Raw genomic sequence first — 137,724 nt, 5'->3', positions numbered from 1 at the left:
ACCAGTCGGCAGCCATGGCAAACGTAGGCAGCTTGTGTTGAAGATACTGATGCCTATTAGTAGTGACAGCGATGTAGCCAGCCGTGAAGAAGATAGCATCAGTTGGCGTTATAACAGGCCAGCCGTGCAGGCGGTGACACCAGTCAGCGGCGGATGCGGCGACCGGTCGGTGAAGACGTAGACGCCCAACAACGGCAGCATAATAAGTCAGCCGTGCAGGCGGAAACACCAGTCGGCGGCGGTCGAGGCAGCCGGTCGGTGAAGACGTAGACGCCCAACAACGGCGGCATAATAAGTCAGCCGTGCAGGCGGAAACACCAGTCGGCGGCGGTCGAGGCAGCCGGTCGGTGAAGACGTAGACGCCCAACAACGGCGGCATAATAAGTCAGCCGTGCAGGCGGAAACACCAGTCGGCGGCGGCGAAGGCAAGCCGGTCGGTGAAGACGTAAACGCCCAACAACGGCGGCATAAAGGCCAGCCGTGCAGGCGGAAACACCAGTCGGCGGCGGCGAAGGCAAGCCGGTCGGTGAAGACGTAGACGCCCAACAACGGCAGCATAATAGGCCAGCCGTGCAGGCGGAAACACCAGTCGGCGGCGGACGAGGCGGCCGGTCGGTGAAGACGTAGACGCCCAACAACGGCGGCATAAAGGCCAGCCGTGCAGGCAGAAACACCAGTCGGCGGCGGCAAAGGCAAGCCGGTCGGTGAAGACGTAGACACCCAACAACGGCGGCATAAAGGCCAGCCGTGCAGGCGGAAGCACCAGTCGGCGGCGGCGAAGGCAAGCCGGTCGGTGAAGACGTAGACGCCCAACAACGGCAGCATAATAGGCCAGCCGTGCAGGCGGAAACACCAGTCGGCGGCGGACGAGGCGGCCGGTCGGTGAAGACGTAGACGCCCAACAACGGCGGCATAAAGGCCAGCCGTGCAGGCAGAAACACCAGTCGGCGGCGGCAAAGGCAAGCCGGTCGGTGAAGACGTAGACACCCAACAACGGCGGCATAAAGGCCAGCCGTGCAGGCGGAAACACCAGTCGGCGGCGGCGAAGGCAAGCCGGTCGGTGAAGACGTAGACGCCCAACAACGGCGGCATAAAGGCCAGCCGTGCAGGCGGAAACACCAGTCGGCGGCGGCGAAGGCAAGCCGGTCGGTGAAGACGTAGACGCCCAACAACGGCGGCATAATAAGCCAGCCGTGCAGGCGGAAACACCAGTCGGCGGCGGTCGAGGCGAGCCGGTGGTGGTGTTCTGACTGATCCATTCCTGGAGCGTAAGAGATAAGCTTAAAGCCATGAATCCCTTTTATGCATATCTGGATCTGGATCCTGCAGAACAAACATATAGGATGAGTAGTATCTGATATAAATATAATACTCGAGAAAAAATCAAGTATTTTAAAATATTTATAAATATGTATTTCTCCTCTTGTCAATTTTGATTTCCCCGAGCAGATGACTCTGTACGTTTAAACACTCTGTCCGACTAGTCATAGCCCCCAAGCATCGGGAGTCGGCCTAGGCATTTCCCAAACATGCATATGAGTGACATGAGTTCGTCATTAATGGAACAAAGTTTCACGGATCAGAATTTACTACTCAGGTACTTTTGCAATTATTAAGAGCAGAAAATAAATTATATTATCTCTATGCTTTTGATTTCTTCCGAGTAATACTTAGCACCTTGCGTTACTCGGTCCATCCAACGAGCCCCCGGGTGTTAGGAATCGGCCCAAAGGCAACCATCCATTGGCAAACCAAACGGAAAGCATAGGAAGATAGAACTCCATAACTCGATAGGTACTTTTGTACTCAGATTATGTCGCAAGCAATCAAGATAAATATTATAAAAAATATGATATAACATCTGTAGCCCCCGACTCACTACTCAATGGAAGACCAATTGGTGTAGTGAGGCAGAGGAAAAGGAAAAATATCATATAAAGAATAAAATAAATGATGACTTAGCTTTGTAATATTCCCCTTGGTGATGGCAGAAGTGGCCAATGTGGGAACAAAGTCGTCCATCAATAATAATGAAGACACCAGTCGGCGGCGACGAAGGCGGTCGACGGTGAAAGCGAAGATGCCCACTAATGGCGGTATAATAGGTCAGCCGTGTAAGCGGAAACACCAGTCGACGGCAACGAAGGTGAGCCAACGGTGAGGATGTAGACATCCAACAACGGCGGCATAATAGGCCAGCCGTGTAGGCGGAGGCACCAATCGGCGGCGACGGAGGCAGGCCGGCGGTGAAGATGACGATGCCCATCAACGGTGGTGTGACCAACCGACCGTATAGGCGGGGACACCACTCGGCGGCGACGGAGGCAGGCCGGCGGTGAAGTCGTAGACGCCCAACAGCGGCGGCATAATAGGCCAGCCGTGTAGGCGGAGGCACCACTCGGCGGCGACGGAGGCAGGCCGGCGGTGAAGTCGTAGACGCCCAACAGCGGCGGCATAATAGGCCAGCCGTGTAGGCGGAGGCACCAATCGGCGGCGACGGAGGCGGGCCGGCGGTGAAGTCGTAGACGCCCAACAGCGGCGGCATAATAGGCCAGCCGTGTAGGCGGAGGCACCACTCGGCGGCGACGGAGGCGGGCCGGCGGTGAAGTCGTAGACGCCCAACAGCAGCGGCATAATAGGCCAGCCGTGTAGGCGGAGGCACCACTCGGCGGCGACGGAGGCAGGCCGGCGGTGAAGTCGTAGACGCCCAACAGCGGCGGCATAATAGGTCAGCCGTGTAGGCGGAGGCACCACTCGGCGGCGACGGAGGCAGGCCGGCGGTGTAGATGACGATGCCCATCAACGGTGGTGTGACCAACCGACCGTATAGGCGGGGACACCAGTCGGCGGCGACGGAGGCAGGCCGGCGGTGTAGATGACGATGCCCATCAACGGTGGTGTGACCAACCGACCGTATAGGCGGGGACACCAGTCGGCGGCGACGGAGGCAGGCCGGTGGTGAAGTCGTAGACGCCCAACAGCGGCGGCATAATAGGCCAGCCGTGTAGGCGGAGGCACCAATCGGCGGCGACGGAGGCAGGCCGGCGGTGAAGTCGTAGACGCCCAACAGCGGCGGCATAATAGGCCAGCCGTGTAGGCGGAGGCACCAATCGGCGGCGACGGAGGCGGGCCGGCGGTGAAGTCGTAGACGCCCAACAGCGGCGACATAATAGGCCAGCCGTGTAGGCGGAGGCACCACTCGGCGGCGACGGAGGCGGGCCGGCGGTGAAGTCGTAGACGCCCAACAGCAGCGGCATAATAGGCCAGCCGTGTAGGCGGAGGCACCACTCGGCGGCGACGGAGGCAGGCCGGCGGTGAAGTCGTAGACGCCCAACAGCGGCGGCATAATAGGCCAGCCGTGTAGGCGGAGGCACCACTCGGCGGCGACGGAGGCAGGCCGGCGGTGTAGATGACGATGCCCATCAACGGTGGTGTGACCAACCGACCGTATAGGCGGGGACACCAGTCGGCGGCGACGGAGGCAGGCCGGCGGTGTAGATGACGATGCCCATCAACGGTGGTGTGACCAACCGACCGTATAGGCGGGGACACCAGTCGGCGGCGACGGAGGCAGGCCGGTGGTGAAGTCGTAGACGCCCAACAGCGGCGGCATAATAGGCCAGCCGTGTAGGCGGAGGCACCAATCGGCGGCGACGGAGGCAGGCCGGCGGTGAAGTCGTAGACGCCCAACAGCGGCGGCATAATAGGCCAGCCGTGTAGGCGGAGGCACCACTCGGCGGCGACGGAGGCAGGCCGGCGGTGAAGTCGTAGACGCCCAACAGCGGCGGCATAATAGGCCAGCCGTGTAGGCGGAGGCACCAATCGGCGGCGACGGAGGCAGGCCGGCGGTGAAGTCGTAGACGCCCAACAGCGGCGGCATAATAGGCCAGCCGTGTAGGCGGAGGCACCACTCGGCGGCGACGGAGGCAGGCCGGCGGTGAAGTCGTAGACGCCCAACAGCGGCGGCATAATAGGCCAGCCGTGTAGGCGGAGGCACCAATCGGCGGCGACGGAGGCAGGCCGGCGGTGAAGTCGTAGACGCCCAACAGCGGCGGCATAATAGGCCAGCCGTGTAGGCGGAAACACCAGTCGGCGGCGGCGAAGGCCAGCCGGTCGGTGAAGACATGGACGCCCATGAACGGTGGTGTGACCGACCAACCGTATAGGCGATGACACCAGTCGGCGGCGACGGAGGCAGGCCGGCGGTGAAGTCGTTGTTGCTATCAGCAATGGCGGTGGCGAGGACAAGCCGGCGGAGTGGACTCGCGGCCGATCGACCGGAAAGCTGAGACGCCTCGAGTCCATGACCAGCATCAATCGCCTCAATAGTGCCGCGTAGTTATATGCGAACAACAACAAAAAATAGCAAGAAATTAATCTGAGATTAAAAATCAATATGATAAATAATGATAAAAATCAGATTGAGTTTCCCCCTGACTGATTTGGATCAAGTCAGAGAAGAGGAGCTTGAAGAAGTGGTCGACGGAAAGGAAGTGAAAACTCCCAAAGCGAAAGCGAAGTCGGCGACTCATGAAATTGATTCCATCGCGCTCGTTGATAGGAAACTCGACGCAACCCCTACCTGGCGCGCCAACTGTCGAAACATGATTTCGGCAATAATAAAACGGGGTAGCGCACGAGACCTAAAAGTGGATGGATGTGGAGACAAAGGATTTAGACAGGTTCGGGCCCTCTCAATGAGAGGTAATACCCTACTCCTGTTTGGGGATTTGAATCCGCCGGGTGTATTATAGATCTGACGATCAGGTTGTCTCATGCCCCCTAGAGGGCCTCCTGCCCACCTTATATAGGGTGGGGGGCAGGATTACAAGATAGAAACCTTAACCAATACGGTATCGGTTTCCTAAATCTACTTTACAATATTATCAAACCAGGACTTTAGGCTGTTCCGTAATATATAAGGAAACGTAATACCCGAGTCATGATCTATTACATATTCTATAGATATAAGTTATCCCCTATGACTGGTCGGATAACCATGCCGTATGGGTATGGGGTACCCATAATATCCACACAGGGGAAAACCTCTAAACTACTTTTGAGTGTTTGATATGAAAACGCTATATCCAACCTCTACAATAACACCAAAATTTGTTACCGAACTAGGTGCCACTGGCATAACGAATTTGTCCTACTAATAAAATTAACCGGACAATTGCCAACTGAATTATGCACAATATTGTCTTCTGAGTTGGACTCCCAATTGCCAACTGGCTGGCCAGCCCTACTATTTATGAATTACGAGTTGGAGGGAAAACATTGCAGTAATATAAAAATCGAATAGGTTATCCATAATAGTCGAATTTTTAAAATCTGAATTCATCGTTTGGTAACCAGTAATCAGCTCTAGACCAGCTACTGCTAGATATTTTTAGTCCTTAATTGGTCTTAGTTCCTCCATCCCCCCCCCACCCCCCACCCCATATGACTCATTGCAATTAATTAATGAAGTGTCGATGGATAAAGAAAGAAGAGAAAGGAGATGTATCTTTGCAAAGAGGCATCTCAGATAATATAGGGTACAAGGAAACAGTTGAGAGGAGTGACATTAGATATCATATTGTCTCTTGTACATGCCATTTTTATTTGTTCTTAGTTGATGTGGCTGTGTACATAAATGATATTACATAGCTGTCTCAATCATTATATACGTTTTGTTTATAATCTAAAGTACTTTCTCCATAAAAAAAACCTAACTTAGAATAGAATGTGACGCATTCAAGAACAACGAATCTGGATTAAGTGCTTGTCTTGATTGGTTGTCCGAGGATATATAACAGTTCCTATCTTAGATTGTATTTTCTGAGACGGAGGGAATGAGTGACATTATTAAGCGTTTGCTCACTAGTATGATCTGCTACTTCAAAAGAGTTGTAGTCCATTCATAGAATCGATCAGGTGCGTCCCAAAAGGATCTCATCACCATTATATCTTGAGACAAGTCTGACACCTTACATATATATTCAGTCAACCATTTGACACATGTTTTTAGTGGCAATCTTAGGAACCAGTCCAAGCTTAGCTAGCCACTCGCCCAAGGTCGCATGCAAAGGGGTGTCGTGTTGATCTCTTAAAACAGATTTCTCGCTATCTAGTCCTGAAGTGCTCTATAGATTACTAGCACGAACTAGTAGGCACATCTAAAAGAACAAATGAAATAATTATCGTATGGGCGTATGGCTGAGCTTTAAAAAAAAACACGAGTCCTCCACCTAAACCTGTTTATTGGCTCCGGTGCACTCACCACCCTAACGAAAAAGAAATGCAAAACCAACAGAGCCGTATCTCGCATAAAGCATTATCCATTATTATCATCCCCCGCCGCGGAGGCCAACCGAACGGCGGCAAGTGGCGCGCGTTGCTGCAAGTCAGCAACACTCGCCGCGAAAGTGATCAGCGCACCAACCCAATTTTTATTCTCTGATCGAGCCCTATCGTCATTAACTCCTACGAAAAGGAGGATTAAACAAGCGTACAACCACAGAAAAGATTAGACAGAAACACGATATTTCTCCTACCGCTTCTTGTACATGCCGCTAGTTAGTGGAGTAATTAATAGTACTAAGCGAGTCGCTAGCGATGGATTGGCTTGTGTCGCCGTCACGTCGCGCGCGCCATGATCACAATGGTGACGCGCGCGCGCGTGCGCGCCCGGCGGCATCGATCGGCATGGCGTTCGGCGGCGGCGACGCTGCAGAGCGCGCGCGCTCGCGCCCGCGGCGCGCTGTGCGTGTACGACGTCGTCGCATGGTGGCTGGCGCGGCGCGCGCGCGGGGCGGGGGCGCGGGCGCGCTCGCCATCGGTCGGCGTCGCGGTCTCGACGACGTCGCGCGCGCGCGAGAGCGCGCGCCGCCGGGCCCCGCGGGTCACGGCCGCTGTCGGTAGCGCGCGGGCTGCCCACGTGGCTGGGCACCCCGGCCAGGCCGACAACCGCGTCGTCTGACCGGTGCGTGCATGGCGCCCCATGACGTGGTGGGGCCGACTGGGCCTTTTTCACAGTGCCCCTCTGCTCGAGTGGGCCCGGGCCTGCAGGGGCTGTGGGCGATTGATGGGCCTGGGCTGCTGCTGTCATGGTAGGGTATGGTTAAGGTTGACCATGACCTACTACTACTTCCCTGCCGCAATGATCTTCTGCGTACCCACCTTCTGTGAGCGGAGCAGAGCACCAGCTAAGTTTAGTGTAAAACGCATTTGGCCTTTTTAAAAGTTATGCTTTGTATTTCCCAAATATATTAGTGTACTTCCATTTCAAAAGTGAAAGCAAAATTCTACACTTATCTAACAGTTGGCAAAGGCACTGGGGGCATCTGTAGTGTTTGGTTTGATCAATCTAATAGAAGAGCCAAACAAAATTTCAGTTTGATAGCTATAATGTTAAAATTGTTTTGTGGGATCTGTAAAAAGGGAATGAGCCAATCACTGGAACCGTACCTGCATGCATGCACAGTATATTAATTTACTCTTTCAGTTCGACTCCAATGTGGAGTTCGATTTGTTGTTTGACACCTACGGTTCGACAGCTACAATGTGCATGATTTGGTTCTCCTGTCGTAAAATCGATTTTTTGTTCACACTACAGATGCTCTAAGGTTAGGAGATTATGGACATTCGACCTAAATTCTGTTAACCAAATTATATCGAAAGGGAAATCCATCAAGGGTTCCAATCTTCTAATACATCGGCTACTTAGAGTTCGAGCTTTATTTGATCAGATATTGCATAAATTGTATGAGAGAATGTACCACCTTAATTTGGCACATTTTTAGATTTTTGCAGTATTGCCTTTCATATATACTTGACATCTCTTTCGAAAATCTTCAAACTTGACAAATCCTATTAGCTTTCTCTTAGTCATGATTGCAACTCCCTGCTCCTCCACTCGGAGCATCCATTGCCTGCTGGGGCCAGTCAAATTATAGTCGAATCTGCAACGATCGTTGTAGATATGGTTGTTACAGAGGATCCTTGCTACTACTACCTCCTGCCATCTCTTCCCTTTGTTTGTTTCCTCCGTTGTATCCAGCACTGGCCCCCTGCAAAATCTATAGTCTAACCCTGTTTAGATGGGACTATAAACTTTTAAGTTCCTATCACATCAAATGTTTGGACACTAATTATAAATATTAACATAGACTATTAATAAAACCCATCCATAATTTTGGACTAATTCGCGAGACGAATCTATTAAGCCTAATTAATCCATGATTAGAATATAATGCTACAGTAAAACATTCTCTAATTATGAATTAATTAGACTTAAAAAATTTGTCTCCCAAATTAGCTTTCATTTATGTAATTAGTTCTCTAAATAGTCTATATTTAATACTCTAAATTAGTGTCTAAATAAAAAACTAAAGTTAAATCCCTAAATTCAAAGACCACCTAAGCACTGCGAAATTGCGACCGAGTCACTGACATGGAGTTTACATGTCGTGATCCTTCTCAATCTCATGACGTCTACCCTTGATAACAAGATCCTTTTCTTGTCACAACCAAATTCAAATTTCCTGATTAGTACTCTTTTCGTTCTTAAAAAAACTCAACCACGTCTTTTAAGCAGGTACAATAGCAGATTATAAACCAGCTGCAAACATATTTTAATAAGATAAATAAGGAGAGAGAAGAGCAGCGGGCTATACATTTGTAGCCAGCTATAGCACGGACTTCGAGACGCAATATGTGTATGACAGGTGAGACCAGGTATTAATAGTGTAGTACGTAACTATTGTATAAATGAGCTACTAGATTAGCTATAGATAAATTGGAGCTATTAGTTGGCTATACTATTAAACTTGCTCTTAGTATAATGAATCTGGATAGCTTTTTGTCTAAATACATTGTATCAGAAGAGGTTACATCCTCTTTTAAGTTGAGTATTTTTGGACGGTTGTAGTATTTCGTAGAGGGAAAAACGTGTGGTTTTATTTTGGCAGACGGGTGTGTTTTGGCCGCGTCAAATATCAGCGGCATGCAGGTGACAAAAACATTCGTTCTCACTTTCACAGGCTGTAAAGTAATGCAAAGTAGAGGCATAAATTAAGCAAGACGAATTTTGGATTATGCTGTGATTTTTTTTGGTGGCTGTGTTTGACTGATTGCTACGTGCGTGCACGTCATCGTCATGCGCGCGGTCGTTTCGATCGGTCGCGGTTCGAGTGAGCTCATCGCATCGCATCGCATGCACCGCGTGTTCTACACTCTTCTTCCCCTGGCCGTGCGTCCAACGTTGTACAGCCGGAATACAGCTAGCGAAGCTCCGCGCGTGGAAAGGGTAAAAGACGTATACTCATACAAGCGACACGACCATGCGTCTTTTTCTCATACAAGCACAATACAATAGATATTCAAATTCATATACATGTGTGCATACTAATCCCCTGTGAATACAGGGACACATTATTAGCACTTGTAAGAAACTAAATGGATATATTTTAAATTTGACGAAATTACCATAAACACCTCACTGTTAACAGATATTAACAGATATGTTATCTAAACTTAAAATTACTTAAAAGTTTATGTGTAAATGAGAGCATATCATATATCTACTATTATAAAATTTGAAGATGTTTTTGTCGGAATTTTATTTCGTTATCGGTGTCTAGGTTGTACGTCGTCCGCATCCAGTTCAGCTCGAGCCTAAAATAACTACTCCATCCATCTACTTTTTATAGTCATATTTCACACAATGACCAAGGATAAGTAATTCTACTTATCATCCATTTAAACATGTTACTAGTTATTCATCGTAAACAATCGATTCATTAATATTTATATTTCTTGATGCCCATGTAACCAGTCTTATGTGAAAGAATGGAAAGTCACGCATTAAATCCGAGAAAGTCATTAAGATGATAGGTGGTTGGATTAAAATATGCATTTCAAAAGTAAATTTTTCAGATTTGGAAATATACCTATCAAAAGTAGATGGATGGAGTACTGTACACCTCCTCCCCAGCCTAATCCCACCCATCCCTCTCCTAGCCCAACACAACCCAATCGACCCGTACCATCCCGCGTGCATCCACTCGAAGTCATGTGCTCTTCCCTTGACTGTCTTTTTTTTTACTCTTTTCTCTTTTTCTTTTTCCCGATAATCCTAATTCTCTCCCTCTTCTTTCAATCTCTTCTCTTTTCCCCTCATTTTCTCTTTCGGTATTGGTATCTCTATCTCTTCTCCATTATTATAAAAATTAAAAATATTTTCGCTGATACTTTAGCATGTTATTCGTATTTGACTTGGTTTCTAAGTTTGTTCGCTTTTGAAAATATATAAGGAGTCATATAAGAAATCTTTTTTAAAAAAACTCACATGCAAACCTAGGATGGGAGTCTGATTCTTAATTGCTTTAGAATTCTCGTCAGGCGTACATGATATGACCATCATCTTAATAAGGGTTCCAAATTAGATATCAATACTATCAAAATAAAAATCCCATATATTTTTTAGACAAAAATTCTAACAATAATATATTAAAATAGCCTTCACTTATTGTAACGTATGGGTAGTTTTTTCTTGTCTATATTAAATTTAGAACTTTAACTTAGATGAATAGGTTTCACCACATGAAACCTAATGTAGCTCTCGTTACTTTGTGAATGTATGTAGCTAAAAAAATATTTGTGGACGAAAGTAATACACGAGTACTCCCTCCGTTTCACAATGTAAGTCATTCTAGTATTTTTCACATTCGTGTCTAGATTCATTAACATCAATACGAATGTGAGAAATGCTAGAATGACTTACATTGTGAAACGGAGGAAATAGTAAGTAGTAACTAGTAACATTCGGTAACTTGCTCCGGTGTTTCCCCCTCTCGTTTTCACCCCTGCCCCTATTCACTTGAACACCATAGTAACAATGATCATGGCTAATCTCCATCTAAGCACTGTTGCAGGCATGGCCACGTGGTGTGTCGTCGATGTAGAAACGTGCTAGTAAAAAAGGCCACTACTATTTTTGCAGGCTCGCAGCATGAAACATGAGACGAGTAGACGACCATACCGGCATACTGGTAGATATAGGGGGTGTTTGGGAGAGAGGGGCTAAACTTTAGCCCCTCTCTCAAAACCATAAGTCCCTCTCCTAGAGACTTATGGTTTTGAGAGAGGGGCTAAAGTTTAGCCCCTCTCTCCCAAACACCCCCATAGTGGCACACCCCCTATCTATCTAGTCGGGCCAACGGCCAACGCCTCACCTGACGGGTTTGTTCGTTCTGATCTCTGACAGGCACCACACCAAACGCATCTCCGCCGTCGATCTCCACCCGTGGGGCCCACCCGCGGAGACACCCCCGGGCCCACCTTGTCTGCGCCTAACCCGGTGTATAATAGAGTAGTAGGATAATGCAAGCGGGCTGGGCCCCACACGGCTCCGCCGCTAATTCGCAACGGCCTCAAAATAATCCTAACCCCCTTTCGCTAACACACACCCGCTTTAACTCCGTGACAGCGAGACGGGGTTAACCGCGGCCGACCACGTCTTTTGATTACCCATCGCCTCCATGCAAACGATGATAATTACTACTCCTTCTGTTAAATTGGAGTAATATGAGAAATTTTGAGTTTTTGTTTGCACTGTTTGATCACTTATCTTATTCAAAAACATTTATGCAAATATAAAAAAATAAAAAATTATGCTTAAAATACTTTGGATAATAAAGTAAGTCAATAAATAATAAATAATAATTCTAAATTTTCTTAAATAAAACGAGTGGTCAAACAGTGTAAGAATTATTATGAGACGTGGTAGTAGTACCTCTTACGTGTGTGTAAGAATTAATAAAACGTCGCTGTCAACGTTGCTCTAAACCAGCACACACGTACTACGTAGGTAACTCACCGCCTCCCTGCTCGCGAAGTAACCAGTAAACAATTCGGTGATGACATTTGAATCGTAAATCTTCTTTTTTTTTGGTGGGGGTGGGGGGGGGGGGTGAAGTTGACACGGCCTAATCACCAAATCTTCATTTATTTTATCCGCTGGGAATGCGTTTGACTGAACTCTCTCGGGACAGGAGTGCACGAGACTTCGGTGGTGTTTGGATCCAGAGATTTAACTTTAGTCCCTGTCTTTATACACTAATTTAGAGTATTAAATATAGACTACTTACAAAACTAATTATATAAATGAAAGCTAATTCACGAGACAAATTTTTTAAGCCTAATTAATCCATAATTAGAGAATGTTTACTGTAGCATCATATAGGCTAATCATAGATTAGTTAGGCTCAATAGATTCGTCTCGCGAATTAGTCCAAGATTATGGATGGGTTTTATTAATAGTATACGTTTAATATTTATAATTAATATTCAAACATCCGATGTGATAGGGACTTAAAAGTTTTAATCCCATCTAAACAGGCCCTTCGTTTGCATGCGGCGGCAGAATCACTCGAAGGTTCGCCGGTTATACCGACTTGTAGTTCGTTCGGTAGGGGTGGGTATATATGTGTATATTTGATACGCTGAGTCGCTGACATCATATGAGTAGTACTCCGTGGCTTTCAGGTTATAAGATGTTTTAATTTTAATCAAAGTTAAACAGCTTTAAGTTTAACTAGGTTTAGGGCCCCTTTGAATTAAAGGATTTATGTAGGAATTTCATAGGATTCAAATCCTATAGGAAATTTTTCTATTTGGCCCTTTGATTCAAAGGATTGAAACTTTCCAAATCCTATGAAATTCCTATGGAATGGCACATTGCATGTGGATTTTGAAGAAAATTTAGCAAGAGCTCCAACCTCTTGGAAAATTTCCTTTGAGTCTATCTTTCTCATCCGATTCCTGCGTTTTTCCTGCGCTCCAATCAAACGACCATTCCTGTGTTTTTCCTGTGTTTTGCAATCCTCTGTTTTACACTTCAATTCCTATCAGAATCCTGCGTTTTTTCTATTCCTCCGTTTTTTCTACCCTGCGATTCAAAGGGGCCCTTATAGGTAAATATAGTAATATTTATATTACCAAATTAGTTTTATTAAATTAATAATTAAATATATTTTTATAATAAATTTATCTTTGTAAAAAATATTATTTTTTATAAACTTAGCCAAACTTAGAGCAATTTAATTTTAACTAAAGTCAAAACATCTTATAACCTGAAACGGAGACATCTTATGACCTGAAACGGAGTACCATTTATGTCGAAGCCAATGATGTTATATTCATTTAACCATATATTTTGTGTAAGGTCATTGCGGCCGCCTGATAACAATCCGGCCCAGGTGGGGTCGGCCGAGGCCCAATAACTTAAGGTTGTCCGGACCCCAACAGTTCTTTAGCACACCCACTCAGGGAAAGGCCCAATCTCCCTAAAAGACTAGTCCGGTAGGGGAAGGGTGGCTCTCCTTTTTAAGGTGGCTTCCTCCTTCTAAGCTAAGTAAGGTGGGATTAGCTAAGCAAGGTGGGATTATTCAGAGGCTCACACGGTCGCCGCCCGACTTTAGCGTCTCTGCCAGCGGATAATAGTGGAGGATGTCCTCATCACCGCCTGACCCAAACCACTATAGCATGTAGCAATTGGTTTGAGGCTGGTTCTTTTCCTCAATAAATTATAGATTATCGTAGACACGTTTTACAAGTTTAGAAACATGGTATTTTAAAAACTTTCTATATATAAACTGTTTAGAATAATATTTTAGAACAACTTATCTATTTTTTCACAATTAATTCATTCGTTTGTATAGTCGATTATCATCACAAAATTAGATAATCTATCGTATGTCCCGCCCCTAAATGGAGTATTATATTAATTAATCTATTTAGAACATCAATCTAGTCCATTAAAAAACAACTAATCCCTCCGTCTCGATAAAAAGTAACTTAGCGTCCTAATAAAAATCAACATAGATTGATTTCCTGATTTTTATTGGGACGGAGTGAGTAATATTTATCGATCCATTTTAAAATATTTTACGGCGACGCATGATCGTACAGTGGAAGTACGTAACTAAACATGTAGGAAGAGAGAAGGCTAGAACCTTCACGCTCTTTGCCCTAAAAAATGGGTGACGTATCCAATCCAAACCTGTACTACTAATCAAAGGGAAAAAATAATCATACGGCGCTTGTTAATGTTAAAACTATATGATTGTGTGAGTCAGCGCACTTTGCACACTCTAACCTCTAAACCTTACCCCCCAAAAATAAACACACACACACAGACCCCTCCAAAATCAGAAAGCGAGACGAAGCCGCCCAAAAGGCACACGAAATGGGGATCGAAACGGAAATACCCAAACTGCCCCTCCAATGGCGGGCACTGGCTCAGCGACACTGACACGCCCGGGCCCACCTCCCCCTCTTCTCCCGCCTATTTAACCAAGCTAGGCATCCGATCCTACTCACCACTCACCACCACAGCTCAGCTCGGAGAAGCGAAGAGGAGGAAGAAGAGCAAGACGCCGATGGTTACGCGTGTGTGCTAGTGGCTGAGCACTAGCGGCGGCGGCGGCGGCGACGGCGACGACGACCTCACCCACGGCGGCGACACATGTTGAGTGAACAAACGGCGGCTAGTGGTAGCAGCAGCAGCAGCCGCGGCGCCGACGACCGGGAGATTGTCATCAGCACCGGCCGGGAGATCGTCGTCAGAAGCAGCGGGGGTGAGGAGAGGGAGGAGGAGGTGGTGGTGGAGGAGGAGCTCGAGGAGCCGGAGTTCAGGGACATCCACGCGCTGAGCCCGCCGCCGACGCCGACGCCGAGCCAGCCGTCGTCGTCGTACCACCGGCGGAGGAGGGAGTCGTGGGAGTCCGCGGCGGGGAGCAGGCACACGTCGATCCGCTCCGTGGGGAGCGACACCGCCCCAAGTGAGCTCTTCCCTACTATGAGCAGGGAGTTCTCGGCCATGGTCGCCGCAGCAGCCAACGCCAACGCCGCCGCCGCCGCAGCCGCGAACGGCGGCGACTCCAGCCGCGCCGGGGTGGACGACGCGCTGGGGAGGATCGGGGAGGATGAGCTCGAGGAGACGAACCCGCTCGCCATCGTCCCGGACAGCAACCCCATCCCGTCCCCTCGCCGCGCCCACCTCGCGCTCCCCGCCCCCGGCGACGTGTCGTCGGCGGGCGGCGGCCACGGCGACGAGGTGTCGGTGGGGCAGGTGAAGAAGGAGGAGGTGGAGTCCAAGATCGCCGCGTGGCAGATCGCCGAGGTCGCCAAGGTCAACAACCGCTTCAAGCGCGAGGAGGTCGTCATCAATGGCTGGGAGGGCGACCAGGTCGAGAAGGCCAACGCCTGGCTCAAGAAGTACGAGGTAAAACAAGAAACCAAAACGAAATCCATCATCTAATCGCCATTGATTTCTACCAATCGAGCTCTGGATTCTGATGGAATTGGGGGTGTGTTGCAGAGGAAGCTGGAGGAGAAGAGGGCCAAGGCGATGGAGAAGGCGCAGAACGAGGTGGCGAAGGCGCGGCGGAAGGCGGAGGAGAAGCGGGCGTCGGCGGAGGCGAAGAGGGGCACCAAGGTGGCGCGCGTGCTGGAGCTCGCCAACTTCATGAGGGCCGTGGGGAGGGCGCCATCCAAGCGCTCCTTCTTCTGAGCGACCGCGCCACCCTCTTCCCCTCCTCCTCCTCCTCTCTGCTTTGCTCGCCGCCGTCGCCGTCGTCGTCGTCGCCGGCGCCGGCGGCTGATCGTTCACCGCTTCGCTTCACACGCAGGGATCAGTGCTGTGATGTGGTTGCTGTGTGGAACTCTCGTTTTAGTGTTGTATCCACATGTATGATGTACTGTCATCATATCCTCTCTTTTTTTTCTTTTTTTCTTGTTCTCTTTACTTTCTTGTGCTTGATAAGGGTATTGCAAAGTTGGGAGGGACAGACAGAACAAGTAAATAGCATAAGTTGGATGGTGCTCTGCCCCTTATAGCTTATGGTGAGGGGGACAAGAGCTGCCTGTAATTTGTTTTTTGTCATCATCAAGGATTGTGTATGTCAATATGAACAAGATATGGAGCTACCTGTTTTGTGTAATTGCTTGACCACCATTTCAGTGGCTTCCTTCACTTCATTCTATGTAGGAGTACGAGTGAAGTTTCTCTGCAGTCCGGCACCTTGTCCTGCTTCTTTTATGGCTTCATAAGTGCTTAACAATATTTTGACAAAAGGACATGAATGCACCATTTAGGAAGAGGACTTGAGCATAGAGTACTGAACCCTACCGCCTTGATTCCGGCATGTGACCCACCGGTTTGGCGGTTTCACTTTGAATAATTGAGTTTGAGCATTAGAACGTGTGTTGATCTTTCATATTGTCCTGACGAGTTTACTGCGTAGCTGTAAATAACACATCGAGGACAAAGTGCCTGAATTGAGGATTGAGTTGTTTGTCAAATGTCACATCAGCTCGCTCTCACACTAACAAAGGTGAGACTTCGAGAGGAACTGCAGTTATTAAACAGTACTATTATGGTACCAGTATATCTGAAAGTGCCATTTGCAATCCAGTCGACAGTTGGATTATCCCATCATCTGCATCTCTGCTTTTTTAAAAAAAAAACTGATCTCTGGATTTTTATAGCAGTTTTTAATATGGAGTATTCGAGTTTTTTTTTAACTTAGTTAAACTGAAGCCGTATTCAGATAACTTAGTTAAACTGAAGCCGTATTCAGATTCCATTGTGCGGTAAGATTAAGATGTTTCTTCTTACTAAAATATTCCGTTTAAATTGGGCACAGTGAAGAGAGTGATGAGATTTATGCGCATGTTTGGTTTGTAATAAAAATAAACCTTACCAAATTTTAATATGTTAAAGATGTGATGGTGACATCTGGTTCGAGGCCTTATCAGATTTTGATGTAGAATGCAAAGTTCTATAATTATCCAAATTTGATAAGGTTATTGATGATGGTTGATAAACGAGAGATTTGTAAGGCCAGCGTTGGGTCTGGGCCGAGTAATTAAGAGTCGAATATGCCGCATGAGAAGAGCGACGGACGAAAGGGCAGAAATGCCAAAATAATCTTAACAAGTTTTGCTTTACTTGGTAAGGTAACGATAGGGATGGTGATGTTTGGTTTGAGGTCTTACCAGATTTAGTGTAAGGTTCCAAAAATTATCAAATTTTGGTAGCGCTATGATAGTTGGAGCTGTTTCATTGTTCAATTTGTTATCGTACCAAAGTTTGATAATACCAATGTTTTTGATAAGGGTGTTTTCCGACAAACAGCACCCCCCTACATTTTCTTGTGGCTATATTTCTGTTTAGATTGGATATGGTCACACAGTGAAAGTGCTCCTAGACAAGTGATGGTGTGATCGCGGTGCATTGACTCTATTCCAAAGTCCGTATACGCACAGATTCTTGTGGGAAAATCTCGCACAGTATCATCCAATAAGAAAGCGACCAATCCTAATAAGTTTGGATCCGACCATACCTGAAATTTCTGTACGTCCGCGCCTTTTCAGTTGAGCCGCAAATTGATACGAATCCATGCTTTCCTTGAACTTGGACGCCATGGCGAAGGCTGGCCGGCTGCAGTGTTAATGCTGTAGCTGTACCGTGTGGGACGACGATTTCACCTGGCCCATGGCATGAGGAATTAAGGATTAGTCCATGTGGTGCAGACCGCTGGGGCGCCAAGCAAGCTCACATGTGTACATTATGTAGCCCTGTTCTTGTGTTTCATCACGTAACATGGCGTGTTCCAGAAACTGACCTGCTAGAAATAAGTGGCTGCATGAATGCATGATTAGAGGGGAAAAAAAGAAAGAAAGATCCTAACAGTTACAGTGGATCACAAGGATCAGAGAAGGTATGAAACAATCGAGTAAATCGTGCAATCCAACTCTACGGTGAACATTAGACATACCTGGTTGCATGATTAGAGAAAGAAAGAAAGAAATTTCCTAGCAGTTACAGTGGATCAGAGAAGGTATGAATGAAACAGTTGCAGTAAATCGGGCAATCCAACTCTACGGTGGTGAACATAATTTACCTCATAATAAGTCATACCTGGTTTGGAATGATGAGTCGGTCTCTGGTAGTTCAGGATATTCGTCAACCACGTGAAAAGACGAAGTCACAAGATGGTAACTGTATAGAGTGGAAATCTGGGCGCTTTTCAGCCTTTTCTTGTGATGCTTACTTGCTGACTGCTTAAGGTTGAATGGCCAGCAGTGAAACTGTGAAAGGACAGGTGATAAGTGTACACAGGTAATACCAAAAGGTAAATTGTTTACTCACAGTAAGTCTTATATGTACAGAAAACCGCATGGGCGTGGAAGCAAACGTTGATATATGTACAGTAAAACCAACAAAAAAAGTAGTGCAGCTGAGGCTTTTTGAGTATGTTCGACTTATTTCTAACAAGTGGGACAATGTTGATTGAACCTATATAAGGCTGTCAGGATACTCTCCATTGCCCTCTCCAGCGAATGTCCCTGAAGGTTTTGATTGATCATTTAGACATGCATGATGCATGTCGCTTAGGACAGAAGCATACGACTCTGGAGGAATTGGCGGATCATCCATATCAAGCAAAGACTCATCATCAACCAGCTCGTTCTTGGAAGAAGCATATGCATCCAATGGTGTTGGCAGATCAACTACATCAATTATAGGTTCATCAGTGCGAGGAGCTTCATCATCTGAAGACGAGAATGTACTAAACAACCTAGCTGAACTTAAGCCAGCATCATTGTCAGTGTCCTTCGCATCAGAAATTTCCGCTTCCGAATCAGATGATTCAGCAAGTAGGACTTCGAGAGAAGGGCTGCTCTTACTTGTTTTCTTTGCCACGAAAGCCATGCCTAAAACATCATCATTGTACTCGTAAAGCAAGTCACACACCTTTTGCAGCTCTTCGCCTGCAGTTGGGTTTACAGTAGAACTACCTGTAAAAGGATCATCAACACAATTTCCAGCTGTGACACCACCTGAGCCGACAGCTTCTCTAGCAGGTTCTGCACTAAATGATTCCATACTACACAAATCTGACAAGGAGTGCTCTACCTCTGATTTTGTAAAGCTATCATTGAGGCTTGCCTCCAAGCCGCTGCTCTCAATGCATCTTTTCTTGGAATCAGTAAAGGCTCTAAGACAACAAGAGTTCATCCCACCAGAAACAGAAAACTTAGCACTGTCATCCTCATTAACCTCTAGAGCTTTCTGCAGCAGAAGTTGATTGATATCCTTTATATTCTTAGCAGATTCCATCGATGTTCTCTTGAAGGTATGCATTTCAGCACCACCATTACTAGATAATGCTTCAGAAATCACATTCTTACTAAAGTTAGCATTTCTTGCCACAAGAAACTCTGCCAAGGACAAGGTAGATCTGTTGCCATTCAACTGTTGTCCATCATTAATAGATTCCAAGACAGTAGGAAGCTGAGAAGGAGCGATGATGTGCTCAGTGTTTGCAATGGATTGCATCATGTATGAACTAGAGCCATTATTCTTTAGATTTGCTTGGCTTCCAACATCTTTAGATTCCTCAACTGTGTGAAGCTGTGGAACACACAAGGGTTCTGTGCTTTCAGCAAATGCCATCATGTTCAAATCGAGAACATTATTCAGATCGTTTACCTCAGCCTTCAAGTTTGCCTTAGAGATATAAGTTTGTGGAACTGCATCTGCTTCCTCACAAGATATGAAGGTATTGACCTTATTTGCATCAACGAATGTACCAGATAATTGGCCAGCCGAGCCATCATTAGTGGATGTCTCATCAACTTGTTCAGAAGAAAATGGGCAGGTAGAAGAATCAGTAGTATTTTCAGCAGTTGAATTACTGGCAGGGCAAGCAGCAGATTGCGAAGATGGTGTTTTCTTGGTTGAACCAAGAAGTGCCTCCAAGGCTGATGCTAGAGCACCATCGACAGATACATGAGATTTGCTTTTGAAGCTGTCAACAGTGCTTTCACTCAAAGCAGCATCAGATTTTGTATGACCATCATCATGATCACCAACTTCTGTTTCTTTCTCTTCCTCCAATTCATCATCTGAATCATTTGGAAATTCTGGAACCTTGACAACTAAACCTGGGGAAGTTTTAGGTTCTTTCTCAGAAGACAGAGCAAAATCAACTGGTGAGAAAGACCCATCATGAAGCTTCTCACAAGCAAACTCAGATTCAGAAACAAAATCAGGAGCCTTAACAAGAAGCCTTGGCACCATGCTCGGTCCACGTAAGGTAACTGCATTTTCATTGGACTTATCGCAACTGAAGGATTCTTCTAAAGAAAACTCTGGTGCTCTGACAACCAGACCTGGCTGCCTGTTGGTTGTGGAAGCAGAATTTTCAGCCTTACCATCATTATCTGTTTTATCCTGTGGATTAATCATATCAGATAAACCATCTGGGGCTGTCATTCTTGCAGAAGAAGCTTGTAAAGTCTTAATCTCCATAGAGAACACATCAAACTGTTGTTCCAATCGCTGAAGCCTTGACTCGATGCTACAGATAGGCCTCATCATACCATCGTCAAACCTGGAGCAGTATAGTTCCATCTTCTCCATCTTAGAGAGAAGAGTATCCAGCTTTCCCTCAATGCGACTGTAAGGATTTGGATTTTCATCCATGAGAGGAGTAACAGGCTGATCTGTATTTGACACACTCTGGTTCTTTGTCAAAGGAGCTTGTGTATTTTCTGTTGTTTGTATAGGCAATAGAATAGACTTGGAATCCTTTAGCTCATAATGGTTGCCTTTTTCATAAGTTATTGTATCGCCATCTATAGCATTTAGTTTGCTTTCCATCCCTGCTGACTTGAAATTTAAATCATCTGTGCTACACGGCTCTGCATCTCGCACTACATTTTCACATGGACTATTATTCACTGCCATTGCACAACCTTGGGAAAGCTGAGTCCTTGAGGCATCAGAAAAATATTTATTGTCCGTTTTCTGGTTCCTTGATTTGGACATTTGCATGAGGCTAGGGACAAGCATAGCCAACAAAGAACTACCTCCCATGTTTCCAGGACGTGTTTCTGATTCATCATTGGTTGGCTCAACAGGATCAGCAAATATGTAAATCTCCTCGATGTGCACTGATGTTTTTGACTGAAGTGAAAGGAGGCGAACAGTTAGAGATACACATGGGCTTGCATCAGTTATCTCAGCAGTTGCTTCATAGTGTGCCTGCATTCCACATAGCGAAACAAAGTTACAGAAAAATTTTAGAAGCTAATATCACAATAGGAGCACTCCCAGCAGAAGTTTATGGTTGAGTATTTAACAATCTTTCATGATACAAACCAAGAAATAAGGCTTTACCAGAGTGGTTTCCTGTTTGACTCCAATTGCATTAGGTTCTTGAGATTTAGATCTGTTCTTTTCCACATGTAACTCTGGGATTTTGACATCAACCCAGCTATCTTCATCAATACTACTGCTTACGCTTTTGGTTTCATGCTCATGCTTTTCACTAGTTGAGGCATCACTACTCCATTGGGGCATACTTTCTTCAGCAGAGGGGAGTGGCTCTTTAACTGCAGGTCCACAACGCACAGTGCATAGATAATCCTTAGAGCTATCCTTGGGGTCAGTTGTATAGTATATTTCATAAATCCGAGCTGTGCTTCGCACATACACCCTGTGAATCTCATACTTTCCCCTGAAATGAACTGATGAACAGCTGTGAATCAGATATATGCATACTGAAATGGAAAAATAGCTTAGATTTTCATCATGCTAGGTACTGTGCTGTATATGCTATGAGATGTGAGACACTGACTTGAAATTTATACAATGAATCAATGAAAAGAAAATCGACTCTAAATTCGGCACGATGGGCTTTGTAGTTTATACAGAATTCCATGTAAAGGTTTCAACTTTCAATGGAATACTGCCAGTTCCTTTTACTTTCATAAAAGAAATACTAGTAGTAGTTTGATGAGGATGACGAAACTATAGTACAGATACTTTCCTAATATTAGCAACTCTACAATTTCTGCAAGTATACAGTGCTTAGAGCTTTCTGTGGTAATATCACCCAATCCTCATCTTCCAAAAAGAAATGCCACCAATTCAATAAATTGTTTGAATTCCTAATATCAGGTAGCTCCAATTTCTGCAAATTGACAGTACAAAGGAATTGAACAAATACATCATTGAGACTTCAGTATGATCGATGATGCTTGGACTGTTCACAGTGCAACAGCTTCACTACAAGACTAGGTATCTACACTTACCGCTTACCACTGATGGAAAAATCAAATCTAAAGTAGTAAAAACTTAGCCAGATATTTTCCTAAATAGTAACGCAAACTATCAGTTATCAATTAAGAATGCTCTGGTCATGGAAGCATAAGAAGCTTAAGTTTAAGAGTATCACGCAAACAATAACCAGTAGACAGTAGCAAATGAATCCGTTATATGACATACTAACCTGTCATAATTTTTATCTTAAGGTATTAGTCGAAAGTCGAAACGATTCCTCAAGTTACGAAAGGATCTCTAAAACAGATACCTCCAATCCATGGACTCTACGCATTAGAACATTTTAACGATAACTATGAATGATTCACGCACTAGAACTCGAACAGCGATAACCACTTCGGTTGATTCTACCAGCCTACTAGGTTCGGTTGGTTCTACCAGCCTACTAGGGTTTATCCGACCATAAGCTAGACTAGATGCTGCAAAACTAAAATTCACAACAGTGAGTGCACCTGCATCCGATCGGACCAACGCAAACACCGCGATCCCGCGGCAAACTCGCAAAATTCTGACAAGCCCAGAGAGCTAAGCTACCCCCCAAGTCAAAAACGACGACTCACCAGTGACCTCGCAGGGAGGAGCGTCGCCGTCGCCATCAGGGGAAGGGCGTTCAAGGAAGACGGCGGAGGGGACGGCCTCCGCGTCGTCGGCGGACGTCTCGAACGAGACGGCGTCCTCCACGGCCGCGCCGCCAGCCGGAGCCCAGGTGGCGGACACCGTCCATGGCCGCCCCGGCTCGGATCCCGACGCCTCCATCGCCCCGCTTCCACGCGCGTGGGTAGACCGTGAGCCGGCGGCGGCGGCGGTGGTGTGCTCGTCGGCGTTCTCCGCTCGCTTCGCTTCCGGATTCCGTCGAGTGCTTCGCTACACACGACGAATCTGATGGCCGTGGCCGGTGGGGAACACGAGATCCCATCTTATGGGCCCCCACGCCGACCGCTAAAACTGGGCCCATTTTGGGCTAAGCCCATCGTGAGATAATAATGGGCCTTATTGGGCTTAGATCCAGCCCAGTTATTATCTCGCTAAAATCGAAAAGAAATCCTTCAGTACGTTATCCACATCGCGGCTGTGCGCGGCGGCGAGGATGCATCTCCGCTTCGTCCCGTTCCCGGCGATCGCCGTCGGCGGAGCGAGCTTGAGATTCCTCGCCGATAACACACGTGCAGTGGGCGGAAGCGGGAGGAGGCGGTGCTCCGACGTGGTCGCCTTCTCGTCGTCGGAGAAGGGGCCGGGGCCGGGGTCGGGGGAGGAGCGCGAGCCGCGGGCTGAGGAGGCGCTGCGGCGGCTGGCGGAGCTCGACTCGCAGCTGGAGGGGCTTTCCGAGCCCAGGGAACGGCCGCCGGCGCCGCCTCTTCCACCGGGTACGTCCCGTTGGGCTTTTGCCTACCTCGTCCCTCCTCTCATGGGCTCATGGCAAATTGCTTTTCCAGTTTACATGTGCGCTGTGTCCATTTCATCAACAATTCACTATGTTCATCAGGGTCAGTAATTGATATCAACTGAAAACTTTTAGTGGTAAACTTACACTAGTTTGTGCGTGCAAGCATCTTCGTTTTCTCAAGCTCGTTAACCCAAAAAATCTAATGAGATTATGATTGATTAAGTAGTCAAAATTATATGTATAGTGTTCTACTTTTACATATACTATTGATCAAAGTTTTAAGATGTTGTCCATAGTTATCCTGCAATGACCTATATATTTGGAGATGGAATATATGTTTAAAATAGAAGAGATGGATCATTCAATCGGCTGAAACTGTTCGTGGAGACCTCAATGCATTATGCAACATACTAGGCTCACTCATACTAACTTTGTCAATGATCAGATCAAGAGCTTTAAAAGGTCGGCAGGACAGATCTCTCAGCAACAAATATAAATATTTTTTATAAAGTGTTTGGTGGAGATGGATCAGTCCTCTGTACTGAAACTACTCAATTAATGAAACCTCTGACATTATGCAAGTATGCAACGTTTATAGGGGCCTCACCCATGACTTGGACAAATGCTTCATTGCTTCTGTATGCAGTAGCACAACATGCCATATTGTCATTTATGAAGAACCTAAGGACAACAGCAACAGTTCAGTGGGGATGAAGCCATCCAAAAGTGGCAGACAGAGCTTTGAAACACAGTAATAATGTTTGCATCTTGAGTCTCTATTGCTCTGAAAACCCATCCAGTTGTCTTTAGGAGAGCTACCACGTTGCATCAGCATCATGGTTTATTGATCAGTTGTTCTTAACAATGTTAACATCACAGTGAGATGGACTCCGATCTAACTGTGATTTGCTTGAAACAGACCCTTACATGGACCGAGATATGATAACTGGGCGGGGATCAAAAGATGAACTTCCTGAATTTTCTCCAACGTATGTAACATTCTCAACACTTGCACTTGTTATCCTCACGATATTCACCAACGTTGTGTTCAATCTTTACATCAAACCTTCCGTGGACGGCGTCGATCAGCCTGTAAGAATTGAGAGGGTGCCTATGGTTAATCCAGCAGACCAGCAATTCAAGTAGCTTCTAGACTAGGCATATAAATTTGTTATAGCAAGAAGTGATATGATATGCTAGTAAAATAGATCATGATTCATGTGTATTCAACCATATCTTCTTTTTGTATTTAGCACCCATACGTTCTAAATGAATCATTTTGTTGGCTCTGGGAATTCAATAATAGTAGGACGTTTTGCACATGCCTGTATGGTCTTTTGACGCTATCTCCTGGAAGGTTATGGCTGTATGGGACTTGCAGGTGTATCCAGTTTCTGCCTAGCTTTTAGCAGAAAGGGTGAAAATTTCTCCTCTTTTTTTATCAAAATACATTTTGGTCAGAGACTTGGGCATCTTGGTGATCAAACACGGCACATGTAAGAAAATTGAACATTGGCAACCCTGGACCACACATCAAATACAGCAGATGTACAGATGCATATATCAGGAGATGATGATAAGGTCGGCTGTAAATGCACTCTACTTTCCCTCTGAAGGATAGGAATTCTGAAGTGCCACTGTATGCAGTAAACATCCTGGGTGTCATAAACGCAGAGCTTGAATGCGCTGTCGACAATGGCCGTGTGAGAGGGGAGAAGAGAAGCAGCACAGAGCTGCTCTGGTGTGGTAGCGGTCCAGAGCTCTACGATCTTCTACTGTGTCGCTAATGGAGTACTGTACTGGTTTAGCCTTTTCAGCTTGTCTGTTTATTTGGCTCTTCTGTTTTTTTTTTCGCTTTCTTTTTCTCGCCGCTTTGGATTATCTCGTTCAGATCTGTAAAGTTAGCGTTCTCTATCTCTCTCTCTTTTGAAGTTCCCGTAAACGTCGACACGTCGTCCAGCTTTATCATTCGCTTTCGTTTTCCCCTGAGCAGGATTCTGATTTCTGAGTCGTAGTTATAGTGCATTTTGGTTTGTGTCCTGTTTCGTCAGGGTGATAAACAAGGAACCCTGATTTAGCACATGTGGTACACGGACAGGTTGATCGATCTTTGACCCGACGTCAAACCCCACCCATGTATTTCCCGTCTTTACTTGGTCTTTTTATGCTAGATCATTAATTCCCCGTTGCTTATTCTGTTCGCATGTGGATCGTATCCCTTTTTTAAGAGCGAGTCTCGTACATAAAGAGATTAGTTTATCTGAGCGAAGAACATGCTCTCAGCCTTTTTTTTCTCTCCTCGATGCGTGCAGAGCTGCAGTCCAACAACCATACACCTCATGTGCCGTGACCCGAGCGAGTGGCTCGTTCATACCACCACAAAATATCATCTCCTACATAGCCTTGCCGAATCGAGCCTAGGTTAGTCGTAGCAGCAGCATGCCAGTATTGTAGAAGTATTTCTCATCGAAGCGCTGACGCGGCGATGAGAAGAAACGAACGATCATTTCGCGTTTCGCCGATGGGAACGGCACTTCAGGCGTGCTACGCAGATCTTGGGCAGCGTCCACGTCCTCCCCCAATTCATTTCCGCCCCCCAAGAAACCCGCACCGCGCGTCACGTCTCTCCTCTCCCCGCCGCGGCATGTGCGTCTCCCCAGATCCGCGCATGCGCATCCCATCCGCGACAAGTGCCCATGCCTCCGCCGCGACACCGGCACACCGCGCCCCGCCCGCCCGCGACCGCGAGGGAGCGCTCGTCGGTAGCCGGCAACCTGCCGGTGCGCGTGGCTTGCGTGCGGCTCGTCAAAACCGCGCGTGGGGGATATGCATGGGCCGCGGCCGGTTGCGGTGCCGCCGCGCCGTCGCGGTCGCGGATGCATGGTGCATGCAGTTCTTCGATCGTGACACGGTGGGAGGGTGGGAGCAGCTCGGATCTGGGGAGGTAATGATCGCACGGGGGCAACTGGGCAAAGGACGGATCGCCCTCCACGGCTTGGCTGTCATCTGGTTATTCTGGCCGGGTAGGGCAGCTAGGGACGGGAGGGGGCAGAGGGCTACGAACGTTAGCGATTGAACTTATCCATGCGTGAGGGAGAGTATTCACTGTTGTTGCCTGTGGAGCGTGGAGTACTATAACTACTACTCCCTCTGTCCTCTAATACAAGAGATTTTAATATTTTACATGTACTGTTTAATTACTTATCTTATTTAAAAAATTTATGTAAATATAAAAAACAAAAAGTTATGCTTATAGTACTTTAGATAATAAAGTAAGTCACACAAAAAATAAATAATAATTCTAAATTTTTTTTAATAAGATGAATAGTCAAACAGTACAAGTAAAATATCAAAATCCTTTATATTATAGGACGGAAGGAGTAGCAGCCAGCTAACCTCTTCGTCTAAGAAAACTCAATCCTAGCCACCAATTGGATTCTTTTTAGAGAGAATAGTACTGTGGTAGTAGTAAGTTTTTTTTTCTTCTCGTTACAGGCACGTGATGGGTGTGCCACCAAGTGCTGCAGCGCCAGGCCGCCAGCTAGTTGCTGGTTGTCATTTTGTCATCTGATGAATGAACAGCAGTACTAGTTTTGAAGAAGAATTACTGCGAGCTGTCCCACGCGCACGGTGCAACTATTTTTCACTCGGTCTGTAGTATACACTGAGAAAAAGAGAGAGATGAATGCCGTTCAGGGCGGAACCGATCCAAAATGAAAAGTATACAAGTGCTAGCTGGCCGATAGTACAATAATATCTCTGTTAAGAAATGTTTGCGCTGGTGACTGTAGCAGTAATAGAGTATTTGTCGTGTGATGTGCTCGTACGTACTAAAATTCAAAAGGATACACCACCCATATAGGCTGATTATAATTCCCCGTCGTTAAAAAGCTGCAACCTGGAGACTACACCTAATACAACAATTTTCAGTCAACACGTGAGAGATCCTGCGATGAACACCACGACGCACCAAAACAAACCACGGAGGCATCAGCCACCGCTTTGGCAGCCAAGAATCGCATGGAGAGCCAAAGCTACGACTACTACTAGTACCTCGCACAAATCTCAGTACTAAAGAAAATCAAGTGTGTTACGTCGGCATGCAACTTGACGCTGGCACAATCTCTCCGTCGCGGCGTCGCCTCGGCTGATCGGTTTCGCGATCCAACCAACCCGCCCTGCTTTTCGCGTAAAGAAATCGCAGAGACGACGGTGCTATCTGGTCTGGTGGTGCTGGCGTACCGCACGCTCGCTGGTGAAACTGGTGTGCCCGGTGCGAGCAGAGGCAGAGACTGGACAGAGCAGCGCCCAGGCGGGGTACATCTATCTCCAGTTCGGTCGATGCATGTGGGTGCGTAGCTGGACGGCCAGGCCGAACCGCAGAGCACAGAGCAAAAGCGTCAAGCGTCAAGGCAGCTCTGCAAATTGCAACGCAAGATTGAATTATCTTTGTTAAATCCTATATAAACTAGATCTACATAAATATGTGAAACATGATAGGGGAGTCATTTCTTGGTTCTAAAGCATCATAATGAGATTCCAAACCTCCGAAATCTCTACTGCATTTTCTACAAGGGGGAGGTTTAACGCAAAGCTGCAAGCGGCCCGGGCAGCCAGCCCAGAAAGCCGAAAGAATCCTTTCTTTTCCCCTCGCCGCCCAAGCCTCCACATGCGCTCTCGTGCCGGCCTGAACCCTGTCGGACCACGTCCATGCCGCATTATTTAGCCCCCACATGGCCGCCGCTGCGTGCCTCCTCCTCTCGTCTCGCTCGCTGAAGACGTGATACGGGCAAGCGCGCGCCGAGTCGGACAGGGAGCACCTTTGGCTTGTGCGCGCTCCAGCGTGACAGCGTTTCAGTTCAGGGGATCGGACAGAGACGTCGCGTGCATGGGTGGCGGTGTGGTGGGCCGCGGCTTGTGCGAGTACGTGGCGCGGCGACGGTGGCTCTCGCTGCTGCTGTGTCCGTCCTCCTGCTACTAGTACGTTTTTTCACGGGCTGGTGGAGTGATGGACCTGGTCAGCTACTCAGTTTGCATTCATGCATGCACCACCGCCTGCGACAGTGCGAGCGACGTGACGACGTCTCCTTGATTGTCTCTCGTGGGCCTGTGCTATATGTGATCGATCTAATCCCTGCGACACGATAATGCAATGCATATCTCTACGAAATCGAACAGTAGAACATGCACTTCGACCTTTTCTCATCCGAAATAATTAGTGCGGGATACTCATTATATGCGAATTCAATCAGAGGGGGCTGCAATTTGCAAACTGCGTATAATTGTTTCATGTGGATTTAAATAACCTCCTCATTGCTAGTACTCCTATCATGTTGACTTACACGGAAAACGAGCTGTCTTCCCGTCCATTTGCGGCCCTTTGCCGATCATAACCGAGACAAGCGTATCCAGAACAGGTGCTAGCTTAGCTACGCGACGCCCCCGTCTTGAGGCTCCGGGAGATCCGAGCGCACATGTCCGCGAGTTAATACGAGTGCGTGCCGTGCCGCCCGGCCGGCCGGGCGGGCGGAGCGAGCGGCTTCTGCTTTCTGCTTCTGCACCCAGCAATGTGGGCGCTGGCCGGAGCACGGAGCGGGCGAAAGCCCCAGTTCGTTCCCATCCCACATGCCATTGCTAATCATGCACGCACCAATCACGCGCCGGCCGTGGCCGAACCCACGGCGATGCTTCCCGGTTATCACCACCACGGCACCACCTATCTCTGTGCCTGTGCGTGTGTGTGCGTTTGGCATGTTGCGGTGTCAGGGATTGATTCGTTTTCACTCATCATTCACCGCGAATCCTTCTCGTGTCCGCTCGTAGTACCACCGCACCGCTGGCCGTCTCGGTGTCCGAGGCCCCGAGCCCAAGCATGTCCCGGTTCGATGGGTGGTCAAAAAAAGGATATGAGAGGGAGAGAGAAAAAAAATGGGAGGAAAATGTATCGTTTATCCCATCATGCATGCACACTGATCCTGACGCCTCCACGCGCGGCTCTTTTTATACCACCCTCGAGAGCTCATCACTCCCGCACTCACTCACACACACTCAAGCCAGCTCCAGCCACACGAGCCTAGTTCAGGTAGATACAATGGCGTCCACCGCCTCTTTCATGCTCGCCGTCTTGCTGGCGGTGGCCGTCGCGGCGGCGCCGGCGAGGGCGGTGCGATGCCCGCCGAGCGACAAGCAGGCGCTGATGAGAGTGAAGCAGTCGCTGGGAAACCCGGCGACGCTGTCGACGTGGTCCCTGGCGTCGGCGGACTGCTGCGAGTGGGACCACGTCCGGTGCGACGAGGCCGGGCGCGTGAACAACGTCTTCATCGACGGCGCCAACGACGTCCGCGGCCAGATCCCGTCCGCCGTGGCGGGGCTGACGGCGCTCATGTCGCTGTCGCTGTTCCGCCTCCCGGGCCTCTCCGGCCCCATCCCGGCGTGCCTCACCGCGCTCTCCAACCTCCAGTTCCTCACCATCTCCCACACCAACGTCTCCGGCGTCATCCCGGACTCGCTCGCGCGGATCCGCAGCCTCGACTCCGTCGACCTCTCCCACAACAGCCTGACCGGCCCCATCCCGAACTCCTTCTCCGACCTCCCGAACCTCCGGTCGCTTGACCTCCGCAGCAACAAGCTGACGGGTTGCATCCCGGCGGGGCTCGTGCAGGGGCAGTTCAGGTCGCTGATCCTCTCCTACAACCAGCTCACCGGCCCGATCCCGCGCGACGACGCGCAGGACGAGATCAACACCGTCGACCTCTCGCACAACCGCCTCACCGGCGACGCCTCCTTCCTCTTCGCCGCCGGCCGGCCCATCGGCAAGGTGGACCTCTCGTGGAACGACCTCGACTTCGACCTCAGCAAGCTCGTCTTCCCGCCGGAGCTCACCTACCTGGACCTCAGCCACAACCGCATCAGGGGCACCGTGCCACGCTCCCTCGCCGCGCTCTCCACGCTGCAGACGCTGGACCTCAGCTACAACCGCCTCTGCGGCCCGCTCCCGAGGCTGCACGGCGTCATCCGCCACGGCTGCAAGCCGTACGAGCACAACCAGTGCGCCGGCGGCGCCCCGCTCGGCGGGTGCCACCAATCGTGAGCATCCATCCATCCATCACCGCCGGCGAGCTGATGCTGCCACGTAAGGTGGAGCCCGGGGTGCGTAACGGTATACGTGTTTGGTGTTTTTTCGCGTACGGGGACGTGGCCGTGTAGTACACGGTACGACGGGTGCAGCCGTGCAGGGTACTGGGCGGGTTTACGTTAGTACAAATTGTAACCAAGGTAGAGTGCCTGCACGCGTGCGTGGTCGACTCTCCTTCAGATTGTACGAAACGAGGGAGCCGTGTGTACGTGTGCGTACGTGTACCGTGTATGGAGTACGATGATGATGATGATGCAAGTGTGTGTATTGTGAATGTACGTTATGGATCGCCCTAATGTATCATCGAAATGATAAGTGTTTGATATAATTTGCCTTTCGTTCTTGTACTCGTACTTGCGAGCGCTAACTGGGTACACCTCCTTTTTGAACTCAACTCAGTATACCGTGTACTGTGGATCTACTGTAAAGTGGTAGGATACCCCACTTTCTGCATGATGCTGCCTGTCTGGGATAATAAGAACTAGCTGGGTGGCCCGCGCAATTGCGCGGCTAGCATCCATATAAAATTATCTATTTTTAATATGATTTTACTTAAATTTTATTGAATAAATAGTTATCTCATTATTTTAAAACTTTTAAAAATCAAACCATATCATCCTCGTGTTTAATTTTATAGTTTTTAAAAGTTACCCTATTTTTTATTTGCTTGCTCGATCTATCACTATTCCTATTCATTCTCCTTGGAAACTTTAAAATTTTGATCTTATAATTTTTAGAGTTTATTGTCTCTTAGGGTTTCGTTTTTATAATTTTTAGAAATCCCATCAAACACTGCCACTCTACTCCTATATTGCCCATCCGTTGCCTCATTTCTTTATTGTTATTGGGATTTTTAAAATCGAACATAATTATTGTTTGGGTTTATTTTTTACTTTATAGAACTCCCGCCAAACCGTTAGCGGCTTTGCCACTGTACTCTTCTACGGCCCGTCCGCTGCCTCCCCTCTTTATTGTCGTTGAGATTTTAAAATCGAACATTATTATCATTTTTTTTACTTTTTAGAAGTTCCGAATCTTTAAAAATAGGACCTGGTAATTTTTAGAGTTTATTTTCGTTGAGTTTCATTTTTATATTTTTAGAAGTCTCATCAAACACTACCACTATACTCTTCTATAACCCGTCTGCTGCCTCCTCTCTTTATTGTCATTGGGATTCTAAAAATCAAACATAATTATTGTTTGAGTTCATTTTTTTACTTTCTAAAAGTCCCACCAAACAATTATCGGCTTTGCCATTGTACTATTCTATGGCTCGCATGCTCCCTCCTCTCTTTATTTCATTGAGATTTTAAATTGGAACATTATTTTCATTGTTCTTTTTACTTTTTAAAAGTCCCGAACCTTTAAAAATTGGACCTTGTACTTTTTAGAGTTTATTATCTTGTTTCGTTTCATTTTTATAATATTTAGAAGTCTCATCAAATGCTGTCACTGTACTCTTCTATATACCATTGTTTAGTTCTAAAGATATAATTATATTACATATATTTCTGTTATCAATCTTCACCGTTCTAATTTGGTTCTACCACAGTCTAATGGCTTGGAATTTATTCTTCGATTAATGTGATAATTTATATCTTTTAGAATAAATATGGCACATTCTTTTCGAGTTGTCTTAATAATAAAGATTTCTACGTTTTTTTTATGTCTCTGATGATTTTTCTAAAGCTATCTTAATAATATATATATAGATAAATGTACATATTTGGCAAAGAATATTTACATATTTATTATTGGTATTATATTTTTATTCCAAATTTTATTTTTAAGTTTATTTTGGAACCTATATTTTCAAAGGAAAACTTTTTAATTGTATCGCTTAAGGTGTGCACCTGGCTAGCTGCTGTGCACATGCCATCGTTCCTTCTGTTTGTTGACGTGCATCGTCCAATTCTTGCTCATCGTGCAGCCGCGCGGCTCGACCTGCTGCTGTGGATTTCCGTTGCTACTATACATTATAGCCTAACTATTCTAGAACCTAACTTAAGTTTAGAAAATCGGACAAAACTATTTTGAGTCCGTTTGCATGTAAAGATCCTAGTTAGAGATTGATTCTAATTCAGTTAACATGCTAAGTTTGTGTTAAATCTCAGACATTGAAATCTATGCCTCTTACAATCCAACGGTGTAAATAATTTATATTTTCTTCGATTAACGTGAGAATTTCTAGCCTCCACGGTAAACGTGATGTCTTCTTTTCGAGCTGTCTTAATAATATAATAGATCTAGCCTATCTGCGTACATGGGCCAGGAAATTGGGCTAACTTAATGAGGCCGGGTTAGAGGCTAGCTTAAAGCAGGATGCTTTGATAAGTGTTACGTTTACATACTTGGAAGTGCCTGTCTTCCAGTCTCCAGCCCAACACCGAGTCCCATTAATTTTGCTCAATCGATCGTTAACGAGAAAGAGGGTACACGGTGCTGGGACACTGGGAATGTCTGGCGCACGGCTGTGAACTGCAGTCTCCCCTCTCTCTGATGGGCATTGTTGCTCCAGGAAGGGAACAAAAAACACTAGTAAGAAGCACAATTATGGGTTACAAGTTACAACGAGGATGAAGCACTGCACTTATTAATTTCAGATGACCCGAACGCATCAAATTGTTCCGAGATGTACGTATCCGTGTGACCGTGTACGAGTGTTACCGGCCGTGATCCTGTGACCGAAAGGATTTTGCCGGCGCGCGCACCGCCTGGCGGTACATTGGAGGTACGACTGTACGAGGCGGATGACACGCGCATCACGTTCATGTGTAGCAGTAGCATCGTGTAGGGACCCGTCGAGTAAATAAAAACCAAACCACACGTGAAGTCGTGAAGCTCTTTCATCCGGCATTTTGCAACTCTCGTCCCCTCCAACGCGTGCACCAATAGTACCTGTCACGGAAAGCCGAACCCTCATGCTCACTGCTCAGTGGTGCGATCTTATACTCTGTTTTCCCCTTCCATTACGCATCTGATCGTCCTCCATTTCGAAAAGTCTACCTTCCAGAGGTTCCAACATTGGCTCGAAACTTTATTTTTTTTTGGTTTGGCGTCGAGATCTGTAGCGAATGACACTATTGACAGTTGAAATCGATGGAAGGATCGGCTAAAGAGGGCAACAAAGTACTGCTTCGTAGCCTTGTTCATTTCTCACACTAAAAGCCACCCATGAGGCAAGAGGCCACAAAAAGAGATCAAGCGTTAGCCACGGCCTGCCTCCCCATCTTGCCCAGCCCGCTTTCTGTCGAGCGTAGCAGCAAGCCAGCCCACCTAAGCTTATCGCCTTCACCTCCCAGCCCACTAACAGAAAAGCAAGCCATCCGGGCTGATCACCCACAAGCCACAGGCCCACAAGTCCACCGCTTGTCTTTGTATCGGCTGCCACTCCCATTTTGGAATTTGGAGTAGTTTGCATTTTTGCCCGCTCGATGACCAAGTAATGAAAGTACTCCATTCGAAAAAAAAAAAACTCACTAAGGTTATGTTTTTTTAGACGGAGTGGCAGACAAGTGGAGAGAAACACTGTCATAGTGCTTACACATCGAAAGCCATTTAATAATTTCACTAAATTCATAAAAAATCATACTAAATTTTATTTTATTTTATTTTGGATAAATAATTAATCTGCCTGAAATTCACAGATTTCGTGGTTATCGATCAAAAGGCGATATATGGCCCCGAACCATAGAGAGCAGGTCCTACCTGGAAAACTTGAGAGTTGGGAACACATGTCTATTCACGCGTTAGCAACGGGAGATGTTTCCATTGGGGCGTTTGTTTTTTTTTTCCGGGGAAAAAGGGAAATTTCATTAATCAATCAAAGAATCCTCACACACAAGGTGTGTTATGAGGTTACAAGTGTTGTCTGGCCAAAACTCAGATCGAGACACAGTCCGACCCCTATTAGCTAGGAAGTGACTAACAGTATTCTGGCATTGCAACACTTTCTTAATAGTTATTTCCCTGTTTCCTGAGATCAACTCATATCTCCCGAATCAGGTGAGCCAGTTCTGATCTCACATTATTTGTTGACTGAATGAGGTTTACAGCTTCCATTGGGGCGTTTGTTTGACCACGACGGCAATGCGACGGACACGGCAAGCACAGTCAGACTGAAGCAAGAATAGACAACCCTTTTCCTTTCCCTTTATTAACGTGTTTCTGGACCGTATACTCCCTTTCTTTAGCTTGCTTCTGGATCACACAGTCTGACAATTCTGGCCGTCAAGACTCGAAGAGTATCACTTTAGACATGAGACTTCTTCTGTTCTTTAGGGACGAAAAATTAAAAAAGAAGAGGAGGAGGAGGAGAGAAACTGCACCAACTTCCAGAGGAACGCGAACATCGCCGGTGTTTGATTAAAGCAATCACCTTTGGCTAGTCGTCGTATATATGTGAGTACTACTAGTATATGTCGTGGTCGCGAGGCTGTCCAAATCGCCACCATCCATGGCTGACCACGTCCACAGTGTTCTCGTCCACCATGGCATGGACTTGTTTTCAGCACGCCTGCAGGCGGCGGCGGCGGCGGCTGCAGCAGCACCACCACTCGCTCAGCTCCACCCGGCTCGGTCGCCCTTCTCATGCCTCGCGTGACAGGTGGACTGGCCGAGCATATTCGCGCGAATATAATAGACGGATTTGGTATTGTACCGTCGAGAATAAAACCCTGTTTTAGATCCACCCTAAAATTTTCCACCCTGTCACAGAACATCTGCATTAAATATTAAATATTGGCTAAAAATAACTAATTACACAAATTGTGACTAATTTGCGAGACGAATCTTTTAAGCCTAATTGCTCTATAATTTGACAATGTGGTGTTGCAGTAAATATTTGCTAATGATAGATTAATTAGGCTTAATAAATTCGTCTCGCGGTTTATTGATGAATTCTGTAATTTATTTTGTTATTAGACAATGTATGTCCGTATATCCGATGTGACACAGTAAAAATTTTCAACCTTGGATCTAAACACAACCTAAGTGCAAGTTTAATAGTATAGCTCGCTACTAGCTTCAAATTATCTATAGACAAATTAATGGCCAATTTATATGATAGTTACCTATAAACATATACTACACTATTAACTAGCATAGTGGCCGCGTAGATTGCGCAGCTAATATAATTATATTTTATCTCATATAATAGCATATATGTTTTCTGAATTTATTATTAAAATATATTAAAATTATAACATAATTTAAAATTTTGTACTAACTTTACGAAACTATTAATGTGTAATGTTTATATTGTATTTTATATACGTGTTAGTTATTAATTATTTTTAATATAAAATTTTATTTATTTCTAAATTATATTCCTATATGGACTCTAGACTTTTCTTTCAATATTTCTTTTTTTTAATTCCGAATTTTTGTTATCTGTGAATTGTATTTCTATATAGACTCTAGGCTCTTCTTCCAATATTACTTATTTTTAATTCTAAATTTTTATTATTTTTAATTGTATTTCTAAGTTAACTCTAAACTTATCTTTCAATATTCTTTAATTTTTGATTTCAAATTCTAGTTACTATTCCTATATTGATTTTAAACTCTTCTTCCCATGTTTTTTTATTTTGAATTTTATTTATTTGTAAATTGCATTTTTATACGGACTCTAAACTCTACTTTTAATTTTATTATGTTTATTATGAATTTTAGTTAGTTTTATATTCCTATATGTACTCTATACTCTACTTCTAATATTCATTATTTTTAATTCCGAATTTCTATTATTTCTTAATTGTATTTCTATATGGACTCTATACTCTTCTTCTAATATTCTTTTTTTTTAATTCCGAATTTCAGTTATTTCTAAATTGTATTTCTATATGGACTGTAGTCACCTCTTCCAATATTCTTTATTTTTTAATTCCGAATTTCAACTATTTCTAAATTGTATTTCTATATGGACTCTATTTTTCTTTTTTTCCGATTAATATGATAATTTCTAGGCCGTGAGAGCGAACGTAGAGGCTCATTTTTCTATTCCTTTAATAAGTTAATAGATATCTACTCTCACCTGTCATATACACATTGCATCTTGGAGTCCGTGCTACAGCTGGCTACAAATTTGTAGCTCGCTCGCTGCTCTTCACTCTTTTCTTTTATCTCCTCGAAATTTATTTATAGATGGCTTATAGTCTGCTATTGTACCTACTGTAAATAGGGCTAGATTTTTTTTATTTTTTTTGCCATCCGATATGCTTTGAAATTCGTGCTATCAGGGAAGAGACCTGCTGCTCAGCCGATTGCAGCACTGACCGCTTGCTTCACTGCACAAGTTACGTTTAAATTACTCCTCGGTTAAAAAAAAACTGGATAGAATGTGACATGTCCTAAAACACTAAAACAATGAACCTGGATAAGAACCTGAACAAGTGTCCATGTTCATTGGACAAGACAAATTAATTGGAGTAAAATTGTCTATCTATAGTTGATATAAAAATGATCAGAATTTAGGAAACACAGTCATGTATGTGCCTTTCCTCTATATAAAAACAGTCAGGTATGTGCCTTTCCTCTATATAAAATGTAAAATGTAAGATGTAATTTGACAAAGCGATTTGCTAGTTATAAGGTGAGACCTCACATGCTCCCTGACCGATAGGGAGTTGTCTTCAAGAGTTGATTTGTGTGCTGGGGTAGGGTGGGGAGAAAAAATACGACCCACTTGTGATGGTGACTTCCCGGCGATGATGTGCTCTTCTTCGATGACAATAATGAGATGGCTATGAGGTTAGAGTTTAGCGCTGGGGTGGGGGCAGAGGTGGGAGGGGATTCCCTGGGGTTTAGAGGGATGGCTTTGGGTGACGGCAGTGGACGGGGGGTGTCACTGAAGTCACATGGATGAAGGATAGCGGTGGGTGGGGTTGACGATGTATCCAGCTCAAAGGAGGTGAGGCAAGGCAGGGGTGGGGAATAGTGTCGCCACCCAACTTAGGGAGGACGAGAAGGAGAGAGGAGGAAAGGGAGGAGGCCGACTGGTGCGTTGGGCCTTACTAATAACTTTCACGCTTTTCGGTTAGTCGGTGAGACCGGGGAGGGGCGTTGCAGTCGGGCAGGGGAGACGACGGCAAGCGCTTCAATCTGTAAGGCGTCAAATGAAATGAGAACGAGCGGACGAGCTTGCGGGGAAGAATATGAGGGGATAAAGTTATTGTATCCACGAATCTCGAGTAATCCTAGCCATTAATTTTATGGTATTTTCCAAGTGATCGAAAACCTGACAATTTCTTTGAGAAAATGTACAAACCTGCTCTTTTTATCCTTCTATTTCACATTCAGGTAGGAACAGAATTCAAACTCTTGACCTATGGTGCAGCCTTGAGCTCATGGACGGTGCAACGCAATCTCATACCCCACACACACAACTACTCACTTAAAGTCCTGTGGTAGATCACGTAATTCCACGGAGAAATCTCACCCACATGATATGACTACCAAGTCACTATATATGCACCGAATGCTCCGTGTAGGATCTTAACTAGTACCACGAAACCGCGAGACACAGGTCCCATTTGAACTTGGTCAGATGAAGACGAAGATTAACACACTTATAAATAGTATTTTATAACATTTGCCTTTTACCGTTAAGAACATGCTATAGATTATTTTTTATTTACAATAAGCGATACAAATAAGTATAAGAATAGGTGAAACAATGATGTTGTAGTAAGATCACGTAAAATGAAAAAACAATTAACATATGATTAGTTATAATTATTGTAAACTTGAAAAATAGATTTGTTTGATATTTAAAACAGTTTTTATATAGAAAATTATCTGGAAAAAAACATACTGTTAAACCGATTGAAAAAAATTGCTAACAAAATAAAGGTAAAATATGTATCTTAACAAAATAAATAAATAAATAAATAACACCACCGCAGAGGGTGTGAACACCTGACCGTGTCCCTTTCCCTTGCTGTTCTCTTGGCACGCTCTTCGGCTGGGGCGCTTTTAGCATCCACCGGATGCAAGGCGAGACAACACGGAAACATAAATGCCCGGTTCGTGCAGACAGCGACCCCCGGCCATGAATTCATGAGAAGTGGATCTCTACGAGTAGTGGATGAAAAACCATGACGATGTGAGCTGTGAGCCTGTGACAGTTAAGGAACACGGGCAACAGCCACAGAACCCACCGCGTGGAACATGAAAAAGATGAACGAGTGGCCACGTCTGCTTCAAATAGGAAAATGGGTTCAAACTTATGCTTTGTTTAGATCCACGGGTATAAAATTTTGGCGTGTCACATCAGATATACGGACACACATTTAAAATATTGAACGTAGTCTAATAACAAAACAAATTACAGAATCCATATGTAAACCGCGAGATGAATTTATTTAGCCTAATTAATCTGTCATTAGTAAATGTTTACTATAGCACTACATTGTCAAATCATGACGCAATTAGGCTCAAAAGATTCGTCTCATAATTTACACGCAATCTGTGTAATTAGTTATTTTTTTCGTTTATATTTAATACTCCATACATGTGTCCAAATATTCGATGTGACATGATATAAAATTTTACCAAGGGATCTAAACATGCCCAAGTTCTTCTCTCCGATAAGAGTTGGATGAAGATTAAGATTTTCATGGCATGCTTTTCAAACTGCTAAACGGTATGTTTCGTGCGAAAACTTTCTATATGAAAGTTCCTCTAAAATATCATATTAATATGTTTTTTAAGTTTGTAATAATTAAACCTCAATAAATCATACATTAATACCACCTTGTTTTACGTAAAAAACTTAATCTTTATCTTCATCTTCAGGAGAAAAGAACACCACCAGAATTCCGTCGTACAGTACATATCCTCTCTAGCTATATAATTCTTAACGTTTTAAACAATAACACGGTCTTTAAAATATATCTTGAACTATATTTTTCTATTATGATATATATATATATATATATATATATATATAATAGGTATACTCTCTCTGTTTTAAAGAAACCTAATTCTAGATAGAAAGAAACACATGTGTGTTCAAATTTATAGCTATGTTTGAATTTTTTTATGGAGGGATGGTATATATTTTTACTTTTATTATAGTACTTTATATGTTATAGTGTCTTAAAGTTAAATATGTGTGAAGTTTAAAGTTATAAAATTTTGATCTTAATTTTATCCAAAACATTATGTCGACGTTTAATGTCACGATTCCGGTATTTGCATAGTATGGGGATCGTTGGTACCAGGATATATGCGAGACTTAGGTAAAAGAGACAGAGATGAGGATTTTTATACAGGTTCGGACCCTTGAATTGTCAGGTAATAGCCCTACATCATGTTGGCCGAAGCCGGTCGTTGCTCTTATTCACCATAATCACACCAGTGCAATATTTGGGGTAGCCTATCTAACTGTTGTCGATATGGCGGCCATGAAACCATCCCGTAGTCGAAAATAGGGTAGTCTTCCTCATCGAGTTCGTGCCCGGCGAGATCAGAGACAACGCGATGTCTCTCCTAACAGTATTCGTAGACATCGTAGGGGACTAGCTATGCTTATCTCTGAAGTCGATATCCGGCGTCTTATCTTGGCGCATGTTGGCTTGTATGTTGATCTTGTGTCTTGATCTATTGTTCCGTGTCCTCTCTCCTCCTAGGGGGTCTTGTATTTATACCCATAGGTGTCCCCTTGTCCAAATAGAACAGAGAGACCAATATGGATACAATCCGAGTAGTCCTTATCGTTTCCATGTAGAAACTCTATTCATCTTTTCTTATGTGGAACTCCTCCTATATCCGGAGGTTGTTTCCGTATAAGACATGGTATGTGTTGGGTCCTGCCGAGATTTAGTCGACTACTATTAGGTATGTGATATCCATAACCCTGACACATTAAGTACTGTGGAACCGGCGGAAGTAGTACAAAGATTTGACCAAAATTTTTAAACTCTACAAAATGTTCAGGATAGCAACTACTCTACAGTTAAAGAACAAATACTAATACTAGTTCCACAGTTGAAGCTAAAACTTTTGAGTGGACGTTCTTCTCGACAAGCTAAAGAACAAATTCAGCTTGTGAAAACGTACGCAACGCATGCAGTTGCGCAAAAAAAAAGGAGGCGGTTGAACAACTGAGGAATTACGCACTTTCACATTTCAGCTGTCAATTCCCTCGTGTGTAACATTGCCCATGGACTTTGTGTTGAATTGGCTTCGATTGACTTTCTGTTGAATCTGCAAATGTTTCAGAAGAAATTTTAGCTGAACACAAGGATGCTTTCTTTTTGGAAGTTGACATATAGATGTATTTGACAAGCAGGAGTTGATACAGCAGGCATGCAGTAGCCAAAAAGAAAGAACCAATCCCAAATTAGGCGAGAATTAGTCGCCCCTCAAAACCTTGACTGAATACTGATACACTGATGTTGCAAAGCAGAAGGAAATGTATATTCGGATAATTCACGACTAACCACCATATCAGTAAAACTGTGACGCTAGATTTGTTTTCTGTAACAGGAGTTGTCAGAACACAAGTGGTTACAATTTACAACGAGGGTCTATTTCGAAAAATAAATTCACAATTCTATCAGGAAGTGAAAAAGAATATCCTGGTGTTACAACAAGAGTACGACCAACTTTTTCTTGATTTATCGTTGAAATTACACCATCTTAGTACCAATAGCTAAACCGATTAGCATTAACCATCAGCTAGATTTTTCCACAATCTGATTAAACTACCTTCCCGTACCCATCAAAGCGTCAAGTTGCCCCCTTATGATTAGGCAGCAAACCTGGACAAATGCTGCTTAATGTCACTTTAATCACCCACCTAACCCTCTCCTTATCTTTTAGTCCTATTCAATCACTTCATGAAAACTTTGTTCAAAGTCATTTTCCTCATAAACAACGCCACACCAGGACCACAAAAAAACAAAAATATCAGATGTGGGGGGGGGGGGGGGGGGATGGGGGGAAACCAGAAAACAAGATCATCAGACGAGATAAAGAGGAAAACGAGAGAAGCAACACAATCAACATAGTCCCTTCTTAAACAGTTATCAATTTAAGACTTTTTAGGTAAACATCAAAATCTTAACCAATTAATGCATGAAAATATATTAAAATGTAGGGATAAGCCTATATTACATCACTCAGTTATCGGGTTTGTTTAAAAACTATGCAACCGGATATTGTACACTCCTAACTAATAAAAAGGGCAAAATACCTCTCCCAAGGACAATACAACTTGATTTTGATGGTGGTTTCATGATAAGAGAAAAACAAAATACATGTTTTTATTTATATTGATTTTTTTACATATCTTACTAATTGGGTGCGATACAAATAAGAAAAAAAATTATTTGGATGTCAAAATGTTTTTAAAAAATCACCTCCAAAACCGAATTGTATTACTCTTAGAGGGTATTTTCTCATATCTTAATACTTGAGTGGCGTAAGTGTAAATTGTCTAATTTCATAGTAGAGTGACATAAAGTGTCCATTTTTATAGTTGAGTGGTGTTTTTAGATAAATCCGACAGTTATAAAAGGTATAATATAGACTCATCCCAAAGCTTTGGTACGCAAAAATGTCATTAATAATTTCTTAAAAGCTTTTCTTACATACATTTTAATAATCTTTATTAATAAAAAACAATAATCAACACACACATTACCAATGCCCTAAACAACTACTTTAACATAAAACCATTGGTACACACACCATAGCACAAGCAAGGGGAACAGAGGGGAAAATAAACACGAGAGGAAAAGGAAGAGCTTAAAAAAAGAATTAATTAAATATTTGCCACTTACAAGTGGTGTTAAATTATTTATCACTGGACCCAAATGTCATAGAGACACGACGGTTCACATGTCATATAAAACGAGTGACAAATAATTAATTGCTACAGCTTAAAAGTTGCAATAAGTTAAATGTCCCTTAAAAAAATGAGAGGAAAAGGAAAAAAAAAGTAAAGAAAAAGAAAAAAACTAGGGAGAAGAGAAGAGGGCAAAGGATGCAAAAAGGAGAGCCGAGAGAGCCGAGTGAGAGAGGGAGATCTTTGACCAGCACCCCCGTCTTCTCCTACCTTCCTCCTCCCCTCCTCCGCGGCCTCGTCGTTGGCTTTACCACTGGCGGATTCCCACACGCCCCCCAGCCGCCGCCACGGCTGACCCCGTCTCCCCACCGAATCCACCCCACCTCCCAATTTAACCCCCTCCTCCTCCTCCTCCCCCCTCTCGCCTCCTTCTCCTCCCTCCCCCAACGCGTCACGCCGCCATTTCTTGGCCTCCCACTCGCCGCAGATCTTTGATTCGCGGGGGGTTCTTGCGTCGCGCGGATCTTGGCTGAAGCGAGATGGGCAACTGCTGCGTGACGCCGGAGGGCAGCGGCCGCGGGAGGAAGAAACAGCAGCAGGAGCAGAAGCAGAAGCAGAAGGAGCCGAAGCAGCAGCAGCAGCAGCAGAAGAAGGGGAAGAAGCCGAACCCGTTCTCGATCGAGTACAACCGGTCGTCGGCGCCGTCGGGGCACAGGCTGGTGGTGCTGCGCGAGCCGACGGGGCGGGACATCGCCGCGCGGTACGAGCTGGGCGGGGAGCTCGGGCGCGGCGAGTTCGGGGTCACCTACCTCTGCACGGAGCGGGAGACGGGGGACGCCTACGCGTGCAAGTCCATCTCCAAGAAGAAGCTCCGCACCGCCGTGGACATCGAGGACGTGCGCCGGGAGGTGGACATCATGCGCCACCTCCCCAAGCACCCCAACATCGTCACGCTCCGGGACACCTACGAGGACGACAATGCCGTCCACCTCGTCATGGAGCTCTGCGAGGGCGGGGAGCTCTTCGACCGGATCGTCGCCCGGGGCCACTACACCGAGCGCGCCGCCGCGCTGGTCACCCGCACCATCGTCGAGGTCGTGCAGGTGAGATTGGTAGCTTCGGTGATTTCTCTATTCCTTCGTTGCTTTCTACTGTATTTTCTGAAATGATCCTGTTTGATTTCTTGTCGTCGTTATCGATGAGGTAGTCTCACAGTATAATGAAAAGAAATCGAGTTCACTGGTGGAGATTTATGGTAGAATTGTTACTAGATGACAACAACTGAAAAGTTCATGTTTTTATCTGCTTTTGTTTCTCCAATAATGTGGGAATCGTTTTCTTTTGCTACATGCCAGATGATTCTGTTGTCTATTTGTCTGATTAATTAGACTCTGATCAGTTTCGGTTTTAGTTAGTTATCCATGCCTGCCTCTTTGAATTGGTAACTAGATTGTTGCAACTTCTTTTTTCTTCCATAGTGTGATGAATAACGTGTATTTTTGTCTGTCTGTAAAACATCAGATGTGCCATAAGCATGGAGTGATGCACCGGGACCTCAAACCAGAGAATTTCTTGTTTGCAAACAAGAAGGAAACTGCAGCTCTGAAGGCAATTGATTTTGGCCTGTCTGTTTTTTTCACCCCAGGTACAGTCTAACAGTCGCAATGTCCTTATTTCCTATATCTCAAGCGTGCTGTTTTAATTTGTCAGTCAGTTCTCAGTTGTCAAATGATGACTTCACAGTGCCTCTAGAAGGGCTTACCTTAGGTTGTCTATTCACATTGTATACGTGCGTGTATATATTTTTCCGATGGGCTAATTAAGTGATTATTGATTATGTGCAGGTGAACGGTTCACTGAGATTGTCGGAAGCCCTTATTACATGGCTCCTGAGGTGCTAAAGAGAAATTATGGCCCTGAGGTTGATGTTTGGAGTGCAGGAGTGATCCTTTACATTCTTCTTTGTGGAGTCCCTCCATTTTGGGCAGGTTAGTTTTGTACATGAATTCTTCAATTCTGATAACCAAATGTATAAACTAAATTAAATACTACGTATTTAGTGTATAGAAGTTGACCTCTTCTGATCACATTTCTGCACTAATGCAGTCTGCGACATTAGAAACTGTCAATCTTTACTTTTGTCTGTGTCTGTTGTAGACCTGGCAATGTTGTAATGTTGAATGCTATTCCTGATCCTTCTTTTGTTTCCATGTTATAATGCAGAAACTGAACAGGGTGTTGCTCAGGCAATTATCCGTTCTGTCATTGACTTCAAGAGAGACCCATGGCCAAGGGTCTCAGATAATGCAAAGGATCTTGTCAAGGGAATGCTCAATCCAGACCCTAGGCGGCGGCTAAATGCTCAACAAGTGCTTGGTAATAATCAATTTGCACACTGGTTTAATATATTGTATTTTTTTCCTTCTGTTCTTGACTGATACAGAAACTTTCCAACCATTGGTATTTCTTTTGTTCTTTAACAATACCAAAAATTTTCAAGCTTGAAAATGTGGTGGTTCTGAGTTACAAAGATCTATAACTTGTTAACTTCTAATCCAAGATATCACAGACCTTGCAAAAGGATGAGTAAAGAAATGATAAAGCTTAATGATTTTCTGAAGATGTTATCCCTTATATCATTTAACTTGGTTGTTTTTGGCTGACAACCTTATCTTGTATTTCTTCCAGATCATCCTTGGTTACAGAACATTAAGAAGGCTCCAAATGTAAATTTAGGCGAAACTGTTAAGGCCAGACTTCAACAATTCTCTGTGATGAACAAGTTCAAGAAGCATGCACTTAGGGTATACTCCTCAGCCTGACCTGACCCTCAAACCTAACTATGGCTTTTCAATAGTAGTCTTGTTTGCTCTGGATTCTCACATTTTGTTTTACTACAGGTCATAGCTGAGCATCTTTCAGTAGAAGAGGTTGCTGGTATAAAGGACATGTTTGAGAAGATGGATCTCAACAAAGATAATATGATTAATTTTGATGAGCTGAAGCTTGGCCTGCATAAACTTGGGCACCAAATGGCTGATGCAGATGTCCAAATACTAATGGATGCTGTGAGTTACCCTAAGCCACCCTTCTTCCTCTCTCCCCAAACACCCCTCCAAATTTTGGGAAAAAAATGGGAAACTATCTTTATATCTTGTTGAACTAGAAAAGATTATTTGCTCTCGAATGCATTTTTCCCAAACTATTGTTGTGAATGACTACTGGGTTTCGTATATTTACTATTTATCCATGGTTATGCCAGGCGGATGTCGATGGAAATGGATCTTTAGACTACGGGGAGTTTGTTGCTCTATCTGTTCACCTGAGAAAGATTGGCAACGATGAGCATCTGCACAAGGCATTTGCATACTTTGATCGGAACCAGAGTGGATATATTGAAATCGATGAGCTCCGTGAATCATTGGCTGATGACCTGGGAGCAAATCATGAAGAGGTTATCAATGCCATCATCCGTGATGTAGACACTGATAAGGTTTGTGGCTCTTCATTGACTAGTTTTAAGAAATTGATAGACTGCTAGTTTTTTCTTCTTCAAATAGTTTAATTAATTTGGTGGTGTGCACAAAATGTTTTGACATAATGATTCATAGCACACATGACTCTGAAAGTATTAATAGCATTGTTCTGTACTTTCAGGATGGCAAGATAAGCTATGATGAGTTTGCGGCAATGATGAAGGCCGGAACAGATTGGAGGAAAGCCTCAAGACAATATTCAAGAGAACGGTTCACTAGCCTCAGCCTAAAACTTCAGAAAGATGGATCATTGCAGTTAACAACTACCCAATAGATAGATGACGGAATAGGCAAGTTGTGAATTCCCCAGATGAAAACCTTGTGTAGCTTTCCTGGTTCTTTGTTGACGACTATTTTCTTCCGTTCTCATTTCTCGAGATTTCCACTGCTCTATTTTTCATTTTGGTGCCCCGTATGAAGCATTAGGTGATTGTTGGAAGGTTTGTTTGTTTGTTTGTATTTAGATTATATTGATCCATGCCCCACGGGTGGCCAAACATTTGGCGAAATGTACTGTACAAGAGAAAGGAAAAGGAAGTAGGTGGTTTTTGTGCATTCCTAACCTTGTTCTGTTTTATTACTCCTTTTTCCTAAGAATGCTTGGTTTATACTCTGAAACTGAAAGTCAGAGACTGAACTTACAACACACGCAATGGATGGTCCAAAATCTGTTGGCTAACTACTTCTCTTCCTTCTCTGGTGTGTATAGCTTATTTTGTTATCCGAAATCTGTAGAACATTACTTTCCTACAATTCTTTTTTGTTGTGTGTAAATGACAGTTTAACATGAAGATTTTTAATGAACATTATTCAGATGGAGGTGCTCCCCCTGTGACCATTCAGAAAATATGAAAGAATTCTAATGTTGGAGTGTACTATTGCCCATCTGATGAGGAGCAACCGAGCAATACATACATACCCAAACTAATGTTTCCTGTCTCCACAGAAAATAAGGTCTGGGGCCTTGCTGCCATAAAAAAAAAGATGGGACAGGTACACTGCAGCACTAGTTAGACGGGCAATTAATTAAGACTGTATTACATGTTTGAACACCTAAAGTTGGACTTTCTGAACTGGTCAAGAATCTAATTGCAACATCACTGGGGCCAAAACGAAACAAAAACAAAGCAAAGCAGCACTTAAATGTGCCTAGAATTGGTTGGATCTGGCCGGTACGCGTTGCTTTCTGTTTAGTTGGCACAGGTGTCTGCGACCACCCCTAGGCCGGAGTTTCTTCGTCTTGCCGGCATCGGATGCAGATTAGGTCAGGTAGCATCGGACAAGCCTCTGTTGCAGTTGAAGCTAACCCGGCTTGACTCCCACCTTTTGCCCCCTGAATTCTCTCAACTTGTTTGGTGTTAAACGCCGCACGAGCTGCAGACGCTACAGCGTTTTGTGTCCCAAACAGGTTTGGAAAATGGACGGTTACCGCTTGGTTATCGCGGTTATTAGCTGCCTTGAGCTGGTTGTGGCCAGAAACCACTTGGTAAATCGCCCAAGTTCTTTTTTAAAAAATAAGAATCAAACTAAATTTATTTTTTTGATAAAAATCTATCTGAATTTCACTCATTTTTGTCAGTTTCCGAGGACGAAACTGCTAGGGAGCGATATTTGGTTGACGATTTTTGAAGCATAGTCCCAGAAGACAAGCATCGGTTCACTGCAACACAAACAGTATCTTGGGGGTACTTCGGCTACCCTTTTTCGGATGTACTGCCTCTGCGAATTTTGCAGTGTTTCATTCCTTTTGTATCACTTGATCACAGCCATAGGATTTCAATCGGATGGTTCAGAAATTGAACATGTCCTCTCATCCTCAGCATTTAGACCTCCGATAAAGGCGGATCCGTTTTTCCTATCGCGTCGCCTGGATAAGAAGTTGCAGTCTCTCTTCATCAAGACGCCGTATTCCAGCAAATCATTTGGTTTTTGGCCATGATTTACGTTTAATGACTGGCTGGTACTACGTCTGAATGCAAGGTTGGCCCAGTGACACTTTTCTCCTAAAAAAAATCTGGAGATGTGGCTCTAGTGATTAATACACAAGGACAAGGCCAGCAATGCATTGCAGGAGCGTGTCATCAGCCAATTCAAAGCTGCAAGTACCCCTGTTTCCTGTTAAGATCTAGTGATGGCTCACCTTGCAAGCCAATTTCATGAGGATGACTACGCTCTCGATTAGCTAACACCGCCGAATCGATGACACCCTACCACAAATGGCTGTCTCCCACCGCCCCCGGTCACCGGATTAAAAACGCCTTATTTGGAATATAATACATGGTATTTGAAATACAATTTAACCATTACTGCGAAACAAATAAAACCTGATAAACATACTATTACAATGAAAACCGAAAAAGATGATGTATGGTGGTGGAGTTGTAGATGGATAACTCCACCCGATAACAACAGGATGTCAGGTTTTAAATTTTGATGTCAACAGTTACACATGAACCACACGATGCTAGCCAACCAATCTTGTTCACACACATACTAGGATATACCCGTGTGGCGTGGATATATTTTGGGCATGATTATGGTGTATAGGATGTAGCTCATTTTATGTAAAATAAGAGCGATGTGGGTCCCTAACAGGTAGGACCCACCATTATGGGCTCACATGTCAGTGCACCATATCCTTCTAACGTGCGTTAGACAAGTCTTACCCGTGGTGTATATAATTGTGTGTCGGTCTTACACTTTTAATAAAACTTTAGTGAGTTCAATTATTTACCGTTGTAATAAGTACTACTCTCCCACATATAAAAATAAATATAAGGCATGTACGTAATTAAAAAAAAGGTCGACATTTGTAAATTTGACTAATAAATATCATAAAAAGACATATGCAGAGTCATGCATGTGATATAAATATTCATATTTAAATATTTACATATGATGCTAGTTTTATAGTTATTCTAAATTATTATAAAAAATAATTGCCAATTTTTTCTTTGGAGATCGTGTTAAAAACTTATATGACTTTATAGAAAGAAGGCATGCAAACAGAGAGATACTCTCTCTCACCATCAATAGTAGGGTTCCAACCTTTAAATTTAACTTTTAAGAGTTAGGTCTAGAGTGAAATTATTGAGCAGCCTAAACTCAGCTTTACCTATTTAGTTTGTTTTGTGAGAACACTTTAATTAGCTCCACTTTATTTTGAGATAAATCTAAAACCGTCTAATTAAACTCTAGCTCAGAGATGGAGCTACAAGCTCTTAAATCTACAGTTGATCGTGACTGTTGGTCCCCAAGGGGCACCTGAGTTGTTCTGGAGTCTTTCAGGCCCATGCCATGTCTAAATGGAGCCCGTCAGGGGCCCGTTTGGGTGGGGCTGTAGAGGTCCAATCTTTTTATAGCGTACAAGTAGACAAGTACTTTTTCCAGGTCCATAAAAGAGACCCAATTAACTGGGAGATCATCAAAGGTGGAAAAGAAGAAGCCGAATTTACCGAAACGATTTTGCTAGATATTTGTCATCAAATTTCTCCCCCTAATATTTGTCAGATGTAATTACAGTACAATCGTAGTGTAATTACACTGTAACTTGTATATAATTACACTGTAACTATAATGTAAATTATATGTAACTTTCAAGAATCTCTCGGTAACATGTTATTTCAGTAAAATAGAGGTCGTGGGAACAAATCCTTTCACATATGTGTGTGCTATGATTTTTTTCTTCCTCACCAGAACAAATCTTGTAATAGATCTAACGATTCAAAATTACATGAAACTTACATACAAGTTACACTGTAGTTACAGTGTAATTACATACAATTTACAGTGTAATTACACTACGATTGTACTATAATTACATCTGTCAAATTTTTAGTAGAAAATTTGTCGATAAATGTATAGGTGGTCCCTTACCGAAATGTATAACATGTTTTTTGGAGGCTAATTTGCAACAACATTTTAGATCGGAGCAAGTAAAAAATTATGCCCGTTTCGGTTTGTATGAGAAAGATAGGAGTTTTATAGGATTCCAACCTATTAGAGAAGAATATTCTATAGAGCACTTTGAAGCATAAGATTACATATTATTTTCTATTTTGAAACTAGCATGGTGGCCCGCGTAGATTGCGCGGCTAGCATCATTATATTTTCTCTCATATAATAGCATATATGTTTTCTCAATGTATTATTCAAATATATTAAAATGACAATATAATTTTAAATTTTATACTAACTTTACGAAACTACTAATGTATAATATTCATATTGTATTTTATATAGTATTAGTTATTAATTATTTTAATATCAATTTTTAGTTATTTGTAAACTATTCTTTTAATTTTATTATGTTTATTCCGAGTTTTAGTTAGTTTTAAATTCCTATATGGACTCTATACTCTACTTCTAATATTTTTTATTTTTAATTCTGGATTTATGTTATTTCTTAATTGTATTTCTATATGGACTCTATAATCTACTTCTAATATTCCTTATTTTTAATTCTGAATTTTTGTTATTTCTTAATTGTATTTCTATATGGACTCTATACTCTTCTTATAATATTATTTTTTTAATTCAGAATTTTGGTTATTTATAATTTATATTTCTATATGGACTCTAGTCTCCTCTTCCAATATTCTTATTTTTTTAATTTCGAATTTGAACTATTTCTAAATTGTATTTCTATATGGACTCTGTTTTTCTTTTTCTTCGATTAATATGAGAATTTCTAAGCCGTGAGAGTGAACGTGGAGGCTCCTTTTTCTATTCTTTTAATAAGTTAATAGATTTCTGATATCAAATGGAAATTGTATAGAGGATTTTGGAGTAGATTTTTCATGATGTTAATGGCATGTTTGTGAGAGTTTTTGGGCAGATGTAGCTTCTCCTTGAATTCAAAATTCTCTTAAATAATTCAGTTTTTTAATCCAGATTTTAAGAAGTTGTAATTGTCGAATCAAAGAAATAAATTAGAAGCCAGAGGCTAAAAAAAACCATATTCTCACCGGCTAAATTTTCACTAGTTGTTTCTTATAATCTAAAACTCTCTAAAACAGACTAATCTCATTGTTTTTTCCTTTATCTAGTGTGTATGCCTAGCCTCAAAGTAGGCAAGCTGAGTTAGCCAAGAGGCTTAGGGATAAGAGAATGTCAGTGAATAAGAGATTAGAGAAATCATGTCCCTAATTACTGCGTTTTCCATTTTGCTGTTTTTTAGCCTCGTGTTTTACCGTGTTATTCTGTAGATGGAGCATGTTCTACTATCAGATTTTGGTTGAAGCATGTTAAAGCTACAGGTTTTGCGATTCTAGAATTGGACCCTTGGTTTGCTTTTGACAGGTTACACGAGAGAAAAAAAAAAGAATATCCTCTCTATGCGAATTCCCGCAACTGTAGGGGCTGATCTGCAAATCGGGGAAAAGAGAACCCTATCTGCAATCGCCTCTTTGCCTCCCCGTCTCGGCGGAAGCGCCCATCGATTCCTCTCTCCGGCGAACACGCGGGTGGGCGGGTCGGGTCTCCTCTCGCCGAAGCGCCACCTCGGCTCGGTGTGAAGGTATCCTTCTCTCGCAATCCTCCTCGATACTGATCAGGCTTAGTGTGGGGATCCATCCGGACTTGGATTGGTTTTAGTGGTTGGGTGATGGATTCCAACTTGATTGGATTGTTTTGATGTTGTTCTTGTTTTTTTATTCTCTGGGCGCAAATCTAACCCAAATGTTTCGCTCTCTGCGATCCAGTGATCCGATTCGCTCACATGTCTGTCCAGGTAATTCGGTGATTCGGCAAGGGCTGTATTTATGCAGAATGGTTCTCTGTCAAGGCTTATCTGCTGGACACGCTCAGCTGCTTGCCTTTCCTGCGGCTAAGCATAATGTCTCTTTCGCGAGAACATCGTGCCTGGGTACTCCGGCGGGATCATGGAGTGTAAAACGTGCGCGACTTCATGCCGAAAGGAAGAGTTTTTCCATGGGAGCTTTGCGAGGTATGGATTAGACGAAGTTGCTTCTCTCATTTAAATTTGTTGTGATGTATCATTTATATGCCCTTTATTACCCATAATGCTTTCCTTAATTTCTCTCACTTGCATGTTGCGATGAATTATAACAACCATATTATCATGAGCTTCACAAATTTTGTAATTCTGTTTGTACATTAAGTGAGTGGCTGTAACCTTTGTTTATGTTCTGGGGGGCTTCTGTCAAATTCTAACACCGTAAGCAGTTCTTTTCTGCTGCTCGAAGTGTACACGCAGCACATAGTACTTATGATGACTTATGACTGATTATAAGTAGTAGTTTACCTTTTCAATTTCATAATATAAGGCACATAGTTTTTGCTAACTTCTTTTAAAATATGAAGCACTAGGGAATTTTGATGACATGCTCACTCTTTGCCCTACATTCTTTCCTTTCTCTTCAGCACTTACGAGTAAACACAATGCGTTTGTCCAGAGGGCTGGTAGCACTGAACTACCATTTCTTTTGTAGTTGTTGCCATGTTGGCATATTCATGCCATATTATCCTATTTGTGATTTCTGACAACATCTTGTGGATTCGGGTCAATTATATTTGATTATATTTAATATATTGCGTTGCTATTTTCCAGTTGATAGTCTGATATTGTGCACTTGTATACCCTTCTGGAACTTCTGGTTTTCGGATTCACTGGTCACATTTTAAGGACCAATATGAACTGTATATTGTAGACAGTACAAGTACAAGCCAATATATGAAGTAAATACGCACCACATTGTGTAAAATGTTGATTTTATTAGGTTTTAATAAAGGTGGTAGTTGAAATGGGTCTACAGCTTATCGAAAAAAAATTGGGTCAAATAAATATCATCGTGAACTCATGATACATTGAAGAAAGCTTGTATTGCTGCTGCTATCTAGTTAGATGTTAGCCAGAACATATATCGGCAGTGAGACAGTTTTTGTGTAGGTTGTACTTGTCTTTGATTCTCAGTAAGTTTGTAATTCAGAGCTTTGAATTCTGACGCATATCTGATATATCTGATATATCTTGCAGTTGGCACTGGTTTTGTTCAGAATGACATGCTTGCATCGTTCGGAAGGGATGATTCTATCAAGGGCATTCCATCACTGGCAGCACGACACAGTCAGCATCGAAGACTTGAAGTTGGCTGTCGAGCATCCTCTTTAGCGTCATTCAGCTACCCTGAGTTGACTTCGAAACCCAGATGGTGGTGGAGGACTGTAGCATGTGTGCCCTACTTGCTTCCACTCCACAACATGTGGTCATATGCCGATGTCATCTACCAGCTACACACATACTTGCAGGGGTTTTCGTTGGTGTACACCTTCATCGATACAATGACACTGTTTCCAGGATGGCTTTTGCTGGTGATTTTTATGACAGTGTACTTCTTTGTCGTGAGACGGAAGTGGTCGCCGCACTTTCTAAGGTTCCATGTCATCTTGGCTATCCTCCTGGACACTGGCTCCCAAGCAGTGGCAACAATGTGCACCTGGATGCCCAGCATCGTGTATCAGGGGACGCCTATGCAGTATTTCTGGATGGCTATTGCTTTCATACAGATCTTCACAGTGCTCGAGTGCATGCGATGCGCTCTTGCTGGGATGTACCCGAATGTCCCTTTCATATCTCACACGGCATTTATCCATTCTGATCTGAATCTGTTCAGGTAGCCAACTGCCCACCATATCAGTATCAGAAGACTGAAGGGAAGAAGAGCAAGTAGGGTAGTAGTTTATTTTGTCATAGCTGCTTACAGTTATATAGACTGTATTTAATTTATTTATATTTTCTAAGCCTCCTGTAATTGCTATAAACATCACCTTTTGCTGTTGCAACAAAATTTGAACAGCAATAAGATTAGATATCTCGGATATGTTGAATTCTTCCTGTATTTTAGTTTTCTGTCGTTCTGTTTCTCGAAATGTGTAGATCTGCATTCCCTCTGCTTTGAACCTGTTCCCAAAAACTACTGGTGAAAATCATGTTTACCCGTTCGTTTCAAATTTGAAGGCTGGAATCACGCTTACTAAAAGCTGCATTTGCCTGTGACAGCCAAATTGCAAGCTGACCGTCTCAAGCAAAGATGAAGTTTGTCTTCAGCAGACTCGAGACTCTTTTCTCCACCATTAAACTGTTTGTCTGTTTCACGACTCACTGAGATTGATTTCACTGTATCAATCGCCATATCAATTTGCTGTTAAACTGAGAAGAAAATGGAGGGCTCATCTGCGGCTTGTTTGGCAACTTCAGAGAAGGGGATTGGGAATTTACACAAGGTAATTGATGGTGAGATTAAGATGGGAATTTGGTTTTTAATCCCAATATGTTGTTTGGTAGAGGTGGTGGAAATTGATATAGAGTTTAGTTGAAGATTAGGTCATTAATGAAAACGGATGGTTGAGATTTGTTTAAGCAGAGTAAAGGAGGAATTCCCTCCTAATTACCACCCCCTGCCAGGTATTGAAAAGGAGGGAGTTCCTTTCTAGGCAGAGTAAAGGAGGAATTCCCTCCCAATTACCACCACTACCCATGTATTGAAAATGAGGTAGTTCCTTCCTCAATTTCTCATCCCCATCCCACCGAAATTTCCATGTCTCACAACCAAACAAAACAGTTAATAGCTTTATCCCTCTAAACTCCCAATCCCTCCTAAAAACTCAATCCAACCAAACGGGCCGCTACGGTTTGATAAGTAGGAATGTGGGATAATTTAATATAACTCTTTATGCCCTATTACCACCCTTCAAACGAGCACTTTAATTAGGATGTGCCACTTATCTAAGGAATAAATAACTATTGCTACTCTTACAAGCGATGATAACAGGTTTGCCATTGGACCCATATATCATAGACACATGAGAACCCACATGTTACAGACAGCGAGTGGCAAATCTGTTATCATAACATCTTAAGAGTAGCAAATAGTTAAATGCCCCCTTATCTAAAACTCGATTGATAATTTGCCATTCTTTAGGGCCCGGTTCTTTTCTCCTTATGGCACGAACACATTTTTTGTTTTTATAAGCGGTACAATTTTTACATAATCTTTCTATACATAAATTACTTACTTCCTCCGTCCCAAAATATAGCATTTTTTATGTTGGCACGGGTATTAAGAAAGTATGTGAGAATGATTGGAGAAGTTGTGTAATTGGATGAAAAGAAAAGGTAGGTGAAGGAGAATATTTGTAATTGGTTGAGAGGAGGAGGTAGGTGGAAAAATAGCTTCATTTCAAGACAAGGTACTGTGCTAGAAATAGCTACATTTTGGGACAGAGGAAGTAGAATATATTTTTAAGTAAGAAAAAGTTACTTTTTCTTGATTGAATTTTTATTGATAATCGAAATTTCTAGAATCCTGAATTATCTGAAGAAATTTAATATATTTCTGAAATCGAAAGAAGACATGGACTCTAAATTAAAAATCTAGAGTAAGATTGGGACTAAACCGGAAAAGGGCCCCCAAAGCACCCGATTCCATCTAACCGCTTTCTGGTTTCTCCCCCCGCTTTCGCCGGCGCCTCCTCCTCCACCACCACCACCACCACCATCCCCCCACCAATTGGACTCAGGGGAGACCTACCCGCGGAGACGCGAACTCGCCGCGGATTCCTTGCCCTCCACGCCGCAAACCGCAGCCGCGCCTCCGCCTCCGCGGCGGGATCCCTTGCTCCTCCTCCTCCACCCCCGCGCGGCGTGCGGAACTCGCCGATGGCGCTTCTGGCCCCCGCCATCTCCGGCGAGGTACGATCCCTTTGGCTGGCTCGTACGGAAACCCTAGATCGCTTGAGACGTTGCTGTCGGCGGCGCGTTCGGTTTGAGGATCGGGGGGACGATCGGGGTGGATTGGGGGAGGGCGCGCCTCGGATTACGCTTTCTTCTTCATTGTACGGGAAGAGCACGGTAGATTGTGGGTTAGCATGGGGGTTTCTTCGTTCGGTGGATTTTGTGTTCCGGAGCCATGCGATTTTGCTCCCATTGCCTTGGGATGGTATTGGGGGTGGAGCTGATTGAGTTGTAATTTCTCGTGGGTTCCGATTTGTGCTGAACGCTTTCTAGTTCATCCACCAAACCACCCGTTGACGTGAGGATTCATCTCACGGGAATTTGGCAGACACGACTCAACCTTATCGTTTTTCAGCGCGTTCAAATTTATTTGGGCTTGCTTTTAGGGAAAAATTAACTTTGAGTTAACTTATTTTCGTTTTGCAATGAGCATCACTCTTGATCAAATCTATATATCCAGTCTGCCAACAGAAACAGATAGATACCCTTTTTATCAGTACATTAACGTTTTCCTGATAGCCCATTTTTTATGGCCTTTTGTAATTTTTTGCACTTTGCAACGCCTCTAAATATGGCACTTCAAATTTCTTTCTTTTTTATTTGGGGCAGTTCGGCTAATCAATCTGTTTGTATGAGGTAGAGATTACATTTATATTACGCATATTATCTCATAATGTGTTTTCTGATGGATTCCTGGAAGTTCCATGACCCCCATACTTGTCTTACAGAGATTTATTGAAACTTTGTATTGAAATTGCATTTGTTATGACAGGTGGGTTTACGGCTCTTACTGGCACCACTAAGCTCTACTGTTGTCATCCGTACAGCCAGGTATTCATTGCATTTTTACTCTTATCTGCGTTGCTTGTCCATTATGTTGATTGATTTTTTTTCTAATAATACATCGAAAGTTTATTCTCTTTAGGACCATCATAAGAGTATGTCAATTAGTTCATTGTATAGCTATTCACTTCTGTCATTGTTGTGTTGTCAACGGTTACGTATATTAGGCTATTAGCACATTGCAATGACGTAGATTTTTACCTATGGGGAAAGCGTTACCGCAAGTTTATGCTCACATCTATAAACATCATTGATGTGAGATAAGCAGAATCTAAACTGCAATATTCATATTGGCTATTAGGCGACACAGTGGTGATTTAGAGTCACCTATCCGTATAATGGCTGCAACTGCAATAAACCTAAAAACTATATTTTTTGTCTGTCAATACTTTCCTCAAAATAATGAACTACTATTACTGTTGTGGAAAAGAAATTCGTCCATAATTTATTATGCTCACTTCATGCTTTTGCAGTTGTGCAATTGGGGTTGGTCTGCCTGTGTACTCCACTTTCAGAGCTATTGAAAAGAAGGATCAAAAAGAAAAAGAGCGGTGGCTCTTGTATTGGGCAGGTCTGTAATAAAACAAAATCCTATGAAATTTTCACTATTAACTTTGAAGCACCTTTTCAGTATATTGATAGGTACTCTATGTGACCAATTGCTATAATATTACTGCTAAAGTAAAAGAAAAATGATGACGGAGGTTGTTGCATTTTTCGAAAGTTATTTATATGGTGTCTGCATGCTCAGAAAGTTATTTGAAGTGTCAAAGCTAATACTCTGCACATTTACTAGTCCTATCACCTTAACATGGTTACTTTGCTGAGGAGTTTAGGGATGCAAGTGGGCCAGCCTACTATCCCATCCAAAAGGCCATTTAATATTGTGGGTTAGCGGCTGGCCACTTGCATCCTTGGAGGACATACCTGTATGATCTTATGGTTTATAGTTACAAAGGCAGTTGGTTAATTATTTGTGTAATCAGCTTTCATCTAAATGAACATCTCTAAGAAATAGAAAAGATACAGATGTATATCAAACTTACTGCTTTGACCTTTAGATGCTCTTGTTCAAAATGTTTTGCAGCATATGGATCTTTTAGCATTGCGGAAATCTTTGCTGATCAGATTCTTTCAAGGTATGGGAATTTAGTGCTACTCGTAGCATTCTGGAGATGTTATTCCTAGCACACAATATACTGCTGCCTACAGCTATTGAACTCTAGTAGATCATTTCTTTTTTCTGACCAAAAACTATATAAATCGGCCAAGACAATGCCGAGTACTTCCGAAACCAAAGAAGTAATCCTTGCTGTTCATCACCATTCTCACTACTTGGTGGTCGTGGTCAATCAGCTTGTCCATGTTCAAGTTAAGAAAAGCGAACATGGTGCATTAAGACACAACATTTAATCTACCAGGGAATTTTCCTGTATAACCTGGCGAGTTGCTGATCTTTATTGATCAGCTTCTAACTGCCTTTCTGGTTATGTTTATATAAACCATGGAATAAATCAAAACATTCCAGTGGAGAGGATGTGTGAAAGAGGACCCTACGAATAGTTGACAGTGCATGGGGACAGTATATGTGCGGAATGTAGCATTAACTGAAAGAAATTGCATTACTAGGAATATTTGGTTGAAAGTTTCGCCGGGCATGGGTTTAAATTTACATTGCCTTTATTAACTTGATGTTTCTAATCTTGTAAAGTTTGATGTCCTTGTAAACTTTTCGAACATTTATACTCTGGTGATATTCTGCAGTGTTCCTTTCTATTATCACGTGAAGTTTGCTATTCTTGTCTGGCTCCAGTTTCCTTCAAACAGTGTAAGCCCCCCTCCCCCCCTTCCCCTTTCTCTCTGATCTTAAAATGTTTCCTCATATTTTCATATTTCTACATAATTGACCAAAGAGAAAGCATTACTATGTTCTTGCTATCAAGAAATAAGACCTGAACTGAAGAATATTATTATGGTATTCATTATCTGAAAACCACATGACAAACGTTTTATATGAACATGAACCCAAAATGGCAAAATCAAGGGGAGAATATAGTCTCTAACAGGGTCAGGTCAGATGGTTATTTGGTCAGTGGTATCTAGACATGACACGTGTGATTGACAAGTTCCATATATCTGGTAGGACAATCCATCCCGGAGCATTTTGAGTCTTGGCTATATGATAGCTCAATCAGTATGTTCATTGCATATGTTCCCTGTGCATCGCTTTGCCCAATTTTTTTTCCATTTCAAGCACTTGCTGTGATCATCTAGATGAAAACCTGTGATTATAGTTTCTTGATATCATTGTTCAATTGGCATTGTCTTCTGTCAATCGCTTAGGAAACATTTTATTCTTTTGGTCTAGCTAAACATTATTTCTATGTTTGTGGCTAGATTTGTTCTATTGTTCCTCTGGATGGTTGTAAGGTTGTTGACTGGTGTGACCTATGTTTGGCACTTGATACATCTGCATCGATGAATGGTGAACTAGAAAATTTGATTTTCTGTACATGCTGATAATGGTGTTATTGTTTACTTAGGGAGCAAAGCATGTATATAGAAGGTATATGCGGCCGTTTTTCCTGAAACATCAAGCAAAAATCGATAGAATCCTAAATATTCTATCGAAGGAACTAGTAAGTATCTGCTTCTAGTATGCATTTCTTTAGGCATTTTTTCGTGAATGTATTTCTGATGCAAATCATATTGCCACTAATCAAACCAGAACAAGTTCGTGAGCAGCCATGAAGATGAGATCCATTTCATAGAGCACATGGCCGCCAGGGGTGCTTCAACAGGTACAGAATTTGAAATCGATTCTCTAGACTGACAAACCTCTGCTTCAACAAAAAACTAGGAACTGTGGTAACAACTGGGAGCAGATGATAAAATAGCGAGATGAATTGGGACCTCAATTTATTTAGCTTAGTTTTGAGCATTTCTGTGGACTTGTCATCAGCGTCACGATTTCATAGCTTATCTCTTATGTCTTGTGTTTGTCTCATTCAAGGTCTCAATCATCTGCACTCAGTCCTTTACCATTTTAAACTATAGACATTAAGTTCATCACCTTAATATTGCAAGCTTTAGTAGCCCGTGCAACATCCTATTTGCTTTTGTCCTGTGTTATGTCAGCACTCCATATACATTAGTATGATATGCATCTTATTTTGCACTAAAACCTTCAGCTTCAATGCAAACTAAACTGTGCTACTTATGTTTGGACCAGCAAATTATATAATAAACGGTCCTGAACAATCAGAAGCGGTCAGAGCAGCGATCGAAGGGCCAAATTCAACCACAACGGAAGAGGCTGGCACCCCCAGAAATGAAACATGAGCTTGACTTCATCAGTTTCTTAAGTGTGTTTGGCAAGGGCACAGCAAATACATTTGTGTCGATGTGCTACAGTAATGTTTATTTAGATTATCTTTCCAGCTTATTTATTTAGGGGTTTCCAGCTTTGTATTTTTCATGGGATTTCCAGCTTGTTAGTGGAATGTGAATATGAGCATGACAGGTTCTGTGTCGCTTAAGCTAGATCGACACTATCAAACCACTTATTCTGTTGGCATGAGATGTGGTAATTTAACGTTTCAGATTTTGCATCTAGTACAAGGAAACATACTTGCTAGTTGATCTGCACGGAGTGTACAGGGGAAATTTGTGTGCAAGGATGTGTTCCCCTAGTACAAATGAGGTTCTGTAAATGTTTTTCTGTCTGCCTGGTTTGATGCGAAAATGAATGCATCTCATTTCACACAAGACCGATCAACGCAGTTCATTACTATTCAATTTTGGCCAAAAAGGGAAAAACTGCAGTCGATTGTAAACTTACAGAACTTCAGATTACAGAGTTCAAACATGAATTGAGGTCTCTTAACACAAACTATTGCCCTTAGCGTGAGTTTCGTGGAGAACAATTTAAGTCGCATGAATGGAGAAAATAAATCTGATTTGAGGAATAATCCGAGGGCATTAACCACACATCAGGCTTACTCCGAGTAGATCATAGAGAAAACAGCCGACCATATTTGCAGAACACGCAGTAATCTCTATCCCTACTATTATAAAAATATCTACTATTATAAAAATTGAAGTTGTTTTTTACCCGTACTTTAGTGCGTCATCGTGTTTGAGTTGGTTTTTTAAGTCAATTCGCTTTTGGAAATACAGTACTTTGGTGCGTCATCGTGTTTGAGTCGGTTTAAGTCATTCGCTTTTGGAATGTATTTGAGTCGGTTTTTAAGTTCGTACACTTGAAATACAAAAGGAGTTGCATAAAAAAATCTCTTTAAACAAATTCGCGGGCTAACATGAGATGATCGGACTCCTAATTGTATCTTATAATTTTGTAAGAAAAATATCCAAGCGAATTCCCAGAATTTCACTTTAGCTAAATAATACAACAATAATAAGATTAAAATAGTCCTCACCCATTGCAACGCACGGGCATTTTTTTAGTAAATAAATAAATATAATACTGGTTTCATGGATAACAATCATGGAGAACGAACCTTCCATTGTTCCACATAATGAATATTTTTGGGAGCAGTTAGATACAGTACCATGAGCAGTTATTATATCGCTTTTTATGTCCATTAGTGTCTGCCTTTGCCTAGCCAGGTCAAATTTCCAACTATGGTTATGCACACAATTTTATGGCAGTGGCCCATTCCCATGTCTCAAACATTGATAGGAACAGTCAGAAAGCGCATCAAAACACAATCCAATAGAGGACTAACCAAGGAAGGTAATTCCATTGAACAGAGAAAAAATTAAGAATGTAACTTACATTGTTTTAACAAAATCATTCATTGATAAATGAAAAATGGACAATTATAATCTCTCTTTTGTTAGGAAGAGATCATGGACATAATAACCATGGGGAACATATGAATTTTAACCCACTAAAATAAAGACTCATCTGAGCTAATCAAAAGAATACTAGTTAGGACCCCAAGTAATGAGGTTGTTTACCAATCTCTGGAACTGATTTCAGCTACCAATCTGTGACCAAATGTTTTGTTGAACTTGACCACCATCTCTGACTTTGCCCACCAAAAATTTCAAGAATTAAAAAGAATAAATTATTATTTACTAGGACCAACAACTATTCTTTGGTAAATAACCTTGGCAAAATAAAGGCTTCATCCACTTTGGGACTTCATGGCTTCCCTTGGAAATCACTTCTGATCCAGGTGCATCTGCTCAAGCCAAGCACCGATCACCGTCTGGTCCAACAAGTCACCCTGATTGTTCAGGTCAGGCCTGTTCATCAATGCAGAAGTACCAGGCATGCCTTGTACTTCGCCCCTCTTGCCATTAAGCTCAGCATTGCTTACCAGTGACTGCACCCATGATACATCTGTCTCATCTTCTCCAAACCCTGGTTGTGCAGGGCGTCTCAAGCGGACTAGCTCCTCGCTATCGACACCCCAGTCAACCTTACCCATCGGGGACCCCACGGTGCCCCAAGCACTGGAATTCCGTGGTGAACCAACAGAAGGCCGCTGTGTGGCAGGGGCTCCTACACGAGCACTTAGGGGTGATGTAGGTTCCATGGTACGGGGGGACCGGGGAGACATGCCACCAAATGGAGAATGTGCCAAAGATGACGGATCAAGAGCCCTTGGGGAGTACATTCTGTTGGTGTTAACAGGTGATAAGAGGCCCTTCTGTTGATGAAGCTTGTTGAGGAGGGCTGATTTGTGGGCTGGTGAGTAGACTGAGTGACCTTGGTCATTAGGGAACCTCGGAGACATTGCCATGTCTGAAGCATACATGTCTTCAAGATTGGATGGAGCAATTGTTGGCCTGATACTCAGACCAGCTGAAAGGCGTGGTTGGGGGCGGCTGCTGGGTGGCAGGCAGAGTGCCCCAAGGTATTGTGATTCCCATTCGAGGAGCATGCCAAGGTCATCAACAGCAGCATCCCTTGCATTGAAAGAAGAACGCAGCCTACTGCCTTGGAGCCAATGCGCAGCAGCAGCTCCTCCATTGCTCCCAGCAGATGGTGACACAGGCGGCGGTGCAAAGTGTCTGGTAGGAGAACCTGGAAGAAGCCCGAGCGCAGCTGCAGCAGTCATATCAATGGATGAAGAAGCGCGGGGAGACAGCAGGCCGGCACCACTGTTGTGAGGCACATGGCGGAGCTCATCCTCATCATGGGCAAAGAAGCAAATGCGACGGGCGCAAGCTGCTCCCTCCTTGCAGAGCCTTGTGCGATACTGTGATGGGTGTAGCCAGCTCTCAAACACGCCATGCGAGAACTCACAGCTATCGCCGCTAGGGCAGCCACCAGGCCGGCGAAAGTTGGGGCAAGGCACAGCAGTGTATGGGTGCTTGCGGGGATCACGGCGGCGGGCGTTCTCGCCGGGGTGCACAAACGGGCACTCAGTCCAGTCGTGTGAGTAGGCACGGGAGCAGGGCCGGACCTTGAACGCAAACATGCGGAACTCATCCGAAGCATACACGCTGCTCTTGATGTCCGGCAGAGTTGGATCCACCGGATACTCCTTCTTCCCACGATCCACAGTGATGGGAGACAGCGACGACGAACGCGACGAGGGCGACCTGTTGCCCTCATCTGGTGAGGACGAGAGCGGAGGGGATGACGAACCTGAAGCCACCGAGGTCGCCACGGCGAGTGCTCGGCGGCGGCCGAGGAGCACCTCGAGATCGCCAAGGGCATCTGGCGAAGCCGGAGGAGCTAGGATGACGTCGGCGGGGAAGCGGCCGGCGGAATCGGGGGTGGCCGGATCGGCGCCAGCGGCCAAAAGCAGCTTGACAACAGCGACGGCGTTGCGCGAGCCACCGGAGGCGGCGCAGTGGAGCGCGGTGGCGCCGTCGGCTCCAGGGCGACGGTTGACGTCGACGCAACCGCCGAGGCCCACCAGCAGCGAGACCACCCCGGCGCTGCCGTACGTCGCCGCCACCATCAGCGGCGTGCGCGCCTCGTACGCCTTGCTCCGACCATACCACAGCCCGACCCCATCAGCCAACTCCGCCGCCTCCTCGCCTCCCTCCGCGAGCGCCCCCCTGAGCCCATCAACATCATCCGCCGCCGCGAGCTCCAGCAGCGCCGCCAGCCTGTCCCGCCGGCCGCCGGCGAGCGGCGGCTGCGACGGCACGACAACGAGATCAGCAAGCTCGCCCATTATCTCTCGCCGGATAGATTAACCAAAGCTCAACGCATCTGTAGCAACCGCTAGAAGAAGAAGAAGGAAAGCTATATAAGATTCAGCAACCAGCTCTCGCCACGAAATCGAGATCAAGAAACCTTCCAATATGGAAACCCGAATCCAGAAAAAGGGAAAGCAAAAGGAGCACAAAACCAACTCGACGCATCCGAGCTCCCGGTTCTCGGAAGGAGATCAGCCCATCCCCCCACACCCAATCGGGATTCCGCGGCGAGCAATCGCCGATTTCGGCCGGATCGACCGGAGAAAGGAAAGGAAAGCAATAAATGAGTAGTAGCGTTTTTACCTCCCGCCCTCCGGGGTTGATCCAAAATCGAATCCGACCCAATCCAATCAAGCCCGGATCCACCGCTCCTCCCTCCCTTCCCTCCCCTCCCCCGCGACGCTCGCCGGCGGCGGCTGCTTCTCGCCTTGGGGAACAAGTGAGAGAGAGAGAGAGAGAAAGCGAGAGTAGCACGGCGACGAGAAGAGGAGGAGGACTCGCAGTTTACTGGTGGTGGTGGCGACGAGTTAAATGGTCTAATTCCTCGGGCGCCACGTCCCTCGCATCCCCCACCGCAAACCGACCCGCCTCCCTCCGCTGTCGCTGACACGAGGGCCCGGGGCATTACGTGGGACCCACCTGTCAGTGGGCGCGGAGGCTCAGGCGGTCGGGGGATTTTTTTGCTCTCGGGGGGGTGGGGGGAGGGAATTTACTGCGCGCGGGTGGGGCCCACGAGTGGGATTCAAACAGGTGCGCGACGGTGGTGACCGACCGCTCGCGTCGCGGTGGGGTTGGGTTGGGGGGTTGGGTTTTTGCCCCCGCGACCGCGATCTCGCCACGCGGGGGCGCATCCGGCCGTCGGTGAGGTGGATGGACGGCGGGGGATCGGGACGGGGGCAGGTGGTGGACGGGAGATTCGGCGCCGAAAGCCTCGGTTGTATCTCCGCTACGCCGTACGGAAGGTCGGCGCGCGGGCGGGGGCGAGAAAGGTCGTCGGTGGCGAGCCCGTGGGCTCGGTCCACTGCGCCCGCACGCACGCCGCCGCCGCGGAATGTGACAAAACGTGCGGGTGCGCCACGCACGCAGGGGACACGCCGTGGGCGCGGTCCACGGAGGATGGCCCCCGCGGCGGCGGCGGGCGGAGGCGGACGCGCCGAGGCGCTGGTGGGGGTGGGGCACAGGATGTCAGTGAGACGTCGTGGGGTGGGGGACGTGGGGCCCGCGTGTCAGTGGGAGGAAGGGACGGGAGGAATGGAAGCCGTGGCAGCAGCCAGCAAAGACAGCGACGGAAACATTCTGTGGTTTGCGTCCTCTGTTTTGAGTTTTCATCAACTCGCTTGGTTTGCTTCCTTCTGTACTAGTACTCGATAAAACCGTCGGGAGTCAGAACATGACTGAACCACACTAGTCGTACTTCGGTGGCTTCCACGCATTGCATGACGGCACCCTCCCTCGTGTTCTACTCCCTCCTTCCAAAAAAAAAAGACAAACCATAGGTTTTTGTGCCAACGATTAAATGTCCGTCTTATACGGAATTTTTTTATAATTAGTATTTTCATTGTTGTTAGATGATAAAACATGATTAATACTTTATGCGTGACTTATCTTTTAATTTTTTTCATAATTTTTTCAAATAAGACGGACGGTCAAACGTTGGACACGGAAATCAGGGTTTGTCTTTTTTTGAACGGAAGGAGTAAACCATTTGGCAGTCCCTCTTTTGGCACCACCTGCAGCTCCATTTATGATTAGGGTGCACATCGAACCAAACAAAAAATGTATGATTAGGATGGCTCATACGATAATTATTGTATTAAATTAAATGTATTTAATATTTTATACTCCCTCCGTTTCAGGTTATAAGATGTTTTGACTTTGGTTAAAATCAAAATACTTTAAGTTTGACAAAATTTATAAAAAACAGTAATATTTTTGACACAAGATACTTTATTATAAAAGTATATAATTATTAATTAAATAAAACTAATTTGGTATCGTAAATATTACTATATTTGTCTATAAACTTAGTTAAACTTAAAGCAGTCAAACATCTTGTAACCTAAAATGGAGGGAGTAGTAAATAGTAAGATAAATCACAACGATGTCTAAATATCAATGATGGGCACAGATACAGTAAGCATGTTAGGGAGCGTTTGGTTCGCTCGCCCAGCTAGTCTAGCTTGGCAACGCTAAACCATCTCTTTTTTGCCCGCTTGCTAGCCTTGTCATGCATTCTCTGTTTGGATTGTTTGCTTTCTGTGACAGAGATTAATGGCTAGTTGTTGCAGGTGAGTTTGCCTCTTGTTGCTGAGTTTTTCCCAATTGAATTTTGCTTTCTGTGACAGAGATTAATCGCTAATTTCGGGGATTTGTTTTGCCCCTCGTTCCAATATTTTCCACACGAATGGAGTTTGTCGTCAAAAGAGAGCCGATCAGCAAGCTAGATTTTTCTCATTCCGTCAAGCTAGCTCGCCGCCAAAAGCCAGATTATTATACCGGTTCCAAATACGTAGCTTTGCTAGAAGAGACTAGGATGGGGTTTGCCCAGGATCAAATCGTGCCCTTAATTATTTTACACCGATGAGCCTAGATACCTCATAACTGACAGGTATTGGGTCCATTTGGGGTGTGTTTGAATATGTTTGTTGGGATTTTGCACAGCACGTAAAATATGGGGAGGCATTTAGCGTATGATTAATTAAGTATTAATATTATAGACTTGAAAAAGCAGGTTCATTTTGATTCTTTTGAATAAACAATTATATAAACAACATTTAACAGATTGGGAAGCATACTCATGATTACGGGTGGAGTAGACCAATCCAAACTCACTTTAGAAATTAGTCTTGGGCTATGGAATGAGTTCCAATTTTCAACATGAGAATTAGTTTCTATTATTGCATTACTATAAGATAATATTGTATGATAAATAAATACTATATGATAAATGTGAGGTTGATGCTTAAACTTTCTCAAGGCAGTTGTACAGATGATCATGCAGATAAACACTTAAAATTAACTTTTGAATGAACTTTGTCCCTCTACTTTGGACTTGCCATTCCAAGATACTCCCTCTGTCCCATTGAAGTGTTATCGTGGGTTTCGGTATCCAACATTTAACCATCCGTCATATTTAAAAAAATTATGAAAAAAATTAAAAAAAAATCGCACATGAGGTATTATCCATATTTTATCATCCAATAATAATAAAAAATATTAATCATAAAAAAATTCAAATAAGACGAACGGTCACAAGTTAGACACAGAAAATTAGAACTGCACTTAAAATAGGACGGGGTGAGTGACATTGTAACTTTAAGCATCAAAACCTCCTCTTCAGTTTGCTGGTTAGATTTAACCTAACTATTTTACTATGAAATATGTTATGCCTTGGGCCCTTGGCTATCACAACAATTTAAATTGCACACCCAATCTTTCAATTGTTGTAATCGTGGAGATAATGATACAATCATTTGCTAATCTACTATCACTGTTCATGGTAGACCATAGGCATTCAACTAACCACTTGCTAATAATTATTCTTCACAAAAAAAATTATCATGTGCACCTCCATTATTTTAGTGTTTTGAAGAGAAAAGCGTTCGATGTTTATATTTATTTCACAAATTACAACTTAATGATAGATAAAATTCCACAGATATGTTCATTCACTTCTAAATTATACGTGTCACCGGTTCTTAATGCAAGGTAGTAATATAGTGCTACAGTGCACGTCTTTTGATTGTAAATTATCCTATCATATATTTATTGTCACATCATATTGTTTCGTAGAGTTATAGTCGTAACTATACTACTATCTTCAATCTAGCAGCCAACTTAATTATTTCATCCAAACCGATCTACGTCACAAAGTAGTCACCATATGAGCTTACTTAATTCTATATACGAAATCATAATCTGGACAAAGTATCTCACGAGCCACACATCGATTCGGCATAGTTTCCCATATTTTCATGTTCCATTAAACTCCCACATCCTCCTTAACTAATAAATTTTTTTTTACTATATGTGCCATACTGCCATTCTGAGCAATTATCCTCATGGGGGAGATGTTTAGGGTTGTACTAGCTTTTGCGGTTTTTAGTCCACAAGCAAACTCTAGACCAGCACTATAGAAGCAGCAGCTTAAAATTAACCCCCGTCGCTCGCCACTGAATGATGGGGTCCTAGCCCTTTCTCCCTCTCGCTTATTCCCCCCCCCCCCCCCCTCTCGCCTCGCCTCCAACGGGGACGCCGCCCTCGCCAACTGGGCGACGCCGCCGCCGTCATCAACTCGTCCCGGTCACCACCACCGCGTATCCGCGGTATACTACCCCGCCGTCTCTCTCTCTCTGCTGTCGCGCCGCCGCCGCCTGCCTGCTCGACGCGCGGCCGTGTCGTGGTCTGGTTCGAAGCCGCGCCGCTTTTTTTTTTTTTTTGGGTTTCCTTTTTCCGCTCGTCGTTATCGAGCTCCAGGGTCCAGGTCGGCGCATCGTCTTCCCATCCCAGGTGTCCCTCGTACGGTCGGGGTAGCGGTCGTCGTCGTCGGCGGCGGCGGCGCCAGATCCCGGTCGGTCCCCGGCCGTGCTAACCCCGCTGCACTGCGAGGTGAGCCTCCCCCTCCGATCTGGATCAGAGAGCCTTCGTTGCGGATGTAAATTATTTTCCATTGCATTGCGTGGGGGATGCGATGTCGATGCGGTCGTGGTTCGCGAGCGGCGGCGTGGATGTGCGCAGTGGGTGGTGATGAACTGTTTTGGGAATAGTTTGAGATGCGTTCGAGGTTGTAATTGCCCCGCGTAGTCGAAGATCGGGGCTCTGTGGCAAGGGAGGTTTGAACGTTTTGTTGTAACGGGTTGGGGGTTCAGTGCTTGAACACTCCTGGTGCTTTCCGCGCCGTAATTCGTTATGCTGATAGGAATGTAATGATTAAGGTAGTTAGTGTTTTGGATCTAGTAGCGTATTTGAATATCTTTTGATCAAATGTACCATCCAATGTTCCCGCGCGAACACCTGAGGATCCTCAATAAAAGTTTTCCTTTTTTGAATTGTCTAGATATGGGCGGCGTGCATTTGTTCATGAGTTCTAGACTACTAGCTCCGAGATAATTGAGAACTAGCAATTGTAGGTCATGGAATTCTCCATTGTTTTTTCAATAATTAATACCAGTAGCCTAATATTGAACTTGCATGTTCTTATGAGCTGTAAAGAACCACGCTGCATTTAAATCGGCCCTAACTATGTTGCTTCTTGAATCTTAAAATTGCAGTTCTCTTATATTGCCGTCCCGTCATATATATATAAAACTTTTAATTATCTATTATGCCAAAATCTAATAAATGTACTTGCCTTTTATCTTGCATTTCAATTGTCAGATCAAGTTTGTAAAGACAAAAACCATGTCTTTCAAGGACGGAATTTGGCATAATTCAATACAACAAACTCATTATACTTTAAGTGCTCTACAAATCAGTACATTTGGACATGTTAGAGCTTTAGTTGTCCATCGGACTGGAATTTGGTTTTGTTAATGACAAAATTTGCTTTCTCACTGATGCTTGAGGTATGAGTTTTCCCTTTAATCTTCATACCAAGTTGTTTGCAGACTTGTCCTGGGTTTACATTGCTGTTCAGGTTATATGCATGGGTTTCGACTGACCACTCAACAGTTGGCTAATACACTCCTTATACTTCACTGTTTTTTTTTTTTTACAGATGGATGATCTTGAAGTAAAAAATGATGAAGAGTACCAGGTAGACATGCTCATTTGTATAATCATACTGTATTGCTCAGCTATATGTTCAACCATTCTGGATCACAATCTGGTGTATTCTTTTTTTAGATGGATCCTATTGAAATCAAGGATGGTGAAGAGCATTCAATAGAGATGCTTGTTGAGCAGCCACGGTTTCTAGAGCCCATATGTCCTGAAGAGGTTAATGAAGATACACGAGTGTACCCACGTGTGGGGGATGAGTACCAGGTGGAAATTCCAAATCTAGCAACAGAAGAGGAACGCATGAAACTAAGGTCATGTCCAGTTGATGACAGTGGAATTTTCGGTTTTGATTATCCTGTTGGTGTGGGACTAGCTATTCCAGTCACATGGACCCAAAAAACAAGCGATCATGTAAAAAAAGAGCAGACAGGATTCTCAGGACGCAGTTCATGTTCTTCACAAGATGAATGTAATAGCCACGTCACAGAAGATATTCCTAGAAATGTTCCAGGCTGTAAAGTTGAATGTGATGAGCATGATGAGAAACTTCTAAAATCTGCTGAACAAGATATTAACTGCTTACAAAATGGGAAAGCCAGTGATTATATTCCTCTGCCAGGAATGACACATTATTCCTGGACTGATGAAGAAGCACAAACTTTTCTTCTTGGTCTATATATTTTTGGCAAAAATCTTGTTCAGGTGACAAAATTTTTGCAATGTAAGACAATGGGAGAAGTTCTATCCTATTACTACGGAGAGTTCTTCAGGTCTGATTCATATAATCGATGGGCTGCATGTAGAAAAGTAAGAAGCCGGAGATGTATACTTGGGTTGCGCATATTTTCTGGTACAAGACAGCAGGAACTGCTGTCACGTATGCTTGCTGGTATAGCAAGGGAAGTTCAACATCCTTTGTTGGAGGTGTGCTCAACTACTACCTTCTCTTTTCCATTCCCTGTTAGATATGTTTGAGTTAGTGAACATTAATGCGTTGTGAGGTGATGTTTGCAATCACTTCTGTATTTATGTTTCATTGTTTCTAGACTTCCCATTATGCTAAAAACACTTTGGGATTACCTTCCATTAGCATTAATGCACTAGTATTTCATGATAAAACCATTAAAATCATGTCATTCTACTTTTCAAAGAATCCAAGCATTGAGTTATATTTGTTGTTAATTTTCTCAAGAGGTATATGGTGTCCTGCAGGTCTTTAAAACATTCAACGAGGGAACATCTACCTTTGAGGAGTTTATTTTGTCCTTAAGGTCCACAGTTGGCGCACGAGTTCTTGTAGAGGCAGTTGGAATTGGCAAGGGAAAATATGACTTGACTGGATTTGCATTAGATCCTAGTAGAAACCATGGTATCTCAACACGTGCAGAAATCCCTATCGGCAAGGCTTGCTCATCGCTTTCATCTGGAGACATCATAAAGTTTTTGACTGGTGATTTCAGACTAAGCAAGGCAAAATCTAATGATCTATTCTGGGAGGCTGTCTGGCCTCGCCTGCTTGCAAGAGGGTGGCACTCGGAGCAGCCTAAGGATTCTTCTCTAGTTGGCAAGCATGCTTTAGTGTTCCTCATTCCAGGCGTAAAGAAATTTTCTAGAAAGAAGCTTGTCAGAGGAAATCATTATTTTGATTCTGTTAGTGATGTGTTAAGCAAAGTTGCATCAGAACCAAGACTGCTTGAATTTGGAGTTGAGGGTAGTAATGGTGAAGGTGGGTTCAAGATTGAAAATGGATGGATCCATGATGCTGAACTTGAGAAAAGCACAGTTACTGACAAGAAATCTTCTTGTTATACCCGGCCCAGTGAACCTGGGTGTTCACCAGAGCTAATGAAATTTACTGTGGTGGATACTAGTGTTGTTCAAGGAGAAGAACCATGCAAGGTGAGGTCCCTAAGAAATCTACCTACAGATGCCAGTCATGGTTACATGTCTTCACCACATTCAGAAGATTCTGGGAGTGACAGTTCAGAAGAACACTCTGACTCAGAGGACAGCTCTCAGTCTTATGAACATATAAATACAAATCAAAACAAGACAGGTGCTAAGTATGTCAATGAGAAGAAATGTAAACCACCAACAGGTGATAGGATGGATATTGATGTACTTCAGAAGAATTCTACTTTCGCAGGCACAATGACATCAACCAATGGTCACATGTCATTTGATCAAGGTTTCAGCTTAATGAATAATGCCTGTTCCTCAACTGCAACTATTCTTCCTGTCGGTACTCAAAGGGTCCATGCTACTAATTCTTCCACTGAAATAAACTTTCAGTTTGATCAAAGGGTAACTCCTGAGCCCCAGATTTTCTTAGCAGCATCTGTTGCAAAGAGAAGGAGGTTAGTATCTTGTAAGAATGAGAGAACTGGACGCAGAAATACTGCTGCCAATAAAAGACAGCATGGGAAGCAAGTTGACACCGCACAACATGATGTGTCTAAATCAAATGAAGCAAGCGCAGGGGCTAAGCCTTTCATATGGGGTTCAATTCCGAACTCATCAACTACCATAAACTTTGACATGAGTAACATTCATTTATGTCACAAGCAGTACAATGTGCCCCCTACCGATGAAAAAATGGTACTCAAGGAAAAGTCCCAAGATAAGCATGTTATTGATCTGAATATTCCACAAGTGCCTTCTGATTATGAGTCAGCTGTGAGCTACATCGTGCCTTCTTCTGACAAGAATACACATACAATGGATAGATCTATACATTCTTCTGAAACCAACAGGATGGATGACTGTCTTCCAGACATCAATGCCTCCTGTAATGGGCTATTGAGTGAGCAGAGGAGGCAGAGTACCAGAAGCCGCCCACCAACAACCCGAGCTCTGGAAGCTCTTGCTTGTGGCTTTATTGGGACAAAGCAGAAGGGCGCGGAAGGAAACTTCCCATCTTCAAGCAGGAGCAGCAGACCTGTCCGGCGACCACGGAGATTAACTGATGGTGCAGTGTCATTTCCTTCTGATGGTGAGGGAAGTAGTTCTCATTTTACCGATTCAGCCATTATTGTCAATGAATGGCACATGACTAACCGTCAGTATCAAGTCCTTGACAACACCCCCACAGATAAGTCCACTGATAACAGGACTCGTGAATTGTTTGGGGCAGACAAATCTGCTGATAAAGGGACTCGTGAATTTTTTGGGGCAGACAAATCTGCTGATAAAGGGACTCGTGAATTTTTTGGGGCAGACAAATCTGCTGATAAAGGGACTCGTGAATTTTTTGGGGCAGACAAATCTGCTGATAAAGGTAGTCATGAATTATTTGGCATACCTTAGATCACATGAAAATGGGTAAGGCATTTCATGCCCAGCTATTTCCTTGGATTTTTATTAACCTTTTGCATGTTAGATTAGCTGTTGTTTAACTAATTGATCTGATATTGTGTTCAGAATCAATACTTCGTCGAACTTTGAGTTGGGCTAAGGAACTAATGGAGGAAGCCTATACAACTCATTGCCAATTTCAGCTATAGCTTGGTGCATATGCCTCCTACTGTTCAAGCTTATATCAAGAACAGATGGACCCAATGCTCTTTCCAGATTTTATGGATATTTACCCTCAGGTCATCCTTCTGTGTCTTGTTAAGTGTTTTTGGATTAACATTAATTGAAAAGAAACCAATGAGCGCAAGACTCATGCTCTCCTTCGGAAGTCACCTGCTGAAGCATTTACCTTCCTCTGGAGGTTTTTGATGGACCTTTACCTGCAGTTATACTCTTTGCCTTTTTTTACATGTACTATGTGGAGTGGCTGGAAATTGGAAAGTGTGTAACAATGAACTCATATAAGAACCATATTATAGCTTGGAACTCTAATCTTTTCAAGCAAACCATAAATTCAAAATGGAGAACCAAAAATACTATGAACCATATTATAGCTTGGAACTCTAATCTTGTCAAGCAAACCATAAATTCAAAATGGAGAACCAAAAATACATACATTCGATCCTTGTTTGCTCTTTTTTTTTTCGTGGCGACTCGTCCAAAGGTTCAAAATCGTGTCATTCTCCCTGTTTGGTTTTGAAGGTATTGAATTATTCTTCCTTAGGAGTACACATGGCTGGGGTTGTGGGCATGGTGTCACATTTGTTTTTGCTTTCTCAATTTTCTTTTTGATTCTGTTGCGTACGATTTACCTGTGTAAGATATCTAGAATATTTCAGAGATGAAATCACAAGATTTTGATAGTAACGCCATATTGTTCCATTCCATTTGAATTGACACTTCCTGTATCATAGCGCTTGGGAAGAAACATCGGGAACAGTACAGCTTGATTTAAGTGAACCAGATCGATAATCCTTGTTTGAACAAAGACGCACTCATCCAATTGTTGATAACTGCGACTCAAATTGTCTGAAAGATTGCAAAAGGCAATATAGTAGCATTAAATGAATTACATCCTTTGTACTATACTTTCTGAAGGAGGAGGAATCGAAACAATGAAGTGATCTAAGACCGAAACCAAAGAGTAGTATATGAGGGCACTTTCAGAAGCATTGAATCAGTACAAACTGCAAAGGCAAAACTGCTCTGTTTGTGAAGCTTTTCCCATATCATCACTGCATGATCTCTGAATTCTGATATCTGTACAGATGGGTATAGTTTACGGAGCATCTCCATATCCTTATCTTGCCAATCGTTGCTTGATGCCTTCAACACAAGCATGACATCCCCCTGAGGTCATAAAAACAATAGCCATTGCACAGCCAAACTACCCCGGAAGCGAAGGCATCGTTTGCAAATGCCCTTTCGTAGCGTCAAATGATGCGAATCGAGCTGAACCCGAAGCAAACATCTTCCTATCAATGGACAGGTAGCGGTTGGAGCCAAGTGTCCCCGTGCTTTCGATGGACCTCATGTACTCTGAAGCGTTGTTCTCGATTATCAGAGCGTCCTCTAGCTCTCTGACAACATCTTCCATGCTTGGCCGGAAGGTCGAGAAAGGTTCAGTGCATGCTGATGCGACCTCAAGAACCCTCCACATGGCCTCTGAACAATATTGCCCTTTTATGCCAGGGTCAACGATTTCTTCAATTCTGTATTCTCTAATGTATGGTTTAGCCTACATTTGCAAACCAGGGTAAGACATGTTAGAATTGTAGTGGCTAGAAATCATTTTGTGCAGGTGTCCGAACAAATGAGATTTCACTTTTTTTTTCTTTGAGGAGAGAGATTTGTTTTGATAGATAAGTGATTGGTGGTTGGTCACTTGGTCCGCAATGAGAACTTACCCATTCAACTAAGCTCCATTCATCCCTAGGCCTCTGAACATCAAGAGGTTCTCTTCCGGTTACAATTTCTAAGAGAACCACTCCAAAACTGAACACATCACTTTTGGTTGATAATGACTGAGTCGAATAGTATCTGAAAGAAAGACGCATAATTGATAAGCCGGATGTTGAATCACATAATATATGCAGGGAACAAGACAGGTAGGCATTTCAACTAACAAATGCATTGATAATTGATTGTTATATAGAAGAAAAGAAAGAAAAGTTTTGTTCCTTTGTGAAAGCAATGAAAAAACTTACTCAGGGTCTAAATATCCAGCAGTTCCCCTGACTTCCATTGATGCATTACTGTCACCTTCTTGAGGTGCATACTTAGAAAAACCAAAGTCCGCAACCTTGCCACACATGCTGTGGTCCAGAAGTATGTTACTGGACTTAACGTCTCTGTGTATGATACAGCGGCCAGCAAAACCGTGCAGATGTGCTAGTCCTGAACAAGCAAAACAAGCATTCGATCATGTAAAAGAAATGATAGAAAGCGTTTGCAATGTTGAGACATTTGCAGAGTAACTTATGTCCCTGAATTGCACAGAAAGGATTTTCTTCAATCACAATAAAAACAATGGGATGAGGCCTTTCCAGACAAAAAAGACAGTGCTAAATGCTAACCTCTAGCAGCACCAATGCAAACAGATAGTCTGGTAGGCCAATCAAGAACTTTCCTTTTTGACGCCTCACCTAAGAAATATATTATTTATCAAAGAAGGGTCTTAAACTGAAAGTGATTAAATCTAATGAAACCTCATACCGTAGAGGCGATCCTGTAGAGAACCATTGGACATGAATGGATAGACCAAAATTTCTTGATCCTTTTCACAGCAATATCCAATTAGTGGGACCAAATTATCATGCCGCACAGCAGAAAGCAGCCTCAACTGTGTCAATTGATTGATTGATGATCAGAACTTTGCATAAAACAATGATTTCAGTAGATAAATACTGAAAAACTAAACAACTAATTATTAATGTATTCTTTCAAACAGAACTGATTGTTGATGCAAAGTTATCAACAATATGACAACTGATGATGCTACCATTTCCTTGTTCTTGAATTTACGGCCAAAGAATCCATATTTAGCTTCTTTACCAGAATGCAACACAATGAACAACTTTTTTGGAATTTGATTCACCCCAAGCCCACAACAAGATTCCTTTATACTAGCAGGGGCAGGTTTCATCTGTACCTCATTGTTGAATTCACGTGTTCCCTGCGTCGACGAGGTTGAACGAACCTTTACTGCAACTTCTTCACCATGTGCTAATGTTCCTCGATAAACTGATCCAAACCCACCCTCCCCTATTAAGGTTTTGAAGTTGCACGTTGCATTCTGGATTGATTTAAGGGATAACTGTTGTACTGCAGAGTTTGTAGCTTTGTGGGTGCTACATTCTTCAAAAACAGGATCTGCATACAACATTATAGAAAGAATTTATTGGTGTTTTGAGTATTTAGACAATAAGTGATTATGAGGTGTATTTTATTTTATAGGACACGATGAACTGATGAATGCAGCTCCTACTTCTGTTGATGAGCCTCCATCAAAGAGCAAAAATTGGATAAACCTGTTTACTACACGGCTCTCAAATTTCAAGGCCTACTACCATGCATGTTCATCTAACAAAGTGTGAGACATATATAAGAGCGGCTTCATCTACCAAATGAAGGCTTCTTATCGCATGCACACGAAATGCACATACGGACACATAAATGCAAATGAAACAGCAAAAAGAGACTTGCAAGAGTGTAAAACACCTACTACCTCTGTCCCAAAATATATGAACTTAGTATCGGATTTGATATAACCTAGTACCACGAATCTGGATATGTATTAATAGGTTGTGTCTAATCCAGTACTAGTTTGCTATATTTTGGGACAGAGTGAGTACTATCTAAATTAAGCATAAGGGAACAAACTTGTGTAGAAGGGTGCGTACTTCTTGTAGAAGAGCAGTCTTTTTTCTGAGGATTCTTTTCACGTTTGTTGAAACAAACGAAGAAAAATCCAAGTGCAAAAGTGCATGCCAAAGATCCTCCGGCAACACCACCAATAACAGCTATTCTCTGATTGGAAGCTCCAGGTGGACTATGATAAGCGCAGCCTCCATAGCTTTTATATTCCATAAGCAAGTTTAGTACAATTATGTTACTGCCACTCAAGATCATATACGTTGAACATCAGAACAGATATCTCACCTAAATTCCACGCTGATAGATAGGCCATGAGGTAGCTGATTGTTCAAGAAGGGGTTGCACTTTACTGACCTGGACAAATGATCATGTTTAATAAGACATGTCCATATGTGAGATGTATATCAACTGAAACCAGCATGATCTAAATTATGTAAAACTCTTGATATCCCAGAATGACACAAGGAATTTGTGCATAGTCATTTTTTTTATTGTAAGAGCAAATGGTAAAGAACAGCATCTACTTACAGCTTCAGCAAGTGTGTGAGATCAAAGAAAGATTCTGGAATAGAACCAGTGAAGTTGTTGTCCTGCAGATCACTGCACCCACAATTAATAATAAGAATATAAAACAAGCATCTGAGATAGCACGAATACACTTGGAATAAAAAGATTAGTGAAACATACATCTCATCTAGTTCTGTTAAGTTACCAATCGCGGCGGGAATCGGCCCCTGCAGTTTCTTTGAAGAAAAGTTCCTGCAAAGACATCAGTATGTACCACATTAGTTGCAATTCAACTCAAATTCATACTTGCATATATAACAAATTCAAAGGAACGACCAAATAAATTCTCATCAAAGCCGAATGAATAGCACCAATGGATGGCCGTGATCGTGAGAGTGAGAACGAGGGATTCAGGGAACTCACAGCTTGACAACGAAGAGGTTGCCGTCCTTCCATCGGCAAGAGAACCCTTCCCATGGAGACGGCGAGCACGGGTCACCGTCGCGCCACGACCTGAGCATCTCGTGCCCTTGGTTTCTCTCCCACAACTCCTCCCTCAGCTGCCTCCCCACATCCACTGCAACAAGGTGGTCAGCGAAGCAGCAGCAACAACAACAACAAATCTCTAGCACGGACACGATCGTGAACAATCCACAACCCTCCCATACCTTGGCTGGGACGGCCACGGGGCGCCGTGGCGGCGGAGAGGACGAGCAGCGCGGAGGAGAGGGGGAGTACGAGGAGGAGGGGGCCGAAGCGGGCGGCCATGTCTTGGAGGAGCGGGCCGGCCGCTAGCCGCCGCCGCGTGCTGGCGCTGCCGCTGCCGCTGCCGGCGGAAGGCGAGGCGGGTGGTGGTGGTGGAAGGGGTCAGCGCGGCGACAGCGGGGTGGGTGGCGCTAGCTCCGACTCCGATTTGTACTTTCTCGCGGTGTCTGCTGGTGCTCGGCAGGCGAGGCGAGGCGGCTGACGCTGCCGCGGACAGCGACGGCGCGCGCGCCCCGCTTCTTTTCGTTCCGTGTCGTCATCATCCTCGCGAGTCGCGAGCGGATATTCCTCGGCGCGGCGACTCCCCCCGGAGCTGGGCGCTACGGTACACACGCGGTTGACCAAAGCAAGGAGGAAGGGAGGAATCAGGAAGGCCAATGTCTCGCTCGGATTCGAGAGGAAGACACCACGAGGAGACTTCCTGATCGTCTTACTGAATCGGCCCATGGGCTAGAATGAATGGGCTATGTTATGGGTTGGGCTTTGACTTTCTTTTTTTTTTGAACTGGGCTTGAAAGCTGGATTTACTCTGAATTTAAAGCTTCGGCCTTTCATTTCATTCGAACCCGTCACTGTCCACATCCAAGTATCCAACTGAGCATACGGGTCCCTGGATCTATGGCCTATTCTTTAAACTGTGAAATTTGTTCTTTGAAATGTTTTGAAGATATATCAAACTATAAGGGTGATTATATGCTGAATGTTAAATATGTGATCCGAATTTTGGGCCCACAATATATTCGGATTAGTTATCTAATATGACTCTGTATTATAGGATTAGTTTCCTATTAGGACTCCTAGATTTCTCCTATATATATCCCTTGTAAGCCGCACAGGGAGGGTGCGACATCCCAATGTATCCCCTGCGTTTGTATCCAATTCCTCTACAGTGATTATTGCCGGTCGGCGTCCGTGGTTTTTTTCCCGCAAGGGTTTTCCACGTAAAAATCCGTGTCTCCGTTGTGCATCTATTTTCATAACAAGTGGTATCAGAGCATCGATCTACTACCATCTTGGCTGCCGAGTTAGTCTGCTTGGAGACCCCATCTGCAAGTTTTAGCCGCCGGTACGCTCGTCGCAAGATCTGATCGGCAGTAGCAGGCGCGTGTCGTCGCGTCGTTCCATCTATCGCTGCCGTCAGATTGATTTGTTTGCTGAGATAAGATTAGCTGGTACGAAGCGGAGTCAGCCGTCGACTCCGATCGGGATTTGGTGCCGCCGCGCAGCGTGTTGGAGAAAAAGCAGCAATCCATCTACTCCAGCACGTTGATCAAGGAAAGAAAAATCAGCAGATACACTCAGCCTTGTTACTGTTCACGTGTATTGAATTTCACGTTGGTTTTTTGCTGCATGCACATGCCCCTTCGTACCAGGGATTCAATTCAATTGCGGTGCTTCGGTTCTGTTTGGGTGAATCCAATTCAGGTTCAATTTTGTGCTACGTTCACAAGCCATGTTTACCAGGAGGTTGTATACGTAGATCAACTTCGTTATATGCACCCATAGTGTTTCGCGTTTCTGCTAGGGTTTAACAAATTGTACCAGCAGATTCAGGATTTTATTCCCAAGGCGACTTTGAAGTTTGATCTACTGCTTTTGGATTGAGATGCAATATTCTCATTATGCCAAGTGAATTTTTGCAGCGGGGTATTTACCTAGGAGGAGAAGTATGCTGAAAAAAAAAGAGAAGCACATTCAAGTGGTCAAGAGGGAGCCTCGCTCCTGTCTAGATCACAAGGTGATCAAATTGTCCGGCGAATTTTGCTACCATCATGCCCAACAAACCGGAAGGTTAATAAGGAGATCTAAGTACTTCGTTTTGAGCATAATAATTTTTCGCGTTTCTGCTAGGATTCTAGAAATTAATGTCAGCAGATTCAGGATTTTATTCCCATGGTGAGTTTGAAATTTGTGCATCAGTTTCACGTCTCTACTGGGTTCCACAATATCATACCAGTAGATTCAGGATTTGTTCCTAATGGCGAGTTTGAAGCATGGTCTACCTCTTCTGGATTAAGGGTGTTATGGATTATAGTCGAAGTGAATATTTTGGAGCACATTGATTTCTCATCACAAGGTTGTTTGGAGATTGAAGTTTTTTTATGCTACAAGGGAAATTCATCTCAAGGTGGAGATTGTTAAATATGTGATCCAAATTTTGGGCCCACAATATATTCGGATTAGTTATCTAATATGACTTTGTATTATAGGATTAGTTTCCTATTAGGACTCCTAGATTTCTCCTATATATATTCCTTGTAAGCCGCACAGGGAGGGTGCGACAGCCCAATGTATCCCCTGCGTTTGTATCCAATTCATCTATAGTGATCATTGCCGGTCGGCGCCCGTGGTTTTTTCCCGCAAGGGTTTTTCACGTAAAAATTCGTGTCTCCGTTGTGCATCTATTTTCATAGCACTGAATTTAAGATAAAATTGCGTAAACCGTCCTAATTATCACTCTTGTTTTAAAACTCTTCGAAAAACCAATTCCATGAGTTCCATTGCTCTACTACTATAAAAGGGCAATTCTCTTCTCTCATCATATCTCACTTAAAAAAAAACTCTCCGTAACAAAAAAGATGCACCCAAATAAAACTTATTGTTCCACGTCAAGTCAATACAACTTGGGCTCTCTTTGGTGCATAGAGCCTCCCTTAGCGCTGCCAAAAAAAACCTTGTTTCATCCACTAGTCCCCTTCTTCCTCCTCTCCAACATGGCGCGCGGGTACGAGAGGGGAAGGGAAATCCACCCTTTAATGGATCTAGTAGTTTGTTTAGGTTTTTCCCTAAATAAGTTTTTCTTTCTTTCCTCGTCGTTAATGGTGGTTGTTTATGGAGGATCTTTTACTGTTGATCCCCTGATCATCTTGCCTCTGTGATTTCTTTTATGGGTGCATAATTGGCTATGGGTTCTGTGTCCATGGCACGTTACATAGGGGGAGATGATGATAACATTATTTGGAATTACCTCTTTCCTTATCTCTCTGCTTCACCGGTGGTCCATCTAGTACTGGTGGAGGGCTATGGTTGCGTAGATGAATTGCGGCGAAGGAGCAAATCTGATCTATGATTGGGGCATAGACTTGTCGATGTTTTTTCAATGGTTCTATGATCCATTTTTTGGGATGGATGACTATTGTGGTCTTTAAAAGCTACTGTGTAATTGGTGTCCGTCCAGATTTTACTTAGTTCTCTATTTCCCCTTTCCTTCACCCATGGCAAAATCGACAAGAATGGAAACAACATAGAGCGGACATGATTGCAATGGATGTAGTGGAGAAGAGGCTTTGTTAAATTTAGTTGTAATTTTTTTCCAACACTAGTTCGTATTTTCCTTAATATAAATAAGATATAAGATAGACTTGTTAAAAAAATATGGATATAATAACATTAAATAAACCATCTAAAATTGTTTGCCACGGACAACGAAACATCCATAGTGACTTCGTCAATCTAACAATATGTCTTGCTTATAGAGATAGGGTGTGCATGTGTGTTCATATGGGTGGGTGTGCGGGTGTTATAAGCGTGAATAATTTTTTTTAAAAAAAAAGAAGTTTCGGCATGGACATGTGAATCGTACTAGGGCATGTTTAGTTCACGAAAAAAAAAATTTAGGTGCTACATCGGATGTTTGACCGGATGTCAGAAGGGGTTTTCGGACATGAATGAAAAAACTAATTTCATAACTCGCCTGGAAATCGTAAGACGAATCTTTTGAGCCTAATTAAACCGTCATTAGCATATATGGGTTATTGTAACACTTATGGCTAATCATGGACTAATTAGACTTAAAAGATTCGTCTCGCGATTTTCCCTCCTAACTGTGTAATTAGTTTTTTTAATCTATATTTAAGGATGTGACTATACAGCTAGTGGTAGCTGATTTGTCTAAACCAGCTACCACTCCATCTATGAGAGACACTATCCACATATACTTCAAATATAATTTTCTCTTAAACTACTCATCCGATCAACGATCCAATTACACCGTTGTATTCGTAACAATTAAATCTTTATAACAAGATCCGACATGATTATATTTTGATGAAAAAATATAAATTACTTTTATAATATATCTAAATTACTTTTAGATTTCACTAAATTACTTTTAGACATATGAAAGTAAATTCAATAAAGCCTAAAAGTAATTTACATATATTATAGAAATAACTTATAACAAAAGGAAAGTAACTTTAATGAATGCCCTTTTTCATTGGACGTAACTACACAGCTAAAAATAAAAGAAAAAAAACAATCGATGATTAAGCAGATTTATATATAGTTACTTTTGAACCATGCAAAAGTTACTTTCAGTTAACATTAAAGTTACTTTTAAAAATTGTTAAACTTACATGTGTTGATTTGTGCTGATTAAATTTTATTTTTAGATAAAGTCATATTTTTATCCGTACAACGAATTTACTTCTAATGTCGTGACAAAGTTACTTCCGTTTTGTTTTAAGTTACTTTTATAATATATGTAAATTACTTTTAGACTCTATTGAATTTACTTTTATATATCTAAGAAGTAATTTAGTCAAATTTAAAAGTAACTTATATATATGATAAAAAGTAACTTACATATATAATAAAAGTAATTTACAAATATAAATATTTTTTCATCGTAATATAATCATGTAAGATCTTACTGTGAAGATTTAATTGTAACGAACACAATGGTGTAATCGGATTGTAGGTCGGATAAGTAATTTGAGAGAAAACTTTGTTTGAAGAGGAAAATAACATACATGTGATGTAGTAGACTTCTAAAAAATGCATGCATGTAGTACGCTATAGTAGATTTCTCCACACGTTCAGGTGTCGCTGGTTAAGGCAAAAACGAGAGGCCTCTCCAAATAGATTTTACGTATATTTAATGCTTCATGCATGTGTTTAAAGATTTGATGTGATGTTTTTTTAAAAAAAATTTAGGAACTAAACCAAGCTTTAATAGAACAAAATTAACAATAGGTAAAAAAATGAAAGGGAAAAGGTTTCACCAGGTAAAGCATCTTTACACCGACAGCCCGGGCCCCCTGTGTCCTTGTGATGACCACCCCCACCTTGTGATGACCACCCCCATCGCAGACGAGACGAAGCAGAAAAAACCCCTACACGGTAGCCCTCCGGTCGCTGCCGGTGGGTGACCCGCCCCGCCCATAACGGCACACTCTCCGTACTCTCCTCCACCCCCCAACCCCCACCTCTCCCCACTCCCCTCCCCTCCCCTCCCCGCCGCACACCGCCGCCGCAAAGCCCGCAAGCCGCAGCTCTCTCGATCGGCGAGGAGGTTCCGACGAAGCTGGGGAGGCTGGCGGCGATGGAGAGCAGCAGCGAGGAGGAGCTGGAGGAGGACTTCCCTGGCCACGAGTGGATCACCCCGCAGTCCTCCATCCGCGCCGCCTACCAGTCGCAGACCGAGAAGGTTTGCCCCCCCTTCCTTCCTTCATTCCTCCTCCACTCCGCCCTCTCCCCCCGCTCCCACATTCTGTCTCGGCTAGTTCTTGCTCGCCATCTCCTTGCAGCTATTTCGCTCGCTTTGTGGTCGAGTTTATATTACGGTTTCGGATCTGTGGTGTGGTGGTGTTGCAAGGGGCAACCGCTAATTAATCTATGCAGCAGTTTGGGCATCGAGTTCTTTTTAACAAATTATAATTTGTGAATCTTGATTGTGTAGCGTGTGCGATAATACAATCTGGTGTGAGTTATAATTGAAGCAAACTGCAATGCAATCTGAAGTACAACCTAGGCTAGCTTGACCTTATTGCAATTGAACTTAAATGGAGGTGTTGGTTCACCTGCATTTGTGTCTGCTGGGGCCTCTGGTGGGGAACTGGGGACTCTGGTTATTGCTGAGACCTTCTTGCTAGTGTGGTGATGGTACTCTACTCACTGATGCTACCTGCTGTGTTGAACAGGGCATCAGGAAAATTTGCTCTGAGCTACTGGAGTTGAAGGATGCTATCGAAAACTTGTGCGGGAATATGCAGTCGAAATACCACGCTTTCCTCAGGTTAATGTTAATTACTGATCGATTCATTCCCTTCTGATATTAGAGAGAATGTTGTCTCTATGGATCCTTCCCTTTATATTCTTGTTGGTCGTTTATTCTTTACTAAGTCTTGTTGCTGAAACGTACAAGTTAACCTTTTCCCAAGTTCATCAATGTTTTTGTTAACGCACGATTCAGCTTTTATCTTTGAGTCGCTATAAATTTAGAAAGTAATATATAATGTTTAGCGTTTCTTCCTACTTCCTTGCACTCATTTGCTGTTTTTAATCTACCGCAATGTTTTCTGGTGTTTGTTTTCTTCATGCAGAATATCTGAGGAGGTTGTTGAGGCAGAACAAGAATTAATTGAGTTGCAGAAGCATGTGTCTGCCCAGGGGATTCTTGTGCAAGATCTAATGAGCGGTGTGTGCCGTGAACTCGAAATGTGGCAAAAACATTGCAAGGATGAACATGTGGAAGAGAAAGACCTTCAAACAGAACTTGATGAAATTTTGTCATATGATACCCAAGATTCCAAGGTTAGTTTTCTGGATAAATTAGATACTTTGCTCGCGGAGCACAAAATAGAGGAGGCATTGCTTGCTTTGGAAACCGAAGAGAAGAAATGTATGGCTACGGATGATCCTGGCAAAGAATTAGATGCAGAGATTTCTACCTATAAGACAGCACTATCTAAAAGGAAATCAATTCTTGAGGATCAGCTTGTTAGGTATTCAGAACAGCCTTCTTTATCTATTACCGAGCTAAGGAAATCTTTGTCTGGCCTTATTAAGATTGGCAAAGGTTCTCTAGCCCACCAAGTACTTCTAAAAGCTTATGGGTCACGTCTTCAGAAAAATGTTGAAGCATTTCTTCCAACATGTTCGATCTACACAGAAACTTACTCTGCAACTTTGTCAAAGATTGTTTTCTCAGCTATCTCAAAGGTATCCAAAGAATCTAGTTCGCTATTTGGGGATAGCCCCATGAATTTGAACCGGATTATTCAGTGGGCTGAATATGAAATAGAAACCTTTGCGCGTTTGGTTAAGGAAAATTCTCCTTTGCCTGAGAGCGTATCTGCCCTTCGTTCTGCCTGCATATGCATCCAAACTAGTCTCACTCACTGCTCTTATCTAGAATCATATGGCCTGAAATTCTCAAATTTACTAATGGTACTATTGCACCCCTATGTTGAAGAAGTGCTTGAGCTGAATTTTAGAAGGCTGAGAAGAAAGATTGTAGATTCAGCAAAAAATGATGATATTCTGCTTCCCAGCCCTCAAGAAGGATCACGGCTCTCTAGTTCAGTTGCACCAAATATAATGCTTACAAGCAGTGGAAAGAAGTTCATGTCCATTGTCAATGTGAGTTCCTGTTTTATTCTTTTTACTGGATTTTCCTTATTACAACCTTTTTTCTTAATGTGTCTGACAATTCAGTTTTCTGTTGTGTTCAACTGAACAATATTATTAAGTAATTGAATGATCCTGTCACTAAACTCGATATGTATTAAATCCAATGCATTCTCATTTTAAGATACACATGATTTCCTGGTTTCTAGCACTATAGCAGCATTTCTTTTTGTTGGTATGGGTTTCTAGCACCACTTGAAAACCTTGTTGAAATTACACCTGGATTAATGTACGCCGTTGCTTTATGTTATTTACTTGGTAGAAAGCAACCAAAGATACATGTAACATATCCCTGCGCCCACATACATATGATAAATATACGTGGCCCACTAGCATTAGTTAGTGCAGGCACCAAAATACTATAGCCTATTACAGAAATTTGGAAATGACACACTTTTATGGAATGAATGGAAATTAGAACAGCGTGCAGTTCATCGAGTTGCTTTAGAATTTAATGTACACCACCTGTTGTCTATATTATGAAGCAGCTGATCTCTGTATCTGCTTCTTTCAGGATGTTTTGGATCAAATTACCCCAATGACTATAGTTCACTTTGGAGGAACGATTTTGAATAAATTTGTCCAGCTATTTGATAAATATGTTGAAGCACTAATTGAAGTCTTACCAGGAGCTTCTGAGGATGATCATCTAGTGGAGTCAAAAGAGCCTATAGAATTTAAAGCAGAGAGTGATGCCCAGCAGATTCAACTCATTGGAACAGCATACACTGTAGCAGATGAATTATTGCCAGCAGCTGTATCCAAATTTTTTGATATCCAAACCGAGAAGAAGAGAATTGGTGGAACAGGCGAGGGCCTTGGCTCTGGATCTATATACTCCATAGAATACAAAGAGTGGAAACGTAGTCTGCAACATTCACTGGACAAACTGAGGGATCATTTTTGCCTACAGTATGTCTTATCATTTATTTACTTAGAAGGGAAATCACGACTGGATGCTAGAATGTACTTGGAGCTGAAAACTGATGATCTTCTTTGGGAGTGTGATCCTTCACCTTCTCTGCCTTTCCAGGTGATTCCATTTCAATGATGTGATATCAGTTTTTTGCATCGATCGTGTTAAAAGCTCAAAATGATTTCTTGTCACCATGAAAAAACCACGGCATTGCAGTTCACAGGTCTATATTAAAACAATCCCCTGTTTATAAGGATAGGATCAAACTGAAAAAAGGATGATGCTGCGATGTCTGGTACTACTTTTGGACCATCATGCTGTGCACAAGGGGATAACTTAGGAACATAATATTTCTTTGATAACTGTTTTCTTGTTTCCTTTCAATCTCAAAATTGATCTTTAATTTAATTACATTTCATTTGCTAGTTAACACTAAACAGAAAAGTGCATCATTTAGTCAACATAGGGCTAGTTGCCATGTGGACTCCTATTCCCTTATCAAGTCTTCTAAGTTTGTCTACACTAAAGTTGCTTCAGTCCATCACAAAGCATGACATTTTATTATATGGGAATCCTCATCCCCATTTCTGAGTGGATCATTCCTATTAGCTTGAAACTGGTGAAGGGGAGGACATACATTGACTTAAAAATGATTAGATACAGTACCTTTGATGTTAAAAATAGAAATCTGAACATGTTAAAGATGACTTAATAATTTCAGCTCAATTTATCATGCATTTCTGTTCAGATGATTACATACAGTGCCTTTGATGTATTTTAAGAGAGCAAAGGCAATGTGTTTGTGTTATCCTCAAGCTAATTAATTTACTGCTTAAACAAAAAAACACAGTTATCTCACCTATCTATCTATATATTTTTCTCAGGCGCTGTTTGTAAAGTTACGGCAGCTAGCTAGTGTTGCTGGTGATGTCTTACTGGGTAAAGAGAAGATACAGAAGGTCTTGCTCTCAAGGCTAACTGAAACGGTTGTCATGTGGCTCTCCAATGAACAGGAATTCTGGGATGTTTTCGAGGATCAATCCATCCAACTCCGGCCTTCAGGACTACAGCAGGTATATTTTCTCAAGCTTTCATGTTACTTTGGTTCAAATACTAAAAGATCATTACTTTATGATTTCAGCTTATTCTTGATATGCACTTCGTCGTTGAGATTGCTGTCTGTGGACGGTATCCACACAGACCTGTTCAGCAGCTTGTGTCGGTAATCATAACTAGGGCAATCGCAGCTTTCTCAGTGAGAAATGTTGACCCACAAAGGTCTGTAATCATGCTTTCTGCCGTTCACATTTTTTCCTTTTATTTAGTTGCCTGTCTTTCATGGCCGAATTGCTCAGACTGTTGTCTTCTTCCTCTCATTATTCAGTTCTCTACCCGAGGATGAATGGTTCCTCGACATGGCCAAGGTTGCAATTAATAAGCAATTAGGGACTTCAGGATCTGAGTCCGAGCTTGAGGAGCCTGTGGTTGTACATGATGAAATCTCGGATTCTGAAGAGAGTAGTATTTCAAGTCCATCGACGATAGGATCTGAAGATTCATTTGCTTCTGCAAACAATGATGATCTAGAAACTCCTGTATATTTCACGGATCCCGAGGCATAAGAGTTATTTATGCAGGGAGGTGATTGTAGTTATTTAAACATCTAGTAGTTTAATGTCCTATATACTTGCAGAAAAATTGATAATCCATATTTACTGTCCTCATTTTCTTTTCCGTGCATAAGTATCCAGGAACTAAAAAATGAAGTCCCCATGGTTTGGCTTATTTCCTAATAATCCAAAACGGTTTATTAGGAAATAAAAATGAATTTGTAGGTGAAATTTTTATAAATGTGTTCTTGGTGACTTAAAAGACAATGTTAAAAAAGAAACTACGTTGAAAATATCTCAAAATTAAGCTTGAAAATCCAAAATTTAGCTTTTTCTTTGGCTGATTAGGCTATCCAATAGGAGCCTGAACATGGTAAATCTTCATTCAACTCTTACATGGCACATAAGTACAAACCTTCAACTGGACAGTACAGCCTTGAACATACTCTACTTGCAACATATGATTTGCTTATACTTGTACTCTCAATAGCCTTAGAAGCACATGTCGAGGAGGCAACAGCAGCAAAGGGCAGCACAGCTGCAAAACAACAGAACGGTTAAGTATTTCAGTTCTTCAGTCTACTTTCGCATATCACTACTATTATAAAAATTGAAGATGTTTTTGCCGGTACTTTGTACGTCGTCCGTATATGAGTCGGTTTTTAATTTCATTTGCTTTTAGAAATACATATATGTATTTGAGTCTGTTTTTAAGTTCGTTCGTTTTTAAAAATACAGAAAGGACTCCTAATTGTAGCTTATGATTTTGTAAAATAAATATCCAAACGAATTTCCAGAGTGAATTTCACCTTAGCTAAACTGTACAACAGTGATAAGATTAAAATAGCTTTTACCCGTTGCAACGCATGGATATTTTTTTTCTAGTTATGAAAAAGAGTAATTGTCTCATTACGAAAAATAGGGGTAAAAAAGTCTACTTCATACCCCAATTCTAGCAACCTCTTTTTAATCATAAATAAACCCTATAACTTAGGTGTTGAGTTAGGTTTTCTATAAACGTAGGAAGATACTATGGGCTTGTTCATTTTATAATCGCTTTTAACCTTATTAAATTTTAGTAAGATAACAAACTAAATATGATGTCACCAATATTATCATACTACTAAAATTTAGTAGTTCTAGAACTTTCCTATCATAAAAACGCTAGTACTAAATTTTGAAAAGACATCAAACGCTACTAAAATTCGATAACACCAAAGCTTGTCAAAAGTTGATATTGCCACAGTTTAATAAGGTTAATTTTGGTAACAAAGTGCACAGCTTATGTTGTCCCTGCTATTAGGTTATGATCGATTGGAGTAAACAGAAAATGGTAGGCGGTAGGCTCAGCCACTGCCTCACACAAGACATTATTATCAGTGACACCGAGCTTAATTACCATCCTTCCAGGAAGGCCTTGTCACCGCGGCTCTGTGTCTGCGCGGGCTGCGGCGGGTTCATGCCCACGTCGAAGTTGCCCGGGTATCCCGGCGGCGGAGGCGGCGCGTAGTTGCCCTGCGGCGGCGCCGTGTACGGCGCCTGCCCCGTCGGCTGCTGCAGTGGCGCCATCGCCGGCGGTGGGTACGCTGCTCGCAAAAGAAATCAAGGAAGCAAAAAATTCGAACACCGAAATCACTCCATCAGTAAAAAAAAAGGAAGCATGAACGCAACCAAGAACAGCAGAAGTCTCCCAATTAATTCCCAAAGTCATCTGTAGCATTACCGGTCACGGGAGCCGGCTGCTGGCCGTAGTAACTCATGATCGATCAGCGAGACAGTAGCACGCTAGCAGTAGCAGACGGTGGAAACGCGTGCGCTTGGGCGAGACGAGATGGAGAGAGCGAGTGGCCGGCAACGGCAACGGCAACGGCAACGCGTCGTGTATATATAGCCAGGAGGAACACCGAACACACGAGTATCGAGTACTGGTCAACTGGAGCAGAGTCTAGCGGATCAACGTACGGTGGAATGAAGACAACGGGGGCGGCTTCGGTTTTGAAGCTGATCGAAGGAAGCTAGATAGCCAAGCGACGACGAAGGGCCGGCCGGACGAGTGCCTAGCTAGGTTGGCTGCGAATTGAACCTGTGATTGCCAATTGGGCGAGAGACAAAACTGGGCGGAGTCACACAAGCAGCTAGGATGGAGCATGCATGGAGGAAAGAAGACGCGGTCGTCCAAGATGTAGCGATAGTAGACACTAGACACTTAGAGCAAGTTTATAGTATAGACACTGGCTCTAAATCATCTATAGTTAATGTTATAGCCAATTTATACAATAGTTGCTGACTATAATATTAATACCTGGTCTCACCTGTCATACACATATTTCTCTTGGAGTCCGCGCTGCAGCTGGCTACAAATCTGTAGCCCACTGCTCTTCTCTCTTCTTTTATCTCTTTAAAATATGTTTATAGCTGGCTTATAGTCTGCTCTTACAGTGTGTTCTTTCCTTCAAGTTCCCAACCCTTCTCCCTCGTTTTCCGCGCGCACGCTTTTCAAACTGCTAAACGATGTGTTTTTTGCAAAAAGTTTTTATACAAAAGTTGCTTAAAAAATCAAATTAATCCATTTTTGAAAAAAAAAAGCTAATACTTAATTAATCATGCAATAATGCGTGCTCCGTTTTGCGTGCCAGGGAGGAGGGGTTCTCCCGAACGCAGCTGGCAGGGTTGTAACTGCAAAATCTGCAACTTAGTACTCCCTCATTCCCTAAATATTTGTCGCCGTTGACGTTTTTAAATATATATTTGACCGTTCGTCTTATTCGAAAACTTTTATGGAATATGTAAAACTATATATATGCATAAAAGTATATTTAATAATAAATCAAATGATAGGAAAGGAATTAATAATTACTTAGATTTTTTAATAAGACGAACGATCAAACGTATTTAAAGAAATTCGACGGCATCAAATATTTTTGGATGGAGGGAGTAAGCACTAAACAGGGTCCTTTTCGCAAGAGTTCCGAATCGCATGGGCCGTATTATGGGCAGGAGAGTTAGCTGGGCTGCTGGGCTTTAATTGGGCATAGTGAGTCGGACGTAATCACGTAATAGGCTGGACCGATGGAACCTCAAGTGAAAGCATTTCATGCTGGCTCGTGGTTAGTAAAAGGAATAAGTTCATCTAAGGTCCCTTAACTTATGAACGAATCCGATTTACGTCCTTCAACCGCAAAACCAGATACAACGGGTCCCTCAACTATCAAAACCGGTGCAGATTAGGTCCCTCGGTGGTTTCGATGGCGGTTTTGACTGACGTGGCGCCTACGTGGCTAATTTTACTCGGTCTCGATCTGACATGGCACTGACGTGGGCGCTTACTGGCAATTTGATCCGAAAAAATAATAAACCCCGTGGGACCTATATGTCAGTTTCACACACAAATTAATAAAAGAATGGCGGGGCCCACGTGGGCCCCACATGTCAGTCTAACTCACCCCTCCTCTTCTGCTTCCTCTCTCCCCATCCCCTCTTTTTATCTCTCTTGCGACGACGGCGGCGGCGGAAATGGAGAAGAGTGGCCACCGGCCAACTCGCTCTTGCACGCGCTCGCCGGTAGACCAGGGAGCTCGCCTAGCTCCTTCCCACCGCTCGTCGCCCTTGTCCCCGATGGCCGCCGTCCGCCACCCTTCTCCTCGATGACCGCCGGCGGGAGAGGAGGGAGCGGCGCGCGGCGGCGTCGACCGGTGAGGAGGGAGCGGCGCCACCACTTTCACCAGCGCCCCACAGCGACGGCTTGCCGGCGCCGCTCGCCGCGGTGACGACAATGACCGTGGAGGCGTGGATGCGGCGGTGCCAGCGCTGGCCTCGTGACGCCCTTTGCTGGCCGCCGGCGCCGCCGACGACTCTTCGGAGGACGAGGCGCCGTCGACGTACATTCCGATGGCGGCCTTCCTGACCTCGAGCACGAACAGCAGCAGCGTGAACCAGACGATGGCCTGGAAGACGGAGAGCTGGACAACTGTTAGCATTATTTTTGTGTGGCAGTTAGCTTCGTGCATGTGGCTAGCTAGTGGCTGCCGAATTAATTGGATCGCGTGCTGCGTGCGTGTACGATGCGGCTGAAGTTTGTTTGCTTAGTGGTGTGTTTGCTGGGCTATAAAAGTCATATAATCTCCTGAGTTAAGTGTCAAGTGAATGAGAAAAACTAGATAAGGTGTTGTCGTCGAGAAATTCTTCTGTGTTTGTCCACAAAGATTTTCGCTCCAGCTAGTTGAAGTGCGCGTGTTGCTGTAATCCTTGGCCAGAGCTGACAACGACGAGCTGCTGCGCCCACTCGCCGTACATGGCGCGCGCCATGGGCACGCCGACGACGAGCGAGTTGGTCAGCGTGGACAGCGAGAAGCTGGTGATGGACCAGCGACGGCGCAGCCGCCTTTGCTCATGAACCGTGCCCAGACGCCGATGACGGCGACGGGTTTGTCCTGACTAGATCCAGATCCCTCGGGATCCACCAAGAGAGGCTTGAGCTCGGCAGTGGCGGCGAGGGGGTCGGGTGAGGCGCGGGCAGCACGAAGTCGAGCAGCGAGGTCGGCTACGAGGAGGCAGCGGCGAGGTGCTCCTGCCGCTCGTGGAGCTCGTGGCGGGCGGCGAGGAGGCGGTCGGAGAGGCCTGGGGACGAGGAGAGCGGGGCGAGCACCGAAGCGAGAGAGGAAAGGGGAGAGAGATGAAGAGATGGGAGATGGGGAGAGAGAGGAGGAAGAAGAGGGGTGAAATGACATGTGGGGCCCACGTGGGCCCCGTCATTTTTTATTAATTTGTGTGTGAAACTGACATGTGGGTCCCACGGGGTTTATTATTTTCCCGAATTGAATTGCCACGTAAGCGCCATATCAGTGCCACGTCAGATTAAGACCGAGTCAAATTAGCCACGTAGGCGCCACGTCAGCCAAAACTGCTATCGAAACCGCCGAGGGACCTAATTCGCACCGGTTTTGTTAGTTGAGGGATCAGTTGTATCTGGTTTTGTGATTGAAAGATGAAAATCGGATTCGTTGACAAGTTAAGGGACCTTAGATGAACTTATTCCTTAGTAAAACCACGTATTCTCTCCATTTTGAAAAGCATGATATTATTGACTTTTAAACATCAGTTTGATTTTATTTTATTAAAAGATAATGTAATATAAGTTATACTAAAATAACTTTAATGGTAAAATAAGCCACAAATGATATTACATAGGGTTTTTTTAACAATGAATGATCGAATGTCTTTCGTATTGACTTTTCTTTAAGGGAAAAAGGCACAGACTGCCTTTTCATTGAATATAGCAGGAAAAAATATAATCCCTAGGGGCGAAAAAGGGAAAAGTACACTATACAAGATGTGGCAGGAGCTCACGCAATCTTCTGGCGCTGGCCAGCATCCAGAGCTTGGCCTCTTCTTTGATTTTGGCAAGCAAATACGTCGCTGTGGACTCCTTGTGCTAGAAAATCTGCTGATTCTGCTCCTTCCAGATCTCCCGCACCACAAGGAGGATGAGAGTGCGCCATTCTTTTTTGGGAACTCCTACCGTATTGGCCAGTTCCAGTTTCTCCCACTATTCCTGGACCGACTGCGTAGGCTCCCATGCCCTGGTTCAAGAAGATGATTCTCCCAATGATCGAATGTCTTCCGCATTGACTAGTCAGCCGAATCGTTGCTAGATACTACCTCCGTCCCAAAATAAGTGCAGCCATGGATATCCGTGCCCAACGTTTGACCATCCGTCTTATTTGAAAAATTTGTGAAAAATTTAAAAATATTTAGTCACACATAAAGTACTACTCATGTTTTATCATCTAATAGCAATAAAAATATTAATCATAAAAAAAATTTAAATAAGACGAACGGTCAAACGTTAAACGTGAATAGTGTAAAACTACACTTCTTTTAGGATGGAGGGAGTATGTTAATCAATGGCCAGGGTTCTGATGCAATTAAAAGCCGTTCCTTTATTTCAGTTAGTACAATCAGAGCCATTTATGACAAAAGTATAAGAGCAAGGATAACAGTAGAGCTTACTTCCTACTATTAGCCTATCTTAAAGCCAACATATATAATAGATTAGCTATAAGGTTGGCTATAATTTTCTTCTCCTCTCTCTATCTCTCACATATACATTTAATATATTTGTCTTGGAGCTTGTGATAAGCTTGCTCTTGCATGAGAGCCAACACTCTTGATTTTTCACTACCTCTCTCCTCCACATAAGCTTATAGTAAACTTATAGCTTACTATTATACTTGCTCTAAGGGCCCCTTTGATTTGGAGGAAAATCATAAGAATTTTGGAGGATTTCAATCCTATAGTAAAATTTCCTATGAAACCTTTGAAACAAAGCATTGAATCTAATCCAATTATTTGAAATTTCTATGGAATGGACAATACTATAGAGATTTTGGAGGAAATTTAGTAAGAGCTTCAACCTCTTGGTAATTTTTCTTTGAGTCTATCTTTCTCATCTAATTCCTGCGGTTCAATCAAACGTCCATTCCTGTGTTTTTCTTGTGTTTTGCAATTCTCTGTTTTACACTTACATTCCTATCAAAATCCTACGTTTTTCCTGTTCCTACATTTTCTCAATCTTGCGATTCAAAGGGGCCCTAAATGAACCTAGCATTTCTTACCAACCAAAAAAAAAAGATCTTACCGATTTCACCCTACTGATCCATTGGAAATGTATTTGAATGTGAACAGTGCATCTTGGATCCAAATCAATGCTCACGATCGCAAGAATGACCACTCACATTGCAGCAATCCCAGCTTTAGCGTACGGAGAAGAGGCAACACCAGCAGGCCGGAACTGGATGGAAACAGTCTGTGTGGCTCACGAGTTGCCCAATCCTGTGCTGCCCCCAATCATGTCAACCAACCTGATCTGCGTCCTGAAATATCATGTCATCGCCTCGGCCCCAGCCTTTTCGTGTCCATCTGCTATGTGTCCAGAGATTTATCCTCGTGATCTGTCTAATGCAACCGCCTGTATATATAGCTGTAGTTAAGTATTCCATCGTCATATCACCAAAAAGGAAAAAAAAATCCAAGAGAAACAGCGTCCCTTCTGTATTGCCGCGGTTCATAATTTCATACAGCAACCCAATTGCCGCGGTTCATAATTTCATACAGCAACCCAATTGCATCAGTGCCCCTATGTGGCGATCTCGTCTGTGCCCCTCTGTTGGTCTAGTGGCGGTCGGTTACGTTTAGAAGCGGCCGATCCGGTGCTAGCCCTCTCCTGGGCGTGTGTGTTGGCGATGTCGGCGTGTGGGTGGTATTTTTTTTCTTTTCCTGGTTACGACTCTCTATGGTTGTAATCTTGTAATTTTTTCATACTCTATCAATAGAACCTCGCACCGTCTCGTGTGATTCGTTAAAAAAACCCAATTGCATCAGAGCACGAAAAACAGTTACAAAATCCTACTCTCTTTCTGATTTAGTATAAGGCATTATCTTTATTCAGATTCGTTGTATTATATAATGTTCAATTTATTTTAGGTTGTTTATTTTGAGACGGAGGAAGTACACCGATACGTGCAAACAGTCACTCTCGCAACAGCTAAGCTAATAGCTTCTCAAAGTCGTTGCGTTGTAACAAGACAACTGAATAGGGCATAAAACCGTGAAACTGAACAGTACCTGTTGCCAGTAGATTTGCGAGTTTTCGATAGAGCCGACGGGTAAGCTGTCACTATTCAGCTATTCAGCTATGACAATAATATTATCAAGTTAATTATCAGAATCCGGCCGTGCAAGCACCTCTCCTTAATTATTTTGTCATTTGTCACCTCATCACCTCACATCATATCCTGATCCCTGGCTCCCCTGTCCACAATTAAATCGATCACTAGTTGACGACCTATCTAATAATCCAAAATTTCGATGAAGCAGCAGCAGGCAGATGATGATGCAGATTGCGACTTTGCGGATATCTTGCTCACGAAAGTTCAAGTTCTTTTTGGAGGTAGAAGAGTTCTATTTTGTAATTGAAATGGTGTTGTTCATGGCAACCTGGAGAGGGAACGAATGATGAAGCCTATACGATTATATTACAAGCTTAATCATCGGCCAAAATACTACTCACAGGAGGAAGAACGATCGAATGAAGTAGCTAGCAGAAAGAGGATAATGAATATGACCAAGAAAAGCTGCGACAGGTGAATCGACCTGGCTGCTACTGCGATCATGTGATCAAGAATCGTGGCTCTCATGGTGGGTATCGCCGGCGACGGCGACGTCGGCGTCGGCGTCGCCGTCTGTCGGCTCCCACGACGAGGCGGTGAGCAGGGACAGGTCCTTCCACCCGAGCTTGAGGCAGCCGTCCTCTTCGACGAGAGTGTAGCCCTTCCATGGGTACATGCCAAGAAGCAGCCTCGCCTGCGCGGCGGGGCTGCCGGCCAGGGTCACCGGCCGGAACCCCGCTCGCCGCAGCTCGTCGCCCCACCGCTCGACGCGCACCTCGCCGGTGCGCTTGGGGCCCCCGACGGCGACGATGTTCCGTATCTCCGCGCCGAGGAGCTGACGCTCCACCGCGTGCCGCTCCGCCGCCTCCTCCTCGGCGGCCCCCGCGCCGTCGCCCAGCGCGTCGAACAGCGCCGAGTAGTAGTGCAGCGCCTCCACGAAGCGGCCCAGGAAGTCGCCGCTGTGGCCGAGGTCCTGCTCCACGATGGTGATCAGCTTCGGCCGGAGGCTCTTGAGCAGGCGCACCGTGCCGGCGTCGGAGCCCGTCACGTCGTAGAGGCAGTGGTGCATCCAGTGCACAACGGTGGCCTCCCCGTGGTGGCGCGGGCCGAGGAGCGCGGCGGCGTCGGCGACGTGCCCGATCTTCCCCTCGATGGGCCGGAACTCGAAGGGCAAGCCGAGCGACGCGGCGAAGTCGGCGAGGCGGCGGCCGGTGGCCTCGAGGACGTCGAGCGACGCGCCGAGGCCGGTGATCCGGAGCGAGCGCGGCTTGGTGGGGCGGGAGGCGAGGATGTGGAAGAGGCCCGGCCACTGCAGCCCCTGCATGATGTCGAGGTCGATCACGTGGACGCGGTCCTCGCCGTCGAGCGCCTGGAAGATGGCCTGGTTGGCCGTGAAGTGCGAGAACTTGACGAGCGGCGACAGCGCGTTGTACGCCTGGAACGCGCCGGAGATGCGGCGGCTCTGCGCGGCGGCGAGCGGGCGGAGCGCCAGCGGCGAGTAGGCCCCCAGGTAGGAGCTCAGCACGCGCGCGCACAGCGCGTCCCCGAAGTAGGCCGCGACGCGCTCGGGCGACGACCCGAACGGCGACGCCAGCTCGGCGATCTCCGGCAGCAGGTCCCGCGCCTCCGGCAGCTGGTCCATCGCCACCGCCTCCGCACACCTCAGCAACAAACTAAGCAGCCGCAGCCCACGCGTCTCCGCCGCCGCCTCCTCCTCCTCCCCCGTACTCACCACCACTAACCCTTGCTTCCCCTCAGCAGCCAGCCGCTTCCCACGCGCGCGCTCCCGCTCGCCGCCTTCCTCCTCGTCGTCGGCCGCGCGCTTCGCCTTCATCGCTGCCGCGTCGGCGCCGGGAGCTCGCGACAGGACTCCCTGGAGCATCACGTCAGCCTAAACAATAATTTCCCGGTGACCCTTCTCCGTGGCAAAACCACTGCAACAAGCAAGCATAGCATAGCAAGCCCGCAGCTGATGATGATAACGCTAGCGGGAGAGACACTGTGAGAGAGGCGCGGGTCGCCGTTAGCGTTGGACGCTGGCGCGCGCGGGAGGGGGAGGCCGCCTGTGCGGTTTGTCGGGTTGCTGGTAGCTGCTCTCGCGTCCCGTAGCGGGCGGCGCCCAGGCAGAGGGAATCAAAGGACGGGACCGGTTTTTTTTTCTACTACACAATAACACCCGATTTTTCTCACGATCGCGCGATGGCGAGGGACGCTAGGTCGGGTCGGGTCGGCAGCAGCAGGAGGCCGTGGGGGAAAGCTGCACGCACACGAGACGACGGGGGTGAGTTGATGGACAGCATGTGATCATTTGATGGTGGAAGAGACGAGCAGAGCAGCGGGCGAGCGAGCGCGAACAGTGCGGGGGACGAGGGGACGGACAAAACCTCCCCCTCGGATACCAGCGATCGATCGGTGGTGGAGTGGGGCGTCAGCGTCTCTGGTTCCAGCATGCAGCCTTGCCGATCTCTGTAGTCTGTACTAGTCTGTAGAGCGCTGGCCCGGCTGGTTGGTTGTCTGGTTGATCTCCTGCGATGTGAGAAGGTTGTGTACTTGTACTGGGTTTTTTACCAGCGTCGTTGATGATGTCGCGATTGGTGGGTTTTCCCCCGTGAGCCGCGCGGTTTCTGTACTGGGTACTGACTGGCTCGTCACTGTGCGATGCATGTCGCCACAGGAAAAGACGGTGTGCGGCGTCGGCGGATCCCCGCTGTCAACTCAACTACCAAACTGAACAACGAGAGTACAGTTCAGGCAATGGTAAAACCGTAACAGTGAATCCAAATGGGCCCTTTGTGATATTTTTGGTTAGGTTTCCAATTGGAAAAAGTGCTCCGAAGGTCCCTCAACTTGTCATCGAGTTACAAAATCGTCCCCCAACCATAAAATTAGATATATGACATCCCTCAATTTTCGAAACCGGTCACTTTACATCCTCAAGCGGTTTTGATCCCGGTTTTGTCCTACGTGGCAACTGAATCAATATGGGACCCACGTGGACCCCACATGTCAGAGTAGCCACGTCATGGCACCCTCAATTCCTCTGTCTTTCCCCTATTATCGTCTTGAAGACATGGGCGATCTCCTCGGACAGCACGTTGGAGGACACCCGCTTCTTGGTCGTCGCCAGCGGCGGCGGCGCTCACTCCAGCGCGGCATCAGCCGCATCGTCCAATCCCTCTGGACACGGTGCGGCGGTGGCAGAGCGGCAGGTGCGGAGGTTCCACGGCCGTTGCGGACCCCGCTGAGGCAAACTGCCGACGCCGACGCCGTCAGTGGAGCTGTGGGCGGTCTTCTCCTTGTCCGGCGACGGGGTGTCCGGCACCGCGGGTGGAGGCGATGAGGCGGGGTTCTTGGAGCAGCGGAGGAGGCGGTGGTTGCCCCAGCTGAGGTTGGGGAACGAGAAACGATGGAGCTGCGTGCGCGATGGCGGCGGCGTCCTCGCTCTCCCCGTTCCCTCCCCGCCAGGCCCCGACGCGGCGCGACGGCAGCAGCCTCGTTCTCCCCGTCCCCTCCCCACCAGACCCCGACGCGGCGTGACGACGACGGCGTCCTCGCTCTCCCCGTTCCCTCCCTGCCAGGCCCGGACGTGGCGCGACGGCGGTGGCGTCCTTGCTCCCTCCGTCCCCTCCCCGCGGCTGCGGCGGCGGCTGCTGCTCGGCCTCGAGCGGGCTTTGCCCGAGCGGTTGCTCGCCGCTCTCGTTGGCTCGGGCTGCGCAGAACGACGGGGCGAGGCGGAGCGAGTGGTGGAACGGGAGCGGGAGGAGGCGGGTGGAGGTGGTGAAGAGGATGAGGCGGCTAGTGGCGAAGGCGTCGGCGAGGAGGCCGGACGCAACGAACTGGGCGTGGATCTGGAGGAGGTGGCGCGCCTGAGCTGCCTCGGGTGGTGCGGTGGCTTTAGGCACACACCGTGCCGGCGTGGACTGTCGAGCGAGTGTGGCGGAGCCGCGGCGTGGGACCAGCCTACAGTCAACCTCCGTTGTCCGCCGTGCCATGAACTCCATCCCAGAGAAGAGAAGAAAAGAGTGAGGGGAGAGAGAGAGGAAGAGAAAGGAAGTGAGATGACCTGGGCTCCTGACATGTGGGGCCCACGTGGGTCACACGCTGACTCAGCCGCCACGTAGGACAAAACCAGGGACAAAACCACCGAAGGATCTATTGTGACCGGTTTTGATTAGTTAAGGGACGCCGGATATTCGGTTTTACAGTTGGAGGACGATTTCGTAACTCGATAACAAGTTGAGGGACCTTCGGTGTATTTTTTTCCTTTCCTTTCCAATTCCAAAGCCCCAAAAATGAGCAGAGCCAGACTCGGGGCCGAATGCACGTGAACTTGGCTAATCTCAGCAGGAAAAAGTCCACTTCACCTCTCTCAGCTATAGTTCAAGTCCAATTACAATAGTAAAATCAAATATAGGTGCTCCCTCAACTATGAAACCCGGATCAATTTATCTTCCTTATTGGTTTATAAGGCGGTTTCAGCTAACACGTCAACTATGTGTCACGTTGATTTGGTCTTCATTCATGATGGCAATTACGCGACATTACAATCAGAAAAATAAAAAAAAGAGTAAAAGTAAAAAACTCCAATTGAACCACATGCTAGTGACACTGAAAACAATCCCTCTTTAATCTCTAAAACATGACCAACGTGCCATTCTCCCTCGTGTCTTCTCTCCGACAACAACAATACCGACGTTGATTTGTGCTGCGGAACTCAAGCTCCTCTTTGGAGTAGATCGGAGACAACGGCTTCTCCCTAGCAGTGGCAAGCGGTCCCCACCTCTCAAGCAAGAGAAGTTGCGGGACGTTATCACCGTCTCCGTGAAAAACCGCTGTCTCGATGCCACCTAGATCTGAGCAACTAAGTCATTGGGGACATAAGGAATTCCCTATCCTCTGTCTCATTTTCCCTTTAAGGGAATTCATCGCCGGGGTGAGGCTTGGAGACAATTGTCTCCACTGCCACTATCTTTTCCACACACTGTTGCCACCATGTAGGATAGCTTGAGCTCTGCCACATCGCTGGGATTATCCTGTCCACTCAGGCCTCCTCGATACTACCTCCATACTCGTCTGTAATAACAGTCACACGGAGGATGAACAGCAAATAAAGGCAAATAGGCACACTAAGCGGCACACACGGTCCGCACTCACCATCACTTCCCCTAGAGAGATGGGAGAGGGAGGAAGGAGGAAGGCTGCGGAGAGTGGAAGAGATATGGAATGAATGGAGAGGTAGAGGAAGACGATGACTAGATCCTATTGTTTTTTATTCTTTTTCTGATTGTGATGCCACCCGAGGTGGTACATTGAGAAAACTGTGTCAACGTGCCCTGCAGGATGAAACGACCATTTAAATTGCTCAGAGAGACAAATGAACCAGTTGGGGAATCTTCATGTCTGGTTTTGTGGCCAAGGGATACTCCCTTCCTCCCATAATATAGGAAGTGGCAAAAGGACAATGCATAGTACAAAATCAATAAGTGATGGTTACGAGAATAAAATAGTAAAACTAAACTAGTAGGTGGGGAAAAGATGCCAGTTGTTAGGGATTAAACTAGTACTCCATCTATTTCATATTATATAAGTCATTTTAAACATTTTATAGTTAAACTCTTTTTAATTTTGACTAGATTTATAAAAACATATAACAATATTTCTCACAAAAATCAAACATATTTAATTTATATTAAAATGAGACTAATTTGGTGTTATATATGTTACTAAATTTTCTATAAATCTGGTCAAACCTAAAAAAATTGAATAGGAAAAAAAATTAAAATGACTTATAATATCAAGTAAAGGGGTACTATAAAAGAACGTGGTTGGGAAATAAAGTACTACCTCAAAATTATAAAATCCATTATTGTCGACGGTGGGTACTCGTAGACCGGATATAGAGGGTATTGGGGTACGCTGGTACGAGGATCTACGTAATACGACATCAAGAAAACAAGAGACAAAGATTATACTGGTTCAGGCCCCTTAATAAGTAATAGCCCTAATCCAGTTGATATGGGATTATATGGGGATGACCACAAATTACAAAGGGAATAACAGAACTCGACGATACCGACGAGATCGTAGTCGAGTTGATTCGACTAGATCATCCGGCGACTTGGCTCCTGTAGGCTTCGGCTTCGTAGGCTGTGGTCGTTGTGTTGGCTATGAGATTCCATCCTTTAGGTCTTCCCGGGGGGTCCCTTTTATATCACAGGTCAGGTGGTCTACAAGTAGGACTCGGAGACATCGGACCCTGCACGATATAGTGACGACCCAGTCCTATACGGGTAGGAACCTTTCCATTGGTGGACTTCGAGACGAATTTCCTTAACGTATACAGAGAATGTCCGTACACGCGCCGATGTACCGTATTGCCGTATAGCGTACATCCAAGGGTAGAGGGTATATCTTATCCGTAACCTGACAATTATATTTTAGGATAAATTTAGAGGGCATAATCTTTTATATTATGGAACGGAGGGACTACTAAAGTACTAATTAGACGTGCGTAGTGGAGAGAGGCAAATGGACTTTTTTCATCTCAGCACACTGTCAACAGATGAAATTGGAGGCCCAATAAGCTTTTGTTTGAGAACCCGCGGACTCGTAGTGCGAGCACGGCCCATAAGTTAATCGGACCAACTAGAAGAAACTCTCCTTGCATCAATCTCATGGTGTTCGTTGGGGAGGAGAGTCCAGAGAGTACGAGATCGCGGGGGGACGGAATCGCCGAGCAGATTCCCCAGTCCCCACCGCGACCGGGCGGTTCCCGATGAGCAGGAGAGGCGGCGGCGGCAGCGGCGGGCGGCAGGGGTCAGAGCCCGAATCGGCGGCGGCCGTGCACGTCCCGGGGCCCTGCGCCGCGACGCAGCGGGCGCTCGCCGAGTGCCACCGCAGCGCGGCGCGCGGCCCGCTGAGGCCGGAGGTGCTGTGCCGGCACCTCAACCGGGCGCTGGCCGAGTGCCTGGTGACCTCGTGCTGCCCCGGGGAGACGGAGGCCGTCCGCACCCTCTGCGGGAGCGCCGGCACCGCGCTCAAGCGGTCCCAGTGCCAGCGCGCGCGCATCGGCCTCTCCCTCTGCCTCGAGTCGCATCAGGAGCCCTGAGGGCAATGGAGCCTACGCTGGTATAGTGAACAAGACACTTTGTTCTGCAATTTTCTATGGATTTATTGATTTTGGGAGATGTGATTTGGTTCTGGAACACCCCTTGCTGCGTAGTGTACTAGGGATTAGTGTTTTTATGGTATAGAGATAGAGCACAAAGCTGAAGGAGCAACGAGAATAACATTAAGATTGTATGTATTTGTTGGGTTCCAGATACCACTATACCATCAATATACATGTTTAATTGTTGCGTTCATCAACTGCTGACTGTCATGTCCTTGGATAGGTTGGCATGAGCTACTTCACATTCCCCACTTACCTACTTGTTCTTCTTTTCTTCTTTATTCCAAAAGCGGTCTCTATGCAAAACTAAACCAACGAAAAATGGCAGCAGTATCTACTCAGCAATTATAGCTACTTCGGAACTTCTTTTCTCTAAGTAATGCTAAAAACACATTAAATTTTCTGAGTCTTGAATGCATTGCTCATCGTCTACTCAACTTCATTGTTATGAAATCTTGTGTAGTTATCTGCATGTTCATCATGCAACACCAGTTATGACCACTAAGTTATGATGTGGATATTTCTTTGTTAGTTCAAACAAATGACTGTTTCTTTTAAAGTTTTACCTAACTCCTGAAGACAGTAAGGAAGTCACTGCTCTTATATATGTTTTGAAACTTGAGCTGTGAAATCGTCCATTAAAATTCAAAAAGAGAATTTTCTATTCTTAAAAAAATTGATGCCAGGTTCAAAAATTAAAAGAGATGATTGCGGCGAATCATTTTGGTCCAACATCTGGTGTGATTTTTTTCCTTTTTTAAAAACCCCTTGTGTTCTGAAGTCTAGAGCGAATAATAAAACGAGTCTCATTCTCCCAAGTCATGTTTTTGCCAAGTACATGTTACGGTCTCTCAATGATCTCTCATTTAGATGGGTCCTTTGATATTGTGCACAACTAATTTATATGCTTACACAGCACAAACCGATTGCAAACATAGGTGACCATCATCTGTTACCTTGTTTATATGACACTTGCATTCAGGATTATCTGAAGTTCATAGCAGTGATGCTCAAATGAGGCAGAGGTTAGAGGTTGCCTTCGAAACTTTAAAGGATGACATGTTGCTGTTTTCAGCTACTCATATATCAATGAACTTCTATCATAAGCATTTCCTGAAATAAGAAACCAATGAGTTCAGGATTAATTCCAGTTCCTACATCTCTACCTTGCATTGTGGTTGGGATGTCTGCTATATAAGTTATATTAGATGCATCATTTTAGTAATATATTGAGGCTCAGAAGTCAAAATCACTGTGAACTCCAGATTAGCAGATGTAGAAGTTCGAAGCAAGTACCCTCAAGAAACATGCAAATTAGCAAAATAATGGATATTAGCATGGCTTTATGCCTTACACATAACTGACATAAGTTGAGATTTTTTAGCCAGATTTAATTTCTATGTGGAATACTTGACCAATTTCTTCTGTTGTAAAAGGCTATTATGTTTTCTGCTATTAATAAATCAAAAATCCTCATATGGATGTTATTTCAAGGTTTGGAATTTTTTTTTTTTTTTGGGGGGGGGGGGGGGGAGTAAGATTTGAGTCTTTGAGATCTTCGATTCTTTCCGTCAAAAAGATCTTCGATTCTGAATTATGACAAATATATAATATCCCATCTGATTTTTGCATATTTTTCATTTAATTTGGTAGTGTTTTTTCTTTTTTGGTGTTTATCGTCCAGCCTTCATCCAAATGTCAATACATGGTGGCAGTAAGAATTTGTATGCAGGATTCCAATTTGCTCACGAATCATGGGGAAAAGGAATTAATTCTCCGTGCCGTCGATATTCGGACCATAGAAAGTCCAAAATTCAGCGTGCCTGCTAAGTTATACAACCCCTGCATCAGGGGAAAATTGCGTCTGCTGCTGTGACAACCGACAACTGCCGTTCAAACCTTACATCTTGATCCAAATAGAGTTTAATAATTTGTTTCCTATACTTCCTACCAAATGTTCTGATTTTACTGAACCCGGCGTTGGTGAGCTGTTCCATTGTGTCTATAGGCATCAAGCTTCAGTGGTGCACAGGCCAGCATCACTGCATCTGCCACGCTATAAAATGTCTAAACAATACATTAAACTTTTTACACTATATTCAAAGAAATGGGCACCGTCTAGTGCCAATTTGTTCAAAAAATACGTGCTGATTCGTTCAAAAATACGTCTTAACCATACATTATGTTCTGATCTTACTAAGCCTGACCCGTCTAATCCTTTTGGACATTACGTGGCTGCTATCTGAACCACGTCAGGCTCAACACTGTCCTCCAAGATTAGCCTTGTCCCCGGTGCGACGGCCGACGGGGGAGGAAGAAGCAGCAGCTCCATGCACCGGCTTCCTCTGGCCTCACGGCCACCGGGTCCGCATCGCGCGGCGGCCGCCGCTCATCGCGCTCCCCAGAGGACGACGACGGCGTGCTGCGGCCGCCTGAAGCAGGAGGCGACGCCGTCATTTGCCTCTCTCGCCGTCGCTGCGTCTGCGGCAGCAGAGCGCGCGGCCACGCCGCTGTTGGCCGCGGCGGCGCTCCTCCTTTCTGCCGCATCTCCTGGCTTCCTAGCTTCCACACCATCAGGTTAATCCTCTATCTCAAACGTCAGGATGCGTAGTACTAGAATCTAGTTCCTCTTGAAGTTTTTTAGTGGGGAAGCAGTAGAGGAACATAACAGAAGTAACTCTGAATGATTCTACACAAGTACACCGAGCATGATTAATTGCCAATTTACCATATTTGCTGAAATGTACGCGTCGCACATCACATTCTTTCCCCCCCTTTTGTTGTTGTAGCTTTTGCTCAATCCGAAGGCGCAGCGCTGTTCCGGAAGGCGTGCATCGGCTGCCATGATATGGGAGGAAATATCCTACAGCCGGTAAGCTTCTGAAACCATTACTCGATGGCCGGACACAAATTTTCAACCTTTTTATTAGCTTGCTGATTTGTCATGTACAGGGCGCCACTCTGTACATGAAGGATCTTGAGAGGTATGTGTGCTCTTGAAAACTTTTAACTGCTCGAAATTTACTGCCCATTGTTGGATTGGATCAAGGCAAAATTAAGGGCAAATTTGCTGCAGAAATGGAGTTGCCACGGAGGACGAGCTATACAATATAACGTACTACGGGAAGGGAAGAATGCCGGTGAGTAATTCTTAGCTGCTATCATGATGATGTTTGAGTAGTATAGATAGATACTCATTAATTTCTTGATTGTATGTTTGCTGCGTTAAGGGCTTCGGAGAAAAATGCACCCCGAGAGGGCAGTGCACTTTCGGACCTCGGCTGGTCGAAGATGATATCAAGCTACTGGCCGCGTTTGTCAAGTCGCAGGCTGAAAATGGCTGGCCTAAGATCGACGGCGATGGAGATTAGTTCACCGACACAACAGAGACAAGTGGCAAACATTGTTCAGTGAACCAGTGTATAGTTTGGAGTCAGGTGTGCTGTTTGCATCTGTAAAATCCCAACGAAATCCATACAAATAAAAAGTAGCTTAGGCCGTGTTTAGATTTCAACTTTTTTTTCAAACTTCCAACTTTTTCGTCACATCAAATGTTTGGACACATTTATGGAGCATCAAATGTGGACGAAAAAAACCCAATTGCACAATCCGACTGTAAATTACGAGATGAATCTTTTGAGCCTAATTACGCCATGATTTGACAATGTGATGCTATAGTAAATATTTACTAATGATGGATTAATTAAATTTAATAGATTCGTCTCGCAGTTTACATGCGGAATCTGTAATTTGTTTTGTTAATTTGTTTTGTTATTAGTCTACGTTTAATACTTGAAATATGTGTCTGTATACTTAAAAAAAATTTAGCACACGAACTAAACACAGCATTAGTTTCAAAAAACATGTGAAATTCATACAAAAAATGTCATGTCAAGTGTTGTACATAGGTGGCAAGTCAGCTCTCTGACGGCGGTTGGTAGGGTTGGTGAGGCCGAGCGCGACGGCGACCGCAGCATGGGTTGTGGTTTAAACACGAAGAAAACACGAAAGCTTTTGTGAAACGCGCGGCCTAGTTGTGTGTGGGTGTGTGAGGTGAGGGGGGAAAGGGCGAAGGAAGGAGGAGGAAAGCGGCGTCGCATCGCACGGACGCGCGCGCCCGCGCCCGCGCCGCGCAGCGATGCTGCCGCGCTCCCACTCGCACCCGGCCGCGCGGCGGCGCTCCGGCCTGGGCGCGCAGCTCTGCGCCGTGGTGGCGGCGCTCCTCCTGCTCGTCTCCCTCGCCGTCCTCCACTCCCGCCTCTCCTCCTCCTCCTCCTCCCCGTTCCCCCTCTCCTCCTCCGGCGACGGGGTCTCCAACTCCTCGCTCGTGGAGGACGAGGACGACGGCGCCGCGGTGCTCGACCCCACGGTTACGATTACGGCGACCACCACCACCACCACCACCACCACCAACGCCGCCGCTGATTCCACCACCGATGCCTCCTCCGTCTCCAACCCTGAGGACGATCCCATCGACGAGCTCGACGTGCTCGACGAGGACACCGCGTCCGGCCTAGGCGCGGCCGACGAGGTCCCCGCCTCCGCGTCCGCGTCGTCCCTCGTCTGGGACCACGCCGTTGGCGTCGCCCGCCTGCCCTTCCGCCTCCCCGCCGCCGGCGACCCCCTCCCGGCGGGGTTACCTCACCTCGAGCCCGCGCACCGGATCGCCGCCGCCGCCTTCGGATCCGACGACGAGCCGGTGGATCTGGAGCTCCGGGTGGAGATCTCGTCCATCGCCGGCGTCGAGGACGCGTTGCTCCTGAAGCCTGCCTCCAGCGCCCCCGAGACTCCCCTCCGTGCTGGGTGGGCGCGGTGGCTGGAGGGGAAGGCTGACTACCTCCGGCGCGATCGGATGCTGCGGTCCAACCTAGAATTTCTCAATCCCCGCAACCACCCGCTGCTTCAGGACCCGGACAGCCCCGGCCTTACCTCTCTCACCCGTGGCGACCGCATGGTGCACCGGATGCTTCTCGCCGAGATAGAGAAGGCTGCTTCCAAAAATTTTGAGCGGCGGAGTCTGCAATCGTCTGATATTAAGCAGGGAATGGGAGTAACCGAGAAGGTGCAGCAGAGGAGGTGGGGATATTACCCGGGAATTGATCCACATTTGGGCTTCAATGAGTTCATGGAGAAGTTTTTTGAGCATGGGAAGTGCTCCGTGAAGGTGTTCATGGTGTGGAACAGCCCACAGTGGGCGTATGGCGTACGGCACCAGCGTGGGCTGGAGAGCCTACTGCGGCAACACCCTGAAGCTTGTGTCGTCATGCTGTCGGAGACACTGGAGCTGGAGTTCTTCCAGGAATTTGTGAAGGAAGGGTATGTTCCTGTAGTTCTCATTCTGTGACTCTTGTTAAGGGTAGCATTTGATTAATCATAGGTGCTAATTTTACTATCTAACACTAATTAACAAAGAAATGAGTTTATGCTTCTGACCCAAAACCTGAAATGATTTGATTGGTATCATATAGAATCCAGGATTACTATTTAGTGTTTGATGTATCACATACTACTAATATTGGACTCATTAGTAATGAAACTAGCAAAAATGTTTCTGGAGTCTTGTCTTATTGACACATGGAGTGAAATCTGATCAAGTAGAGGGGCCTGGTATATATTCCAGTTTGACTTAATTTAACAATTTTTAAATCTTACAAAATACAAATGATGCTCATAGAAGTAGAACCTAGGTAATTCCTAGCCATTTCAGTGTTTGAAATTCTGCTACAGACAGCTAAGGTGTTGTCGACATGTTAATATGTTATTTTGAATCAGCTTATAGTTTTCACTACCAGAACTCTCTCTCTCTCAATGGCCAGTGTCCGTTGGTGGCTATATTGTACTGTTATTTGAGCTCTCTCTCTCTGGAACTCATTGTATTGTTAGTGGCACTTAAAACTCAATTCTATAGTTTTTTCTGTTTTGTGATGGATTTGGTTCATTTTCTGCCACTTTGCTTGGAAAGTCTATAGTTCTGATAACCAAACTGTGCTCCTCTATATCTTTTCTTTTCAGCTAGAAGGATCCAAGTCCTTCCCATTTCCAGTAAAGAAATGGCAGATAGTAGCTCTTTACAACTGAAAGGAAAGCAACATAAAAAGAGCAGCTAAGCTATCACCTAAAAGATGCCATCCCATCTGTTGTAGTGACCTAGCAGAGAGTTCAGAATGTAAAGACACAACGCCAGCTACTTTAGAGCTTACAGACAGATTACTGGCTGAAAACCAACGAAAGAAACAGGATGATTATTGTGTCAAAACACACACTCCTCTTTATATGTGCATCCATGCATGCTTTGAGCCAGAGTAACCCATTTAACCCCTTCCCCAAATAGCCACCCATGACCTACCTCACCCCATTGTTTTTTCTCCTCCATTACCTTCTGTCCTGTGTCATTAGGTCATAAACAGTTCAGTAACTAACAGTCTGACATATTGAATGCTCAACAGCTACACACACCATGATTACTACCTTGCTCCTGCTGTGCTCAAGTTTTTTTTATAACCCTGTTACTTTTGTAATTTGAAGATACATTTATTTTAACATTTCCTTTTGTTATTTGTGGAGTGGGAAAGCAACTTATCTATATATTACCGTTGCTACTAACTGCTAGGTACTGGAGTCAAATCATCTGTTGTCAGTTGATTTCTTATATTAAATAATAAAATTAAGATATTTCTCCACAGTAACTATTCATTTAATGTTATATTTGAACTTCACATTTACATTCCAGAAGCAGCTTCTATTTATTTTGTGTGATAACTAATGCCACTTGCATGTGACTGGTTTCCTCTTACAGATACAAAGTTGCAGTTGCGTTGCCGAATCTTGATGAACTTTTGGAGGGCACTCTAACCCATGATTTTGTATCAGTGTGGAATGAATGGCGGAAAACAAAATACTACCCCTTGCATTACAGTGAGCTAGTACGCCTTGCTGCTCTTTACAAGTAAGACAAGAAAGGACCAGACTTGTTTAGTTACATGCAAGCTTAACTTCACTCTTTACAATCTGTTAGAAGAATATAGGGAGATGTCAATATACCTTCTTGAAAATAAAATCTAATGTAGTAATATATCCATGTAGACGAATCCACAAGTAATTTACTCTTGGTGAAAGAATAATATCTCTTACAAAGGAACTGACCGACAATACCACTGAAAGAAGATGAGCAGCTTTCTGCTGAATTTAATACACTGATTTGTAATATATATATAAATTCATATGCCTCTAAAAGTGTAACTAGCATGAGCGAACATCAAAATGCAAATACAGTCACCAACAGATTAATATATTCAATTGCTTACAAACAGCCAAAGCCAAATTTACATTCATACTGAATTGAAATACTTCCTTCACAAATAAACATTCAGCTAAACAGAGCATAAACATCTTATTAAGAGGTGTAAAATGTTCTTTCCTTTAGTGGACCACTTTAGAATTTCTCTGGAGCTGACTTGAGCTCTGTGTATGGATTCTCAGTTCTGCTGAGCTAAATCAGTATTTTGTTTGAATGCTGCCATGAAAACAGTTGAGTAGTTGACATAACATCAAAAGGGGGGAATCTTCACATTCACGTATGAAAAAAAGATGAGTGCTACAAACTGTGCGAGGTTTAAATGCCAGTAGCATTCTTCCTGTAAACAAAGGAAAAAAAGTTGACCAGCAAATATTATGAGACTTCATAGAATTTTACTTTCGTCATACTTTATTATTACTGGACCAATAGTTTGAAAGACAGTATACTTCAATTTTAATTAGTTATATTGCTATTTCGTCTGAACTAAACATAGTCATGAATACATGTTTAGTTCCTTTTCTTTTTTGAATAGGACTATTATTGACTGCTGCCTCTGTGCCCTATCTGCAGATACGGTGGGATATACCTTGACTCTGATGTTGTTGTTCTTAAACCTTTAAACGCACTCCGGAATTCTATTGGTGTTGTCAAACAAGTTTCTGAAAATTCCAGTTTTAGTGGTGCTGTATTAGCATTTGAAAAAAACAGGTAATAGTATTATATACTTTTCTTTCATTGTAACTGTTTTTTTTTGCTTTAATTCTGGTCATCTTGGTTAAAATGATATGTGGTGCTTTTCTGCATTGCAAATTGGATGTGATTTAGCCAGTTACCCTTCAAGGGCTGGCTTAGTAAGCCAATTGATCAAGAGCAATGTCGGAAACGTTGTTCAAATGTCATCAAATTAAATGAGAGGTCTGTGATGTATTAGCCGGGTGTTACTGTTATGGAAGTAATAAGTCTTTTAGTATGCTTTAATAAATTAATGCAATTTAGTCGAAAGCACAAGTCAGTACTACTGTACTGTTATCTACTCCCTCCGTCCCAAAATATAGCAACCTTGTACTGGATGAGACACTTCCTAGTACAACGAATCTGGATATACCCCTGTCCAGATTCGTTGTACTAGAATGTGTCCCATCCAGTACAAGGTTGCTATATTTTGGAATGGAGGGAGTAATACCTAAGCCAACAGACAGATAAAGTCCATTACTATCTTTTAGTGTTTTATTTAATTTTAGGAAAAAAAAGGGAAAAAAACATGTTGCTGCTATTATTTTGGTTTGTTTCTTTTGTTACAGTTGTACTATGAATTAGTATATGGATCATGAACAGTATTCTAGAAGTATCACAAAATATAATGGGTATAAATAACTAGGTCTCAAGTACACAAGGTTTATATCTCATCTTGGTTTCTTTTTGTTGATTATAACTTTGCAGGCGTATATATATGCTTATGCATAACTAATCATAGCAATCATGTATTTTTCACCTAACTTATGTTAATTGCAGCCCTTTCTTAGCGGAGTGCCTGAAGGAATTTCATTCAACATATGATGATGAACTCTTGCAGTGGAATGGTGCTGAACTTATGACAAGAGTAATCAGAAATATGTCCGACAAAGCAGATGACAACAGTGGGCATCTTGACATAAAGTTTGAACCTTCTGTTGCATTTTATCCCATAAGCTCAACAGATATTACAAGGTATGCTGAATTTGTTTGCTTCAATTTAACTATTTGAAATTGATATTCAGTATTAAATTTTAAGATTGTTTGTTGGTACATCAAAGTTCCATCTCAACTTCCCAAGCCGCAAGGTGAACTCTTCCGACTGCAATGTTTCATTTTAAGATAACTAAAAGAAAATCACTATGAGGCAGACACAGAGAGGGGAGGTCAAGGCTCACGAGCTTGTCATTGTTGCAGTGATATTCAGTGCAAGCCCCTTGCACTTTGTCACCATGCTATCACATGTTAACTAGTTTTACTGAGAGATGCACAAACCAAACCTGGACCTGTTTCTAATCCTCTTGTCATTGCTATTAGCTCTTGCCTGTAACATGCTGTTTTTCCCCCTTCAACCATTTCCAAACTCTATGAGGTGGCCATCAAACACCTCTATTACAGCCACCTCTCACCAGATTATAGTGCCTCTCAATTCCAGGGAAGTTTTGCTTTGACACTTGTTCTGGTTGCCAGTTAGTGTTACCTAGAGCTATGATCGTTCACCTGCATTACAACAGTCCTTGAACTGAGTTGAATGTAACCATTGATTTGAACTAACCAAAATTAAACTGTAATAGTCATAGAATGTTCAAATTGTCAATTCAATTTAATGAACTGCAACTTGATTTCCTGTGTACATAGGTCAACACAGGCAGCCTTGAAGCTTGTGTTGGTGGGTCAAGCTCTCCCTTCCCACATCAAGCCGTAGTGGCTGCACTGGATGCTCTGCTCCTTTTGCGACATTGTTGACGTAGCGCATGAGCATTTTTAAAAGAAAAACTGAACTCTATTCACTAGCCAAGTTCAACCTATTAGTGTCATGCCATTGATCTGAAGGAACTCAGGAAGATGGCTGAATGGTTTTACCGGGTTCGGTTTTTTGTATCCGGTTTTTCTGATGGGTCAATTTTCGCATGGGAACACTAGTTTTTTGGGTGGGGTGGTTTTTTTTATGTGGGGGAGGTGCGATTGTTGGGGAGGACAACTACACCGCTTTTACAGTACTAGAGATAAACCAGATGCACCCCAGCCCTCTTAAAACTCAACCTATTACATATATTTGTTGTTCAAGTAACTTAAAAGTCAACCTTTCACATATTTTTGTTGTTCAAGTAATTGTTGACTCTTTAGATGTGTGGCTACAAATTTGCAATATGCACTCTCATTATGATATCCATGTACTGCAGGTACTTCTCAGAAGCAGATAGCACGGATGAAAGAGCCCAACATGATGCTCTGTTTTCTAGGATTGTAAATGACTCTACTACTTTCCACCTCTGGAACAGCATTACTTCTTCGCTGGTTCCTGAACCCAACTCTCTTGTTGAGAGAATCCTTAACCGTTACTGTCTTCATTGCCTTGATGTTTTATAGTTTGTAGCGGGTTGAAGTTCTGACGAAGAGCTTCATTTTGGGTTAGAATACATATACAGAAGAAATTCATGAGTTTAATGGGCGACAATATGGCTAGTAGTATATTGTTGAATTTTGCCCAAAAATTAGTTGGGGGGATAAAATGGTGGCATTGTAGATATATATTCTTTTCAACAGGGCTGCAGTGTTGGTGCTACAGGCATGTACAATTGTGTTGACCTGACTACCCATTGTCACTTTTTGACAGCAGATTTGCTTACTGGAAACACTCAACTCAAGAACTAGAGGCATTTGGAAATTGAGATGTTTAACCAGTTGATTCCACCTGTGTGCCATTTGTAGTTATCGTACTCTCTAACTCGGCATATTCATTACCGAACGAGCATTTGTTTGTTCGGGACATCCTAAGGGAAGGGTTAACTATATATCCCAACGATTTGAACACTTAGGCAAGCACAGGCAATTATATCAAATGTTTTGAATGATAAGGTGTAGTAGCTTCTATGAAATGTTCGTTCTTTTGTCTGCAACTTCCTTCTCTTGTAGCTTACTCTCCGTCCGTCCCATTATAAGTGCAGCTATAAGTTTCCGTGCCTAACGTTTGACCATCCGTCTTATTTGAAAAATTTATAAAAATTTTAAAAGTTAAGTCACGCACAAAGTACTATTCATATTTAATCATCTAATAACAATAAAAATGTTAATTATAAAAATATTTTAAATAAGACGAATGATCAAAGTTGGACACTAAAACCCACGATTACGCTTATTATCTTATTATGTGACGGAGGGAGTACCATCACCTTTCCCTTGGGCCCTGGCATGACGTCGTTCCAGTCCGTCTCCGGGAACGGCAACATGAGCTCCAACTCGAAGTTCCTCAGCAGATGGCTCCAGATCACCTTGATAACGCCTCGCCGACGCAGGCGTGCCGGCCGCCGCCAAATACCGTGTACGCGTGGTCGGCGGCGTACGCCCTGTACTCTTCCCTCGCGGGGCCGAACCTGCCCGGGTCGAACGACCCGGCGTCCTCATACACGTGTGGCAGCGCGTTGTGGATCACCATCGGGCTCGCCACCGTGTGCCCTGCTGGGACCTCGTACTCGGCATCGCCGCTCCCCCTGGCCCTCACGACGAAGCTCCGGCGCGCGTGGCGGAGCAGCATCAGCGACGGCGGGTGGAGACGCAGGGTCTCCTTGACGCAGCGGTGGAGGTGGCCCATCCGCTGCAGGGCATCGTGGTCGACGACGTCGCCGCCGTGCCGGTGCCGCACGAGTACGAGCTCCTCCTGCTCCCGCACGGCGGCGCGGAGGTGCTCGGGGTGGGTGAGGAGGCGCGCGCGCCGGTCCACGTGCTGGTGCTGGAGCTCGTGTACTGCCCCGCGAAGAGCGCCGATACGAGCATCCCGGCGACCTCCGCCTGCCCTCCGTCGTGGCGCGGCCGTCCTTGTACCTGGCGTCGATGAGGCACTGCAGCATGTCGTCGTGGCCGGCTCCGCCACCGCCGGGGCTGCTCCTGCGGGACCTCACGATCTCGACGAAGATCTCGCCGAGCCTGGCGCGCGCACTGTCTCGCCGGCGGTGCGCCGGGATCGGGAGGTACGGGAACACGATGGTGATGAGACGCATGCTGTCATTGAGCTCGCGGAGGAGCGTCGGGACCTCGCCGAGCATCTTCGACCGGACCTCGCCGAACAGGCACCTAGTGGCGATGAGCGTTACGACTATCATCACTGCTATGTGCAGGAGTATTTTGGAAGATGGGAGCAATCGTGCTTCAGATCAACCACCCCCGATTGCTCCCATCTCTCAAAATACTCCTGCACATAGTGACGGAGCTAGAAACTACTAAAGACTTGGGACTAAGCTCTGGTCTAACCAATGGACTGTTAAGATTCTCTTTTAAAATTTACATGCTGATTTGAGAAATATAAGCTTACTTTTGGAGACAAGTCTAGGGCTCAAATCATAACTGTCATAGGCCTGCATCCGCCCCTGAATATAGACGTTGCATTTGTTTCGCAGGATTCATAAATTTTCTAGAGCCTATTTAAACACTTATGATAAGTTATATAAGATCAAGCAAGATTGATCGTCATGTTCTCCTTGGGGGCGTCGCACGCATTGTCCGAAGCTCCAACGCATCGACGACTGTCGATGGTCTTTTTCGGTTCAAAAGCTTTCATACCTTAGTGTTCGGCGAGGCCTTCGTCTTCTTGGGTCCGCTTCTTTCTTGTGGTGGGCGACATGCTCTTCGGTTGTTTCTACTGATGAAGTCGAAGCTACTCGCTGATGGGGTGCGGCAACGCTCGGCAACGATGACATGTTGCAGTCTCTTCCAAGGAGTTCTGGTGTTGGCCGTGTGAAGGAAGTTGCTCCTCGGTAGCTTGGCTGATGTCCATTATTGGATGTCGGAGCTACTTTTCGCTGTGGCGACTTTCGTGGCTTCAGTATCGCTGCGGTTGTGGAGTCGGTGCTGCTAGGTCGCTTGGGCGGCTAACTCGGCAACGATAACACATCTTCTGCGATGTGGGGGCTGTTGTGTTGCTTTTGTGTTTAGTTTGGTGGCGACAACCTGCAATTGGGCTCCGCCGTCGTTATTAGTTATGTAGCGGTGGGTTTTAACCGGTTTTCCTGCAATTAACCATGCAGCTGTATGGCTTTCGGGCCCGATTTTCCTTCTTCAAAAAAAAAAACAAGATTGATAATTGAGCCATATGACTTTCCACTAACTATAAAAAGGTACTCCTCACAACTTTAGAAACGACGTAAACCCTTCGTCCTTCGTCCTAAAATAAAAGTATCTTTGAATAATGCTAAGTCAACTATTTTCAAATTTAACTATTAATAGCAAAAAAAATTAAAAAGATCAATCATGTAAAATTGATGTTACTAGATTTATTATTTCACAAACTATCATAATATGTAACTCTTTTTATCTACTGTTACTATTCCTTGGCTTTATTATATCCACAACTAATTACCTACCCCGAGAAGGTAACCATGTTTTTTACTCGACCCTCTCCTTAATACCTGTGTCAAAGACTAAAACTTGCTGCGTTTTAAGATAAACGGAGTAGGATTTTTTTTTTTTTGCATACCTCCACTTCGTAAACCATGTGACTTACATAACTCCTCAGCTTGGTCGGCTTCATTGTATCACCAAAGAACCGGAACTGCTCTTACTGCGTGGCATAACCCGCATCCAGGGCTGGTCCTGGGGTTTTGGGGCCCAGGGCAAAAACTTATATGGAGGTCCTTATTGACATGAGTGTGGCTACTGGCGAGCTACGATTTGCTGTGTCCACTTGCCGTTTCCATTTACGCGACCGAGAAGTTGCCGCGAGCGCAATAGCAGCGAGTAGCGTGATGTGATCAAGGCGGCGCGACGCGACTGGCGTGATGTGATCGAGGCGAAGCGACGGGAGTCAGATGAATATCGCTTCGGCTTCGCTGAAACATGCCTGGCGATAGACTAAAATTCATTTTCTGAATTGGGTTATTCAGCTGTCTAACTTAATATAAGCCTATGGTCTATGAATTAAAATTATACAATACATAGTATATATATACTATATGTGTATAGGGGCCCTAGATTTTAGGGGCCTCGGGCGGCCGCACGGCCTGACCCCCCTAGGGCTGGTCCTGCTCGCATCGAAGGCCACTCATGAGCCAAAGGTTGGAATGATGAACCGGGAAACCTCGTCCTGGCTGATCTCTGAATCCAACCCTGTGAAGAAATGGCTCGATTCTTCAGGTCCAACCAAGAAGGTCACCTTCCTGTGGAGAAATCGCACGCGCTGTGCAACTACAGTAACGATGTTTTCTCGCTTGTTCCTTTAAAAAAAAAAAGAGAGCAAAAATTTTGGCTCTTATATATTAATAGAGCAGAAGATATATGAAAAATAAATATGTATAGGACCTTTGCAACACGAAGACCGTAAAAGAGAGCATATTATGGGACTTCTCCTAGAACGGTAAACACTTGCAGACTAGACACCCCTACATGGACCCAAGCGGTTATTTCTTATTTTATCTTTGCAGTCACTGCTGCTGGGGCCTACTACTGATTCTTACATTGCGCTCGCACCAAAGCTCCCAAGAGATGAGGATTATCAAGGATTCTAGGGCCTTTGTTTGGTTTGGCAGTTTGTGCGAGAGTATAGGTACCACCACTCCTCCACCGAGGTGCATATATCCCAATTTTGCTGATTGAGGTGCAGCACTGTCCATCTCTGAAGTTCTGACTAAATTCGTCGTGAGAACTTGCTTGTTCTTTTATTTGCTATCTCAAAGATTTACTTATACATCACACTACATATGCACGCAAAACACACTGCAAAACACGTTCCATCATGGAAGAGACTCTCAGTTACAGTATTTATGACTGAAAGTACTCACTCCGTTCCAAAATAAATATAGTTTTATGTTGTTCAAAATAAATGTAGTTTTATGTTGTTCATATTCAACGTTTGACTATTCGTCTTATTTTTAAAATATTTATGATTAGTATTTTTATTGTTGTTACTCTTAGATGATAAAACATGAATTGTATTTTATGCGTGACTATTTTTTTATATTTATTTATTTATTTATTTAGATAAAACGAACGATCAAATATTAAATACGAATACCATGGCTGCACTTATTTGAGACGGAGGTAGTAGTAAAGAGTACGTCTGCTCTCAAATAATTTTGACTGTAATTACGACTTAATGCACTAGGTGCTTGTCAGCTTCCGTCTCTTGTATCTAACCATCACTTCCCCTCGCGGCCCTAGCATTATGTTGTTGAGTTCAACCTCGGGGAAAGGCGAGACCAGCTCAAGCTCAAAATTCCTCAGCAAATAGCTCCATATTACCTTCATCTTCAGGAACGCGTAGTGCTCGCCGAGGCACGCGTGCCTCCCGCCCCCGAACGCCGTGAAGGAGAACTTGCCGGCGACCCTGTCCTCCTTCCTCTCCGGGCCGAACCGCTCCGGGTCGTACTCGTCGGGGTCGCGGTACACGTAGCCGAGGCGGTGGTTGAACGCGGCATACGACACGACGCTGTGCCCTGCCGGCATCCTGTACTCCTTCCCTTCCCTGGTCCACACGGCGAAGCCCCTGCGCACGGTGCGGACGAGCGCCGGCGCCGGCGGGTGCATCCGGAGCGCCTCCTTGATGCAGCGGTGGAGCGTGCTCATCCCCGTCGTCAGCGCGTCGTAGTCGACGCGGTCGTCACCGATGAGCCGCCGCTGCTCGTCGACGGCGGCGGCCAGGTGCTTGGGGTCGCGGAGGAGGAACGCCCCGGTCCAGGTGCTCGCGCTGGAGCTCATGTGCTGGCCGGCGACGACCAGGGCGATGAGCATGCCGGTGATCTCGTTGTCGGACATGGCGCGGCCGTCCCTGTACCTGGACTCCAAGAACCGCTGGAGCACGTCGTCCTCGGCGCGGCCGGAGCCGCGGCGAAGCTGGATGGCACGGGAGAAGAGCTCCTTGAGCCTAGCGGACGCCGTGTCGCGCCGGCGGTGCCGCGGGATCGGGAGGTTGGGGAAGCAGAGGCTGATGAGGTGCATGCTGTTGTCCATGAGCTCGTGGAAGGATGCCACGACGTCGGCGAACATGGTCTCCCTAACCTCCTTGCCGAGGAGGACGCGGCTCGCGATCGTCAGGATGAGGAGGTCGAGCTCGCGTTTCAGATCCACCGTGCCTTGCTCTCCCCATTTCGCGAAATATTCCTGCGAATTATACGATATAAGTAAAGAAGTCCATGAGTTCTGTAAAAGCAAGCTTGTGTGTTGCAAATTATACAATTCAATCACTCGGACATAAAGGGAGAGCATCTTCAAGAGCACCTCATATAGCCTCACCATCCAAAAAATTTAGAAAAAAAATAACTAAAAAAAATGCCCCTCCAAATCTCCAATAATAACCCCTCAATCCGATATGGCATCTATCTAGCCTAGTGTTTTTCAAAAAAGGTAAAAGGGTTAAGATATTGAGCACTCGACCTTTCAAACGACTAATGGTGAGATAAATAAGAGCAAATAACTATATCCTACTCAAACAGTTATCATCGAAGAAATATCGATAGTTATAAACAGAGATTTAAAACCTTGGTCTAACCCCTCTAATAACCAGCATCAAAAAGTCACAAAAAAGTCATACGAAGAGGAGCGGCAAAGCATAATCCCTCTATTTTTAATAGATGACGCATTGACATTTAGATACATATTTGACCATTTGTTTTATTTAAAATTTTATGCAAATGTATGACATAAAAAGTGCTTAAAATACTTTTAGTGATAAAATAACTCATAGCAAAATAAATAATAATTACATATTTTTTTCAAATAAAACGAATAGTCAAACATACCTAAAAGTTAACGATATCATCAAATGAAAAACGGAGGTACTGTATACGTACACACCTCGGTTTCACGAACCATGGTCACCGTGCTGCTCCTGAGCTTGGTCGGCCTAAGCGCCTCGAAGCAGACGGCGATCTGCTCCGACCTCGTGGCCACGTCGACGTCGTACATGACCCCTCTCCCAAACATGGGCACCGTCATCCTGTACGTGCCGCCCTGGTGGACCTCCGACTCCGGCCGCGAGTAGAAGCCGCCCTGCACCTCCGGCCCGACGAGGAAGGTCGCCTTCACCACCCCGAGGAAGCTCACCGTGAAGACGCTCCCCAGCTTCACGTACAGCTCGTCGGCCACAGCCATGGGGCCCCTGGTGATCACCGGAATTATCAGGGAAACGCCGCTCACCACCGGCGGGAGTGGCAGCTCCGCCTCCGCCGCCGCCGCCGCCGCTGCAGCCGCACCGCCGTTTCTCTTCCCCGTCATCTTCGCCACCACCACCACGGCGATGGTGCTGGCCGCCAGAAGGACGGCGGCTATGGCGGAGAACCAGACGGCAGCGGCTGCGGCCATGTCCATACCAACACGTACGTATGTACAGGCAGAGCCTGTAATAACAAGGCGCGGAGGACGTACCGGAAGGAACGCCAAAAATTGTAAGATTTAAATCGTATATATATATATATCTTTTAAAAAACGAGGCGACGGACATGTACACGGTACAATACACCACACGCCAAGGCTCATCACGCATTTCATTACGTACGTGACCGTTCTACCACGGAGGTGGCTAGTTTACACGAAGGAAATTGCTAAAAAAAATTGTCGCTAGTTTCTAGGTGGGAAAACTCTTAAATAATATCTCCATTTTTTTAATAAATAACACTGTTAATTTTGGACATAAGTTTTGCCATTCGACTTATTAAAAAAATTATGTAATTATCATTTCTTTAAGTTGTTTTATCACTAAAATTACTTTGAGCATGCATGATCTATAACTTATGCATTTGTATACAAATTATATTTCTAATTGAACTCTTATTTTTCTTTTTATCTGATCCAGTTTTGGAATTTATTTATTTTTATTCCAAATTGTATTTAATCTTACTTTTGGATATTTATAGAATTGTATTTCTTGGTAAGTTGTCTTTACTAGTTTATTTTTATTATATATTTTTGTTTCAAGTTTTAATGATCCTTTTGATTCTGATTTTTGGATAGATTCATGTTGAAAAAACTAAGTTCAGAATTTATTTTATTTTTTATTCTGAATTTTAGTTAATCTTATGTTGGATTAGATGTATTCTTATTTTATTCTTTATTTCAAATTGCAGTTCTTTTAAATTGTATTTTTATTTGAACTCTTGCTTTTTTTCTAAATTTTCTCTGTGCTAAAAGTTGTAAAATTGTAATTATTACATGTTTTTAGTCTGACAATTATTATTGAATGGTGTTAACTAAATTATCTTATTCATATATTTTATGAATAACTAAGAGTGCGTTCATTTGAATGACAGAAGAGAAAGTATTCGATTTCCACGTTCACCCTCCCTAACCTGCTAAACGATGCTAAAATGTTTCTATAGAAAAGTTGTTTTAAAAAAAATCATATTAATCTTTTCCATAATTTCTCTTCACACATTCGGAGTAGTTCTCGGTGCTCGACGGCTTCTCGCACGCCGAAGCACACCGAGCAGTGTCAGCTGCTCATGGGGCTTTGTGGCTCTCCGTCACACTCCAGCCTCCATGAGGCCCTCTGTCTCTGTTGCTTCTATGTATACAAGTACCTTGCACAATTCGATTGGGTAACACAGAGGCATGTAAACTTGAGGGTAACATCCTTGGGAGAAAAAGGAATGTAGGATGTATATAAGTCACACGTACAAAAGAAAACAATGATATACTTCTGCTTTAGCCAGGGGCACCAGTGGTGTTATATTGTTCACAACATTCTAATATCTACTGAAAATTGAAGAAAAATCAGCAGGAAATGGGCGCTTAGCAATCAAAACAAATTGTTAGGATCCTCGCTGCACATAGTTACAGAGCTCAGCGTCAGCCAAAATTCAGGTACTGTACTCAATCAGAAGGGTCGTCCACAAAACTTGGGTTCGTCCAGGAGATGAGAACCATCTTATTTACGTAGAAGTTCCTTCGTGGTCGAACAGATGCACGAGCAATCTGTTCCATTGGTACCTCTTTCAACTAGGCGTTTATCGCGGTTAATCAACAGCTTGATCAATGGTGCCTTTGAAGAAACTTGGTGCCATATCTGATTCACTGGTCCGTTTGGATCTTCATACTCAAAATAATGTTTTACCTGAAACAAAATTTCAGGTTTTACTAGTTAAGACAAACGTGCCAAAATATCATATGTATAACATGCCTATAAAACTATAACGTGCCAAAATATCATATGTATAACATGCCAAAATTGCAAAATAACTGAAAACAACTAGGTGATTCAAGATATTGCCAATGTTTCGTACTAAATGCCAGGAGAAAAATGGTTATCTTCCTGGAAAAATGTACCAAGCAGTTAAACCTGAATCATGTGCTCACAAAATTAACTGAAGGTGCAGATACTAAATATTTATGTATTTCTCACTCTCTTTTCCTGGCAATGTAACCCACGAAGCTAATTCTGAATGTAATATGCACATGGCAGCATCAACTATGAGAGAGAGATGAAATTAACCTTTTTTATTTCTCTCTGGTACTCTAGAATCCTCTGTGAACTGATTCCTCGAAGTGTTGATGTTAAAAATCCAGGCTGTACAGCCTTGCTTGTCTCAACAAATATTGATATGTTTCTGTAATCTATAACATCTTCAAATGGTAATTCAATGTAATCGCTGACTATAACAGGAACACATAAACTGACAAGCGCATCAAACAATCTGCATGCCGAGGGAGTATCTCCAGCAGGATGGAGGCAGAATTTGGATGAGTGCATTCCTCGTGTAGCCATACGCCTACTCTCCCTTGACTGGGCTCCATGTTTTATGATTACATCTGCCTCATTTTCAAGAACTTGAAACAGCGTATCACGCACCTTCCCACCCTAAATTATCAGAAGGTTAACAACCTTAGTATAAGATGTTATTTCATAAACAAAGTGTGAAAGGAAGAAAAGAAAATGACAGACTGACAGTAAACTCTGTAGGCAATAACATAAATAATAGGAAAAGTCTATACGTACTAAAATTTTCTTACAAAATGCTTACAAACTCTGATGTGGCAAGCTGTAAGTAAATCTAGATTTTTTGTAACTTCCATCTAGTTAAATCAAATGGTTGAGAAATTTGTTAGTAAGAGCTTTGTAAGAAAATTTTAGTGCATGTAGCAGTGCTCTAAATAATACAGCAAAAATAAAGGGAAGGATGAATATGAATCATATGTATAATCTTAAACAGGGCCTAACAATCTTAAAACTCACAAGGAAACAAAGATGAACAATTATGCAAATGAATCAAACATTTTTACATTTCCATAATTGGTCATTTCCAAAGCTTACTGCTTCAGATGATACTGTTCTTAACTTCTCTGTTGTTCCAAACCAAGATTGAGTGCACTCATTCCAAACAACTATATTGGAACAGAGAGAGACAAATAGTTTATACAATTAGGTACACATGTAGAAAGCTTTAGCAATGGGATGCTGCGAGTCATGCCTTCAAACATTAAAGTTTTACATGTGCAGAAGACGAATGATTATCAGGACCAGGTATACAAAAATAGGAACAAAAGAGTTCATGTTGGCAGAGTTCATCTCTCCAAAACAGAAGACTAATGGATCAATCAGCAAGAATGTGCACGGAAGGCTAGAACTTTCTAAAAGATTATGGCTCGCAAAACTGTAGAAGTATATCATGGAATCGTACTTGATTTTTAAAAGAAAAACTAATGGATGGGCCAGCTAAGAAAGTGCACCAAAGGCTAGAATGTTCTAAATATTATGGTTTGCAAAGCTGTGGAAACCTATCATACAATCATATTTGAATTATGAAAGAAATGTGTTGACCAATCAATAAATATGCCCAGGCTCCAGGGCATGTGCAGAAATCTTCAGTCATTAATAGTATGAGACATGCCTTCCAACTTAGTTTTGCATGTGTGAAAGAAGGAAAATTATGAGGACAAGTAGAAAAATATAGGAATGGACGAGTTCATGTTGAGAGTTGATCTCTCCAAAACAGAACACCAAAAATAATCAATCAGCAAGAACGTGCATGAAAGGCTAGAACTTTCTAAGTGAATATGGCTTGCAAAATGTGGAAGCTATCATGCAATTTGACTTGAATTCTAAAAGAAAGGTTGTTGACCAGTCAACAGATATATCCAGAACCAAAAGTTCGCTAGAGAAGGAGGCATGTAAAAACTGAAAAATCAATCACACCTTTTTTAATAATCATCTCATATCAATTAATGTGTTTGCACATGATACATTTGTGATAGTTTCCTATTTATAATATATGTAAGAAAACTCATCTAAACAAGCTAAATCAAAGGCACATGGTAACAAAAAATATATAATGAGCTAATGGCATATTAAGCTTCATTTTTTTTCTGATTGCCTAAAAATTCTCAGACAGAACCATCAACTTAAGACATAAAGTTAACATGATTTTGGAGTGCTCTGGAAAATCATATAACCACCAATAAAATTCAATGCTAATGTTATCTAGGATATGGCAAAAAAATTCACTCTCTACTCTATAGCATACAATATCCCTTCTGAAAATGCAGATGCTCTATGATAGGTACAATGCAAATTAATTGATCAAGCCATCACATTTCTCCCAAGATTTAAGAATTTCACCTCCTTTCGATACCGGTTGCCCATGAAGAATAGCAATGAAGGCCGGCTTTCGACTCCCACATCGCCTTGGAAGGAGTTGATTCGGTGCGCGTAGGGCAGGATAACATCCTTGACGAGAGATGCCTGCTCACTACGCAACCGCCCGAAGTCGGAGATCAGGAGCACAGCATTGCTGATCCGATCCACCACCCTGTAGAGCGCGTTCGGATCCTGGCAGATGAACACGTGATCCCTCCCCTGGTGCCGTCGCCAGTACGGCTGCCGCTCCAGCCACACCAGCAGCTCCTCCTGCGTGGACTCGTCGCTGTACGCGGGCTCCGCCGCGTCGGACGCATTGGCGGCGGCCGCCGATGGGCGGATCGGGTTGACGACGAGGCTGAGGGAGGAGAAGAACGGCACGTAGAAGAGGTCGGCGTCGGCCGGGTCGTCGACGCGGGCGACGGGGCGGTCGAGTGGCCCGCGGCGCCTGAGGTCCTTGAAGAGCCACCACTCCGCCGAGTGCTGGTGCCCCGGGTACCGCAGCTCGTCGTCGGGAATCGCCGATGCCGCGCCCGCCGCCCCCGCCCGGGCGCGCGCCGCCATGTAGCTGCGGACGACGCCGTAGGTGAACTTGGCGGGGAGGTCGTACATGTAGATCTTGACGGGGGCGGGAGGGGAGGACGCGGGAGTGGAAACGGCGGCGGCGGCGGAGGCGAGGGAGCTGGAGAGGTGGGAGGCGGAGGGCGCGGATGGGGAGAGGAGGAGGAAGAGGAAGGCGAGCGCGAGCGCGAGGAGGAGGAGGAGCAGGGGAGACGGGCGGCGCGACGGCATGGCGCGGGCGGCGAGCGAGAGGAGGGATCTAGGGAGGAGGAAGGCGAGGAGGCGGGGCGGGGGCGGCGGGGACGCCGGCGGCGGCGGCACGAGGATAGGGGACGGTCGCGGCTTGCGGGGTAGCCTGCCGCGCTCCCACATGTGGGCGGTGGCGGCGGGCGGGCGGGACGGCGGCGGCGGCGGAGGAGGAGGAGAACGGCGGGGAGTGAGACGGGGGACGGCGGCGATTTTGGGGCGCACACTGCGGTAGTGGCCTTCCGACGTGCCGGGCTAGGGGTGGGTCCCATTGGTCGGTGACTCAGCGCGTGTAGCAAACATGTCCCTTGACTTCTCCAAAAATGTATCCTCAGATTCCAGCACTAGTGATTTAACGTTTGCCTGGAAAATGGGTTGTCAACTAATTATCGGAAACTTAGGAAATGTATGCGTGCAGGAATTCAAGCCAATAAAATCCCCGACGTTCAACCATCTAGTACAACCAATTTAGTAGTAGTAAAAATTAGATATGTTTACTCGGATGACTGAGAATTTTTATGGTACTAGAAAAAAAATGCACGTGCGTTGTAACGGGTGAAGTCTATTTTAATCTTATTATTGTTATATGGTTTATTTAAGATGAAATTTACTGTGGAAGTTTGCGTGCATATATATTCTTTTAGAAAATCATGAGCTACAGATAGGAGTCCGATTGTCTCAAGTTAACATGTGAGTTTTTTAAACAGATTTTTTATATGATTCCTTTTGTATTACCAAAAGTGAACTATCTTAAAAACCAACTGAAATACGGATATGTATTTCCAAAAGCAAACAAACTTAAAACCGACTCATACACGAATAACGTACCAAAATACTGGCAAAACATCTTCAATTTTTATAATAGTAGAGATGTATAACATACTCCCTCTGTAAAAAAAACCTTAATCCTCGAGATGAATCTTATATATCCAAATTTATTTTTAGGATTTGACTTTTTAAGAGGGAATAGATCTTCTATAAAAAAATATAGGAATGACTATTTGCACTGCTCAACAAGAACTATAACCACTTAATCATGATTCATTTCATATGGCTTAATGGTTAGGCTTTTTCACAGCACACAAAACAATAAGACCTATTAGCATAGGATTAGTTGAGTTGAGCATTAGCATTTTGAAATATGTGCTTACGAAAAATGAGGTAGTAGGTACCCAATAAACACTGAACAACACAGTCTTAAGTTGGAAGTGGATTTATTTATGTTAAAAGTGAAAGCCAGGGCATTATTAGAACTTACAAATTGTAGCGGTTATACTCCCTCCGTACTCGTAAAAGAAGTCGTTTAGGACAATGTTTAAATCAAATCTTGGAAATATAAATCGTGAATACCTCTAAAATTATTGAGTTTGAAAATGTAAAAATTATATGAATAGATTTGTCTTGAAAAATAATTTCATAAAAATATACATATATCACTTTTCAATAAATATTTTTATAGAAACACAAAGTCAAAGTTATGTTTTGAAGACCGTGTCGCTGTTTTAAACGACTTCCTTTACTAGTACGGAGGGAGTATGTAAATTAAATCCTATTGAAAGTAAGAGTACAGTAAATAAGGAACACCGAAGATAGTAAAGAAACGTGTTATAAAAGCTATGAATTGATATAAATCTCGGTAGTTGAAACAAGTAAGAACATAGTAGAAAATCCAAGTGATGATAATATCGAGATGAAATATTTGTTAACGAAGTTATGCCAAAACCTGCACTTCTAGGTGATGATTATGAGCTAGTTAGGATGTGATCAGTTCATATACTAGTCGTCATGTAGGTACAAACTGATGGTACCTATTAATGATGATAACGTTTTTTTAAGGACTGATGGTACCTAGGAGTATTTGTTTAAGAACAGGGACTGGGATAAGAGCTCGGCTCTACCACTATCCTTACAACCAACTTATATAACCAATGAATAACCAACTTAATTTATACAGAGATGGAAAATCATATTTATGTAAATTAATATACGTCATATTAAATTATAGTCCAAGTCTAATACAGAATTTTGGGCCAGTGCATGTTCTCATTTAATTAATTGATATTCTAATTACATATAAACTTACTGTGTTAGTGGTTATTCTAATTATATGTAAACCTAGTGTATTACTCCATCTATCCTTAGAAATGTGTCTTTTGGGTATCAATACAGTCTTGAAAATATAATTTTAACAACTAATTTCTGCTCCTTCCTTTTTAAAATATAACATGTTTTGGTTTTGTGCTAAGTCAAACATCTTTAAGTTTAGAAAATATAGCAACATATACAATACCAAGTTGGTTTTATTAAATCCACCGCTAAATATATGTATATAATCTGTTTGATGTTCTAAGGGCTTAAGGGCTTGTTCAGATTGATGCCATTTTAAATCATAACATTTGTTGATAGAGTTGCCAAATATATGCGTTCATTTAGTTTATTATCAAACTTTAGTAAATACATAATAGCCAAATTACCAAAATTTTGGCATTACCAAAATTTGGTAAGGTTTATTTTGGCTGCAATATAAACAACCCCTAAATGTTTTTATGCTTTTTCTATAAATTTGGTCGAACTTAAAATTAAAAAATGGTTACGTGACTGAGTCAAATTTTGGAACGAAGGAATTACCGTAACATAATTATTTTATTAACTTGGTAATATAACAATATTATTTTCTAAACAAATACACAAATAAGTTTCTCATGAATCCAATGCTAGTTTTAAAGCCACGTTCTTTTCTTATTCTGGATTTGGGATTTTCGTTTGCATGTTTCCTAACTTTTCAACTTTATGCTATTTAATTCAATCGTTTATATCCTCAAACAGCTATCACAAATACCACATAATCCATCAATTTACCAATTTCAAGTATCTTCAATACGACTAAAAGGCTATTGAGATTCAAACATTTTTGAAGTATTCCCTTAAAACATATCAATAACAATGTATTTGCATGAACAAATAAAGTATTCAACGTCGGCTTTTTTGAACTACATCAATAGACATGGTGTACACTCGTACACATATGTCTACTTTCTAGGAACACACGTACTCCTAAGTCTTTAATTACACTTTGTCTCTTCCTCATATTAATTTCTGGCCAAACAAGTCATTATCAAGCAGATTGCGTGCCTTCGACTATATATCAAATTAATTTCACATTCAAAAGGAAACGATTATCGAAATTAGAAGTACACCCGAAACCCCCAAAAATTAATCTTCGTGGACTTCATTTCAACTCGACGATGGTGCGGTTAAAGTTCACCTTTTCTTTATTATTATTATTATTATTATTATTATTATTATTATTATTATTATTATTATTATTATTATTATTATTATTATTATTATTATTATTATTATTATTATATTGGGACTATCTATACATCTGTTGACAGAAAATCCCACCTCCCATCTTTCAATTTTTGAACCATTGGATGTGCTTTATGATTCATGAAGATACATTAACCCTACAACTCCTCCTCCCGTTCCCTCCCATCACGCTCGCGAGCTCCTCCGCAGCTCCACCCGATCCCCCGCCGCCACCACCCCACCGCGTCGCCGCCCGCCTCGCCGGCTGGCTGGAGGGCGTCAACGGCGCCGGCGAGACTCCCTCCCCCCTACCATCCTCCTCCCCCTCCTTCTCCTCCCTCCTCCCCTCCTTCCTCCTCGAGCTGTCGGCGGCGAGATGCCCCCACCACCGACGCTGGCCCACCGCCCTCCTCCAGCCCTGCGGCTCCGGCAGCGCCGCCGGCGCCTCGCCGCCCACCCGACCCGCCGCCCACCTCCGGGCCGCCGCCGCCCACGACCATCCCTCTAAGCCCGGCGAACTCCCCCTTCTTCCTCCCTTCCCACCCCTCGAACCCCACCCTACCCCGGGAACCTAATTCGTCGGCCCTTCGCCGGAGTTTGGGTTATCGCCGGCGTCGGGGAAGAAGAGGAGTTTGTTGGGGTTGAAGAAGAAGCAGTTGGAGCACGAATCGCGAAGCATATCTAGTGAACCAAAATTTATAAGATTTAGAGGTAGCTTTTCTATTGACTGTAGTTTAGCAATTCCGTATTTTATTACAGCGACCGTACCGGTGGCGCAGCCAGCCCAGCAGCCCGTGGAACTTTTGAACGCATCAATAAGTCAAACCGTGGGGCAGACACGTGAGATGAGAGGGGGACAGTCCAACGTGTGACGTCATCACTCTCGCACGTCACCCGGCGATCGTACGGCTCCCCCCTCCTCCGATCCTCCTCCCGACCCCAAACATCGTTGCAGTAGTATTCCTGTCCCATTGATTGCTGCAGTTCAGCGTAGCCCCGTCGTTCAAGTATTTGAATGGTTCTCACCTCCACAAAATTTCTATTCAATCTTCTGCACGGAGTGTTTTTTGCCTTTGGCTGCACGCTGCGCAGAGTCTCGCCAAAATACTGCAAAGATCTGCAGGTCTAACGCAACGCGTGTGTGCACGCTCGAGCGAGGAAAATTCAAACTTTTGAAACGCTCGAGCGAAGAAAATCCAGTAATGTATATGCTTTTGCTTGGAGAGGAGAGCTTGAAAAGTAGCGAATCGCTCTTTGGATTGTATAATATTTGGTCTGAATTCATGCAGAATATCTGTTTGTTGTACTATATATAGGGGACCAGAAAACATAATAATTATATAGTCCGTCTTAGCATAAGCCACGGGGTGGATTGACGGTGGACTGACGACGGTCTGATCTTTGGATTGATAATACTACTCAAAGCGAAATCTGACTATTAAAATAACAAATTTCCCCGCCCGGGGACTGTGCGCGGATAACTTACTCAGTACTTTCATGTCATAATTAAAATGTTCCCATGCGCGCGCGATGCGACCATGACCACCCCGAACCCAATCCTTTATAAACGCATGCATGCCGGCCCATCCCCTCATCCACATATCAGGCATCACAATTCACAAACTAACTCGTAGCGATCGATCTCTATTTTGTTGGAGTTTTTGCTGCTTCCACTCAAATTGTTCAGAGACGTTTCGATCGATCAAGATCAACTTGATCGGGATCGCGGCAGCTCGATCAGCTAACTAGAGAACGTCTTGGACTCTTGGATTTCTCCGCGCTCTCGCAGTATTCTAGGAGACATTTCTTGATCGATATCACTAGCTATATATCGGTCGTTTGATCATGTCGTCCACCGGGCTTTCCCGCGGCCGCCGGTGCACCATCGCGTCGCGGCTAAACGCGTCGGCTGAGGCGGCGGTTGCGGCCACCAGCAGCAGCAGGGGGGAGAAGCAGAAGGCGGCGGTGGCGAGACGGGTGGAGTACTACGACGAGGAGGATGCGCGGGGGGAGGCGCGCTACGACGTTTTCATCAACCACAGGGGCGTGGACACCAAGAGGACGGTGGCGCGGCTTTTCTACGACCGCCTCGTCGCCGCGGGCGTCCGCGCCTTCCTGGACAACCAGTCAATGCGCCCCGGCGATCGCCTCGACGAGCGGATCAGCGAGGCCATCAGCCAGTGCGGCGTCGCGGTGGCCATCTTCTCGCCGCACTACTGCGACTCCGAGTATTGCCTCCGCGAGCTCGCCCTCCTCGTCGAGTCACGGAAAAAGATCATCCCGGTGTTTTACAACATCAAACCCTCGGATCTCGTCCTCCCGCAGGCCGTCGTCGAGTCCGTCGCTCACCATCCCCGCGACATTGAACGCTTCAAATTCGCGCTACGCGAGGTCAAGAACACAGTCGGCCTCACCTACGACACAGCCACAGGGTAGGTTTAAAATGCTGCAGCCATTTGGCGCCATTATATTCTCATACTTAGTAGCTAAGCTCGGTTAGCTTCTCGTTTGATCGCAACTGACGCATTTGTAATGGTGATCTGCCTCTACAGAGATCTTGCAGAGCTCGTAACATCGGCGGCTACCGCAGTTTTGGAGAACATAGACAAGCATGAGGTCACGCAAGGAAGACATATGATCATGTCCAGGCTGTAATTTGAATGGTTCATCGCGGCTTCACCATGTACAATTCAGAGGACGAGACTAAGAAAAACCGGGGGCAATTTAACAAATAACATTTAACTTGGGATGGATTCATTCATTTTTTTTCTAGTTAGTTATTTTTTGGGTAAATAAATTAATCTGCAGGATTGAATTGGTACTATACGTAAAAATAAGCAATGCATGCAGCACTGAGTGACTAGCTAGCTAGGCAGTCCATGCCGATATGTGCATGAGAATAGGGTTTTGCAAATAATTATGTGCATATGTGTATATGTATTTACATGATTACACCAATAAATTAAAAATACAGTGCTTTTTTAACAGTCTGCCACTCTTTGCATGGCAGGACTGGATTCAAACTTCTGTCTCCCGCCTTTATTAATGTCGTCGTTGTTTTTTGTCTACTGGTATTTATTCAAGCGTTCATGCATGGATATGGTCGTTTTGAACTAGTATTAGTGTTCACATTTCAATTTCTTCAGTTTGATTTTCCTGCACGTTTCGTTCAAAAATAAATTCCTGCACGTAGCAATACTTTCAGCAGCGTTAATTAGGTTAACCTACAGCCTCTACTGCATTGCAGCCATTGCTCTAGGGCATGTTCGGCAGCCGAGGACCTGAACAGTCCGGCAAGCCACAAGATAGCAGGGGCTGCAGCAGCCCAGCTTGCCGAACAGGCCCCTAGCTTCATATCTTTTGTTAGAACCATACTTAGTAATATACTCGTTCCACTCATAAATAGTATTCAAGACAATTCTGGTTTAATTTTTTAAGTTAACTTTGATCAATTTTATATTAAATTAAATTTATAAAATCTAATATATTTTGGGAAAATAAGTATATATGATATTATGATATAGTTTTTTTCTTAAAAAAATATAAAATGCTCAAACGTTTTTAAATATTTTCAAAGAAATTATCGATAGTCAAAATTTCAAAAGTATTCGTACTTATTTAATTTGTGTCGGATTAATTCTATCTACGTATATGAGAAAATATGCAAAGCTCTTGAAAATTCTTATACACGCGTGCATGCTCTCAACTCTGTACGGAATATAATTAAGTTCAGTTATTAAGTCAAGTAGCACAAGGTGATATCCTGAGAATTTAACCACGCATTAATGTTTCTTCTATGCAACTTCTGCTAGCTACTTGACCAGGTTTTACCGTATTAACTAATTAATTAATGCTGTTTATCCACTGGCCGGTAGTACATTATTTCTCTCCTTTATTTGCAAGGAGAATTACATCAATATATTCCACTTTCACTAAAAAACATAAGGCGGTAATACCAGATCAATTCACCGGTATGAGTCCTATTAAGCCGTTGAGTACTTCTAAAAAATTCATCTCCACCATCAGTAGCAATTAACGTACGATGCATGCATTTCCATATCATTTCTGCAAGGGGAAAAAAACTAGTGTACCTAAGCTCCACCCTAAAAAGAATAATTCCTCTCTACCCAAAAATATATCAACTTTTGGTTATGTTTCTGGATCAAAAGTAAAGTTACTATATAATCACTATAGAGTAGTACTTATCATGTCAATCACCTTAGGCCGAGTTTAGTTCCAAACTATTTCTTCAAACTTCTAACTTTTCTATCACATCAAAACTTTTCTACACACATAAACTTCCAACTTTTCCATCACATCGTTTCAATTTTAACCAAACTTCTAATTTTAGCGTGAACTAAACACACCCTTAAGTTCAAATTTCTCTACATTCTACCTCTCCACCTTCCCACTCCCCATAAAACATCATTTAATAAGAAGCACTATGTTTTCAAAAAAAAAAAAGGAGCGCTAAGTCTATTCTCTTCTCAAACATTAATCTATGCAAAATAACCTAAAATGACTTTCTTTTAGCTAGGAACAGATCGATGGAGTTGAATTTACTTAAAGATATTGCAGTAGTACTCAAGATTTGTATATAAAGTACTAGATAAAAGAAACTTACTTTAGATATAATGCTGCTTAAATTAGACGCGTGCATGAATCATGTCTTGTAGGAGTACATGTATACTCCATCCGTCCCAAAAGACTCAACCTCGTCCTACGACGTGACACATCCTAGTACAATGAATCTGGACATACTCTATGTCTAGATTCGTTGTATTAGAATATGTCACATTCTAATACTAGGTTGTCTTTTTTTTTAAACGAAGGGAGTACATACCTTGGGGTAAATGTTAAAAACTATATATAATACTCCCTTAAAGACGGTAAAATATCTCTAGTTTTACATTGATCTGTAATTGAACACTAATACCTATTATTCCTTCCGTCCCAAATTATAGGGCACCCTTTTTTTATAATAAAAATTAAACTCGGTAACTTTTAACTGCTAATCATACTAATCATATAGTATATGCTAAGTATTATGCATGTTATATCACTAGTTTTATAATTTAAATTATTTTCGTGTGATGCTAATTTCATATTTATTGGAATATAGTATGGAATAAATTAATGATCAAAGTATATCATTGGAGACTATGTAAAAAAATATGTCTTATAATTTGGGATGAATGGAGTATTTTTAAATCTAAATGTTCCAAAGCTGCCTTTAACTACGTAAATACCTTACCCCTCCACAAAGGGCACCCCTCATGGTCATGCACTCATGGTGTCTTTTCTCTCTCCCTTAATTAATTAGTTACTTGTGTAATTAAATGTAAAGTTGAGGAGAGATGGATCGTGTAAGAGGGAAAAGGACGGCATAGATACAATGGAAAAGAATTGACCCGGCCCCCTCTTGTTTCCACTCCACGCTATACCACACTGCACATGGTTTCATAATACCTCTAATTTGGATCTTAATTTAGAAGAAAACAAATTGTCGAAACATGAATTCGGCAATAATAAAAGGGGGTAGCGCACGAGACCTAAAAGTGGATGGATGCAGAGACAAAGGATTTAGACAGGTTCAGGCCCTCTCAATGAGAGGTAATACCCTACTCCTGTTTGGGGATTTGAATCCGCCGAGTGTGTATTGATCTGACGATCAGGTTGTCTCATGCCCCCTAGAGGGCCTCCTGCCCACCTTATATAGGGTGGAGGGCAGGATTACAAGATAGAAACCTTAACCAACACGGTATCGGTTTCCTAAATCTACTTTACAATCTTATCAAACCAGGACTTTAGGCCGTTCCATAATATACAGGGAAACGTAATACCCAAGTCATGATCTGTTACATATTCCATAGATATAAGCTATCCCCTAAGACTAGTCGGATAACCATGTCGTGTGGGTATGGGGTACCCATAATCTCCACAGTAGCCCCTGAGACCTTCACAGCCGAAAAGATAACCTTCTCTCGAACTAGATTACTCCAAAGCCGAGTGCTTCAATTATCTTCGCCATGGTCTCCCGAGTACTTTTACCAAATCTGAAGACTGTGGAGGGCTGAAAAATATAGTCAGGTGCATCGAATAGATGCACCTAATAGGTGTAGCCCCCGACTATGTGGTTAATTGAACCAACCAAACATATAGTCAAGGAATAAATAATCTAACCAACCGAGTGGTTTTGATAATTGTAATCAACCAAGTGACTTGATATCAATGTATAGCATATGCGGTGTGAATCCCCGAATAATATGATCCAAGTGATATACCGACTGCTTGGCAAAATATGATGCGTACAACCTAAAGTTGACAACATCTTTGAAAGTTCACATAGCAAAACAACTATAAAGAAGCTTGAATGCTGTGAATAAAGAAATTTTCAAAGTATTGGGCATACGCCATGCGCACACTGCTTTAACAGATGTGCTTAAGTCCATAAAAGACACATTGTTTCACCACACCTGGAAATATATGGCACATGTGGTATAACATCCGAGTAAGTAAACTCATAAAGGATTTACCAACCGCCTGAAAAATGACCATAATATATAATCAGCCTAAGCCATAATATTGGTCAATAAAAATGCACACTTACGTGGCAAAAAGCAATGATATTGTATCCAATCAATTGCTTGATAAACCCAAACAGCACCTTGACTATATAAAAAAGTCAGCGGGGCAGCTATATAAAGCTTTACTGTTTGACACCTTTTAAGATGCATTGTACCAACTCCTAAAAAGTCGAGTAACTGCGGTATAAAAGGATTTTAAGGTATTGGGCACTTGATCACGCGCACTTTGGCCTAAGCGAAAAGTGCCTAAGTCCCTAAAAGAACGTGACAGGCCACACCTGAAAATATGGGCTGCAGACATATTAGGCCTAGGCCAAAAAATATGCCTTCGACACCCTTTAAAGGATGACGCATGTAACATGCTCCCGAGTAATAAATCTTCCGGGTAATATAGACCAAGTGTAGCTCATATGAATAGCTTCTGATCTGAATGATTATCCCTTATGGGATACTCCAAAATAAATATAATAATTGAATCCCGACTGGCGCAAGTATTCGGTTGATAGCCCTTACGGGGAATAATAATTGGTCCAGTCTTTGAGCATAGAAAATAGACTCATGACTATGAATCCATGTGGAATGTATCCGGAACAAGTCCAAATTGGAGATATAATCCTCACGCTTGAGTTGATGAGCCCCTGAGCATATAGCTTGTCCTTCTGTCATAGTCAAAATTGTCTATTGGCAATAGCTGACGCAGTCGGCATGGAGATGAAATGACCAACATGAAGACGAAATTGCTCATCAGAAGTAACGGAAGATGTCAGTGGTAGTAAAAACAGTGACACCAATCAAAGGTAATGAAGTTGCATAACCATGGAGGCGAAGAAACCAGTCGGCAACAGTCAGGTCAGCTAGCAGTGAAGATGTAGGCGCCCAACAACAACGAAAGAACAGTCGGTGGTGACAAAAGCAAACCGACGATGAAGACGTAGACGCGCATCAACGGTGATGGCGAAATCCACCAATCATGAAGATGAAGAAAATAATCGGCGGCGACAAACGCATCCGACGGTAATGATGATTAGCGGCAACAGAGATAGCCGACTATGATGACGAAGTTTCCCATCAACGGCAGCAGAGTAGGCTATGTTGAAGAGGCTTGACAAGATGTTGATGAAGATGACGATGTCGGTGATCCAGTCAATAGCGATGTAGCAGCCGATGATAACGATGAGATCCTCTATCGGCAGTTGCGTAGTAGGCCAACCGTGAAGACAAATAATTGGAGGAGAGTTGATGTTGTTGCCCAACTCGTCTAAACCGAAATATTTGAAGTTGTTGAAGTAGAATGTCTGCTCCAAATCAAAGATGAAGATAATGACTCCTGGAGTTGACTCGTTGGTTGATGAATTGATTTCTTCAGCTTGACATAAAATTTGTCAAATTTTGAGCCTTGTATTTGTGTAGCCCCCGACTCTTTGATTAGTTGGGAAACAACTGAACATAGAGTCGAGAACTGTAGCATCTTGTCGTCGAATAGTTATTGCTTGATTGAAGATATGTGTTGAAGATGTCCAAGTAGAAATCATGAATGTTGGAGAGCCACTTGTTGTAGTAAAATAACACGGCATCGCATGCCGAGATGTCGAGATTCACAACAACGTCATGGTTGGTGATGTAGTAAAACTTGCGAAGTAGCAACAATAGAGTTTGCCGGTGCCGAAGATAATAAAGATGAAGTCGCTCCACCATGATGACAAAGTTGTATTGCCGTAATGAAGTGAACACAAATCGGCGGCAACAGAAGCAAACCGGTAGTGAAGACGCGCAGTTGTGAAGATAAAAGCACCAGTCGGAGGCGGCATAATCAGTCGGCGACGGAAGATGATGATGTCCATCAGTAGTGGTAGCTGTATAAACCAGACGTAGAGGTAAGGGCACTAGTCAGCAGCAGACGAGACGACCGGCGATGAAGATGGTAAGGCCAATCAACACTGGCAGAATCATGCAGCCATGGAAGTGAAGAAACCAGTCGGCAGCCATGGCAAACGTAGGCAGCTTGTGTTGAAGATACTGATGCCTATTAGTAGTGACAGCGATGTAGCCAGCCGTGAAGAAGATAGCATCAGTTGGCGTTATAACAGGCCAGCCGTGCAGGCGGTGACACCAGTCAGCGGCGGATGCGGCGGCCGGTCGGTGAAGACGTAGACGCCCAACAACGGCAGCATAATAGGCCAGCCGTGCAGGCGGAAACACCAGTCGACGGCGGTCGAGGCGGCCGGTCGGTGAAGACGTAGACGCCCAACAATGACGGCATAATAAGTCAGCCGTGCAGGCGGAAGCACCAGTCGGCGGCGGCGAAGGCAAGCTGGTCGGTGAAGACGTAGACGCCCAACAACGGCGGCATAATAGGCCAGCCGTGCAGGCGGAAGCACCAGTCGGCGGCGGACGAGGCGGCCGGTCGGTGAAGACGTAGACGCCCAACAACGGCGGCATAAAGGCCAGCCGTGCAGGCGGAAACACCAGTCGGCAGCGGCGAAGGCAAGCCGGTCGGTGAAGACGTAGACGCCCAACAACGGCGGCATAAAGGCCAGCCGTGCAGGCGGAAACACCAGTCGGCGGCGGCGAAGGCAAGCCGGTCGGTGAAGACGTAGACGCCCAACAACGGCGGCATAAT

General features: G+C 44.0%; 19 protein-coding genes and 1 pseudogene across 28 annotated transcripts; 12 read left to right on the top strand and 8 right to left on the bottom strand.

The window, feature by feature from the left end:
• The first annotated feature begins 14,365 nt into the window (after positions 1-14,365).
• LOC4343649 (remorin 4.1-like) lies at positions 14,366-16,071 on the top strand. Its single transcript, NM_001422218.1, has 2 exons — positions 14,366-15,271; positions 15,368-16,071. The coding sequence occupies exons 1-2, from the start codon at positions 14,513-14,515 to the stop codon at positions 15,557-15,559; spliced, it is 951 nt and encodes a 316-aa protein (NP_001409147.1). The 5' UTR covers positions 14,366-14,512; the 3' UTR covers positions 15,560-16,071.
• A 2,105-nt stretch (positions 16,072-18,176) lies between these two features.
• LOC4343648 (uncharacterized) lies at positions 18,177-23,073 on the bottom strand. Its single transcript, XM_015791499.3, has 3 exons — positions 22,744-23,073; positions 21,239-21,588; positions 18,177-21,103 (listed from the first exon to the last, which is right to left on the bottom strand). Exons 1-3 carry the CDS (start codon positions 22,937-22,939, stop codon positions 18,350-18,352), a joined length of 3,300 nt encoding a protein of 1,099 aa, XP_015646985.1. The 5' UTR covers positions 22,940-23,073; the 3' UTR covers positions 18,177-18,349.
• A 166-nt stretch (positions 23,074-23,239) lies between these two features.
• On the top strand, positions 23,240-24,889 carry LOC4343647 (uncharacterized). Of its 3 annotated transcripts, XM_066311989.1 has the most exons (3): positions 24,003-24,318; positions 24,487-24,556; positions 24,657-24,889. In XM_066311989.1, exons 1-2 carry the CDS (start codon positions 24,143-24,145, stop codon positions 24,533-24,535), a joined length of 225 nt encoding a protein of 74 aa, XP_066168086.1. In that variant the 5' UTR covers positions 24,003-24,142; the 3' UTR covers positions 24,536-24,556; positions 24,657-24,889. The 3 variants fall into 3 exon arrangements, with proteins under 3 accessions (NP_001390049.1, NP_001390050.1, XP_066168086.1); NM_001403120.1 differs by lacking the exon at positions 24,003-24,318 and adding an exon at positions 23,240-23,547 and having other exon boundaries at positions 24,487-24,889; NM_001403121.1 differs by having other exon boundaries at positions 23,580-24,318; positions 24,487-24,856.
• A 4,708-nt stretch (positions 24,890-29,597) lies between these two features.
• Positions 29,598-31,048, top strand: LOC4343645 (polygalacturonase inhibitor 1-like). Its single transcript, NM_001403122.1, has one exon. The coding sequence runs from the start codon at positions 29,659-29,661 to the stop codon at positions 30,655-30,657; it is 999 nt and encodes a 332-aa protein (NP_001390051.1). The 5' UTR covers positions 29,598-29,658; the 3' UTR covers positions 30,658-31,048.
• Positions 31,049-42,730: 11,682 nt separating this feature from the next.
• Positions 42,731-46,709, top strand: LOC4343644 (calcium-dependent protein kinase 20-like). The gene is made up of 8 exons (NM_001422217.1): positions 42,731-43,599; positions 44,018-44,141; positions 44,341-44,484; positions 44,720-44,872; positions 45,185-45,300; positions 45,397-45,564; positions 45,759-45,989; positions 46,154-46,709. The coding sequence occupies exons 1-8, from the start codon at positions 43,036-43,038 to the stop codon at positions 46,304-46,306; spliced, it is 1,653 nt and encodes a 550-aa protein (NP_001409146.1). The 5' UTR covers positions 42,731-43,035; the 3' UTR covers positions 46,307-46,709.
• Positions 46,710-51,450: 4,741 nt separating this feature from the next.
• Positions 51,451-53,880, top strand: LOC4343643 (protein TIC 20-I, chloroplastic). 2 transcript variants are annotated; one of them, XM_015789696.3, is made up of 3 exons: positions 51,451-51,550; positions 51,764-51,979; positions 53,030-53,880. In XM_015789696.3, exons 2-3 carry the CDS (start codon positions 51,802-51,804, stop codon positions 53,668-53,670), a joined length of 819 nt encoding a protein of 272 aa, XP_015645182.1. In that variant the 5' UTR covers positions 51,451-51,550; positions 51,764-51,801; the 3' UTR covers positions 53,671-53,880. The 2 variants fall into 2 exon arrangements, with proteins under 2 accessions (XP_015645182.1, XP_015645183.1); XM_015789697.3 differs by having other exon boundaries at positions 51,735-51,979.
• Positions 53,881-55,516: 1,636 nt separating this feature from the next.
• Positions 55,517-60,243, top strand: LOC4343642 (HVA22-like protein k). The gene is made up of 8 exons (NM_001422215.1): positions 55,517-55,744; positions 56,559-56,617; positions 57,103-57,200; positions 57,717-57,768; positions 58,394-58,457; positions 59,173-59,268; positions 59,358-59,430; positions 59,862-60,243. The coding sequence occupies exons 1-8, from the start codon at positions 55,712-55,714 to the stop codon at positions 59,969-59,971; spliced, it is 585 nt and encodes a 194-aa protein (NP_001409144.1). The 5' UTR covers positions 55,517-55,711; the 3' UTR covers positions 59,972-60,243.
• Positions 60,244-61,365: 1,122 nt separating this feature from the next.
• Positions 61,366-64,318, bottom strand: LOC4343641 (zinc finger CCCH domain-containing protein 50-like). Of its 3 annotated transcripts, none has more exons than NM_001422214.1 (2): positions 64,121-64,318; positions 61,366-63,842 (listed from the first exon to the last, which is right to left on the bottom strand). In NM_001422214.1, exon 2 carries the CDS (start codon positions 63,790-63,792, stop codon positions 61,819-61,821), a length of 1,974 nt encoding a protein of 657 aa, NP_001409143.1. In that variant the 5' UTR covers positions 63,793-63,842; positions 64,121-64,318; the 3' UTR covers positions 61,366-61,818. The 3 variants fall into 3 exon arrangements, with proteins under 3 accessions (NP_001409143.1, NP_001409142.1, XP_066168085.1); NM_001422213.1 differs by having other exon boundaries at positions 61,366-63,830; XM_066311988.1 differs by having other exon boundaries at positions 63,974-64,211.
• A 3,737-nt stretch (positions 64,319-68,055) lies between these two features.
• On the top strand, positions 68,056-73,438 carry LOC4343640 (uncharacterized). Of its 3 annotated transcripts, XM_015791459.3 has the most exons (6): positions 68,290-68,425; positions 69,194-69,381; positions 69,534-69,572; positions 69,662-70,462; positions 70,751-72,859; positions 72,959-73,438. In XM_015791459.3, exons 2-5 carry the CDS (start codon positions 69,349-69,351, stop codon positions 72,842-72,844), a joined length of 2,967 nt encoding a protein of 988 aa, XP_015646945.1. In that variant the 5' UTR covers positions 68,290-68,425; positions 69,194-69,348; the 3' UTR covers positions 72,845-72,859; positions 72,959-73,438. The 3 variants fall into 3 exon arrangements, with proteins under 3 accessions (XP_015646947.1, XP_015646946.1, XP_015646945.1); XM_015791461.3 differs by lacking the exons at positions 68,290-68,425; positions 69,194-69,381 and adding an exon at positions 68,056-68,142; XM_015791460.3 differs by lacking the exon at positions 69,194-69,381 and having other exon boundaries at positions 68,056-68,425.
• Positions 73,439-73,822: 384 nt separating this feature from the next.
• LOC4343639 (nodulation receptor kinase) lies at positions 73,823-78,407 on the bottom strand. The gene is made up of 12 exons (XM_015791463.3): positions 77,944-78,407; positions 77,699-77,852; positions 77,456-77,527; positions 77,297-77,368; positions 77,054-77,122; positions 76,795-76,967; positions 76,044-76,264; positions 75,608-75,734; positions 75,469-75,537; positions 75,100-75,289; positions 74,800-74,932; positions 73,823-74,630 (listed from the first exon to the last, which is right to left on the bottom strand). Exons 1-12 carry the CDS (start codon positions 78,041-78,043, stop codon positions 74,280-74,282), a joined length of 1,731 nt encoding a protein of 576 aa, XP_015646949.1. The 5' UTR covers positions 78,044-78,407; the 3' UTR covers positions 73,823-74,279.
• Positions 78,408-83,124: 4,717 nt separating this feature from the next.
• LOC4343638 (exocyst complex component EXO84C) lies at positions 83,125-88,100 on the top strand. The gene is made up of 7 exons (XM_015789155.3): positions 83,125-83,468; positions 83,962-84,056; positions 84,364-85,402; positions 85,965-86,483; positions 87,251-87,439; positions 87,508-87,644; positions 87,751-88,100. The coding sequence occupies exons 1-7, from the start codon at positions 83,364-83,366 to the stop codon at positions 87,986-87,988; spliced, it is 2,322 nt and encodes a 773-aa protein (XP_015644641.1). The 5' UTR covers positions 83,125-83,363; the 3' UTR covers positions 87,989-88,100.
• A 221-nt stretch (positions 88,101-88,321) lies between these two features.
• Positions 88,322-89,850, bottom strand: LOC9269274 (protein CYSTEINE-RICH TRANSMEMBRANE MODULE 4). The gene is made up of 3 exons (XM_015790936.3): positions 89,700-89,850; positions 89,376-89,562; positions 88,322-88,514 (listed from the first exon to the last, which is right to left on the bottom strand). The coding sequence occupies exons 1-3, from the start codon at positions 89,734-89,736 to the stop codon at positions 88,469-88,471; spliced, it is 270 nt and encodes an 89-aa protein (XP_015646422.1). The 5' UTR covers positions 89,737-89,850; the 3' UTR covers positions 88,322-88,468.
• A 6,135-nt stretch (positions 89,851-95,985) lies between these two features.
• Positions 95,986-100,120, bottom strand: LOC4343637 (scarecrow-like protein 23). Its single transcript, XM_015789496.3, has one exon. The coding sequence runs from the start codon at positions 97,523-97,525 to the stop codon at positions 96,152-96,154; it is 1,374 nt and encodes a 457-aa protein (XP_015644982.1). The 5' UTR covers positions 97,526-100,120; the 3' UTR covers positions 95,986-96,151.
• Positions 100,121-102,322: 2,202 nt separating this feature from the next.
• On the top strand, positions 102,323-106,422 carry LOC107278343 (uncharacterized). The gene is made up of 6 exons (XM_066312821.1): positions 102,323-102,771; positions 105,071-105,391; positions 105,604-105,686; positions 105,767-105,798; positions 105,891-105,954; positions 106,045-106,422. Exon 1 carries the CDS (start codon positions 102,419-102,421, stop codon positions 102,749-102,751), a length of 333 nt encoding a protein of 110 aa, XP_066168918.1. The 5' UTR covers positions 102,323-102,418; the 3' UTR covers positions 102,752-102,771; positions 105,071-105,391; positions 105,604-105,686; positions 105,767-105,798; positions 105,891-105,954; positions 106,045-106,422.
• Positions 102,323-106,422, top strand: LOC4343634 (cytochrome c6, chloroplastic). The gene is made up of 6 exons (XM_015790018.3): positions 102,323-102,771; positions 105,071-105,391; positions 105,604-105,686; positions 105,767-105,798; positions 105,891-105,954; positions 106,045-106,422. The coding sequence occupies exons 2-6, from the start codon at positions 105,145-105,147 to the stop codon at positions 106,183-106,185; spliced, it is 567 nt and encodes a 188-aa protein (XP_015645504.1). The 5' UTR covers positions 102,323-102,771; positions 105,071-105,144; the 3' UTR covers positions 106,186-106,422.
• Positions 106,423-106,830: 408 nt separating this feature from the next.
• On the top strand, positions 106,831-113,537 carry LOC4343633 (uncharacterized protein At4g19900). Of its 3 annotated transcripts, none has more exons than XR_010742866.1 (6): positions 106,831-108,130; positions 109,611-109,760; positions 110,682-110,819; positions 110,941-111,026; positions 111,624-111,818; positions 113,027-113,537. XR_010742866.1 is itself a non-coding variant. In XM_026026898.2 (6 exons), the coding sequence occupies exons 1-6, from the start codon at positions 106,953-106,955 to the stop codon at positions 113,211-113,213; spliced, it is 1,938 nt and encodes a 645-aa protein (XP_025882683.1). In that variant the 5' UTR covers positions 106,831-106,952; the 3' UTR covers positions 113,214-113,537. The 3 variants fall into 3 exon arrangements, 2 of the variants coding, with proteins under 2 accessions (XP_025882683.1, XP_015647589.1); XM_026026898.2 differs by having other exon boundaries at positions 110,937-111,026; XM_015792103.3 differs by lacking the exon at positions 110,941-111,026.
• Positions 113,483-117,445, bottom strand: LOC107281638 (obtusifoliol 14-alpha demethylase-like; annotated as a pseudogene).
• Positions 117,446-117,932: 487 nt separating this feature from the next.
• Positions 117,933-120,131, bottom strand: LOC107275589 (obtusifoliol 14-alpha demethylase). The gene is made up of 2 exons (XM_015790545.3): positions 119,625-120,131; positions 117,933-118,931 (listed from the first exon to the last, which is right to left on the bottom strand). Exons 1-2 carry the CDS (start codon positions 120,129-120,131, stop codon positions 117,933-117,935), a joined length of 1,506 nt encoding a protein of 501 aa, XP_015646031.1.
• A 1,308-nt stretch (positions 120,132-121,439) lies between these two features.
• Positions 121,440-125,485, bottom strand: LOC4343632 (probable arabinosyltransferase ARAD1). Its single transcript, XM_015789768.3, has 3 exons — positions 124,381-125,485; positions 122,257-122,622; positions 121,440-121,878 (listed from the first exon to the last, which is right to left on the bottom strand). Exons 1-3 carry the CDS (start codon positions 125,329-125,331, stop codon positions 121,693-121,695), a joined length of 1,503 nt encoding a protein of 500 aa, XP_015645254.1. The 5' UTR covers positions 125,332-125,485; the 3' UTR covers positions 121,440-121,692.
• A 4,631-nt stretch (positions 125,486-130,116) lies between these two features.
• On the top strand, positions 130,117-131,230 carry LOC4343631 (probable 2' cyclic ADP-D-ribose synthase BdTIR). The gene is made up of 2 exons (XM_015790820.3): positions 130,117-130,949; positions 131,070-131,230. Exons 1-2 carry the CDS (start codon positions 130,363-130,365, stop codon positions 131,170-131,172), a joined length of 690 nt encoding a protein of 229 aa, XP_015646306.1. The 5' UTR covers positions 130,117-130,362; the 3' UTR covers positions 131,173-131,230.
• Positions 131,231-137,724: the final 6,494 nt, after the last annotated feature.

This window comes from Oryza sativa, chromosome 7 (genome assembly GCF_034140825.1).
Source record: "Oryza sativa Japonica Group chromosome 7, ASM3414082v1".
Classification (NCBI taxonomy): Eukaryota; Viridiplantae; Streptophyta; class Magnoliopsida; order Poales; family Poaceae; genus Oryza; species Oryza sativa.
Note: the sequence above shows the minus strand (reverse complement) of the source record. Positions and strands in the feature narration are given on the sequence as shown.

Bases quoted from the DNA above. Each gene is read 5' to 3' on its own strand.
- LOC107278343 (XM_066312821.1), top strand. From the start codon at position 102,419: ATGAGCAGGAGAGGCGGCGGCGGCAGCGGCGGGCGGCAGGGGTCAGAG.
- LOC4343641 (NM_001422214.1), bottom strand. From the start codon at position 63,792: ATGGGCGAGCTTGCTGATCTCGTTGTCGTGCCGTCGCAGCCGCCGCTC.
- LOC107275589 (XM_015790545.3), bottom strand. From the start codon at position 120,131: ATGGCCGCAGCCGCTGCCGTCTGGTTCTCCGCCATAGCCGCCGTCCTT. The intron at 118,932-119,624 runs GTGTGTACGTAT...TATAATTCGCAG, and splicing joins CCATGGTTCGTGAAACCGAG to GAATATTTCGCGAAATGGGG.
- LOC4343639 (XM_015791463.3), bottom strand. From the start codon at position 78,043: ATGGCCGCCCGCTTCGGCCCCCTCCTCCTCGTACTCCCCCTCTCCTCC. The intron at 77,853-77,943 runs GTATGGGAGGGT...ACCTTGTTGCAG, and splicing joins CCGTGGCCGTCCCAGCCAAG to TGGATGTGGGGAGGCAGCTG. The intron at 75,735-76,043 runs GTACAGATGAAA...CAATTGACACAG, and splicing joins CACGTGAATTCAACAATGAG to TTGAGGCTGCTTTCTGCTGT.
- LOC4343645 (NM_001403122.1), top strand. From the start codon at position 29,659: ATGGCGTCCACCGCCTCTTTCATGCTCGCCGTCTTGCTGGCGGTGGCC.
- LOC4343631 (XM_015790820.3), top strand. From the start codon at position 130,363: ATGTCGTCCACCGGGCTTTCCCGCGGCCGCCGGTGCACCATCGCGTCG. The intron at 130,950-131,069 runs GTAGGTTTAAAA...CTGCCTCTACAG, and splicing joins ACCTACGACACAGCCACAGG to AGATCTTGCAGAGCTCGTAA.
- LOC9269274 (XM_015790936.3), bottom strand. From the start codon at position 89,736: ATGAGTTACTACGGCCAGCAGCCGGCTCCCGTGACCG. The intron at 89,563-89,699 runs GTAATGCTACAG...TTTTGCGAGCAG, and splicing joins GCAGCCGGCTCCCGTGACCG to CGTACCCACCGCCGGCGATG. The intron at 88,515-89,375 runs GTAATTAAGCTC...GTTGTTTTGCAG, and splicing joins AAGGCCTTCCTGGAAGGATG to CTGTGCTGCCCTTTGCTGCT.
- LOC4343644 (NM_001422217.1), top strand. From the start codon at position 43,036: ATGGGCAACTGCTGCGTGACGCCGGAGGGCAGCGGCCGCGGGAGGAAG. The intron at 44,485-44,719 runs GTTAGTTTTGTA...GTTATAATGCAG, and splicing joins AGTCCCTCCATTTTGGGCAG to AAACTGAACAGGGTGTTGCT. The intron at 44,873-45,184 runs GTAATAATCAAT...TATTTCTTCCAG, and splicing joins AAATGCTCAACAAGTGCTTG to ATCATCCTTGGTTACAGAAC.
- LOC4343642 (NM_001422215.1), top strand. From the start codon at position 55,712: ATGGCGCTTCTGGCCCCCGCCATCTCCGGCGAG. The intron at 56,618-57,102 runs GTATTCATTGCA...ATGCTTTTGCAG, and splicing joins GTTGTCATCCGTACAGCCAG to TTGTGCAATTGGGGTTGGTC. The intron at 59,269-59,357 runs GTAAGTATCTGC...TAATCAAACCAG, and splicing joins ATATTCTATCGAAGGAACTA to AACAAGTTCGTGAGCAGCCA.
- LOC4343632 (XM_015789768.3), bottom strand. From the start codon at position 125,331: ATGTGGGAGCGCGGCAGGCTACCCCGCAAGCCGCGACCGTCCCCTATC. The intron at 122,623-124,380 runs GTGAAATTCTTA...CTGATAATTTAG, and splicing joins GCAACCGGTATCGAAAGGAG to GGTGGGAAGGTGCGTGATAC. The intron at 121,879-122,256 runs GTTAATTTCATC...ATTTTGTTTCAG, and splicing joins ACCAGAGAGAAATAAAAAAG to GTAAAACATTATTTTGAGTA.
- LOC4343633 (XM_026026898.2), top strand. From the start codon at position 106,953: ATGCTGCCGCGCTCCCACTCGCACCCGGCCGCGCGGCGGCGCTCCGGC. The intron at 111,027-111,623 runs GTCTGTGATGTA...TGTTAATTGCAG, and splicing joins GTCATCAAATTAAATGAGAG to CCCTTTCTTAGCGGAGTGCC. The intron at 111,819-113,026 runs GTATGCTGAATT...CATGTACTGCAG, and splicing joins AGCTCAACAGATATTACAAG to GTACTTCTCAGAAGCAGATA.
- LOC4343638 (XM_015789155.3), top strand. From the start codon at position 83,364: ATGGAGAGCAGCAGCGAGGAGGAGCTGGAGGAGGACTTCCCTGGCCAC. The intron at 84,057-84,363 runs GTTAATGTTAAT...TTCTTCATGCAG, and splicing joins AAATACCACGCTTTCCTCAG to AATATCTGAGGAGGTTGTTG. The intron at 86,484-87,250 runs GTGATTCCATTT...TATTTTTCTCAG, and splicing joins CACCTTCTCTGCCTTTCCAG to GCGCTGTTTGTAAAGTTACG.
- LOC4343647 (NM_001403120.1), top strand. From the start codon at position 23,271: ATGCATCTCCGCTTCGTCCCGTTCCCGGCGATCGCCGTCGGCGGAGCG. The intron at 23,548-24,486 runs GTACGTCCCGTT...TGCTTGAAACAG, and splicing joins GGCGCCGCCTCTTCCACCGG to ACCCTTACATGGACCGAGAT.
- LOC4343648 (XM_015791499.3), bottom strand. From the start codon at position 22,939: ATGGAGGCGTCGGGATCCGAGCCGGGGCGGCCATGGACGGTGTCCGCC. The intron at 21,589-22,743 runs GTGAGTCGTCGT...GCTGTTCATCAG, and splicing joins TCCTCCCTGCGAGGTCACTG to TTCATTTCAGGGGAAAGTAT. The intron at 21,104-21,238 runs GTAAAGCCTTAT...TGTGGAATGCAG, and splicing joins TCAAACAGGAAACCACTCTG to GCACACTATGAAGCAACTGC.
- LOC4343649 (NM_001422218.1), top strand. From the start codon at position 14,513: ATGTTGAGTGAACAAACGGCGGCTAGTGGTAGCAGCAGCAGCAGCCGC. The intron at 15,272-15,367 runs GTAAAACAAGAA...GGTGTGTTGCAG, and splicing joins CCTGGCTCAAGAAGTACGAG to AGGAAGCTGGAGGAGAAGAG.
- LOC4343640 (XM_015791459.3), top strand. From the start codon at position 69,349: ATGACAAAATTTGCTTTCTCACTGATGCTTGAG. The intron at 69,573-69,661 runs GTAGACATGCTC...TTCTTTTTTTAG, and splicing joins AAAATGATGAAGAGTACCAG to ATGGATCCTATTGAAATCAA. The intron at 70,463-70,750 runs GTGTGCTCAACT...GGTGTCCTGCAG, and splicing joins TTCAACATCCTTTGTTGGAG to GTCTTTAAAACATTCAACGA.
- LOC4343643 (XM_015789696.3), top strand. From the start codon at position 51,802: ATGGTTCTCTGTCAAGGCTTATCTGCTGGACACGCTCAGCTGCTTGCC. The intron at 51,980-53,029 runs GTATGGATTAGA...TATATCTTGCAG, and splicing joins TTCCATGGGAGCTTTGCGAG to TTGGCACTGGTTTTGTTCAG.
- LOC4343634 (XM_015790018.3), top strand. From the start codon at position 105,145: ATGCACCGGCTTCCTCTGGCCTCACGGCCACCGGGTCCGCATCGCGCG. The intron at 105,392-105,603 runs GTTAATCCTCTA...TTGTTGTTGTAG, and splicing joins CCTAGCTTCCACACCATCAG to CTTTTGCTCAATCCGAAGGC. The intron at 105,799-105,890 runs GTATGTGTGCTC...AATTTGCTGCAG, and splicing joins TACATGAAGGATCTTGAGAG to AAATGGAGTTGCCACGGAGG.
- LOC4343637 (XM_015789496.3), bottom strand. From the start codon at position 97,525: ATGCTCCAGGGAGTCCTGTCGCGAGCTCCCGGCGCCGACGCGGCAGCG.